The sequence below is a fragment of the Stomoxys calcitrans genome, chromosome 1, assembly GCF_963082655.1.
Source record: "Stomoxys calcitrans chromosome 1, idStoCalc2.1, whole genome shotgun sequence".
Lineage (NCBI taxonomy): Eukaryota > Metazoa > Arthropoda > Insecta > Diptera > Muscidae > Stomoxys > Stomoxys calcitrans.
In genome coordinates this window covers 30942353-31071341 of record NC_081552.1, presented here as the reverse complement: position 1 = coordinate 31071341, position 128989 = coordinate 30942353, and the positions used below count along the sequence as shown (strand labels likewise).

General features: G+C 40.2%; 5 protein-coding genes across 6 annotated transcripts; 2 read left to right on the top strand and 3 right to left on the bottom strand.

Moving 5' to 3' along the window:
* Positions 1 to 23981: 23981 nt before the first annotated feature.
* Positions 23982 to 51336, bottom strand: LOC106086273 (uncharacterized). 2 transcript variants are annotated; one of them, XM_013250875.2, is made up of 3 exons: positions 50701 to 51336; positions 50392 to 50416; positions 23982 to 27002 (listed from the first exon to the last, which is right to left on the bottom strand). In XM_013250875.2, the coding sequence occupies exons 1-3, from the start codon at positions 50977 to 50979 to the stop codon at positions 26683 to 26685; spliced, it is 624 nt and encodes a 207-aa protein (XP_013106329.1). In that variant the 5' UTR covers positions 50980 to 51336; the 3' UTR covers positions 23982 to 26682. The 2 variants fall into 2 exon arrangements, with proteins under 2 accessions (XP_013106329.1, XP_013106328.1); XM_013250874.2 differs by having other exon boundaries at positions 23982 to 26987.
* LOC106086274 (general odorant-binding protein lush) lies at positions 36639 to 50382 on the top strand. Its single transcript, NM_001311239.1, is given in 5 exon segments — positions 36639 to 36822; positions 36883 to 37020; positions 37095 to 37130; positions 49981 to 50095; positions 50193 to 50382. Coding segments are annotated over 5 exon segments (453 nt in total). The 5' UTR covers positions 36639 to 36747; the 3' UTR covers positions 50282 to 50382.
* A 5907-nt stretch (positions 51337 to 57243) lies between the features above and the next one.
* On the bottom strand, positions 57244 to 83800 carry LOC106086279 (transcription initiation factor TFIID subunit 6). The gene is made up of 6 exons (XM_013250884.2): positions 83611 to 83800; positions 82742 to 83548; positions 82227 to 82672; positions 81923 to 82108; positions 57766 to 58108; positions 57244 to 57584 (listed from the first exon to the last, which is right to left on the bottom strand). The coding sequence occupies exons 1-6, from the start codon at positions 83677 to 83679 to the stop codon at positions 57498 to 57500; spliced, it is 1938 nt and encodes a 645-aa protein (XP_013106338.2). The 5' UTR covers positions 83680 to 83800; the 3' UTR covers positions 57244 to 57497.
* Positions 83801 to 88394: 4594 nt separating this feature from the next.
* LOC106086271 (histone-lysine N-methyltransferase ash1) lies at positions 88395 to 128293 on the top strand. Its single transcript, XM_013250870.2, has 6 exons — positions 88395 to 88787; positions 114490 to 114600; positions 114675 to 120728; positions 122599 to 124278; positions 124379 to 124603; positions 127792 to 128293. Exons 2-6 carry the CDS (start codon positions 114511 to 114513, stop codon positions 127963 to 127965), a joined length of 8223 nt encoding a protein of 2740 aa, XP_013106324.2. The 5' UTR covers positions 88395 to 88787; positions 114490 to 114510; the 3' UTR covers positions 127966 to 128293.
* On the bottom strand, positions 102983 to 104463 carry LOC131994749 (uncharacterized). Its single transcript, XM_059361621.1, has 2 exons — positions 103403 to 104463; positions 102983 to 103317 (listed from the first exon to the last, which is right to left on the bottom strand). Exons 1-2 carry the CDS (start codon positions 104097 to 104099, stop codon positions 103310 to 103312), a joined length of 705 nt encoding a protein of 234 aa, XP_059217604.1. The 5' UTR covers positions 104100 to 104463; the 3' UTR covers positions 102983 to 103309.
* Positions 128294 to 128989: the final 696 nt, after the last annotated feature.

Genomic DNA, 128989 nt, shown 5'->3' with positions numbered 1-128989 from the left:
ATACATCATCAGGACCTGGCGACTTATAGGAGTCGAAACTTCTTATCGCCCAAAGGATTTTAGGCTCAGACACAATTTCCTTTATAACCCCCGACGCAAACCATTTCTGCTCGTAGTTAGTGGGCGACGCCTATGCCCGCGAAGGTTTTTGGATTACGGATGTAAACAACAGCGGTGAGTAACTTTCTCATTACATGTTATCCACATGTTATCCCTAACCTATGTCACCGTGTCAAATTTAAGCGAAATCGGATTATAAATGTGCCTTTTATGGGGTCAAGACTTTAAATCGAGAGATCGGTCTATTTGGCAGCTATGTCCAAATCTTAACCAATTTGGGCCAAATTGAAGAGGGCTGTCGAAGGGCCTTACACAACTCACTGTCCCAAATTCCGGCGAAATCGGACAATAAATGCTCTTTTTATGGGTCCAAAACCTTATATCGAGAGATCGGTCTATATAACAGCTACAATATATCTATCTGAACCGATCTGGGCCAAATTAAAGAAGGATGTCGAAGGGCTTAACGCAACTAACTGTGCTACATTTCAGCAAAATCGAATAATAAATGAGCCTTTTATGGTCCCAAAAGCTTAAATCGAGAGATCGGTCTATATGGCAGCTATATCCAAATCTTAACCAATTTGAGCCAAATTGAAGAGGGCGGTCGAAGGGCCTAGCACAACGAACTGACCCAAATTTCAGCAAAATCGGATAATAAGGGCGCCTTTTATGGACCCAAGACCTTAAATCGAGAAATCGGTCTATATGGCAGCTATATCCAAATCTGAACCGATCTGGGCCCAATTGAAGAAAAATATCGACTGGCTTTGCACAACTCACTGTCACAAATTTCAGCAAAATCGGGTAATAAATGTGGTTTTTATGGGTCTAAGGCCCTAAATCGGCGGATCGGCCTATATGGGGGCTATATCAAGATATAGCCCCCTATATAGATGGGCTATATAGACAAGTCCTATATAGCCCATCTTTGAACTTACCCTGCTTATGGACAAAAAAAGAATCTGTGCAAAGTTTCAACTCAATATCTTTATTTCTAAAGACTGTAGCGTGATTTCAACAGACAGACGGACGGACATGGCTAGATCGTCTTAGATTTTTACGCTGATCAAGAATATATATACATTAAAGGGTCGGAAATGGATATTTCGATGTGTTGCAAACGGAATGACAAAATGAATATACCCCCATCCTTCGGTGGTGGGTATAAAAACATTTTTCATATTGAAAACGATGCCATTTTTAAACCGCTAAAGATATTGATATGATTTATACTGGCACAAATTGTGCGAAATTTGAAGTTTATAGCTTTTAGATTGACGGACTTATTAATCTATAAAACAACATTCTGATATCTTAAAATTAAACAACTCATAACTCTTAACGGTAAACGATGGCATGGTACATTATGCGTATTTTTAACCCTCCACGATAGAATGGGAGGTATAATTATTTCCTCATTCCGTTTGTAGCACCTCGAAATATGTGTCTAAGCCCCCATAAAATATATACATTCTAAAACGTCATGACATTTTAAGTTGATCTAGCCATGTCCGTCCCTCCGTCCGTCTGCCGAAAGCACTCTAACTTTCCAAAGAGTAAGGCAAGGCACTTGAAATTTTGCGCAAATATATTTTATTATTATTAGTCGGTTGGGATTGTAAATAGACCGATTTTGGATCTTGACTTCTTGAGCCACTAGAGGGCGCAATTCTTATCAGATTTGGCTGAAATTTTTTACAACGGCTTCTCCCATGACCTTCAACATACGTGTCTAATTTGGTCTTAGTCGATCTATAGCCTCATACATCTCCCACATAAACCGATATCCCGATTATGCTTCTTGAGCCCCTACAAGGTGCAATTCTTTACCAAATGGACTGAAATATAACCCAATGACTTCCACTATGGTCTTCAACATTAAATTTACTAATGGTACGAATCGGACTATAACTTGATAAATCTCGAATAGCATGACAATTCTTATCCATTATTCTGTGTTTGCCTTAAAAGAGATACCGCGCAAAGAACTCGACAAATGCGATCCATGGTGGAGTATATAAGATTCGGTCTGGCCGAACTTTGCACTCTCTTACTCTATGGACCCACGGCAGTATTTTCCTGAAAGCTTATGTCCTCCAAATGTCTAGAACATTTTGAAACGCTAAGATCACCAGATAAAAAGTGGTAGACTTATTTCCAATGTTTTTGCCGTTTGGCCCACTATGCCCGTCTTGTTGAAACCACATGTCATGCATGTCAAGCTCTTGCACTTTGGGCAAAATAATGTCTAGAATATTTTGAAACGCTAAGATCAACTGATAAAAAGTTGTAGATTTATTTCCAATTTTTTTGCCGTTTGGCCCACTGTGCACCGTCTTGTTGAAACCACATGTCATGCAAGTCAAGCTCTTGCACTTTGGGCAAAATAATGTCCAGAACATTTTGAAACGCTAAGATCAACAGATAAAAAGTTGTAGATTTATTTCCAATTTTGTTGCCGTTTGGCCCACTGTTCACCGTCTTGTTGAAACCACACGTCATGCAAGTCAAGCTCTTGAATGTTTGGCAAAAAATAGCGCTCACCATTCACAGTTGCCTTGCGATTCTTATCATCTTTGAAGAAGTACGGTCCAATGATGTCACCAGCCCATAAACCGCACCAAACTGTGATTTTTTTTGAATGCATTGGTAGCTCTTGCATGCTTCTGGCTGATCTTCACTCCAAAATCGACAATTCTGCTTATTTACGTACCCATTGAGCCAAGAATGAGCTTTGTCGTACAATATTTAAACCAGTGTTGCCAAAAAGATAGTAGCTAAAAATTATTCTTTATAATATAATACGGACCAAATTTTTTGATATCTAAAGGGGGGGGACGGACCCTCCCCCTTACCCTAATTTTCAGAAACGCCAGGTCTCGGAGGTGGGTGGTGCGATTTCAACGAAATTTTGTGTGCTCTGATATAGTACCCTAAAAATAAAAATTTGGTATCCAAATTTCGGATGGGGTACCTAGGGGGGCTGCCCCACCCAAAAACCTACCAAACATATATTTACACCAATCACGACAATATGAGACTCAAATGAAAGGTATTTAGGATAAGAAAACGTATCTGATATCCAATTGTCGGACCAAGTGCTAGGGGAACCACCCCAAACCCCAAAATACCCCTAAATCGGACGTATTTACCGACCATACCAATATGGGACTCAAATAAATGGTATTTGCAAGTACAATACGAATCTGATATCCAAATGTGGGACCACGTTTCTGGGGGGGGGGGGGGGTGGACCCCTTCCCCAAAACACCCCCCAAACTGGACTTATTTACTGATCATGGGTATATGGGGCTTAAATAAAAGGTATTTTTGTGTAGAATTCGAATCTGATATCCAAATATGGGACCAAGTGTTTGGGGGGCCACCTCTCCCAATGGGGACAAATTTACGACCATAGCAATATGGGGCTCAAATGAAAGGTCTTTGGAAGTAAAGCACGAATCTGATATCTATTGGGTTGCCCAAAGAGTAATTGCGGATTTTTCATATAGTCGGCGTTGACAAATTTTTTCACAGCTTGTGACTCTGTAATTGCATTCTTTCTTCTGTCAGTTATCAGCTGTTACTTTTAGCTTGCTTTAGAAAAAAAGTGTAAAAAAAGTATATTTGATTAAAGTTCATTCTAAGTTTGATTAAAAATGCATTTACTTTCTTTTAAAAAATCCGCAATTACTTTTTGGGCAACCCAATATATTCGGGAAAAGTGTTTATGGCGCCACACCCCCCCACCCCCCCCCCCCCCCAACACCACCCAACTAGGAAGTATTTGCTGACTATTGCAATATGAGGCTCAAATAAGAGGGTTTTTAGAGTAGAACACGAATCCGATATATTTTTTCTAGGCCAACTCACTGAGTGGCCGCCCATCCCTCAAAACACCCCCCAAGCCGGTCATGTTTGCCGACTATGGAAATATAGGGCTCAAATTATAGGTATGTGGGAGTAGGACACATATCTGATATCAACATTAGGGGCCAACTGTCTAGCGGACGTCCCACCCCCATAAACACCCCCAAATAGGACGTATTTGCTCACCAAGACAATTTGGGTCTTAAAGAGAGTGGAACTAAATATTCATAGTTTTTAGGGCCAATACTCCAAACCGGACATATTTGCTGACTTTTGCAATAAGGAGTTTAAATGAGATTAGAAATCATATTTGATATCCAATTTTGAGAGCAATGGCAATATGAGGTTCAAATAAATGATATATAGATATATGAGAATAGAGCACGTTGCTGATATAAAGGGTGATTTTTTTGAGGTTAGGATTTTCATGCATTAGTATTTGACAGATCACGTGGGATTTCAGACATGGTGTCAAAGAGAAAGATGCTCAGTATGCTTTGACATTTCATCATGAATAGACTTACTAACGAGCAACGCTTGCAAATCATTGAATTTTATTACCAAAATCAGTGTTCGGTTCGAAATGTGTTCATTCACCGTTCAGCGATGAGGCTCATTTCTGGTTGAATGGCTATGTAAATAAGCAAAATTGCCGCATTTGGAGTGAAGAGCAACCAGAAGCCGTTCAAGAACTGCCCATGCATCCCGAAAAATGCACTGTTTGGTGTGGTTTGTACGCTGGTGGAATCATTGGACCGTATTTTTTCAAAGATGCTGTTGGACGCAACGTTACGGTGAATGAACACATTTCGAACCGAACACTGATTTTGGTAATAAAATTCAATGATTTGCAAGCGTTGCTCGTTAGTAAGTCTATTCATGATGAAATGTCAAAGCATACTGAGCATCTTTCTCTTTGACACCATGTCTGAAATCCCACGTGATCTGTCAAATACTAATGCATGAAAATCCTAACCTCAAAAAAATCACCCTTATTTTCCGGGCTTAGTGTTTGGGGGACAACCCCAATCCCCCAAACCACCCCTAAATCGGGCATATTTACCGACCATGTCCATATGGAGCTTAAATGAAAGGTATTGGGGGGTAGAGCAAGAATTGATACCCATTTTTGGGACCAATTTTCTGGGGGTCTACCCCTTTCCCCAAATACCCCACAATCAGCAATTTTTTACGGACCATCGCAATATGGGGCTCAAATAATGGTATTTGGAAAAGGAATACGAATTTGATATCCAAATGTAGGACCATGTATTTAGGGCATCACCCCTTCCCCAAAACACCCCCCAAAGGGTAAAAATTTTTCGACCATGCCAATATGTGTCTCTAAAGAAAGGTATTTGAGAATAGCAAACGAATTTGATAACCTATTTTGGGCCCATGTGTTTGGGGGACGACTCATCGTGTAAAATTCCCTAAACCAATGGCTATACGGGGTTAAAATAAATGGTATTTGAAAGAGAGCACGATGGTGATATTTTTTCAGGGCCAAGTGTCTGGGGGACCACCACACCCCCGAAAACACCCCTAAATCAGATATCAGAAGAATATCGGGCTGAAATAAAGTATTTTATGAATGGAGTACACCTTACATCCAAACTTAAATACGTAGACCAATAAAGATCGTATGGGATTCAGATAAAGGCACTTATATTGTTAAACTGTTAGTCAAGCAGCGGAGTGGGCCCGGGTCAGCTAGTGTGTTATAAAATTGAATACTATGTTGATGTTTTCAATAGACGGGTTCCTAAGATTCTCCCGGCCTTTGTTGTGAAAAATTGTACGTTGATATTGAGTAAGAGAAACGCATATTTCAATGAAGTATTTTACAAATGGAGGATTACCACATTTCGGACAAGAGTGATTAAAGTTTTTATCTAACAGGTGTCGATGCGTTGCATTGGTATGGCCCATCCTAAGACGGCTAAAAATCCGAATTTTTCTCTTGTCAATATTTGTGGTAGGAGGTGGAGGCCACCGTAGCGCAGAGGTTAGTATGTCCACCTATGACGCTGAACGCCTGGGTTTGAATCCTGGCGAGACCATCAGAAGAAGAAATATTCAGCGGTGGTTTTCCCCTCCTTATGCTGGCAACATTTGTGATGTACTATGCCAGGTAAAACTTCTCACCAAAGAGGAGTCGCACTGCGGCACGCCGTTCGGACTCGGCTATAAAAAGGAGGCCCCTTATCATTGAGCTTTAACTTGAATCGGACTGCACTCATTGATATGTGAGAAGTTTGCCCCTGTTCCTTAGTGGAATGTTCATGGGCAAAATTAGGAATTTGCAATATCTGTGGGGTAACTGGCGTTTCGTTGCTAGAATTTATTACACTGCAGTAATAATAGTTTCTGATTGTTGGAGTGTTGGAAATCTATTCTTTCAATTTAAGAAACAGCGTTATCAGCGGTGCAGAGCACCCATATTTAGGAGTCTGCATATACGTTAACGGTCAGACCAACATGCCCGGCTACCCAACAGTGGTCCATGACTGACGGTAATCTTGGCTTCATTTTTCTTATTAGAATTTTGGAAACATCACTATCGGTAATGCTATCGTTAAAGAACAAAATCTTTTGTAGAATTCTATTTCTAGAAACTAAAAAAACTTTTCCTCCAAAGACTGCAGTCCAAACTCTATATGTAAAATTTTTAAAGGGTGTGGTACGAAAGGCGTAGACACTGCTTCGAATACAGTTATTATATAGGGAGTTTATTTAACGCAGGGAAGATTTTGGACTGTTTCCAAATAAAAATAGACCGTATTCAATCCTGATCGATTCTCGCATTTTTACAAGGTAAGTCAAGGTGTATGTATGAGTATGGGTTTTTGTAGCCAGATGCCTATGATATTGCATCGAGGTATAAGACTGTTTTCGATAATTTTTTTTGAATATAATGTCTAGTGTTTTAAGTTTGTTTACGATAAGAAAGTAAATGTTGTGGACTGGCAGATCACCAGGCCTGCAGGCCTGTTTCCTGCTAATGTGCAGTATTGAGATCTTATTGGATGATATTATGGCGCCTGCATGTGAATAGATATGGCACACTAATCACAAGAGAACACATGCTACTCGCCTATGCCGACGACATCGATATCATAAGTCGGTCACCGGAAGTAGTTACTGCAGCCTTTGAAAGAATCTAAAGAGAGTCAGTGAAAACGGGTCTGGCAGTAAATGGGAATAAGACGAAATGGATGGTTTCAACTCTCAAAAAGCCTTGCACAACCGAGCAGATAAAGAAAATGGAGAAAGTTGGGAACCACAACTTTGAGACAGTCAGTAACTTTATCTACCTCGGCACCGCCGTAACCGACACGAATGACACCAGTTTTGAGATAAAGTGAAGAATAATACTGGCAAACAGATGCTACTTTGGAGTATACAAGACACTGATACTACCCGTGCTGTTATATGGTTCTGAAGCATGGGTACTTGTGAAAACAGATGAGACAGTGCTTGGAGTATGTGAGAGAAAGATTCTTCGTAAAACATATGGACCAGTCTACGCTAAAGGAGAATATAGGCGACGTATGAACCACGAGCTGTATGAGCTGTATGACGACGATAGCATAGTTACATGCATCAAAATACAACGGCGGCGTTGGCTAGGTCATGTTGTCACAATGGATGAAAAAGTTCCAGCAAAGAAGTCTTTTGAAGGCAAAAACGGTGGTACACGCATACCGGGAAGACCAAAAGCCCGATGGAAATATCAAGTTGTGGGAGACACCTCTCAACTTGGTGTCAGAGATTTTAGAATGAGCGCAGAAGATCGAGGCGCTTGGAACGCTATTCGGCTAGTGGAACAAATATTCTGTCATAGCCAATTAAAGTAAGTAAAGTATGGCTCCTGCAACTTTGGCCCAGTTAAAAATATCGAATACTATGCCCGAAAACAAATTGTTGGTGACATTGTTGTCTTTGGTAGTGTTTAAAATGTATAAATCATCCGCATAGAGACAGTGATATAGATTCTTAACCTTAGAGATAATCGTACTTATTTGATTGAAAGCAATTAGAACAAGTAAAAAGTCGTTAAGTTTGGCGGGGACGAACTTGGATACCCACCACCTCGGGTATACATGTAAACCATCTTTCGTCAAAATCCGGTGAAAAATGCATACCCTATGCCCCATAGCAGCTATATCGAAATATGTTCCAATTTGGACCAAATACTAATAAGTACAAGTCATTGTTCAATTGTGTATAACAAAATATTGATCTTTTTAGTAGCTACATCTAAAAATAAACCGATCTGAACCATATGCGACACGGACGTCGAAAAGCCTAACATAAGTCACTGTGTAAAATTTCGGTGAAATCGGATTATAAATGCGCCTTTTATGGGGCCAAGACTTTAAATCGAGATATCGGTCTCTATGGCAGCTATATCAAAATCTGGACCGATCTGGGCCAATTGGAAGAAGGATGTCGAAAAGACTAACACAACTAACTGTCCCAAATTTCGGCGAAATCGGACAATGAATGCGCCTTTTATGGGCCCAAAACCTTAAACCGAGAGATCAGTCTATATGGCAGCTATATCCAAATCTGGACCGCTGTGGGCCGAATTAAAGAAGGACGTCGAAGAGCCTAACAAAACTCATTGTCCCAAATTTTGGCAAAATCGGATAATAAATGCGCCTTTTATGGGCGCAAGACCTTAAATTGAGAGATCGGTCTATATGGCAACTATATCCAAATCTGGACCGATCTGGGCCAAATTGAAGAAGGATGTCGAGTGGCCTAAAACTACTCACTGTCCCAAATTTCAGCAAAGTCGGATAATGAATGTGGCTTTTATGGGACTAAGACCCTAAATCGGCGGATCGGTCTATATGGGGGCTATATTAAGATATAGTCCCAAATTTCAGCAAAGTCGGATAATGAATGTGGCTTTTATGGGACTAAGACCCTAAATCGGCGGATCGGTCTATATGGGGGCTATATTAAGATATAGTCCGGCTATAGCCCATCTTCGAACTTAACCTGCTCATGGACAAAAAAAGAATCTGTGTAAAGTTTAAGCTCAGCTTTAAAGACTGTAGTGTGATTTCAACAGATTTCAACAGCGCTGATCATGAATATATATACTTTATAGGGTCGGAAATAGATATTTCGATATGTTGCAAAGGGAATGACAAAATGAATATACCCCCATCCTCCACCATAGGATGGTCGTATACTAATTTCGGCATTCTGGTCCTAACTCTTCGAAATATTCGTCTAAAGTACATATATTCTTGATCGTCATATATTATTGATCGTTAAGTCGATGTAGCCTTGTCCGTCCGTCCGTCTGTCGAAAGCACTCTAACTTTCGAAGGAGTAAAACTAGCCTCTCGAAATTTTGCACAAATACTTCTTGTTAGTGTAGGTCGGTTGGGATAAATGGGCTATATCGGTCAATGTTTTGATATAGCTGTCATATAACCGATCATGGATCTTGACTTCTTGAGCCACTAAAGGGCATAATTCTTATCCGATTTGGCTGAAACTTTGCATGAGGTGGTTTATTATGACTTCCAACAACTGTGCTAAGTATGGTTGAAATCGGTCCATAACCTGATAAAGCTGCCATATAAACCGATATTGAATTTTGACTTCTTGAACCACTAGAGGGCGCAATTCTTATCTGATTTGGCTGAAATTTCGCACGACGTGTTTTGTTATGACTTCTAATAACTGTGTTAAATATGATTCAAAAACGGTCCATAACCTTGTATAGCTGCCATTTAAATCGATCGGGAATCTTGACTTCATGAGCATCCAGAGGGCGTATTTATTGTCCGATTTGGCTGAATTTTGTTCAACGGCTTCTTCCATGACCTTCAACATACGTGTCAAATATGGCCCGAATCGGTCTATAGCCTGATATAGCTCCCATATAAACCGATCTCTCTATATTACTTCTTAAGACCCTAAAGGGCGCAATTCTTACTCAATTTGGCTGAAATTTTACACAATGACTTTTACTAAGTTCTCCAACATTCAGTTCAATTATGGTTCGAATCGGACAATAACTTGATATAGCTCCAATATTAAAGCAATTCTTTTCTTTTATCCATTGTTTGTCTAAAAAGAGATATCGGTAAAAGAACTCGACAAATGCGATCTATGGTGGAGGGTATATAGGGTATATATTCTTTCAAGGGCTGCAATTACTACTTCCGGTGACCGACCTATAACGTCGATGTCGTCGGCATAGGCGATTAGCATGTGTAGCTCTTCTGATTAGTGTGTCATATCTATTCACATCTGCATCTCGTATAATCCTCTCCAGCAGAATATTTAAGACATTACACGATAGGCTGTATCGTTGTCTGAAACCTCGTTTGGTATTAATTGGTTCCGAGAGATTCTTTCCTATTCTTATTGAGAAACGGGTAACAGCAAGTGTCATCCTGCAGAGTCTTATTAATTTTGCATGGATACCAAACTCAGATATGGCTTGAAATACCTTTGAACGTAAAGGGGTATCGAAAGTGGTTTTGTAGTCAACAAAGATTTGTCCTTCTCGGGTCTTTTCCAGGATTTGGCGCAGTGTGAATATCTGGTCTAGGTTGGATTTACCGGGTCTAGGTAGGGCCCAATTATCTCATTGACTTATAGTTTTAATCTTTCACACAGTATGCTCGAGAGTATCTTGGATGCCATGGGAAGGAGACTTATTCCTCTGTAGTTGGCGCATTCCATCTTGGCTCCTCTCTTGTGTACAGGACATAGTATGCTGAGGTTCCAATCATCGGGTATGCGTTCTTCTAGCCAGATTGCGCAGATAAGCTGATGTGTGATGATATCAGTGGGTCGCCTCCAGTGTTAAATAGTTCAGCGGGTAACCAGTCGACTCCTGCTGCCTTGTTGTTCTTCAGTCGGGTCACTGCTACTTGGACCTCATTCTGACTAGGAGGTAAACATTCTATACCATCATCGCCGCCAACGTCGGACACTAGCAGTTGGATAAAATGTTCTTTCTGTGTCAGTTACCAGATTTCCTTCTTTGTCTCTGCAGGAGGATGTGCCTGCACCAAAGCCATCGATTTGATGTTTAATTCTTTGGTAGAATTTCCGGACTTCATTCTGACTCATGTACATCTCAATTCGCTCACATTCACGTCTTTCCATTTCCCTTTTCTTTCTGCGGAATAGACGTTTCTCCTCTCTCTTTTTCTCCCGATACCTCTCCTTCATATGGCGCGTTTCTCCTGATTGCAGGGTTGCTCTATATGCCGCATTCTTGGGTTCAGTAGCATTTCGACACTCTTGATCGTACCATGGATCTCTTGGGGGAGGCTTCCGGTACCCAAGTACGGATTTCGCGGCATTTTCCATGGAGTAGACAACGGTTTGGGACAGCGCCATTATATAATCGGAACAAGAAAAGCTTTCATCAAGCAATTGGTTCAGTCGAGTGGAGAATGCCGTTGCCATCTATTGTGTTTGCAGCTTTTCAATGTCCAGCTTCCGTGCAGTGTCAGATCGCACTTTCCTCGCCATGTTCAAACGGTTGCGAACCTTTGCTGTAATAAGGTACAAGGATCGTACATTTAACACACTGAATGAATGCCTTCCATCTTCCATAACGTGATCAATTTGGTTCCTCATGTTTTGATTGGGTGACAGTCATGTGGCTTTGTGAAATCTGGTGCTTCTAACTATCTATCAGCCTTAACCGATAACCGGACGTTATCTTGTGGAGGCTAAACATTCGAACTGTTGGACCAAAAATGTCTTCCTTCTCTATATTCGCATTAAAATATCCCAGCGGTCATATCCTGTCTCTTTAGACGCTCGTAAAATATGCTTGGACTGCTCGTCCTTGCCTCCGTAGGGCCATGGACACAAATAAGGTTAATGTTGAAGAATTTGGCTTTTATACGGATTGTAACTAGCCTCTCATCCACCGGAGTAAGGCTTGAGACAAGGTGTTTCAGTCTTTGGCTAACCACAAATCCACAGTCGAATTCATGCCTCGTGTTGTGACAGCTATAGCAAAGTTCGTCACCGTTTGATGTTGTAATGACGCATCGCACTTCCTGTAAGGCGGTAATATCTGCCTTGTACTTCTCTAATACATCCACCAGCGCGTATACCGCACCTTCTCTATAGAGTGCGCGGACATTCCAGATGCAGATCCCCTAATCATGGTCCTTTTTTCTTTTGCGTGGGACGTCAACGTTTGGAGGCCCCTTTTTATACCCACCACCATAGGATTGGGGTGTTCCGTTTGTAACACCACGAAATATTCGTCTAAGACCCCATAAAGTATATATATTCTTGATCGTCTCGACGTTCTAAGTCGGTCTAGCCATGTCCCTCCGTCTGCCGAAATCACGATGGCGGTCGAACGCATAAAGCTAGCCGCTTGAAATTTCACACAGATACTTAATATTGATGTTGGGGATTGCGTAAGGGTCATATCGGTTTAGATTTAGATATAGCTCCCATATAAACCGATCTCCCGATTTGACTTCTTGAGTCCTTACAAGCAGCAATTTTTGTCCGATTTGACTGAAATTTTGTATTAATTGTTATGTTAAGACTGCCAACAATTATGCTTAGTACGGTTCAAATCGGTGTATAAACTGATATAGCTCCCATATAAATCAATTTCCCGATGTGACTTCTTGAGCCCTTACAAACCGCATTATTTGTTCGATCTGGCTGAAATTTTTCATGTTGTGTTCTGTTATGACTTCCAACGACTGCGTCAAGTACGGTCCAAATCGGTCTATAACCTGATATAGCTCCCTATTTGATTGTTGAGCCCCTGGAAGTCGCAATTTTTGTCCGATTTGGCTGAAATTTTGCATATTGTGTTCCAGGTTAGGCAACAGACGCTGGGTTCCCATTGCTTATTTGAAGGCGCCAATAACTCGCCTTGTCATCTCCAGTATTATTTGCATTCAGTATTTAATTAAGAGCCAATGCCACCTGACTCCTCACTGAGACGATCATCTCAAAGATCGCTGACTGCCCGCGGGCAGCTACTACGCATAAAAACGGAGCTTTCCACCATCCACAACATGTGGACGCGCCCGGTAGCCTCAATATTATTGGTGAATTTCATAGAAATCGGCTCAGATTTAGATATAGCTCACATATATGTGTTCGTCCGATTTGGACTAAAATTGCAATTATATAGTCATTTGTAAACCGATTCTCACGAAAATTGGCACAGTCTTCCCTTATGACCTCCGGTATTGCTGTTGAATTTAATAGAAATCGGTTCAGATTTAGATATAGTTCCCATATATATTTTCGTCCGATTTTGAATAATGCTCAATAATTTAGTGATTTGTTAACCGCTCCTCACAAAATTTGGCAGGATGAATTTCATAGAAATTTTTTTCAGTTTTCGATATAGCTCCCATATATATGTGTCTGCCGATTTGATTTGCGTTTAAGGCCTTTGCTAACCCATTTATCAATCGATCTTCTCAAAAATACATATCAAATTTAAGTAAATTTTAAATTCGTCGACTTAGCCTGCATATCCAGTGTGGTGTAGGGTATCAAAAGGTCGTCATTGCCCTTCCATACTTGTTAATATCAACAATAAGATCGAATTTATTTAAAAAACCAACACCGATTACTGGGTTTGAAATGTCTGCAATGATAAATTTCCATGGAAAATTTCTACGGAGACCGAACGATGGCGTTAAAATTTCTTCTCCACATGTATGAATAGGGGAGTTATTAGCCGCAAAAAATTTTTTTTAATTTTCTTGGTTTTCTGAACAGGCATGACAGAAATTTCGGCGTCTGTGTCCACAAGAAAATGCTTACCTATTGACTTGTCGTATATGAAGAGGCGATTTGTTTTGCATTCCCGATCGCATGACGCCAAATTTCAGCAAAATCTTTCCCAAATTTCAGCAAAATCGGATAGTAAATGTGGCTTTTATGGGCCTAAGACTCTAATTCGTCGGATCGGTCTATATGGGGGCTATATCAAGATATAGTCTGATATAGCCCATTTACGAACTTAACCTGCTTATGGACAAATTGAAGAATCTGAGCAAAGATTCAGCTCAATATCTCTATTTTTGAAGACTGTAGCGTGATTTCAACAGACAGACGGTCGGAAATCGTCTTAGATTTTTACGCTGATCAAGAATATATATACTTTATAGGGTCGGAAATGAATATTTCGATGTGTTGCAAACGGAATGACAAAATGAATACAACCCCATCCTTCGGTGGTGGATATAAAAAACAATTTGTATTTTGTAAAATTTACAAGTAGTCTGAAATGCCACAGGTCCATAACCTGATATAGCTCCCATGCAAACCGATCACCCCATTTCACTTCTTAAATCGCTCTTATCCGATTTGGTTGAAATGGGATCTACTACTGTCTTTAACATCCAAGCCAAATATCGGTTTATAACCTGACATCGCTCTAATAGCGTTGCAATTCTTATCCATTATCCTTTCTTATGTGCCTATTAAGAGATGCCGGCCAAAGAACTTTACAAATGCGATCCATGGTGGAGGTTATATAAGATTCGGGCCGGCCGAACTTGGCACGATTTTACTTGTTCCTTCTTGTACATGCATGCCAAATTTCAGACCTCTAGCTCCATCTATTAAGAAAGTACCAAATGATATCAATTTGGTACTTTTACACTTTTAGAGCCCTGGCTATTGCCATCCAAAATCCGTACGGATGGTTTTATTATCTATCAAAAACATTTCAGAATTAGATTGGTGGTGGTATTGTCCAATTTCCACCCATAGACTAGGGTTAGGCTATTCTATAGTCGGCACCGTCCGACTTTTGCCTCTCTTTATTTTTATACCCTACACCACTACTGTGGTACAGGGTATTATAACTTAGTGCATTTGATAAGTATACCGATGGACTCAGAATCACTTTCTGATTCGATTTAGCTATGTCCGTCTGCCTGTCCATGTTAATTTGTGTACAAAGTAAAAGACGCAACTTTCATCTGATCGTCTACAAATTTAGTACGGCCATCTTTTTTTGCCTAGAGACGAAGCCTATGGAAATTGGAACAAATCGGTTCAGATTCAGATATAGCTCCCTTATATATGTTCGTTCGATTTACAGTAATAATGCAATAAAATGGTCATTTGTTAACCGATTCTCTTGAAATTTTACAGAAACTGGTGAATTTCAAAGAAATCAGTTCAGATTTAGATATAGCTGCCATTGATGATTTTCACTTCTAGAGCGACTGCAAGCGCATTTATTGACCAATCTTCCCAAAAATTCTGCACAACGCCTTGCTCGACGACTTCCACAATATCAGTTCAGATTTAGATATTGCTTCCATATATATATGATCGTCCGATTTTGAGAAATATTGCCATGCAGTGCTCATTTGTTATACAATTCTCTCAATCCCATGGCAGCCGGTTGTATGTACCGGATTGACCCGATGGATTTCTTCATTGGCAAGGGCTGCCGCCTCAGTGTACAACACATTGCTACAACAACAACGATTCTCTTGAAATTTGGCATGAAGGATTTTGTTTTGACTCACAGCATTACTGATGAATTTCATAGAAATCGATGCGATGCAGATTTAGATATAGCTGCCATAGATGTATGTCGCCCGATTTTCACTTCTAGCGCCACTGCAAGCGCATTTATTTACGAATCTTGCCAAAATTGTGCACAACGCTTTCCTCGATACCTACCACAATATGTAAATGGTTTGGTCAAGATCGGTTCAGATTTAGATTACCTCCCATTTATATGTTAGTCAAATTTTGGGTAATTTGCAATAATGTTGTCATTTCTCAACCTATTTTTTACAGTTCGAACTATGCCTTGCTCGAAGTTTGATACGGGTTGTTTAATAGCCCATCGGAAAACATCCGCGGAGGTTCATTAAAATTGGTTCAGAATTAGATACAGCTCCCACGTTGTTCCTATAAGGCAGGTGCAGGGTAATATAAAGTCGGCACCGCCCGACCTTTCCTTTGCCTTTCCTTACTTGTTTACAATGAATTTGGTTGTTTTTTTTTTTTAAATTTCATATTTTATTTTTTATTGTTTTTATAATACTGTTACAACATATTGCTTACGGATTTGTTGTCATTTGTTACAATTTTTCGAGTGCCACTACAGCACTCTTGAAGTTTTCAACAAGAATTATACTAGAAACTGTTTTTTTTTTATTAAGAATTCTCATTCCTTCTAACATAGAAAACTTTTTTTCAAAACATCTAACTATCTCTTGCTGGCTTAATTATTTATCATTTTTTAAAATTACAAAAAAATACTGTTGGGTTTGGTTTTTGTTGGAAATTACAGCGCCGTGTGCAATAGGCTGTACAGTGTCTTTCTTAAGGTAACAGTTGGGCAGGGCTGGGTTGGGAGGGGCGAGGGCATACTAAATAAGAGTAAAAGGATGGGGGCAGAGGTGGAGGTGGATGGGTTCTTGGGGTCTGAATATTACAAAACTTAATGTAGGTACAAAATTTTGATTTCAATATAAAATACATAGATAAAATACATATACCTACATACATACATATATATGTATTGATAGGTATGTATATTAAAATATACAATTCACGAAGGAGTACATCGTATTTTGTAGGCTAAAGTAGGCTAGAGATATAATGATTATAAGACATAGTACATATACATAAATACATAAAAAATTTTGTATATAGTAGATGTATTATTAGTATTAGAGAGGATAGTTTTAGTATATATATATATATATATATCTATAAAAAAAAATTCCAGCATGTATTGTTGACTAGACCAATAATTTCATTTAGGTATAGTTCTCAATTGGTATAAACTAAAATTGATAAAATTTTAAGCGTTTCGTGTTTCTCTTGGAGGTTAAAGAAAATTTTAATACAAAAATAGGGATTTTGGTTGTAATATTAACTTTTTGTAGACTTAAAATATTTAAAAAAAAAATAAAGTGTTTGTATGTTTTGATATTTTGATTGATGGTGGTTTAGATTCCTCAGTTTGTTTGTTTGTTTTTTTGTTTTCTTATTATTGCAACATTTATTGATTGTGTGCGCTTTTATTATTTGTGTTATAGCTTTTTATTCTGCTTTTGTATTGTTTTCTTTGTTCATTTTATTGATTATATATTTTATATATCATAAAAGATAATTTGTATATATCTATGTTGAATTTGTTTAAATACTCAAAAAGTCGCTGTGTTTTGCAGTTTTTTTTTTTTTTTGTAGTTCTACAGACAAACTCATTAAGGCTGTGTGGCCACCAATGAACAGCTAACATTTGCAAGGCATAACGAAATCGACTGATATTATAATGGGGAAATCAGCTGGAGAATCAAGCGTTCATTCTATTGTAGTAGCACAGGCCAAGACAAATTTACCCAGGTAGTAAACCGCAAACAGCTGAGTACATTTTTTTTTTGCGGAATACGCGCAATACACTATCTGTCAATGTGATTTCATAACTTTCGGTTGTGTGTGTGTGTGCTTTAAGAACCATAGCACATCAAGCAAAGAAAATGGCGCGAACTAGTAACATATTCAAATCAGAGTTGCACCAATCACTGGCTATAACAAATAGTGCACTCGATTGTTTAGGAGCTCTTGTTGGCCAACTGCTCCTACCTGTTAAATTTGTCTTGGCACAGACTTAGTAGTTTGAGATGTTGTTTTCCTATAATCACTTTAAGCTACAGTGTCTTACAATCAATCTGTTCAAATTGTATTGCTGTATATTTAGACCTTCGAACCGGACAGAAAAGAAGAAGCAATTCCATATATGGATCAAATAATGACAGCGTTACAAACATAAACACTGTTCACATCGTATCTGCAAACATTTCGCTTATCGAATCGGATAAAGAAGATAATTATTGGAAGAAGCCTTTCTATAGGCCGAATAGCAGCGATGATAATTTTGATACTTTGGTACTATTTTTGAGACTTTTTAAACATCGAAAGTACCATTGTACCCCCAAAGGTGATTTGGTACTTTTTTCGAGAAAAAACCACTAGCTGAACCCGGCCCGTTTTGCTGCGCCCGATAATGCTACGTTGGAGAGGCGTACTCTAAATTAGGAAATTTCTGACTTAATTTCAGTTGAAAATATAGCTGTCATATAAACCGATCTGGGGTCTTGATTCCTTCATGAATTTCTACCGGTGAAGGTATTTAAGCAATAGATACATAAAATTGGTTCATGGGTTGGTAAAAAGCTCCATTTACCAACAAAATCACCAATCGAGATAACAGAGATTACTCATGTGACGACCAGGATAACATAAGATGTTGTTTAATATACGGTTCCCTCTGATCAATATCGACCAATTTATCGCTTTTGCAGTTCAATCTTATCCTATCATTCATGACGGACTGTCTGGGCAGAGGAAATTGCCTTTACAGCCCTTGAAGAAAAATTGGAGGCAAACAATCAGAGTTGGAACAACAAAGTTCCTGATTTCCGTTCCTGAATCGATTACGCAGGTCCTCTGTTCATGAAGATTTCTAATGAGAGAGGGCAAAGGTGATTTAAAGGATATATAGCTGTATTTTTTTGTATGACGACAAAAACGATTCATGGGCCCTCACTACGGATGTACTCATGGCAGCACTTCAACGATTTTTTGTGAGAAGAGAAAAAAGTGCACATACACTCATAGAAATTTGTTTTAAAAACAGCAAAAGTATTGGCTGAAGCAGCAGAAAGCCTGCCGAAAATAGGACAGCAGTAATTTTTTGCTAAAATAGAAAAAAATTTCTGCTTTTTTAAAATTTTGAAAAGTTAAAAAAAGCTCAAAAAGATTTAAAAAAAAAATGTTATATTCCTTCTTATTTTTAAATTTTAAAAGCATGTAACTTAAAATTTTCTACAATTTGCCAAGTTTTGATTGAAATTAAATAGCAGCAGACAATATAACTACTGTTTTTTAATATATGATTTTAAACAAAAAAGTAACGTCCAAAATTGCCAATTTTTTTTATTAACATTTAACAAATGTCGCAATTGTTGTTTTGAAAAATTTTGAATGGCTTTATTTAAAAGCTTACAATTTTTCATTTAATGTCAGCAGACAGTGTTTGCTGATGAGGCGTCCCCCAAACACTTGACCCCGAAATTGGTTATAAAATTTGTTTTCTAATCTCAAATATCTTTCATTTAAACCACACATTGGCATGGTCGGTAAATTTTTACCCTTGTGGGGGTGTTTTGGGAATGGGGCGGTGCCCCAAAAACATGATCCCACATTGTCCCAAATACCTTTATCTGAGCCCCATATTGCGATGGTCAGTAAATAATTGTTGTTTGTAGGTTATTTTGGGAAAGGGGTAGACCCCCCAACAAATTGGTCCCGAAATTGGGTATCAATTTCGTGCTCTACTCCCCAAATACCTTTCATTTGAGCCCCACATCGACATGGTCGGTACATATGCCCGATTTAGGGGTGTCCTGGGAAGTGGGGTTGTCCCCCAAACGTTTAGCCCTGAAAATATATCAGCATCTCTATTTTCATATATCGATACATCGTTTATTTGAACCCCATATTGCTATTGGCCTCGAAATTGGATATCAAATTCGTTTTCTAATCTCAAATACCTTTCATTTAAACATCTTATTGCAAAAGTCAGCAAATATGTTCGTTTCGGGGCATGGACACTAAAAGCTATCTGTATCGAGCTCTACTGTCTTGAAGACCCAAATTATCTTGGTGAGCTAATACGTGCTATTTGGGGGTTTTTATGGTGTTTGGACGTCCCCTAGACAGTTGGTCCCGAATGTTGATATAAGATTCGTGGTCTACTCCCAAATGCCTTTCATTTGAGGCCCATATTTCCATGGTCGGCAAACATGACCGGTTTAGGGAATGGGGCGGCCACTCAGCGACTCGGCCGTGAAAATTTATATCAAATTCGTGTCCTTCTCTAAAATACCTCTTATTTAAGGGGGTGAGGTGGCCCCATAGAAACTTTTTCCCGAATATTGATATCAGATTCGTGCTTAACTCCCAAAGACCTTTCATTTGAGCCCCATTTTGATATGGTCGTAAATTTGTCCTCTTTGGGGCATGTTTTTGTGGAGCAGCGGCCCCCCAAACACTTGATCCCACATTTGGATATCGGATTCGTATTCGACACTCAAATAGCTTTTATTTAAGCCCCATGTTGCCATGATCAGTAAATAAGTCTTGGTTGTGGGGTGTTTTGGGGAAGGGGTGGACCCCCAGAAACTTCGTCTCACATTTGGATATCAGATTCGTATTCTACTCGCAAATACCTTTCATTTGAGTCCCACATGCCCGATTTAGTAATTTTTTTGGGGGGTTGGGGTGATCCCCCAAACAGTCGGTCCGATAATTGGATATCAGCTACATTTGATAATCTTAAATACCTTTCATTTGAGTCCCATATGTTCGTGATTGGTCTACATATATATTTGGTAAGTTTTGGGGGTGGGGGTGGGGGTGGGCGAAAAATACAAATTTGCTTTTTTGTTCTAACGGTACTTTTGTCTCATAAGAAGAAATTATGACAACCAAAAAGTCTGCGTTCACTTTGTTTACTTCGAAAGTACCGTTACTTTTTATGATGCCTGTTCCTATTTTTGATCAGTTTCAGTTCATTATCATAATAAGTGATAGTTACACGTGTTTTTTTTTAAATTTAATAAATTTGGAAACATGGAAAGGAAAGGAAATATGCATATCTGAAAGAAAAATAATTTTTAAATTGTGGAAAGAAGGACAAAGCTTTAGAAATATTGGTGGAACAGTTGGAAGAACGTATTCTTCTTCCTGGGCGTCCAAAAAAAGTATCCGTTAGAAAAGAGCGCAAAGTGATTAATATGGCAAGCAACAACCCTCGTATAACGTCAACCAAAATTGTTGAAAATATTAAGACAAAGTTTAAAAAAAGCATGTGTGCCGAAACTGCCAGAAAAATATTACATAGAGCTGGATTTCATGGAAGAGTTGCTCGAAGAAAGCCGTATATTTCAGTCATAAACAGACAAAAGTGGATTGCATTCGCTAATACTTTCATCAATATACTAATACTGAGTTCTGGAAACAAATTATTTTCTCCGACACAATTTCTGTATTTTTGGCATTAAAGGTCGGCAAATAGTGTGGCGCAAGTCCGGGACTGAGCTTGAAAAACAAAATTTAGTTGAAACGGCGAATCACGGTGGTGGTGGAGTTATGGTGTGGGGGTGTATGGCTGCTAGTGGAGTGGGTTAATAGAATTTATTATATTTTGAAAAAAAAAATTTTGAAACCAAGTGCTACTAAACTAGGGTTAGCAACGACATTTTGGTTCCAACAAGATAACGATCCAAAGCATATATCGGAGGTTGTTAGGTTTTGTCTTCTATATAACACTCCAAAGCAGCTAAAAAACACCCCAATCACCAGAGCTCAACCCCATTGAGCATCTTTGGGGTCTATTGGAGAAAAAAATTCGTCAGCACGTTATAACCAGCAAGTAGATGTTACGAAGTGTCATGCAGGCAGTATGGGCGAAAATAACATCTGAGGAAACAGAGAAGTTAGTAAACTCCATGCCAAATGGACTAAGTGCAGTCTTAAAACAACGTGGCTATCCTACCAAATATTAGGAATGTGTTAATATGTTTTTTATTTTGTGTTTAAATAACTCTTTTGTTTATTTTTAATTACTGAACGCAGACTTTGTGGTGCTTGTATTTAATTGTGATCATATTAAAATCGCTCTAGAGTGAAAGTGCTTAACCAAACTTAGAATTTTGTTTTTGTTTTTTAATATTAGGAATATGAAGAAAAAATATGTGGAAAAGAGTTGATTTGATTTATAATTTTATTTTGTGTTCTTTAACCAATCATAAAAGTTTGTCAGGTGAACGCAGACTTTATGGGCTATGTGTATATATAGGCACTATTTTTAATAAAGAAATTAGTGTCTTACAAGCACTCAACACCAGATGTTCATTACAATTACTTTACACAACTATTTTTAAATTATTAAAAGGTGAAAGTTTACTTTTTATATGTAAAGGACGACAAAATCAATTAAATAAATTAATTCACTGAAAAAGTTAATCTTTATCTTCAGTTCATCTTTTTGGTTCATTAAATTTAAATGCCTATTGTTTACGCAAAATGCTTATGTGCATTGCCACATGAAATATTTTAAATATACGTTAGGAAAATTTATCTATAAAACTACAGTCCACTAACGTAGAATTTTGCGACCGATAGATTATTCAATCAAAAATCCTTGTGAACATAGAAAATTAGTATTCATGGAAAATGTTATTTAATTTATTAAATGTGACGTAAAGAATAGCTCCTGTAACCATTTTAGCCAAACTATTCATTTTTCGACTATGAGTGATGGATATGCCTTGGAACGCCCAGTTAAGCCAAGAGATGATACAGGAATTGGATACCATCATGAGGACATTGCCTGACATAACAGAAATTTGAATATATCATTGGTTGTCAACCTCATAAACCAAAAGCGAGAGAAATATTTATGTTCCCCTATCATGGATCGCAAAAGCTGAAAAAGTTAAGGACAAGTTTGTTCGAGTTAGGTTCGGTTGAAAAGAGGGTGCGGATATTAATCCACCCCATGACACTATGGACGTACACCTAAGGCAACATTCGGCTTGTTGTGCGCTCTAAATACTAAAAAGTAACCTCGGAAAAGAAAATCTAAGTTAGGAATTCCGAGCTACGGTTCATGTCTAGTATTATTTCCCATCTAATAGTTGTTGTTGTTGTAGCCACATTTTCATGTGGAGGAGGCGATCCTCGTCAAGATTCTGTAGGTCCGAAGGACCGATCGCCGCGGGAACATAGTGGCCATTGGTTATTTAAAGGCGCCAATAACTCGCCTTGTCATATCGAGCCCGAACTCTCGCTGAGACTCTCCGCTCGATACCGCTGTTTGTCCGCGACTGCCGTTACAGCTACTCCGCATGGAGCATTCCACTTTCCGCAACCTGTGGACGTGCCCGGTAGCTCAAAGCTAAACTTCTCGTGACAGCAATGAACACCACACAGATCGGACCTCAATGTTTTAGCATGGGTGGTGCTCACAGCTATCTCGTGCCGGGCCATCTAACAGTATTTAGAGTCACTTTGCCGCGAAAGCCGAGCAAATGCTCCTACGTCTCACCATCTTCCCCACATAATATCACTTGCCTCACCGATTTTGCATAAGTGAGCTCGAAGTCCCAAGAGTACCGTTATGATACCGAAAGCTATTCTGACCACCTTCTTACTAATTTTCAGCAATAGCCTCGTCTGCTCACAATCCAGATCTCCCCCTCCTACCGATCGGTACATGAGCTTTCGTAGCCCACGCTCCTAACTCGGACTGCGTCGACCCGAAAGGCTTCGGGTTAACCAAGTTTATTGACGGCAGTCTTCTGCCTTCACTGCCAAATCGTCTCCTCTTTTTTTCCCCCTTACTCCGCTATGACCCGGCACCCAAACAATGCAGATTTTGCCATCCTCAGAGAAGGCGTTAATCTCCTTACATTCCAAAACTGTTCGTGACCTTAGCGTCCGGGTTGTTATTGCCCTTATGGCCAGTTTACTGTCCATTAAGATGTTCACACTCGGCGTCCTCGCATAAACACCACACCGCCTCACGCATTCCGTGATCGCCCAGATTTCTGCCTGTAGGATCGTATTATAGCCAGGTAGTCGAAAACAGATCTTAGTCTCTGGGTTCTCAATGTTAGAGTAGAGGAAATTAAGAAGCGGTTCCTAGTGTCATATGTGAGCTAAGGAGAATTCAACTGATGCCGCACCAAGAGGGAGAGCTGCTAAAGGAAGATAATTTTTTGTTGGAATGATCCACATTGGTTGTAGGAGAAGAGAAATTGGCCTATGACGACGGTGCAGCCCTTTGTTGAAGTTATAAAGAATATTATTATGCAGTTAATTACGAGGATTTCTAGCCACAAAAAACTCATAAGTAAAGGGTGATTATTTTGAGGTTAGGATTTTCATGCATTAGTATTTGACAGATCACGTGGGATTTCAGACATGGTGTCAAAGAGAAAGATGCTCAGTATGCTTTGACATTTCATCATGAATAGACTTACTAACGAGCAACGCTTGCAAATCATTGAATTTTATTACCAAAATCAGTGTTCGGTTCGCCTGGGTTCAAACCCCAGCGTGAACATCAGAAACATTTTCAGCGGTGGTTATCTAATGCTGGTAACATTTGTGAGTTATCCTGCCATGTTGAAACTTCTCAACTAAGTGGTGTCGCTATGCGGCACGCCGTTCGGATTTGGCATTTAAAAAGAGGCCCCTTGTCATTGAGCTTAAACTTAATAATGTTTAAAAAAGTAGTAGTTTACTTAAAAGTATCCCCTGCTCCTTAATGGAATGTTGATGGGATATATATAAGGTTGTTATTTTTAATAAAAACAACTAGTGACTTACATACAACCACTCAATTGGTAAAGATATGGGTTGCCTTTTATATTTCGGCATTAGAGAACACAAAAGCAAATTTCAGATGTTCCCCATTAACATCTATACACTTTTGCATGCATTTGAACCAATTGTCGAAGCACTTTTGCGACTCTGATTGAGGTATCTCCAAAACAGGCATTTTTAACCCATCGACCGCTTCTTCAGGTGTCGAAAAACGTTGATCTCTCATTTTATTTTTTATGTACGAGAATAAAAAGATGTCATTCGGTGGCAAGTCAAACCTATACGGCGGATGACTCATCAAATTGGTGTTTTGAGAAGCAGTTGTTTCGTATTTTTGGAGCATTTTTTCGACCAATCGACACGAGCTTTTTTTTGAGCTACTCACAAATTGTGTGGGATCCAACACTTACAAATTTTCTTCAAGGTCAAATGTTCATGCAATATTGTATGTATGCTGGTCCCACTTATGCCTAAGGTTGTCTCAATATCACGATAGCTCACATGACGATCTTACAATATCAGTTGGCGCACAGCATCGATGGTTTTTGGAACAACGACTGATTTTGGACGACCTTCACGAAATTCGCCTTGGAGTGAACTACGACCTCGGTTGAATTCACCATACTATCGATAAACAATGGTCCTTGAAGGAGATTTTTGAACTCTGTTGGAGTATGTATTATGTGTCTCTCAAAAAATCATAAAAATTAGCTGGTTACTTAAATTCTGTAGGTAACTATGCGTTAAGTAAATGTTAGGTAATAAATTAATCATTAAAGACTATAAGATTGGATACATATAAGGCTTCCAGATGATAAGAGTGATGTAAATTGCAAATTTGCCTATGAACATTCCATTACGGAACGGGGGCAAACTTCTCACATATCAATGACTGCAGTCCGATTCAAATTTATGCTCAATGATAAGGGGTCTCCTTTTTACAGCCGAGTCCTAACGGCGCAGTGCGACACCTCTTTTGAGGGTGAAGTTTTTACGTGGCATAGTGCCTCACAAATGTCGCCAGTATTAGGAGGGCATAACCACCGCTGAAAATTGTATGCTGGTCTCGTCAGGATTTGAACCCAGGCGTTCAGCGTCATAGGCGGACATGTTAAGCTCTGCGCTACGGTGGCCTCCAGTGATGCTAGAGCAAAGAAAACTACCGAATAAAAAAAATCACTCCGTAAATCTAGAGCGAAAAGATTCCAGAAAGTAGAAAGTAGATGGATAGTGAAAAGAAGAACGAAATGGAGAATTGGATGGAAAAATATTGAAATGGGACAAGATGTGGTTCTCAGGAACGAGAAAACACAACCAGCTTCTTGACCATTAGCTAAAGTAGTAAAGTTTCATTCGGGGAAGGAAGGAATTGTAAGAGTGGTGACGAATAACTCTAAGAATGGTATGTTAATAAGGCGCATTAATAAAATATGCCTTCTGGAACAACCAATCCACAAGGATTGGAAAGTATTTTTGCAGATCGATTTTAGAACAGATTGAATCCTAATGCTAAAACTTTCTGTCTAGATGTTTTGGTAAAAAAAAACTTTTAGAGAGTGATTTTATAACAGATTGAAAGAAAGTGTTGGATTCTATGACCTTCAAGCTTGATGAAGTTAATAGAATCTTGAAAAGAAGAATCGTTCGTCAGCTTCTTACGACAAATTCTTTAACTGCGACAGCTGTAAGTGATTGTTATTGCCTAGAGTGATTGATTTTTTTATTCCTATTTTTAATATTAAATGTTTTATCTATATAAGGATTGTTACGTTTGTTATTTGTTTGTGTTTTTTTTTTTCATAATATTTGCAAGAAACTTTTTCTTTAATGCGGTGAGACAGAGAGAAAGCTATAGCTTTAAAAATTCTCACTTCTAATTAATGTAGTTCTTTTTCTCAATTTTTCATACCATGATATAAAGAGATTTTCAAATCCGAACTAATGAATTTGTCTACTCTTTTTTCCTAGCTATGAGGCAATTCCAAGTCAATATTTATGTTTTTCTTCGTTTATATCAAATTGAGTATAGGTAAGAAACCTTTGGATGATGATGAGCACAGTGTTATTGAGTTGTACATATTAAGGTTAATATACAAGTACGTACGTATGTAACTGCTTGAATGTTGCACTATAACACTTCACTACTAACACTAATGGTTTTTAGTATTGCTATACATTGTTTTTTTTTTCTCAATATAAAGTCTTCTAGAGATTTTGAATGTGTTTTTGTTGCTATCAAAAATTGTTGTTATACTTGTTGTGATTAAGATTATTCTCGTCCTCACTCTCTCCTTAACTTTTCAAATGATGTATATTTACGCTTTATTGCAATTCAATTGCCTCCTGTGGCTGTTGTTCCGCATTCATTTTCTCATCTTCAAATTTGATTTTTTCACTTTTTTTCTCTTTAACGGACACCGATTTTTTTGTTTTCTCCTCCTTTTTGTTGATATCCGCTTTGCCATTTGTCTCTGTGACATCGGTAGAGGTGGAGGCCCGTTTTCCGCTACGAAACTTGAATCTAGAGACTGGAGCCGCAGCAGCATTATTGGCACAATTACAGATGGACTCGAAGAGACGCACCACAAATCCTCTCGCCTTGTTGACAACTTTGCCATTTTTGAAATCTGGTATAGCAAAATCTTTTTATTATTTAATTTTTTTTTTTTAATATTGTTAAAGAAAAATTAATTAAAAAAATAAAAAAAAGAGAGAAAGAAAGGAATAAAATTTAGAGTTAGTAAACATGCCAAGCAATTATTGTATTTTTTGGAGTTGGTAATGGCAAAACACAATGTTTGTGGAAGAGCTCTTGAAATTGAATGATTAGGACAAAACAAAAATCCGCTGTAGTGATGATTTCAAACTGTTTTCTTTAAGAGCATAAAAATCAACAGCGTTCGCTTCAAAATTAACTGATTTTAAGCGATTTTAAATCATTAAGTTGTACCTTTAAAAAATTGTGTTTTGCCGGTTCCTGCATTATAAAAAATATTTGTAAATATTGTTTATTAAACATTGCGTATATTTAAAAAATAAAACAATAAGTTGCATATTGTAGATAATAAAGCGGCTGCTGGAGCGATTGTCATTGTTGTACACAGGCTTTTAAAACTCGAAACCTTTCTTAAGAAGCCTTATTTTATATAATTTTCTCAAATTCTTCTTCTAATTCCTTTGCTCTTATTCCAATTCCTTTTCAATTTTTGTTGTTGTTTGAGCTTCAATTGAAGTTTAGCACAATTATTTTTATATTGTGGGGCCAATGACAAAAAATGCTACAAATATACATGGTTAGGTTGAAAAGAGGATGCAGATATTAATCCGCCCCATGCCACTATGGACATACACCTGAGCCAGTAATCGGCTTGTTGTACGCTCTAAAAACTATAAAGTAACCTCTAAAATATACATAGTTTCAAAAAATTATTGTTGAGACAATGTATTTTCAATAGAAACCTTTATCCTCACCCACAGCCGCAATATTTATTTTCTATACTAAAAGTAGAAAGGCATAAAATCTCTTACACAAATTCATGCGCAGGATCCAAGCAAATATAAAGCAAGTGAGAACGTGCTTAGTTCGGCCGGGCCGAATCTTATATACCCTCCACCATGGAACGCATTTGTCGAGTTCAAACAAAGAATACTGAATAAGAACTTTTATGCTATTGGAGTCCGATATAGTCCGAATCGGACCATAAATGAATGCTGAACATTGTAGAAGTCATTGTGTATAATTTCAGTTCATTCGGATAAGAATTGCGCCTTCTAGGGGCTCAAGAAGAAAAACCGGGAGATCAAGCTATTGACTCAGTCCATATTAGACTCGTATGTTGAAGGTTATGAGAGAAGCCGTTGTGCAAAAATTTCTGCCAAATCGGATGAGAATTGCGCCCTCTAGAGGCTCAAGAAGTCAAGATCCAAGATCTGTTTATATGGCAGCTATATCAGATTATGTAATGATTTGCGCCATACTTAGCACAGTTATTGGAAGTCATAACAAAACACCTCATGCAAAATTTCAGACAAATCGGATGAGAATTGCGTGCTATATTGGCTCAAGAAGTCAAGATCCAAGATCGGTTTATATGACAGCTATACCAGATTATGAACCGATTTGAATCATACTTACAACACTGTTGTTGGAAGTGATACCAAAACACAACGTGCAAAATTTCAGTCAAATCGGACGAGAATTGACCCCTCTAGGGGCTCAAGAAGTCAAGACCCAAGATCGGTTTATATGGCAGCTGTATCAAAACATGGAGCGATTTGGCCCATTTACAATCCCAACCGACCTACACTATTAAAAAGTATTTGTGCAGAATTTCAAGCGGCTAGCCTTACTCCTTCGAATGTTAGCGTGCTTTCGACAGACAGACGGACGGACATGGCTAGATCGACTTAAAATGACATGACGATCAAGAATATATATACTTTATGGGGCCTCAGACACATATTTCGAGGTGTTACAAACAGAATGACAAAATTAGTGTACCCCCATTCTATGGTGGAGGGTATAAAAATACCATGGCACTACTGAACAGAAACACTGCATGCTCTTTCAGGCTTTGAATTAGTGCAGGACAATATAGGGAAACTGACACAAAATTTCAACAGTAGATGCAGTTACTCGCAATATAGACATATCAATGAGCGGATGTCATCGTAATTTTACCCCAATTTACTTATATGTAGTTATACTTCTGGAGTTATGCGTTTATATGGGGTTTCGTCCAATTTTTTTCCTGGGTTTTTAGGCTTTTTTAATACTCACTGATTTTCTTTACACATCTATCAATGTCATTACTGTATCATATTGTTAACTCTTACTCTAGCCTTTAAATTACATCTTAATCATATTACTTATATTTTAGAGATAAGTCTCCACACTTTTATTTAATTATATTATATATAATTAATATTTAATTATTATATAAACCTACGGAGCCCACCGTAGCGCAGAGGTTAGCATGTCCGCCTATGACGCTGAACGCCTGGGTTCGAATCCTGGCGAGAACATCAGAAAAAAATTTTCAGCGGTGGTTTTCCCCTCCTGATGCTGGCAACATTTGTGAGGAACTATGCCATGTAAAACTTCTCTCCAAAAAGATGTCGCACTGCGGCACACCGTTTGGACTCGGCTTTAAATAGAAGGTCCCTTGTCATTAAACTTGAATCGGACTGCACTCATTGATATGTGAGAAGTTTGCCTCTGTTCCTTAGTGGAATGTTCATGGGCAAAATTTTGCATTTGCATATAAACCTTCATTTTAACATTTTTCCATCAGATTTTACATTTTACTATTATTAAAATTTTTTTAATTTTCGCATATTATTAATTATATCGTGAAGAACGATACAAATATGAATCAAGTTTTTTTATCCCAAGTGGAACTCAGTGTTAGGTTAGCGCAATCATAGTGGGTTATCCAATAATATTCTAATGGATAACATTGGAAGGGTGGGTTAAGAACGCAAGAGGCACCCAACATCTTAGTCCCCTAAGCCAATATATCTTTCCTATCAATTCTTATTCTTTCCATATCAAATTCAGTCACCGCTATACAGGGTTTAGCCACCTAAGTTTTGATTTTGTAGCGTGCAGGATGTATTTTTTAGATAAAGAACACCACCCCCAAAGGTAACAAAAGGTCTGGGAAATACACTACATGAGTTCGGCCGTTAAACCGTCAAATTTGAAGCTCAGTGTTAAGGGACCTGCTTTTTATGGACGAGTCCGAATTTTTCACTTTTAATATGGTCTAAAATGGGCAATACTTAATTTAGCGGACTTGAATTATAATTCAAACTTATATGAAGTAAAGATGGAAAATCGGAAATTTGTTCTACGTGGGAACTTTATCTAAACTTATGTTTACACTGCTCATAAAATCCGGATTTATGGCTCACGTCAGCTGATTTTATAAAGGGAAAACCGTTGATTGAGCCATTAAAACAGGTTTTTGTGATCAATGTAAACGTGCTTTAATACAGTACATATTTAAGGCGAATCAAAAGTAGTAGCCAGTAGTTACAATCAATTTTAAATTTTCATTTCAAATTTTTACTTTTTAAGAATGTCTGACATTTTTGTGTAGACTCCTTTATGATTGACTCATAGTTAAGAAGTTATAGTTTTATATCTAATTTTTCCATTTCCATTGAGACTAAGAGACTTAGTTAAGTAGATACAAGCATTATTAAGTTATCAAAGTTGTACAATTCACAAGTTTCTAAGTGTGCTTTCAAGTGGATTACAATTGTAATTTTCCATTTTTTGGTGGAGTCACACTTCAAGGCCCTTCCTTTGAATACACACATAGTTCAGGAGTTACAAGCATTGTTAAGTTATCATATGCAATCTTGTTTTTTTGAAAAATGTTGAATTTTTTGGTAGAGACATAGTTAAGAAGCTATAGGTTATATATATATATATTATATAATATAGTCTTGAAGAATTTTCACTGAAGTTTTCAGTCTTTTTTTTGGAGCCATGCCTTAACACACTTTCCTTGATTATACCTACAGTTAGAGAGTTATAAGCATTTTAAGTTATCATATGCACTTTTGACTCCCGAAACCATTTCCAAAGAAGTTTTCTATTTTCTTAGTGAAGACACGCCTCGGCGTCCTATCTTCGTTTAGAAACGTATGGGTCGATTATGAATTCAGTTGCGTTGCCTACCGGCAAAATTCTTACAGAAATTTCAATCATTGTGTTCAATTGCGAATTGAAATGTACTTTCTATTCATTTCAATTTGTATTTCAAAATATTCATACTGAATGAAACTGAATAAATCCAAATTTATAACAATTTGCATACCAAGATTTTATCTCCATATAACGCAACTATATATTAGTTGCAATTCTTAATCGATCTATTAGTTAAGGAGACCCAAGCATTTTTAAGTTATATTATGCAAGTTTGAGTTTTTAAAAAATTTTCGATGAAATTTTTGGATTTTTTGGTAGAAGCATAGTTAAGAAGCTACATGCATTTCAAGTTATTATATTTAATTGTGTGTCAATTGTAAAGGGTAATTTTTTAGCCATTATCTTTTTGGCAACACTGGTTTCAACGGCTCATCCACGTTTCGTGTTTTCTTTCACTGTTTCACAAACATCTACAATTTGGTCTAGAATTTAACCATGAATCGTCTTACAAACAAACAACGCTTACAAATTATTGAATTTTATTATCAATTTGCGTTAAAAAAGTTCTTCGCGCGCTTCTTCCATTTTACGATGAAGCTCATTTTTGGCTCAACAGCTACGTAAATAAGCAGAATTGTCGATTGGAAGTGAATATCAGCCAGAAACATAGCAAGAGCTACCAATGCATGCAGAAAAAGTCACAGTTTGGTGCAGTTTATGAGCTGGTGGCATCATTGGACCGTACTTCTGCAAAGATGAGGCGTAACGTAAGGTAATTGTGAATGGTGAGCGGTATTTTTTTTGCCCAAGAGCTTGACTTGCATGACGTGTGGTTTCAACAAGACGGTGCCACATGCCACACAGCACGCGTAACAATGGACCTACTGAGAGGCGAGTTCGGTGAACACTTTACTTCACGTTCGAGACCGATCAATTGGCCGCCTAGATTGTGCGATTTAACGCCATTAGACTATTTTTACAGGGGCTATGTTCACGGTCAACATTTGCATGAAATAATCTTCAAACATTAAACTATATGTGGACCGTACTATCGATTTAAATAAAGATTTCATGCATTTTTCTGAATTTTATATGTTTTTTTTTTCTTTTTTGAAAAACATTACTACATTAAAACATCACACTTTAGACAAATGAGAATTATCTATCCATGTCCGTCCGTCTGTCTGTCGAAAGCACGCTAACATTCAAAGGAGTAAAGCTAGGCACTTGAAATTTTGCGATTTGTGGACCAAATCGGTATATGTTTTGATATAGCTGCCATATAAACCGATCTCGTGGGTCTTGACTTCTTGAGCCTCTAGAGGGCGCAATTATTATCCGATTTGTCTGAATATTGTTGAGGAATGAATTCTAACAACCGTGCCAGTTAGTGTCTAAATCAGTCCATAAACTGATATATAGCTGCAAATAAACCTATCTTGGGTCCTGACTTCTTGAGCCTCTAAAGACCGCAATTAGTATACGATTTGGCTGAAATTTTGCACATAGTGTATCACTTCCAACAACTGCGCTAGGTATTAGAGCTGGCAAAATATCGATGGCACTATCGATATTTAATTTTTTGACTAAATATCGATTGATATTTTTCCGATGGATACTATCGCAAAAGTTAAATTTTTTGCAAAACTAAACAAAACAAGTAAGAGCGTGCTAAGTTCGGCCGGGCCGAATCTTATATACCCTCCACCATTGATCGCATTTGTCGAGTTCTATGCGCGGTATCTCTTTTTAGACAAACATAGAATATTGAATAAGAACTGTTATCCTATTGGAGCTATATCAAGTTATAGTCCGATTCGGACCATAAACGAATGCTGATTGACATTGTAGCAGTCAATGTGTAATATTTCAGTTCATTCGGATAAGAATTGCGCCTTATAGGGGCTCAAGAAGCAAAATCGGGAGATAGGTTTATATAAAAGCTGTATCAAGCTATTGATCGATTCAGACCATACTAGACACGTATGTTGAAGGTCATGAGAGAAGCCCTTGTACAAAATTTCAGCCAAATCGGATGAGAATTGCGCCCTCTAGAGGTTCAAGAAGTCAAGATCCCAGATCGGTTTTTACGGCAGCTATATCAGGTTCTATATCGATTTACGCCATACTTAGCACAGTTATTGGAAGTCATAACAAAACACCTCATGCAAAATTTCAGCCAAATCGGATGAGAATTGCTCTCTCAGTTGGCTCAAGAAGTCAAGATCCAAGATCGGTTTATATGACAGCTATACCAGATTATGCACCGATTTGAACCATACTTGGCACATTTGTTGGATATCAGAACAAAATACGTCGTGCAAAATTTCATTCCAATCGGATAAGATTTGCGCCTTCTAGAGGTTCAAGAGTCAAGACCCAAGATCGGTTTATATGGCAGCTATATCAGGTTATGAACCGATTTGAACCATACTTGGCACAGTTGTTGGATATCATAACAAAATACGTCATGCAAAATTTCATTCAAATCGGATAAGAATTGCGCACGCTAGAGGCTTAAGAAATCAAGACCCAAGATCGGTTTATATGGCAGCTATATCAGGTTATGAACCGATTTGAACCATACTTGGCACAGTTGTTGGATATCAGAACAAAATACGTCGTGCAAAATTTCATTCCAATCGGATAAGATTTGCGCCTTCTAGATGCTCAAGAAGTCAAGACCCAAGATCGGTTTATATGGCAGCTATATCAAAACATGGACCGATATGGTCCATTTACAATACCAACCGACCTACACTAATAAGAAGTATTTGTGCAAAATTTCAAGCGGCTAGCTCTACTCCTTCGGAAGTTAGCGTGCTTTCGACAGACAGACGGACGGACGGACATGGCTAGATCGACATAAAATTTCGCGACGATCTAGAATATATATACTTTATGGGGTCTCAGACGAATATTTCGAGTAGTTACAAACAGAATGACGAAATTAGTATACCCCCATCCTATGGTGGAGGGTATAAAAAAGCAATCGGACACAGAATGTATCCTTTAAGATACAATGCGCCTATAGAGGGCGCAATTTTCATCCGAATAGACTAAGAATTTGTACAATGATTTCTCTCATGACTTCTAATTGTCTTTATTAACCTTGGTTTTATTTGGTCTGTGCATTGATATTGCTCCTATATAAATTGATCTCCCGATTTTTAATTCTCATTTTCGTTTGATATATAGGTGATGGGTTATTAACGATAGTATCGATATTTTTTATTAAAACTATCGAATGTTGCGATTATCGATAGTTTGCCAGCTCTACTAAGTATGGTTTGAAACTGTTCATCTAGCTGCCATATAAACCAAATCCCGACGGTTTGAAACGGTTCATCTAGCTGCCATATAAACCAAATCCCGACAAGACTTCTTGAGTTTCTAGAGGGCGCAATTCTTTTCCGATTTAGCTGAAATTTTGCGCATGTCATGGCGAAATTACTTCCAACAACTGTGGCAAGTATGGTCTAAAGCAGTCCATAACCTGATATGGCCGCCTTATATACCGATCTACTTATTAGATTTCTTGAGCTTCTAGAGGGCGCAACTCTTATCCAATTTGCATAGATCGTTTTGGAATGTCTTCCAACAACTGTGCCAAGTACGGTCTAAATCGGTTTATAACCTGATATAGCTGTCATATAAATCGATCTCTCAATTTAACACTCTGAGCCACTGTAGGGCGCAACTTTTACCCGTTTTACCTGAAATTTTGGAGGTGCCATGACAAGTACGGTCCATATCGGGCAATAACAAATGCAATCCATCCCCGTATATAAGATTCGGCCAGGCCGAACTTAGCACTCTTTTACTTGTTTTTTAATTTTTTCAGCAGAGCAGCTTACTTTGAAGAAAAATTCAATAATTACCGACACCTAACTTTTGCTGTAAAATTTTGAGAGCACAATAATTTCTTTGTTATTTCAAACTTCCTCGAGGGAACATGCCATGCCGAACATCGGAAAATGGTGCCGAAAAAAAACGTTTTTTTCATAAAATTGAAATTAAAAATTTACCAAAAGAAATTTAAATCTTTTATAATATCAACTAAAACAAAACAAAATTTTAAGAACCACATTTCAATTGAATTGAACATTTGTAACCGGAAGGTGGATGGATTGAAAAGGGCAAAATCCTTAAACTGCCGACTACTGGTGCGCTTAGCCTAATTATTTGTCTGTTGTATAAGCAAATCGCCCTAAACATAGATTCGCTCACATCCCCCTTTGAGGTGCTAAAAACAAGTAAAAGAGAGATCGGTCTATATGGCAGCTATATCCAAATCTGGTCCGATCTGTGCCATATTCCAGAAAGATGTCGAGGGGCCTAACTCAACTAACTGTCCCAAATTTCGGCGAAATCGGACAATAAATGCGCTTTTTATGGGCACAAGAACTTAAATCGAGAGATCGGTCCATATGGCAGCTATATCAAAATCTGGACCGATCTGTGCCATATTTCTGGAAGATGTCGAGGGGCCTAACTCAACTTACTGTCCCAAATTTCGGCGAAATCGGACAATAAATGGGCCTTTTATGGGCACAAGAACTTAAATCGAGAGATCGATCTACATGGCAGCTATATCCAAATTTGGACCGATCTGGGCCATATTCCAGAAAGATGTCGAGAAGCCTAACTCAACTCACTGTCCCAAATTTCGGCGAAATCGGACAATAAATGCGCCTTTTATGGGCACAAGACCTTAAATCGAGAGATCGGTCCATATGGCAGCTATATCAAAATCTGGACCGATCTGTGCCATATTTCTGGAAGATGTCGAGGGGCCTAACTCAACTCACTGTCCCAAATTTCGGCGACATCGGACAATAAATGCGCTTTTTATGGGCCCAAAACCTTAATCGAGAGATCGATCTATATGGCAGCTACATATATCCAAATTTGGACCGAACTGGGCCAATTGGAAGAGGATGCCGAAAAGAAAAAACATCAATATCTCTATTTTCAAAGACTGTAGCGTGATTTCAACAGACAGGCGGACAGACGGACGGACATTGCTAGATCGTCTTAGATTTTTACGCTGATCAAGAATATATATACTTTATAGGGTCGAAGATGGATATTTCGATGTGTTGCAAAACGGAATGACAAAATTAATATCCCCCCCCCATCCTTCGGTGGTTGGTATAATAAATCGTTTGTTTCCCTCATTCCACAAAAAAAAACATTTTTTTAACAAAGATGTAGTTCGCATGCCATGTAATGCAGTCATTATAAACAATGACTGTAAATATATGAATGAAACTTGTGTTTTTAAAAAAACCTATTCCATACAAACTTAAAGAATGTTTAATGGAATTTTATCATCATTTTTTCACTAGCCATTTAAGGTACTCATATGAGAGGTACTCTAATTAAATGGCTGTGGATGTAATTAAAACATTTTGTTTTTATTTTGTTATAGGAAATTTTTTAATTACAACTCCCAAAAACATTGATTAGTGCTATTGTAACGGCATCATTACGCACCACTGAGGCATCATTTGATTGAAATAGCGAATCACTTATAACTTGCCTGCCAACTATAGTCTATAAATACAAGGAACCGACAATAATGGCAATTTCATTCGAAACGACTTTACGTTGAAATTACTTGCCGCCGCATTGCAACGAAAGTATTCGCATTCTCGCAAAATTGAACTACCTAGATTGGATATCCCAAAAACGCAAAAAAAAACAACAACACAAAATTACAAATGTTGCATCTTATTTGGATTATATTGAGGTGGTTCCTATTTTGTTTAGTAACCAATGTTTCCCTAACAAAGGCGGTAAGGAGATAGATTTGCGACACCCAAAAGCCAAAATTATGAGATTGTTTTCCCTCTTAGGTTACTATGGAACAATTTGAACAGAGCTTGGATATGATGCGTAATGGTTGTACTCCGAAATTTAAAATCCCTGTTGAAAAATTAGATTTGTTGCGTGTGGGAAACTATGAAGAAGTGGAAAATGTAGCGGATATCAAAGTAAGTGTAATCGTAAAAAAATCCACTTAAGAAATGTCCTTAGTAATTTGCTTTCCAAAATTTCTATTCTATAGTGTTACACAAAATGCGTCGCCCAGTTGGCGGGTACGGTAAGTTGTGATGGGGGCAAAGAACGCATGAAGTTTGCCCGGGTCGAATCTTATTTACTCTCCACACTTATATCAAAAAAAAATTATTGAATGCAAATATGCAATTTTGGCCAGGGACAAACTTCTCGCATATCAAGCAGTGCGGTCCGATTAAGCTCAATGACGAAGGCCCTCCTTTTTTAAGCCAAATCGTATGGAGTGCCGCAGTGAGACACCTTTTTGGGGAGAAGCTTTTACATGGCTTAGTGCCTCACAAATGTCGCCAGCATTAGGTACCGCTGAAATGTTTGTATGATGTTCTCGCCAGGATTCGAACCCAGGCGTTGTGCCATACATGTCATGGCATAACAAACACTATGAGCAACATTTGTGCCCTTTAGAGGCTTACGAAGCAAAATCGAATTGGACCCTACTTGGCAGAATTGTCAAAAGTTCAATCCAAACACCAGATGCGACATTTCAGCCTAATTAGGTAATAATTACCCTTCTTAAGGCCAATCAAGTCAAATCGGGAGATCAATTTATATGGGAGCTATATCCAGTTATCGATCGCTTTGGTTCATACTAAGCAAAATTTCAGCCCAATTTAATATAATTGGGCTCTCTAGAGGCTCAAGAAATAAATCCCAACCAACATACACTAAAAAAAAACTATTAATGCAAGCGCTTAGGTTTATTTCTGTGGCTTAATTATCCGAGCCACGCTTAACTGAAAATTATGGATAATTGCCACAAAAGAGATGAATTTTTAGCGTTTCACTTATCTGGTTTCGTATGTATTTTCGTAAATTTTTTCTAAAGTTGATCGAAATTTTCAAGACCCTGGAGCCCCTGAATTGGCTACTACCATAACATGTTCTGCGTAAAATTTCCTTTAATTTGAGTACCATATTGCCTATCTTCTGTTTAATTTCACTCGGTGGGGGTAGGCCCGTTTGGGGGGTATGCAAAAAATTTGATTTTCTTGCCATTTTCCTCGTAGCAGCACCTTTGCCCTGGTTTGGGAACCGATTCAAACTAATATCTTTTGGAAATCAACATTCAGCTAATATGTACCGTTACACCCTAAAAAGGAGTGGTGAGATTTAGCCAGAAGTAAGACTGGGTTTTGTAAAGAAGGAAGATACCTCATCTCGACCAATGCCATGCGCATGAATATAAAGGAATTCTGCAGATTCCGAAGCCATAGATAAGTTATTAAGGAACTGCAAACCCAATCTTACAAAATCTGGGGAACAGAGACACAATAGTATTCGTATTTAACTATCAATGCCTCGAAGATTTCAACAAATCTAAAGCTATAGTTTCCTACAGATTCAATATGTTATACTAAAGTGTATAGAAGCAGTGAAATTGAGGTCTCGGGAGACAACTCTGCAGTTACTGCGGAAAAATGCCTAAGGTATCATCATCCATAGCGCCAAAATCAGACGGATTGTTGGACATGAAAAACTTATCTATCTCCGACTCTATCAAAAGAGGAGAGAAAGACTCCGAGACCGGACCCGACAAGTCTTCGGTTGCATAGAGCTCAAGACGTAAACCAGCGGCACAGAAGGAATCTAAGAAGGTACTTCGACAGCAGCAGCCTGGTAAACATCTAAGTAAGAATCTTTCAACCGCAAAAGTCCTATGGCCTGACGCTTCCAGTGTAAAGATGATTGTGCCTCCTCCAAACCTTGAAAGAGTCGAGAGAGTGCACAGTATATACTGGCTTAGGGGCGGAAGGTCAACTGGCATGAATGGTATGACTGGACAGATTTGTAAAAGCAGCTGGAAGGCTATTCCTGATCATGTGGAGTCAATCCTGAACCGGTGCGTCGAAGTAGGTTATTTCCCTCGTACATGAAAATGTCCCCGAGTCGTAGTTCTTCGGAAATCAGCTGATTGATTGAGAATGGTATCAGAGCATCAATCTCCGCCACAACTGAGGAAGCATGTAAAAGCATCTGGAAGGCTATTTCTGATCATCTGGTGTCGATCTTCACGCGGTGTGTAGAAGAAGGCTACTTCCTTTGTACATGTACCCCAGTCGTAGTCCTTCTGAAATTTTCTGATCGATTGAGGATCGTATCGGAGCATCAGTGTCCTGTTTGCAGCAGCTGGTAAAACCATCTGGAAGGCTATTCGTGATCATGTAGAGTCGATCCTCAGCCGGTGCGTCGAAGTAGAATATTTCCCTCGTGCGGGGAAATGTGCCTGAGTCGTAGGTCGTATCGGAGCATCAGTGTCCTCCCCATGCTTTCAGCAACTGGGAAAGCATGTATGTAAAAATCCTTCACACCCCAAGAGTCTTGTGGCCTGAGACTTCCAGTGAGATTCGAGATAGTGGACAGTGTCTGCCGGCTTAGGAGCGGAAGGCTATTCCTGATCGTGTGGAGTCGACCCTCAGTAGGCTCTTCCCCTCGTACATGGAAATGTTCCCGAGTCGTAGTTCTTCCAAAATCAGCGGATCGATTTTGGATCATATCGGGGCATCGTATCTGAAATCAGCTGATCGATTGAGCATCGTATGGGGGAATTAATCTCCTCCCCATGATCGGAGCAGTTGGCGAAGCATCTTAGTAAGAATCATTCACAGCGCAAGAGACCTGTGGCCAGATGTTTCAAGTGTAAAGAGCGTGCCTCCTCTAAGTCTGGAAAGAATGGAGATAGTGGACAGTGTTTGCCGGCTTAAGGGCGAAAGGTCAACTGGCTTGAATGATATGACGGGACAGATTTGTAAAAGCAGCTGAAGGGTGCGTCGAAGTAGGCTATTTCCCTCGTACGTGGAAATTTGAAAAAAATGCCCGAGTCGTAGTCCTTCAGAAATCGCCTGATCGATTGAGGATTGTATCGTGGCATCAGAATCCTCCCCATGCTTGGAATAATGGTGACTAGATTTCAGGAGGGCTAGGATCCATGTGCAGAAGTATGTCCTTGCTTTATTTGTCGATTTGGAAGTTGTGTTCTATTACCTTTCATGGCGTATTGTACCGAAATAGGTTGTCGGTAATTTTCTCTCTGGCGTTGTTACTTCTGTGAAAGAAGAGCTTGCTTAGTTGGTACTAGCGATACGCTATGGAAGGATATTGAGCGTGGCAGCCCTTAGGGGTCCATCTATGATCCATATAATTGTCGGAAATTTTCTCTCTGGCGTAGTTACTTTTGTGAAAGTGGAGCTTTGCTTTGGTTGGTGCTAGCGATACCGTTTGGAAGGTTATAGAGCGTGGCAGCCCTTAGGGGTCCATCTAAGCTCCATATTTATGGAGCCTCTGTTGGAATGTTTGGCTAAATCCTTTAAGGCCAGTGCATATGTGAATAACCTGTTCATCCTACTTGTAGGAGATTCTAGACTTGCACTGGAAACTCGGGGTTTGCTGGCGATGGGCATTGTACGTTAATGGAGTGATCGTGTTGGTGTTGACAAAGTTGCTCAAAGGCATATTGTCACGGAATCGTCCACCAACGATTCGGTCTGGCGGAGTATGCATCAGAAACTTAGCGCTCGTAAAATATCTGGGTGTTAGAGAGGATCGAATGAAAGAAAATATGACTAGAGCAGCCGGAATGGTTAAGGGTGATTGGGATTTAAGTTGTCGTTCTGTTTGATCCATATATGATGGTCTGTTTGTTGCTCTCGAAACTTATGGAGCACCTGTGTGGCATGAAATAGTCACGAAGTCCTGGGAGAAGATCCTCTCGCGTGTGTGACTGTTTCAACCTGTATCTGGCTGGAACTCTGAGCTCCGTTTTTGTGGTTGTCATCTTCTTTACAAGAAGTTCAGCTAAGAGCTACCGCGTGTGTGTCCACAGCTTGCGGATAGTAGAGTGATTCGTATACGGAGTAGCTGCAATCACAATCCGGAACAATCAGCGATATCGAGTGGAGAGTCCCAATGAGAGGCCGGGCGGCACCGGCTTTTATTCAAAAACTATGATACTCGATATTACAAGGCAAGTTATAGACGCCTGTCCATAGGACCGCGTCGATCGGTCCTATGAACCGGATCAAGCTTGCTCACCTATGGAGCTTCATGAGGATCGCTACCTCCACAAACAAATGTGGCTACAACAACAACTTTTCGACAAATGCTCTACAGGTTTTGCTTGGCGTGCACCCGCTTGATTTGCTCGTTAGTTACATGGATGTTCTCTATAAGGTGAGAAAGAGAATTCAATTAGTGCGCAAGGATTGGCTTAGTTTCTAAGCTGGCAGATGGGCCGCTTCTTTTGGAGCATTAGTGACACGGTGAACAATAACAATGGTCGGGTGACTTACGAATTTATACGTGACCGCCTAGACGTTCGTTTCGTCCTTAGTCTGGATTACACACTGACGGCATATGCTTTTCTATATCAAAGAAATTTTCCGGCGACTGATTTATGCGGCCGGTGGAGAGCTGTAGACTGAAGCCATGTCCTGACAAAATGCCCGTACTATGCAGACAGATTAAGACGCGATGGGGATTAGCGAAGCAGTGTGGAACTTCAGTGAAGCCCTTGAAGACGATTCGACTGTTCCAAGGTTGGCCACCTTTTCCCAGTAAGTATTTAGTAAAAAGAGAACGCGACTTAGTGGCGGCTTGAATACACGCTAAGTATCCATGACGAGGTGTAGCTGTACTGGCGCAACCGAGCGATTTTTGGCTGCAGACGAGATGATCCGGTACCTGCCTTGTCCATGTTGATACTGAAGTCAGTCTGAAAGTCTGCACCTACAGCTAATGCGAACACTCTCTATATCTATGAAGATGCACAATATCGCCCTGGCGTGTCCTATCTATCTCTAAAAGGGTAGGCAATCTGGAAGAGAGCAGCCAAGTAATCGGAAGATGAATACACCTATCCCACAAGGCACAGCGCACTGGATCTTGACATGACAAGTGAAGGTCTCTTTTTAAAAAAATATTTTCCTGAATTTTTCTCTAAAGTTAAAAATGTCTACAATAACCGACCACCCCACTTCATAACATCTGAGCGAATTTGCAATCGCACAACAACATTCCAGTAAGGAATATGGGCAAACTTCTCACATATTAATCAATGCTTTTTGGGATAAGTTTTTATTTGGCATAGTACCTCACAAATGTTACCAGCATAAGCAGGGAATTTTTTTTCTCATGTTCTCGCCAAGATTCAAAACCAGCTGTTCAGCGTCATTGGCGGACATGGTAACCGGACGGCAAACCGGACGTTTATCATTTAGAAGAAGGCCGATTGCTTCGGCTTCAGAGAGTACACCAATCGCCGTTTCAGTGAACTAACACCCCCTGAAATGTGCTAGTTGCCGAAAGGAAACACCGAGACGTCATTAACGTACCAGCCGCTCGCTTTATACCAGTCGGTCGAATACGCCAAGTGCGGCCCAGTTTCCCGGCGCGGTAATCGCAGACGAGCGTGATGGGATTCGTTGCACCCCACCCCACTAACCCCAGAATCAGCAAACTGAATGTGGAAATAAGTAGGGTAGTCAACGAACATTAGCGCAATTTGTGGCTGGGACACTTGGAGTAATGTAACTTAGGTACCGGTTTGGGTAAGCTGTGATCTACCGTTATGTGACTCTCGATCCCCGGTAGAAGGGATGCAAGGACCTCAGTCACTTTTGGCGACGTAGCTGTGACTGATTCGAAGAGGTGCGCCAGGTTGTTCAAACGTCAATTAATTGAGCATCCCGTGAGTGGCAGGGGAGAGCAATTTGTTGTACCCGTGGTCACCGAGCCGATGGACGAAGTTATGAATGTCATCAGTGGGGTAAGACATCCAAGGGTTGAGCCACAACAGAATCTCTACCCTGATGCTAAAGAATCTTGATATACCTGTAGTCGAGTTCTTAATAAGTACATCTCTAAACTTAACCTCCCGAACCTTGTTGGAGAATTTCATTTTTCATTCGCCGAGCATCTGCATGAAATTCGAAGACTGCATGCATGCTAGCACAGATCAGACCAGGCCATATGATAGGACGGTCCTCGCGGCACTGGACCAATCGAAGGCATTCGACCCCAAACTATTTGAGTACATCGCGAACACGTCCTCCAGCCAGACTTGAAACGATGGTTAGCAAATTATCTGTGTGGTCGCCAGTCATTTGTGGAGTTCAGAGATAGGAAATTTAAAGACCGTAGAGTGAAACAGGGAGTTCCCCAAGACAGAGTAATATCCCCGGCACTGCTTAACCTCTAGCTATCCTCCAGACGTCATAGATATCGTATCATATGCGGGCGATTGTACGATCGTGGATACCATGGTCCCCACCCATTGATGACATCTGCATCAACGCTGCAAGAGGTCTGAAGATATCTACCACCAAAGCTTCAGCCACATTTTTCATTACAAATACGAGTGAGGTGAATAATGGGCTGAATGTGATAGTCGATGGAAAAACGATTCCGACTATCAGGTGTCCCATTTTACAGCTCTTACACATTCTCCTCACATGCCACGGCAATTTGCCGGCAGCTCTTGGGTGCTGACAAAGAAACCTTATTGGCCACGTACAAAGCAATTGGCCTGTCTGTGGTAAGTTGTGCAGCGCCACTAAGGTCTAGTCAGCTATGTGACACGCAGTGGAATATCATTCAGATGTGTCAGAATGCCGCTCTTCGAAGTGCGATGGGCTGTCTCCTCAGTTCTCACATGGACCAACTCCATCAGGAGACAAAGATCCTACCCGTTTGGAGACATAACTAAATGCTCTCTAACTATATTTTTATCACAGCGACCATCCAAATCATCATCTTGTGGATGGATATCCATCGCCCAGATGGATCTTCATGATCTAGAGTGTGAGGTGCAGCGCTACAAGAGAGAACCTCTAGATCAAGCGGCATACCAAGCGGGCCTGGACAACATTTATGCAGGCAAGGTAGCAAATGCGCTGAATAGCTATCGGGCGAATGTTGTTCTTGGAGAACAACAGCCACACATCGCACCTGAAGAAATTGAATTCCCCTGACAAACCAGAGTAATTCTGATTCAATTCCCTGCAGGATGTTGGGGGTAAATTCACCCCTACTAACACAAATTACCGGTCATATCCCCAGTCATTTTAGTCCATTGCGTGGCTGCTTTGGCGTATTTTTCTTTTTACGGAATAAACCGGTGAAAACACCAATTTAAAAGTCTCCATGCAGTGGACAGACCACCGTGACGCAGAGGTTGGCATGTCCGCCTATGACGCTGAAGGCCTAGGTTCGAATCCTGGCGAGAACATAAGAAAAAAATCTTCTGTCGACATCTGTGAGGTTATATACCATTTGGTATGGCACTGAGGCGCTCATTCCGGACTCGGCTTTAAAAAGGAGGCCCTTAAGCTTAAACTTGAATCGGATAGCACTCATTGATAAGGCAGAAGTTTGTCCCTGTTCCTTAATGGAATTGCAGTTGCATGTTGGGGACAGTTTGTTTTTTTTTCATAAGTACGCATTGGTTGTTTTGGTGCTGTTCTTGTTGTATACGCATCGTACTAAAGGGTGATTTTTTTGAGGTTAGGATTTTCATGCATTAGTATTTGACAGATCACGTGGGATTTCAGACATGGTGTCAAAGAGAAAGATGCTCAGTATGCTTTGACATTTCATCATGAATAGACTTACTAACGAGCAACGCTTGCAAATCATTGAATTTTATTACCAAAATCAGTGTTCGGTTCGAAATGTGTTCATTCACCGTAACGTTGCGTCCAACAGCATCTTTAAAAAAAATACGGTCCAATGATTCAACCAGCGTACAAACCACACCAAACAGTGCATTTTTCGGGATGCATGGGCAGTTCTTGAACGGCTTCTGGTTGCTCTTCACTCTAAATGCGGCAATTTTGCTTATTTACGTAGCCATTCAACCAGAAATGAGCCTCATCGCTGAACAAAATTTGTCAAAATTTGAACACATTTCGAACCGAACACTGATTTTGGTAATAAAATTCAATGATTTGCAAGCGTTGCTCGTTAGTAAGTCTATTCATGATGAAATGTCAAAGCATACTGAGCATCTTTCTCTTTGACACCATGTCTGAAATCCCACGTGATCTGTCAAATACTAATGCATGAAAATCCTAACCTCAAAAAAATCACCCTTTACAAATACGAAACAACAAACAACCACGTTGCTCTGAGCGAGTTTTGTTCTGCTTCGAACTTAACCAGAAATGCCCAGCCCCTTACGGTAGAGTTGGTGGCAAGTCACAGGTATTCTTATTGTCTTTGTTTCGATCGTTGTTGAGACAGCAACGAGTGAACATGCACATGGGTATACGCATCGTTTTTCTGTTTTAATTTTAAAAACAATGCTTTTAATTGCTTAAAAGCTTGGAAAGTGATGTGACCGAGTTTTTGAACCAGAAAAATGACCGATGAAATGACCAGTTCAAAATTATTGATCCCATATCCATATATAAATCACCGGTCATATGATAAGTCAGGGGGTCACTGGTCACAAAAAACCGGTGAAATCGGCACTCCTAAGTCCTTAAGGTTTACGATTTGGCAGATGCAGCCGCCTCAATTTCTACAGAGCACTGTGGGGCCAAAGCCAGGGTTGTGAGGCAACAAATCACAGGAACAAGTTAGACCTTCAAAATTCCTTACACATATTTATAATGCGCCTAGAACTCTTAAAGCTGTAGTAGCCACAATTAAGGCCCGATCTTTACAATATTATTTTATTTGACTTCCCAATATGTGTGCAACGTTTTATCAAAATCGGTCCAGATGTCATGCAGATTGTACAGGGTCTTGACTGGCCATCAAGAACCCCAATATGTAAGTTGGGTGTGATTTAGACCGGATTATACCTTTAGCCCCCATAGGGACCATTCTTCAAATTTTAGGTCCTTGCCGATTTCGCTGAAATTTAACACATGAGTTGCGCAGACTCCCAAAATTTGTTATTATGTTATTTTGTTTCATTTCCAGTGTGAGGCTGCGACTGCGGTGGTATATCGGATTTCCGAAACGACACTTAATGTCGGGTTGATTGACGGAACCCTAGTATTGCCATCTGGAAGTTCATGCTGCATAGATGGACCAAAGCTAGAGGACAGAGTGGACTGAGATCTGATTTCGACTGCCTGGCCATAATACGGTCTTGCAGGCGGAGATCCGGGCGATCAGGGAATGTGTGAGGTGGTGTGAACATCTTTACGGAGAGTAAACTGGCTATAAGGGCAATAACTATCAGGACGGTAAGTCACATACAGTCGTGAAGTGTAAGAAGGAGATTAAAGCCTTCTCTGAGGATGGCAGGATCCCCATTGTTTGGGTGCCGGGCCAAAGGGGAATAAGGGGAACGAAAGATCAGACAATTTGGCTGTGAAGGACTGCCGTCAATAAACTTGGTTAATTCGAAGCCATTCGAAGCACCGTAGAAAAGCGAGACGGCCGAGAAGATGATGAAAATCCTATGGGGAGATCCGGATCGTGAGAAGACGTGGCTATTACTGATAGAAAGGACACATTGGACTACCAGCTCACTTATGCAAAATCGGTGCGGGAAGTAGCAGCATGTGTAGGGCATGTGGGGAAGATGACGAGACGTTGGAGCATATGCGATTGCCCAGCTTTCGCGGCTAACAGACACCTTCACGTATGTGGGGACCCAATACAAGACATGAAACAACTTAAGGGCGTGATACGGAAAACAAGTAGGAATTTTGTAAGTCGCTTAAAGCATGCGTAATCCAAGAATGGCTAAGACTATCATGTTCCGCACTTCAAACGTTAAATTTGCCGCTAGTTAGTTGTCTTCATTAGGACTATTTGCCTTATTATCACACAATACATTTTGTATTCGACAATTATTAACTAATTTTGAATTTACCTAGAAATGTCAATTGTTTTACATTTCTGTGTGTGTCTATATTTGCTTTGACAAGTTATTGGAACAGAGTTGTATACGAATTTTTTGTTGTTGGCATCTGACCATAACTTGTAAAGGGTGATTTTTTTGAGGTTAGAATTTTCATGCATTAGTATTTGACAGATCACGTGGGATTTCAGACATGGTGTCAAAGAGAAAGATGCTCAGTATGCTTTGACATTTCATCATGAATAGACTTACTAACGAGCAACGCTTGCAAATCATTGAATTTTATTACCAAAATCAGTGTTCGGTTCGAAATGTGTTCATTCACCGTAACGTTGCGTCCAACAGCATCTTTGAAAAAATACGGTCCAATGATTCCACCAGCGTACAAACCACACCAAACAGTGCATTTTTCGGGATGCATGGGCAGTTCTTGAACGGCTTCTGGTTGCTCTTCACTCCAAATGCGGCAATTTTGCTTATTTACGTAGCCATTCAACCAGAAATGAGCCTCATCGCTGAACGGTGAATGAACACATTTCGAACCGAACACTGATTTTGGTAATAAAATTCAATGATTTGCAAGCGTTGCTCGTTAGTAAGTCTGTTCATGATGAAATGTCAAAGCATACTGAGCATCTTTCTCTTTGACACCATGTCTGAAATCCCACGTGATCTGTCAAATACTAATGCATGAAAATCCTAACCTCAAAAAAATCACCCTTTATATGGTTCTAACATGGTTTGTGCTCTCAAAATTTTGCAGCAAATGTCAAGCTTTTAGATGTCGGTTATTATTTTATTTTTCTTCAAAGCCAAAAGAAAAGAAAGAAAGATACACATATTGGAAGCTACGACTGCCGAAAGTTTCCTTTACGGGAAAGGAAATAATGGATATTTATAAAATGCAAACGACAAAAACTGACATTGATAACTTTGATAAATCTCATTTAATTATATTCACAAGCGCCACCAACCAGTCTATGCGCGAAGTTCAAATTCTTCATCTATACATAATTTATCTATGAGTATACCGTTGTGAAGTGTTACCAGATTGATTTGTTTTTTATTTTTTAGTGCTTCACAGTGTTGACAATAGAATTTTGTTTAAATTCTTCACTTGAAAAATTTACTTTTTCCCTCGAAATCCTGTCATGGGCCCCATGGTGCAGAGCAAGGATTAATGCCAAAGAGGAGGATGTGTGTCCCGACTGTGATCTGGGACCACAGGACACCCAGATCCTTCTGCACCAGTGATGGGCACACTAACACTATTGAAAAAACCATACTGTGTTTGTGTGAGTGTCATCAAACATCAACTAAATGAAATCGCTTTAAAATAGTGGCAGCTGGACGAAGCTACACGAAGTTGTTTACACTGTCCATGTGCTTGTAGCAGACGAAAGATAGAAGTTAGGACACAACATACTGCTACACAAACCACAACGGTTGGATGGATCTAAAGGGTAATTTTTTAAGAGCTATAGGAAAGTTTTGCAAAAAAAACACATAAAATTCAGAAAAATGCATGAAGTCTTTTTTTGAATCAATATTACGGTCCATATAATTTAATGTTTGAAGATTATTTCATGCAAATGTTGACCGTGACAGCGCCTCAAATAGTCCATCCGCATAGTCCAATTTTGGCATACTCTTTCCAGCATTTCGGCCAGTATCTCACGAATGAATGTTGAAGTATTGTCTTCCAATGCGTCAATTGAAGCCTGCTTATCTGTATAGACATGAGCTTTAACATAGCCCCACAAAAAAAGTATAAAGGCGTTGAGTCGCACGATTTAGGCGGCCAATTGAACGGTCCCGAACGTGAAATAAAAGGCACCGTCTTGTTGAAACCACATGTCATACCAGTCAAGCTCTTGCATTTTGGGCAAAAAAAGTTGAATATTATCTCACGGTAGCATTCAACATTCACCTGCATTGGCTGATATTCTTTCCAAAAAATCTTCTGGCTGATATTCATTCCAAAATCACAATTCTGCTTATTTACGTAGCCATTGAGATTTGTCTCAAAATGTAAGAAGCGCGCCATGAACTTTCTTAACAGAGCACGCATTTTGATAATAAAATTCAATAATTTGCAAGAGTTTTTCGTTTGCAAAACGATTCATTGTTAAATCATAGACCAAACTTAAGATGTTTGACAGTGAAACAAATCAGTGCTGACAAAAGATAGTTGCTAAAAAATCATCCTTAACAAATGTTTTTTTGTTTTGTTTTGAGATCCGAGAAGCCTCAGTTTTTGCAATCTTCAGCCTTATAAGCTGATCTTATATATGTGTCTTTTTATACCCACCACCATAGGTTGGGGTATACTTATCTAGTCATTACGTTTGTAATACCTCGAAGTATTGATCTAGGACCCCATAAAGTATATATTCTTGATCGTCTCGCAGTTCTGAGTCGAATTAGCCAGGTCCGTCTGTCCGTCTGTCGAAATCCCGATAGCGGTCAAGCGCGTAAAGCTAGCAGCTTGAAATTAATATTGATGTAAGTTGTCGGAATTGCAAATGAGCCATATCGGTTCAGATTTGGATACAGCTCCCATATAAATCGATCTGCCGATTTGACCTCTTGAGCCCCTGGAAGCCGCAATTTTTGTTCGATTTGGCTGAAATTATGCACTTAGTGTTCTGTTTTGACTTCCAATAACTGTGCCAATTACGGTCCAAATCTGCCAAGAACCTAATACAGCTCCCATATAAACGATCTCCCAATTTGACTTCTTGAGCCCCTGGAAGCCTCACTTTTCATCTGATTTGGCTGAAATTTTGCATATAGTGTTCTGTCATGACTCTCAACATTTGTGCCAAGTACGGTGCCAAATTGGTCAATAACCAGATATATCTCCCATATTTTAATAGAATCCATGGTGGTGGGTTCCCAAGATTCGGCCCGGGCAAACCTAGTACGCTTTTACTTGTTAATAGAATACTTGGTGTTGTATACCCAATCCAATAAACCTGTTTCGAACCGGGAGAACTCAGCACAGTTGTTACTTGTTCTCCTTTCTTTTTGACTTCCTTGTGCTTATTTTGAATCACAGGTAACCAGGAAAGGTGATTTTAGTATACAGAAGGCTTTAGCACAAGTACCAATTATTTTACCCAAAGAACTACAGGATGATGCTACAGCTGCTCTCTCCAATTGCAAGGATGCACGTAAGTTGAAAAACTCTTTTGAAAGCTACAAAACTATCTTTGAAACTATAAAATGAAGGAGAAAATATCAAAAAAAGAACTACTTTCACTTTTACAGAAAAGGATTACAAGGATTCATGCGATCGTGTTTTCTATACAACCAAATGTGTAAGGGATTTTAAGCCAGAAGTATTTAAATTTCCATAATAGAAATTTAATAATAAAAATAAAATTGTAAAAGTAAAACAAATTACCAATTAAATAACTAACTATGCAAATGTGTATGAGGGTGGAAGTGATGACAATAAGACACTTACTCTGTTTTTGTGATTTATTTTTATTCTGAAAGGACATTCCCAAGAATGATGGCAAACAAGAAAAAGAAAGAAAAGAGAAAAAATATATGTAAGTGGTGTTTGTTGCTTTTGTCTGAAGGCTGATGATAATGACGATGATGACGATACTCGTAACCAGAAGGCCAGACGCCCTTATGGCGCTTGGCTTTATGTTTGGGAAATTATGGAGTTAAGCTTAGGCCCAGCACAATATTATTTACATGGACATTCTCATACATATTATGTATGTGGTTTTGATGGTTTTCTTTTGGTTTGTTTGTATGTACATACCTGTTGCAAAGTCTTATTCCCATCTGTATTCTGCTGTTTATTGGCCTCCTCTTCGGCCTTTTCCAAAACTTCATCAATGAATTCACCCACCACAGCCATTTTACTTGAATCACTTTTGAATTCCACAATGCGTGATTTCAATTTCTCCTGCGTATCACTATGCCTTTTACCCTCGTCCGCATCATGGGATGGTGCCGTTTGGGCTTGGGAGGAATCCACCAAATCATTTCCATCGGCATCCGGAGAGGCAGGAACATCAGTGGCAAAATGAGCTCTCATATTGTAGTTTTTTTATCACTTTTTTCAATATGTTTTATAAAAATGTATATGCTTCACTTCACTTTGCTTTCAAATTTTCACTGCTTTCAAATCTTTTGTTGATGATTTTTTAGATTATTTTTAGAGCGTAATATATACTACTTTATTCCAAATAAAGAAATTTCTTTGTTCTTGCTTTAATATTTTTTTTTTATTTTCATTAACAAGAGCACCAACGAACTCCAGGATGTAGTATGTTGTATCTATAAACTACTTCTGTACAATGGAAATTTGTATTCTTCTCGTACTCTTATCTCGGCAGCCTGCGAACTTAACTGAGCCGTGAGTTCGTGAGCCGTTCAGTATGTATGTATTGGCATTCTGCTACTCAAATGTCTACTGACAACAAGACTCAGTCATTTATAAACCCATCAAACCAACCATACCACTATCCTTGCACCACCAACACCAGCACCCTTACTACACTACATTGTTATCATTGTCTATGCCAAGTAAAGTGCCTTGCTGCCTATCATCCTTATCACCACCCACCACCATAAAACAGGTACTTACTTTCAACACTTAACATGCTTGTGCTGTTGCCCTAACCGTAAAAGGGAAGGATGACCATGTGCATGTTTCACATTTCTAACAGCTCTCTTAAGGACTGTACGATTTTGCTCGAGCATAAAAATTCCTTTGGAAAATTCCAAGCTAATCTCTTATTGATCTTTAACAACCAAGTGTTATGTGCATACGTTGATAATGTGGTGTGATTATTAGGATACCCTGGGTAGAGCAACACAACCTGGTAATGTTTGGGATTTCCAATTAAGTAAATAAGGAGAATGTGTCTCTGAAATAATTTTCTCTAAATTTCAGTGAAATTTTCTCTAAACACTAACATTCCAGTGAAATTTTCTCTTAAGACAAAATCTCAGTGACATTTACTCTTTTTTTTTTTTTTTTTTTTTTTTTTTTTATTTTATTCGTTATAAATCTTATATATACAATAATTCAAAATTATGTTGGTGCCTCAGCGCCAAAAAGGCATTAAAGAGGCTAGTTGGCAAAAAACATTACTTCATATTGTATTTATAGTAATTTTAATATTGTAAACTTTTTTTTCTTAAATTATTTACGTATATACAATTAGTAACAATCATAGCTTGTGTACTGTCTTAAACAAATTCATCAACATGAGATAATAAATATTCCTTCAATTTGCGTTTAAAGATTTGGATACTATTGTATTCATTAAAAATTTGTGGTAAGGCATTGAATGCGTGGCAACCAGCATACTCAATACGTTGTTTAGTCGTCTCAGTACGGCATAATACAACTCTTAGCTGCTGATTATTCCGAGTATTGAAACTTGATTGATTTCGTGTAAAAAGAAGTGTGTGGTGTCCAATGTTTTTAAGGCATTTATAGACATATAATAGAACTTGGAATCTATATCTACAATATATTGGCATAACCGATGGGAAAATATCATGATAGAGACTAGACGTGGAATGCCTTATATCCAGATTAGCCACTGCTTTCAGAGATCTATTTTGAAGACGCTGGAGTGATTTCAAAGCCGTATTGTTCTTGTGGGCGTATATGATGGCCAAATAATTAAGATGACTTCCAATTAAACTTTGATAGATTAAAAATTTAGTTCGAGTATCAAATTTGTTCTTGAATTTATATAATAAGCCAAGAGCCGGCGATATCTTTAACTTTAGATGCCGGATATGTTCATCCCAGGCTAAATTCGACTGCAAGTGTAATCCTAAGTACTTGATTGTGCTTACTTCCTTGATTTCTTTTCCACCAATATTTAGGCTGAATTGCGAATTAAAATGTCTGAGTGGTCTGAAGCGCATTATCTTAGTTTTAGACTCGTTAAGAAATAGTTTATTTACTCGCATATATTCACATATTAACGAAGCGTCCCGTTCCATGTAAGACTTTACAACAGCTTCAGATTTGTATGGGTAAAAAACACATATGTCATCTGCATACATAAATAATTTTCCGGTTAGTTCCAAATTGACAAGATCATTCATATATATAATGAACAATAAGGGGCCCAACGTACTTCCTTGAGGTACGCCATGTTTCGCCGAAATCATTGAACTTTTACATTCATTGATCTGAACAAATTGCTTGCGATTCTCCAAATATGATTTAAAAAGTGAAAGCTCATTACCGCGAACTCCATAATTTCTTAGTTTTTGTACCATTATATCATGATCGATCATGTCAAATGCTTTTGTCAAGTCAAAGAAAATCCCAGCCACGCCGTTATAACCTTCATCTAAAAGTTTGCATATATAGTTGATTACATTTATTGTTGCTTCCTCGGTACCACAGCCTCTCCGAAAACCGTATTGGCTAGGATTAAGCAAACTATTTTGTTCGAAGTATGCAGACAATTGTCGATAAAGGATTTTCTCAAATACGTTGTTTACAGACGACAGAACTGAAATCGGGCGAAAACTAGACATTGCTGTTGGCGATCTTTCCTTTGGTATAGGTACGATTTTATGAATTTTCAAAATTTCTGGATATTCACCGGTATTCAACATGGTGTTAAAAATATTAACTAACTGTGGCACAATACTGCTACTACATTCCTTTAGGATTTTAGGGGATACGTTGTCATGCCCACAACTTTTACTCAGTGATAGACCCGATACTATAACGTACATCTCATGTGCAGTTGTTTGATTGATTTCAAATACAGTTCCACATCTACGAACAGTTCTCAAGGAGTTAAAATGATCCATAGGCAAAATTTCTATACCCCGCTTAAGATTTTCAACAGATTTTGCAAAGTATTTGTTCAACATTTCTGCCTTATCCAAATTGTTCACTACGGCAACTCCATCTTCATCAAAAATATTTACACAACTCTTAGAGCTCCTCCCAAGCGTATCATTTAGAAATCTCCAAGTCCTTTTAGGATCGTTTTGAAAGTTTGTTAGATTGCTTTCGTAATAATTGTTCATGGAGAATTTCTGTGACTTATTTATTACTTTACTTATTCTTCTCAGCATACTTTTCAAAGTTTCACAGCTAGGATTTTTCCTTCTTTGTTTTAAAAGTCGGTTTTTATATGCTATCAAATTATGTAGGTTCCCATTAATCCAGGGAGTTAGTTTATTTTTCAAAATATTATTCTTGTTCTTGGTAAAAGTTGACGCTTCAGTTGCCACTTTTATACAGTTCAACAAATTTTCTGTATCAACGGAACAGTTTCCGGTATTTTGAAGAATATCTAAGTCGGTTTCCAACTGTTCTTTCAAAAGGTCAAAATCACACACTGCAACACTCTTACGCTCAACTTCTTTCAGTTTAACCCGAACATCTACAGCAATGTGTATCAGGTTATGATCAGAGAGGTTGCATTCTATCGAATCAATTGCCATCGGCCTTAAAATGTTACTGTAGACATGATCAAGACATGAACTACTTAGTGGCCTAGTAATCAAATTGTGACAATTTTGAAAATCGTAAGCCGACAACGTATAAAGAATATCAGAAAACTCATTTACTTCCAGACCATCAATATTAGCATCTCCAACGAATATACTTGGGGTCCTTCCATAACGTTCAAGATAATCATCCAAAAACTCTAAAAAGAATTGACCATTACATTTAGGAGATTTATAAAAACTCATAAGCGTGATTGGTTTACGGTCCACCTTAATGTCATCAAGACGAACAACAATGTAGTCTATGAAGTCACCAGTTTTATTTTCAACTTCTTTGAAACATATTTCCTCACGGATAAATAACGATGTACCGCCGTAACCGTCTGATCGACAACAATGTATTGATTTGTACCCTGGTAAATTATAAATTTGGACCACATTCTCTTTGAACCACGTTTCTTGCACTGCAATTACTGCAGGTAGTACAGGTAATGTTGATAATAATTTTTTAAATTTATTAAATTTTGTAATTGATGAAATGCTTCTAATATTTATAGAGACCATTTTAAACAAATTTGTATTCAAAAGTTCTTTGCTATTAAATGTGTTTATATTAAAATAGTAATTATTATTCATAATTCTATAAAAATTGATACTAATTACAAGCTCATAGGCAAAGTTAAATAAAAGGAAAAAAAAAAGAAATTAATTGAAATTAGGATGGTGATTGATAATCATATACTCTTCAGACAAAATTTCAGTCAAATTTACTCTAAAGACAAAGTTTCAGCGACACTCTAAAGACAAAATTTCTGTGAATTTTTTTTCAAAAGACAACATTTCAGTGAAATTTTCTCTAAGGAAAAAATTTCAGTGAAATTTTCTCTAAAGACAAAGATTCAGCGACACTCTAAAGACAAAATTTCCGTGAATTTTTTTTCAAAAGACAACATTTCAGTGAAATTTTCTCTAAGGAAAAAATTTCAGTGAAATTTTCTCTAAAGACAAAGATTCAGCGACACTCTAAAGACAAAATTTCCGTGAATTTTTTTTTCAAAAGACAAAATTTCAGTGAAATTTTCTCTAAGGAAAAAATTTCAGTGAAATTTTCTCTAAAGCCAAATTTCAGTGAAACTTTCCCTAAAGAAAAAATTGTAGTAAAATTTTCTATAAAGACAAAATTTTAATGAAATTTTCTATAAATACCAAATTTCAGTGAAATTTTCTCTAAATACAAAATTTCAGTGAAATTTTCTCTAAATACAAAATTTCAGTGAAATTTTCATTAAAGACAAAATTTCAGTGAAATTTTTTCTAAAGACAAAATTTCTGTCTAAGCAATAGCTTCTGGGCTGTTACCGCAGAGAACATCCAAATCATTATCCGCCCAGAAGCCTCAAGGTAGATCTACATGATCTAGAGCATGAGGTCCAGCGCTGCAAGAGAGAACCTCTAGATCAAGCGGCATATCACGGTAGCAGATGCGGTGAATAGCATCTTGAAAAATTTACTTCCCCTAGCAAACCAGAGTAGTTCTGGCTTAATTACCTTCCGGCAGTTGCAGCCGCCTAAACTCCTACGGAGCAAAGATTGGTGCCGACGTACAAGATGTATGTCCCGATTGTAACCAGGGACCACACTATACACGCCACCTGTTTAACTACCCAGCCAGACCCACTCGTCTCAGACCCAGGTCGCTCTGGACACACCCCATCTAAGTCGCAGAGTTCCTGGATCTGGATACTCAACAGAATCAAGCAGACGAAAGATAGAACACAGCACACTCCTACAACTACAACAACGTTAAACACCACACAAATCGGAGCTTAGAGTTCCAATTCTTGTGGTGCTCAGTCATCCCGCGCCGGGCCGGTCTGGTGGATGTTGTTGTTGTTATAGCAGTGAGGCGGCAGCCATAGCCGATGAAGGAATCCATCGGGTCAATCCGGTACGTACAACCGGCTGCCATGGGATTGGGTCCGGTGGATGTTATGTTTTTGTTGTAGCCCCATATTCTCAACCACAGGATTATACTTCGAATATTGGTCTAAGACCCTCTTAGGACTACATATTCTGGATCGCTATGTCGTTTTAAATCGATCACACCCTTTCCGTTCATCTGTCTGTCATGTGGCGCGCAAACTTTCGAACGTTTTAAACTTGCTGCTCGAAATTCTGATTCAATACTTCTTGCTATTATTGAAGAAATTTATCATCCACATTATTTTCCTATCCTTAATTACAAATTTTGCACGATAAATTGTATAAAGACTTTCAACAACCCTACCAAATATGGTTTGAATCGGTCCACTACCTAAGATATGGATGTGGCACCTATATAAGCCGATATTCCAATTTGAATTTCTTGGGCTACCAGAGGCCATAATTCTTATCCGATTTGGTTGAAATATTGTACGATGGCCTTTGTTATGACTTGCAACGTTGTTGGTTTCATATCCAACATAGTGTCCATATAAACCGATCTCTCGAATTGACATCTTGAGAAAGACGCAAATCAAATGCGATTTGGGTGAAATTGTGAATTGTCACTTCTTTTATGACTTCCAACATCCAACATTTAAAGCAATAAATAAAGTTTTCAAGGTCCCAATTGGACTTGAAAAATGCTCTAAAATATGCGAATAATCCAAACTTTGTAAATTTCTACATATAAACGATGCTTTAAAAATTTCCAAAACTTTTATATGGGATTCCTTCCCTTTATACACACACACACACTCGCTCTCTCTCTCTTTCTCTCTTTCTTTTACTATTGCTCTCGGTCCAACAGAAGTGTTTGCTAAATGGAGTTTGCATTAGGTTAAGGTAATGGCGACGAACTGAGGGAAAATCGATATTTACTCACTTACAGCACATGCGTTGTTTTTGCGTGCCAAGTTAACTACTCAACATTTTATTTCATACACACAAAGGATTCTTCATTGCCTACTTCAAAATATGCATTTTATGAAGACTACAAAAAGTTCTTTATTTCAGCTTTCATTTGTTTATTGTGATTCCAAATTGCCCTGCAGCATGGTAAAGTTTAGAGTGAACGGTCCAAGTAACAATGATGACAAGATGACACATGGTATCGCTCGTTCGCTTGTCTCATTCCAAATGTGACAGATCATCCAGTTCCGGTGGTGGTCGGATTTCTTCCGTTTCGATTATAATGGAATTTGAATCAACAGATGTCTGAAATGAACGAAAAGAAGGAGACACAAAAAAATAAACAAACAAAGATTGAAGCAAATTCATTTTTCTGGTCCAATATATTTGGCAACGGAAATCATAAATTGGAAGCAGTCTGTGCGCAAAGGCGAGTAGCGAGACAAAGCAACAAAAAAAACACACACACACACACCCAAACTCTTACCCTTTCACTGCGATTCAGGACATTAGTACCAACATTACTGCTGCCTATGACAACGGTGCTGCCTACACTGCTATAAAGATTACTAGAGCTGGGAGTATTAGAACCATTGCCCCCAACTGCACCCGTGCCTGTCGTAGCCATAGTTGAACCGCCAATAATGCTGCTGCCGCCACTACCATTAAGAGCTGAATTGCTCGTTAGGAGCACAGATTGGGGCGACGATTGTTGTGGGGTAGTTGTTTGCATTATAACAAACTTTTGTGGCTGTGGTGTCTGTGGCTGCTGTTGTATTTGGGTCTGTTGTATGCCTCGCAACTGTGGGATGGTGGTGATGACAGGACTTCTGTAAAATAAAACAAAGCCAAAACAAGACCATTAATTAAATTATCCCAACTACCTACTCTATCTACATATCTATCTAATGTGGCTGAGGTCAGTGGCTATAAGCAGAAAATCACAACGAGGTCAAGTTCAATGATTTAAGGATAATTACTCATTAATCTTTCCCCATTCACTCTGGGTTGTTGCCCAATCAATATTTCTATGGTTAAATCAAGAAGCCCATGATTAGTTTGTTGTTTGTGTATGAAAGGAATTGGGAAAGGGTAACTTATTTCTTCTAATTATTGCAGATTACAAGCCTATTATTTGATGGTGCTGAGGCAATAAAAAACCAGTAAGGAAAGGCAAAAGTCTATATAATACCCAATACCACCAAGTCACCATACATACTACTTTCAATATATGAAACCTATGTTGAAATCTAGTCAGACTTTAATTTTGCATATCTATTGAAAAACTAAATAGAATCTTGTAAGATTTTTTTTCGATAATACTTAAATGGTCGCTACTACATACTTAAAGGGCCATATCGGATGAAAGATATATCCTATATAAATCTAAATCTAGACCAACAACATATTAGCTGAAAGATCAGCTAATATGACATTTTATCCAATATCTTTATCTGACCCCATTTTAATGAAATTTTGCAATCGTATTGGAACGTTGAATATAACATCTCTTGCAAAATTTCGTAAAGATCAGACTACAGCCTTTAAAGCCGTGTCATGTAAAAGATATATATGGAAGCTATATCTAAATCTCATCCACAGGTATTGAAACGTAAAATAAAACATCTCATGTTAAGGATCGGACCAAAATTGTGGCTACTGCAGCCATAAAAGACCATATCGGATGAAAGATATATATGGGAGCTATATCTAAATCTGATCCGAATCTGATGAAATATTGCACATATATTGGGACTTCAAAAAAGCACTTCGTGTCGAATTTGGTAAAGATTGGACCAAAATTGTGGCTTCTACACCCTTAATAGGTCAAATCGGATGAAAGATATATTGGGTTGCCCAAAAAGTAATTGCGGATTTTTTAAAAGAAAGTAAATGCATTTTTAATAAAACTTAGAATGAACTTTAATCAAATATTCTTTTTTTACACTTTTTTTCTAAAGCAAGCTAAAAGTAACAGCTGATAACTGACAGAAGAAAGAATGCAATTACAGAGTCACAAGCTGTGAAAAAATTTGTCAACGCCGACTATATGAAAAATCCGCAATTACTTTTTGGGCAACCCAATATATGGGAGCTATATTTAAAGCTGATCCAATTTTGATGAAATTTTGCACACATATTAAGACGTCACACGAAACATCTCGTGCTAAATTTTGTAAGGATCGGACGAAAAGTTGTGGGTACTAAAGACTTAAAAGGCCACATCGGATAAAAGATATATATGGGAGCTATATTTAAATCTGATCCGATTTAACGCCTGATCATATTGGAACGTCAAATAAAATACTTTGCGCCGAATTTTGCACGGTTTGGACCAAAATTGTGGCTTCTACAGCTTAAAAGGTCACATCGGAGGAAAGCTATATCTAAATCCGTACCGATTTTGTTCAAAATCAATAGCGTTCGTCCTTGGGCCAAAAAAGATACTTGTGCCGAATTTCATGACAATCGGACAATAAATGCGGCCCGTAACTTCATCACAAGAATACATGAACAGACGGACGGACAAACGGACATAGCCAAATCGAATCAGGAAGTGATTCTAAACCGATGGGTCTAGCTCTTCCTCTTCTTAGTGTTGCCAACAAATGCACAAAGTTATAATACCCTGTACCACAGTGGTGGGGTCAATGTGGTAACACGAAAGCAAATACTAACAAGTGAAAACGCAATAAGTTCCACCATACCGTCAACCCAACGATTTTTTTGGATCTAGACCAAATCGCGTATTCGAACCTGGACACACGGAGCAACAGCGAGAGCCGTACGTACGGCCCTTGAAGCCATCACACCTAATAAGGCTGATGAGTAATTCTAAACCAAATTACGAAACGCATCCCAAAGTGGTTAGTGCGTGTGTTGCGATCTCTGGCTTTCCTTTTCCATTTGCAAAGAAAAATCTTCGATCATTGAGCTCGTCTCGAAAGAGAAACAAACTCAAATCGGGTAAGGTTGATCAAGAGATCGGTCTATATGGCAGCTACATATACAGGGAAGCTACTAATACCACTCACTGTTCCAAATTTCAGCGAAATCGGCTATTAATTTGAGCCCGGCGGGTATTGGAACAGGGGCAAAGGCAGCAACAGCGAGAGCCGTTGCCGTTGTCTAGCGTTCGAAGCCATCAATAAAACTTCCAAAAGATGCACAAAAATTACATGTGTACGCAATGGAATAACTGGCCTACTTAGTATAGAAAGTCTATCAGTACTAAGAAAATACATGCGGTGGAAAAGTACAGCTAGTGTGAAAGGTGTCGAACTTGTGTTAGTGTCGTGCTTTCATTCGATATAAGTACGAATTACCAATATATACAGCCCTTGAAGCCTCCATACCTAATATGGCCGATGAGTCATTATAAAGCCAAATGACGAAACGCGTATCACAGTGGTTGGTGTGCAGACACCGTAGCAGATGCGGAGATAGAACCCAGAATATCGGCCCGGCCGAACTTAGAACGCTTTTACTTGCTTTGATTTATTCATTGAAAATTGTACAAATTTCAATAATTTCTAAATTTTTATAACCTCACTAATATTTTTAGTGATGGCTGAACAGTAGAGTACAGTACAGTACAGAGTGTGTATTTTGGCAGGATACTGTTAAATATCTACGAGACACCCTGTATTTATTATTACTCCCTATTCTTCAATTATCGAATTGTTGTTATTGTAAGAATATCGTTTACTTCACTTGAACATTCAATAAACCAAACTTAGTTATTTAGTCTGGTTTTATATTTTGTGCGTTTCACTTACGCCCAAAAGGAGTGGACTAATGCTGTGGAGTTCAGGGTATCAAGGGATTTATATACCAGCATTTCGTGGAGGGAACCTCGTTCTGGGCCAAATAAAGGACTGCAATAGTGGGGTCTTAGGAAGATAGTTGTCCTCTTCTCGAAAGAAAATCACTCCAATAAAATCCCTGGATGACCACGCCAATGTGTACGTCTTATTTCGATGCTAAGACGTACACATTGGCGGTTAGCATTGACATCGAGGGGGCGTTTAACAATGTGCAGACCGACACATTGATCCAATCCTTAGACCAATACCAGGTGGACCGGATCCCTAGACATGTCTACACATAGTCGGACGAAACATACGACAATTCTTACCAAATCCGGAAAGAAATCGGTTCGACAAGTCTAAGGGATTTTATTTGTTTCTGTTCCAACATTTAGAAACGAAATCGTAATGATTTCTGTACGGCGTGTCGGAGGAATGTTTTGTTCGCTTTATTTTTATTTTTGCAAACAACATTTTGTTACCACGTGTGTCGAATGTATTGGGTTGCCCAAAAAGTAATTGTCGGCAATATAGTAGTAATATAGTCGGCGTTGACAAATTTTTTCAACGGCTTGTGACTCTGTAATTGCATTCTTTCTTCTGTCAGTTATCAGCTGTTACTTTTAGCTTGCTTTAGAATAACTGTTACCTTGGAATTTTTATTTTGTTTGATCAGTTGTAAGACATTCGTCAAGAAATCGGTACGAAATCGGACCGATTCGTCGGCAAAAACGTCCGCATTTTGTGAGAAATTTTTCAAAAAATCGGACCGATATGGCGGTAAATTTATCAGATTTCCCTCAGCTGTGTCGTTCCGACAACATAATAACCACTTCTCTCGGTTTTGGTTACGATGTCGGTAAGACATCGGATCCGATATCGGATGATTCATCCGATTGTCGGACCGAAATCGGAAAATTTTTTTTAGCTGGGTGCATATTCTAACGTTATCCACTTACTTGAAACCACACGTGTTATAAAAAATGGAGGCGGCGGAGGCATTGAAAAATTCGCCAACAACAAAAGCAACAAATGGAGCAACAACAAAATTGGAAAAGTAATTGGTGGCTCTTTCTATAGGCTCCTATGTTGTACCACCACCATCAGATTCCTCAGACGGCCCAACAACAAGCTCAGACGCAGTAATGGATATGATCTCTAAAAACGTCAAAAAGTTTACATATAACCCAGAATCAAACCAAACTTTTGAAGCTTGGTTTTCCCGATATGAGGTTTTATTCGGCGAAGATGCCGACAAACTCAATGATGCCGAAAAAGTCAAAGAGTTTACATATAACCCAGAATCAAACCAAACTTTTGAAGCTTGGTTTTCCCGATATGAGCTTTTATTCGGCGAAGATGCCGACAAACTCAATGATGCCAAAAAAGTGAGGTTAATTTTGAGGAAATTGGAACCTGAAATTTTCGACAACTATGCCCACTACACTTTGCTAAAAATTCCGCGAGATCTAGATTTTAAAAGCACAATCGCAAAAAAAATCTATTTTCGGGGGAAAGGAATCGCTTTTCAGTACCTGAATAAACTGTTTACAATATGCAACAAGTAAAAAGGCGTTAAGTTCGGTCGGGCCGAACTTTGGATACCCACCACCTCGGGTATATATTTAAACCACCTTTCGTAATAATCCGGTGAAAAATGCATAATTTATGCCCCCATAGCAGATATATCGATATGGTCCGATGTGGACCAAATTCGGCACGGACATTGAGTGGTCTAATAAGTACCATATTCAGGCTTGATGTTGGGAGATATAAAGCCACTCACAGTTTCAAATTACAGCGAAATCGAACAAAAAATTGAGCTTTTATGGGCTTCAGACCCTTTATCGGGAGATCGTGCTATATGGCAACTATATCTAAATGTAGTTCGATCTAAACCATATTTAGGTCCGATGTCGGGAGGCTTAAAACAACTCACCTATTCAAATTTGAGCAAAATCGGATGAAAAATAAAGCATTTATGGGCATTAGAACTTTTATCGGCAGATCGGTCTATATAGCAACTATATCCAAATATGTTCCGATTTGGCCCGTTCAAGAATTTAACCAGCGTACATCAAAAAGACGAATTTGCGGCAAATTTTAGCTCAATATCTCAATTTTTGAAGGCTGTAGAGTGATGACAACAGACGGACAGACAGATGTATTGATAGACAGACAGACGGACATTGTTAAATGGTCTTAGAAATTTACGACGATCCGAAATATATATACTTTGTAGGGTCGGAAATTGATATTTCGATGTGTTGCAAATGGAAAGACTATGGTGATGGGTATAAAAAATTATATTGTCAAGTCTAAATATATCTGGGATAAGATAAAGTTGGATCTAATTAGATCCAATTAGATCTGCTATCTGGACGCCGTTCGGACTTGGCTATGAAAAAAGGTCCCTTATCATTAAGTTTAAACTTGAATCGGAAAGCACTCATTGATGTGTGAGAAGTTTGCCCCTCCTCGGTTACTGGTATTTTTAAAAATTAGGTAATGAGAAGTGCTTTTTAGGGTAGAGATGACACCTCAGACATTTCGACTCAAATGAATATCAAATTCGTGCTGCACTTCCAAATCCCCTTAATTTGAGCCCCATATTGATATAGACCGTACCCCAAAAACACTCGGCTCCATAATTGGATATCAAATTCGTTTTCTACTATCAAATACCATTCATTTGAGCCCCATATTGTCACAATAGGTCAAATAACCCATTTGACGTATCTTTAGGAGGAAAAGCGCCACCTAGACTTGAACGCAAATTTAAATGTCATATTCGTTATCTACCCCTAAATACCTTTCATATGAGTCCCATATAACCATGGTCGGCTAATATGCCCATTTGATGGTATTTGGGGGTGGGCGACCTCCTATTACTTGGACCTAATGTTTTATGCCATATTTGTAATCTACTGCCTAATACTTTTCATTTGAGTCACATATTGACATGAACTTCGAATATATCTGTTTAGAGGAGTTTTGGGGTTGGGGGAGCCCGCCGGGTACTTGGACCCATATTTAAATACCATATTCGTATTCTACTCTCCAATACCTTTCATTTGATACCTACATTGTCCCGATCGGTACACTTTTGATATTGGGTTGTGTTTTTGGCATAAGGGGGAGGATCCGTCCGTAAATGTCATATTCGTGATCTACCCCTAAATACCTTTCATTTGAGTCCCATATAGCCATCGTCGGCTAATATGCCCATTGGGTGGTATTTGGGGGTGGGCGACCTCCCATTACTTGGACCTAATGTTTTATGCCATATTTGTAATCTACTACCTAATACTACTCTCCAATAACTTTCATTTGATACCTATATTGTCCCGATCGGTACACTTTTGATATTGGGTTGTGTTTTTTGCATAAGGGGGAGGGTCCGTCTGCCGTCCGATATCGAAAAATTATATAGCCTATGTTTCCTTCCAGACCAACCTACACAATATGCGAAAATTTCAAGAAAATCGGTTCTGCCGTTTTTCAGTCTATACGGAACAAACAAATCGAGTCCCATATATCCGTTGTTGTTGTAGTAGCTGTGTGTGGTACACTGAGGCGGCAGCCCATGCCGATGAAGGAATTCATCAGGAAAATCCGGTACATACAACCGGCTGCCATGGGATTGCCCATATATCCGTGATTGACTAATGTGCCCATTTTGGCGATTTTGTGGGGGTGGAGTGACCCCCTATACTTCGACATGAATTTGTATGTCATATACGTTATCTAATCTATGATATTTTTCATTTGATACCCATATTGTCCTTTTCGGTCCACTTTTGATTTTGGGTGGTGTTTTTGGGGTAACAACAAATCAACAAATTTTAAAGCCTATTCCTACTTTCTGACCATATTCGTAATCTACTTCCGAATACAGTTCAGTTGAGTCCCATATTGTCATGATCGTCAAATAAACCTATTTTAAGGGGTTTTGGGGCTGGGGCCCAACTTTTATTATGAAATTCGTACTCTACTCTTGAATACCTTTCTTTTATTTTTGGGTTGTACTTATGGGGTAAGGATGGTCCGCCCCCCTCCCGATATCAAAAAATTATATAGCCGGTTTCCTTCCAGATCAACCTACACAATCTTTGAAAATTTAAAGATAACCGGTTCAGTTATTTTTGAGTCTATACGGAACATACAAACAAACGCCCAAGGCGACCATGTTGGCAATGAGTGGAGATGCATTTCGCAAATAATTGTAATTACACGAATCATCTATGTAAACAATGCGGTGTCACAGGCCATATAGAAGGATATTGTTCAAGGTTATCAACACAACGCCCTCACCCCCTCAATAGTATTACCATAAACCGAAGCTTCTCGTGCAAGCAATGAACGCCACACAGATCGGACATCAAGTCGAAGCACCGTAGAGTGAACCAGGGCGTTCCCCAAGGCGGGATGATATCTCCGGCACTGTTTAACCTCTACCTATTCTCCATTCCACCTCCTCCAGATGGCATAGAGAACGTATCATATGCGGACGTTTGTACGATCATGGCATCAGGCCCCCAACCCATTGTTGCCAACTGCGAAAGGTTGAACGTATACCTCAACGAACTTGCCACATATTTCAATGCAAGAAATTCTTCAGACACATTTTTCACTACAAATACGCGTGAGGTGATTGTCGAGCTGACTGTAATGGTCGATGGAGAAATGATTCCGACCATCAACTGTCCCAAAATACTTGGCGGCACATTTGACAACTCTTACACATTCTTCCCACATGCCACAGCAATTTGCGATAAAGTCAAAAGTAGAAACAAGGTCCTCAAGTCACTTGCCGGCATCACTTGGGGTACATACAAAGAAATGTTGTTGACCACGTACAAAGCAATTGGCCGGTCTGTGGTAAGTTATGCAGCGCCAGTGTGGTCTCGTCAGCTCTGTGACACGCAGTGGAATAATATTCAGATCTGACAGAAAGCCCCCCTTCGAGCTGCGAGGGGCTGTCTCCTGAGTTCTCATTTTGACCACCTCCATCAGGAGACAAAGATCCTACCAGTGCGAAGACATATCGCAGAGACCATCCAAATCGTCATCTTGTGGAAAGGTATCCACCGCCCAGAAATCTTAAGGTAGATCTACATGATTAAGAGAGTGAAGTTTAGCGCTACAAAAGAGAACCTCTAGATCAAGCGGCATATCATGCGTGTCTAGACAACATTCATGCAGATGCGGTAAATAGCTACCGGGTGAATGTCGTCTTTGGAGCACGATCGCCAAGCCAGAGTAGTTCTGGCTCAACTACGATCCGACAGATGCGGCCACCACAATTCCTACAGAGCATGGATTGATGCAGACGTGCAAGATGTATGCCCTGATTGTGACCAGGGACCACACGACACACGTTACCTGTTTAACTGGCAAGCCAGGCCCACTCGACTCAGACCCAGATCACTCTGGACGCACCCCATCTTTGTCTCAAAGTTCCTGGATCTAGACACTCAACAGAATCAAGCAGACGAAAGATAGAATACAACAAACTGCTACAACAACAACAACCTTAACGTAATGGGAACAGATGTGATGGACTTGCTCGGCATTTGGAGTTATCCCATTGACTATATATGCAACAACATCAGAATTTTCATACCATTTTCAAAAGCGAACCAGGTCACTGTGTTTCTTTTCAAATCAACTTGAAGCTCAAAGACAACGTAAAACCTGTGTTTAAACCAAAAAGACCAGTAGCTGCAACAGTTAGAAAAGGGAAACATCATCCCACCGATAAGCTATTCAAAATGGGCCGCACCAATTGTGGTCGTTAAACGAGCAAATGGAAAAGTTCTGGACTCAACGACTGCATGGAAGCACATACATATCCCATGCCTTTGCCGGATGTGTTTTATTTGAATACTGGATAGATAAGCCCCGAGGGACAAAAATAAAACGCTAAAAATGTGTCCAGTGCAAGTCTGTTTGTTTGTCATGAAGTGGTAAAACCATTTGCTAGCCTGTCAAAACAATAGGAAGAAAAAAGGGCAAGTATTGGATTGCCCAAAAAGTAATTGCGGATTTTTTAAAAGAAAGTAAATGCATTTTTAATAAAACTTAGAATGAACTTTAATCAAATATACTTTTTTTACACTTTTTTTCTAAAGCAAGCTAAAAGTAACAGCTGATAAGTGACAGAAGAAAGAATGCAATTACAGAGTCACAAGCTGTGAAAAAAATTTGTCAACGCCGACTATATGAAAAATCCGCAATTACTTCTTGGGCAACCAATATTTGTAGAATTTATAACTAAAATTTGTGAAACATGTGTGGGCATAGCAATTTATTAAGATTTGTGCACACAATTGTATAAATAATTGGTTTTTAATTTATTTTACCATTCACAATAAAGTTATTTCTGCAAGTGGCCAAACTTATTTGTGAAAAATATATCATGGCAATCCTGACAACAGATGTTCACATAAGCTTGCACTGGTCATTTATATATGAGAACAGTTTGATCTTTTGAAAGGAGAACACGTGCGATTTTGTTTCGGAAGAACGAACTCTTTTTCTTTTTTTATTGAGACCGAATAAGTGAAGATGGTTTGGCTTGAAGTCGATGAAATTGCCTTAGAGGACGGATAAGGAGATATAATAGCTACAGGCGAGAATAAGTCGCACTTTTACAGGCATTCCAAAAAGGCAGAGGTATCCCTATTATGAGAATTGCTAATGATCTACACTATAAGTATGCGAATTTGGAGACTCACTTTGTCACGAATCGTAAGATGAAAATCACTTGTAATGTTCGTGACACCATCAATAGTATTGCTGCTAATGAGGACCTTCGCGTTTTTAGAAGCGTTTTTTTTTTTAGAACAGCGTTTTTAGAACCACTGCTCTAATTTCTGCTAATTTCTAATTTCTGGTACAGATACCAGCTGATGAGGAATTTACAGAGAAATTCCTATTCGAGAATATAATTATCAGGCATAAGGCCGAGTATGGGCCGATTGCTGAGAACATCGATATAACTGAGGTCAAACGCTTCACCAGACCCGACCCTTCCTGTGAAGGTAGGAGGATCAATTCAGAGGCAGTAATGTTGTTGTTGTTGTAGCAGTTTATTGTGTACTATCTTTCGTCTGCTTGATTCTGTTGAGTGTCAAAACCCAGGAACTCCGCGACTAAGATGGGATGCGTCCACAGGGATCTGGGTCTGAGTCGAGTGGGTCTGGCCGGGCAGTTAAACAGGTGACGTGTATCGTGCGGTCCCTGGTTACAATCGGGACATACATCTTGCACGTCGGCATCAATCCTAGCTCTGTGGGAATTGAGGCGGCTGCATCTGCCGGAACGTAATTGAGCCAGAACCACTCTGGTTTGCCGGGGGAGGTCGATTTCTTCGGGTGCAATGGGTGGCGGTCGTTCTCCAAGGACTACATTCACCCGGTAGCCAATTAACGCGTCTGCTACCGTGTCTGCATGAATGTTGTTCAGACCCGCTTGATATGCCGCAGTAATGTTGTCTTTCTGTGGTGACAGATTACCATCCCACGTAATTTTGAACACGGTTTATTTTCCGGTGAAACCGTTCATTGAGCGGATTCTTCAATACAAGAAGTGTTGAGGGTACGGAGTCTGTAGCCGATCGCACGAACTATGCCCACGTTGCGGCAACGATCATACCGGCATTTTTTTTCATTAATTCCCAAATGTATTAATTGTGAAATTCGAGAAGGAATTAGGCAAAAGGCCAAGAAGGATGGTGAGGAAAAAGCCTCAAAGATCATGGAAATGTCCGAAGTTACGAAGCAACCCATTTCTCCAGACGTTTTCAACTTTTCGCAGTAAGAATTCCCAAAGGTAAATACGAAACGTCCGAAGTTTAAAGCAAATTCCAAAGCCAGTACGAAAAGAAAGCTTACGAGAATACCAAATATAGCTCCTAGTGCTGAGGGCACGTCAGCAGATACTAACATACCCGAAACTCAAACGAGCTCAGATACATCTACCAATGTTACGGAGTCAATTGCAAATCAAGTCGAGTTCGATGTAAACTCACTTTGCAACTCCACACCTACTGAAGGCGCCCAGATTAATCCAGTATCTAACTACTCCATTAACAACGATAATTCTCAACCAATTACAACTACAACTGACCTCACCGAAACTCAGAATTCTAATCAGTTATCTATTACCTCCGATAGTGGCATCAATACACCCTTACATCTTTTTGAAGCCATGAAGATTCTACAAATCAATTTAAGAAGCATAAGAAATAAAAAACCGCAATTGTCTCAATTTCTGAAAGATTGAGGGATAGACATTGCTTGCATATCGGAGACGTTCCTGAATAACTCAAATGATTTCTCAATTGCTAGCTATGACATTTTAAGGAAATACCGGATTACCTATGGTGGCAGTAATCCGGAATATAGAAGTAATCGCCTGTTGTATAAACAGCGAAATCGGCCCAATTGTAATCATATCTGTTTATATTCCATCTAACGTGACCTTTTACATAGCGGATCTTATTATTATGTGTGGCGACTTCAACTGTCATCATCAGATATAGGGTTGCATCGATACTGATACCCGAGGAAAAGATACGCTTCAGTTTATAGAAGACAGAGACCTTGTACTTCTGAATGACGGTTCACTGACATATTTCGGTAGCACGATACCCTCCGCATTGGACCTATCAATTTGTAGCCTCGCACTTGCTCTGATTACTACTTGATATACTTTGAATGAATGCTTTGCTTCTGATCACTGTGCAATAGTCATGGATTTTAGCATACGCGCAACATGTCGCAAAACCACCTATGGAGTACCAAAATACAAAAAATAAGACCGTCTTAATGATGGTTTAGCTGAAATATTTGATGATGACCAATATTCACACACCAACAAAATTCGAACATGTATCTCAATATTTTTACAGCAAATAATAACAAATGGTGGAACTTAAGATGTAAAAAAGTAAAAGCTAAATTAATTAGGACACTTGCGCGTTTTAAAAAATTGCCTAATAGAGACAACAATGAAAAACTACAATCTGTCAAAAGGAATGTGTGAAGATATAAGCGCTGACATTACCCCAACAGAGCTTTGGAATGCTGTTAGAAAGTTCAGAGGCAGATACACGCTTAATAATCACAAAGCTATGCCAGAAACTTGCGTAGAGAAATTTTACGACATACTTTCTGGACCAATCGGCCCCAGTACCATACCTCCTCCCGCGATTCCTGCTCCAAGTGATAATGACTTCTTTTTTTAAAGCAGCTATAGAGACCTCCAAGGATACAGGTGCAGGTTTTGACGGCATTCGTCATGGCCACATGAAGGACTTCAACGACGAGGTAGGAAATGAACTTTTATCTTTGTACAATCACATATGGCGCTCGGGAGATATTCCAAACTCTTGCATTCCATATAAAGCATGTCCCATACACAAAAAAGGCAAACCCGTTGATGATCCGCACTCCTATCGTTCTATTGCTGTAACTTTATGCTGGCGTAAGATATTTGAGCGTATGATATTTCGCAAAATTGACCACCAACTTGAATCTAACAACAGATTAGATAATGTCCAGTCTTGATTCCGCAAAAACAGATTAGGGACCATGTCATCTGCTTATGGTCAGCAGCTCAGCTGGCAAAAAGGGAACATAAGTGGCAACCTTTCTCGACTTCAAAACGCCTTCGTCAACTTAAACATTGACATCTTGATAGAAAAATATAAGCAGCTCGGCATAAGTGATCAAATCTGCTCAATATTACATCGCCTATTTCATTTTAAAGAGCTCATCATTGACTCCGAACAACTCGAAATGCGAAGATTTTTTACTGGAACTCCGCCGGGCTCCATCTTGAGCCCGTTAAGCTTTAATGTGTACATCAGTGATATATTCAAGGCCTTGGATGTGGAGCATGTAGACTACGCAGATTACCTTGCCATTTTTTGCGCAGAAACAGATATGAATGTTGTTAAAAGGAGAATCCAGAATGCACCGAATTGTCTGATTGGCAGACTTGAAGAATTACAATTGGATCTCTCCCCACAAAAATCAAAATGCATGATCTTCAACCCCTTCCAGCCGATGCTCCATACAATCTCCGATTGATTTACATATTAATGGCATGCGTATTGAATCTATCAATAGCTTCAACTTCTTAGGGTTCCTTGTGGACTCTAAACTTAGCCTTGCACCACACATTGATCATATACATAAATCTACTTTGCATTTCATGAACATCAACCGATCGCTATGTGGGGTGTCCTGGGGAGGCAATCCGCAGCAACTCATTCGCCTATATATGGGCATGATAAGGCCAAAAATTGAATATATGGCGCATCTTCTATTTGATTGTCCTCTGAGCAAATTCCTCAACATACAAAGGATCCAATTTCGAGCACTTGGAATCGCTCTGGGAGCAATAATACACAGTCCCTGGAAGTAGAGGCCAATGTTATGCCTTTACCAGAGAGATTTAAGTTTCTAGCCAGTAGTTATATTAACATTATTACCGATTGCAGGAATCCAGCTAATAAATTTATTCAAAAATATAATGAACACATTTTTCCAACTGTATGACGGAAAAATAACAGAAAATAATCTCATTAAACTACACCGACCTAATCAATACGAATATCCACTTCAAACTAGCCTGTTACTCCTCAACCTTACATTTCTAGACATCTGCAAAAAATCGCTTGTCGACATTAGACATTGTTGATATGTACAATGTCACTATGCAGACTAAATTTCCCGATTATACCAGGTTCAAAAAAATCCAGACAATACCAGCTGTGCCTTGTGGATGACGTCGAAGCATCCTTCACCTTAGATAACTACTCTTCTTTTTTCTCTTCGGAGGCGTATGCAATACCAGAAGCCTTAATGCTTATCAGAACCTGTGATCCCGGGAAATATTGGGTTGCCCAAAAAGTAATTGCGGATTTTTTTAAAAAAAATTAAATGCATTTTTAATAAAACTTTAATCAAATATATAATTGCCAATTGCCATGGCAAATTTAGTATTCCACGCTCATAGAACTTCTGGCCTTTATCTGCAAAAAACTGAACCAAGTGCGATTTTATAGCCTCATCATTGCCAAAAGTTTTACCATTTAAGGAGTTCTGCAAAGATCGAAATAAATGGTAGTCTGATGGTGCAAGGTCAGGGCTATATGGTGGATGCATTAAAAGTTCCCAGCCAAGCTCACTCAGTTTTTGGCGAGTGACCAAAGATGTGTGCGGTCTAGCGTTGTCCTGGTGGAATATGACACCTTTGCGATTGACCAATTCTGGTCGCTTCTCCTTGATGGCAGTATTCAATTTGTCCAATTGTTGACAGTAAACATCCGAATTAATCGTTTGGTTCCTTGGAAGCAGCTCAAAATTTACCACACCCTACAGACACACCCACCAAACAGACAGCATAACCTTCTTTTGGTGGATATCAGCCTTTGAAGTGGTTTGAGCTGGTTCACCATGCTTGGACCATGTTCGTTTTCGACTAACGTTGTTGTAAACAATCCATTTTTCATCTCCGGTTATGATTCAATTTAAAAACGGTTCGAATTCATTGCGGTTTGTTAAATGAATTTCTTTCAATACATGTGGTACCCATATTAAAATTGACGCCAAACAAACAAATGTAAACAAAATTTCGCGCACTTTTTTTCTAAAGCAAGCTAAAAGTAACAGCTGATAACTGACAGCAGAAAGAATGCAATTACAGAGTCACAAGCCGTTGAAAAAATTTGTCAACGCCGACTATATTACTAATATATTACCGACAATTACTTTTTCGGCAACCCAATATATCCTCATCACTGACAGTAAATCAGTCCTTAAGGCCATTGAATCCCAGAACACCAAAAATACCCATCCCTCTATTTATAAGATAAAGAATGAGGTGTACCAAATGTCTAGGGAGGCATTTACCGTACACTTTCTATGGGTGCCTAGCCACTGCGGCATCGATGGTAATGAGTATGTGGACCTTATTGCCACTAATCACAACCCAACTGACTGCTACCCAAATGTATGCCCATCTGATTTGAGACAACACGATAAATCCTCCGCTGTTACATCTTGGCAAGGAAAATGGAATACAAGCATATATGGTAGAGGATTCTACTCGTTTTCTCCTAAAGTTAACTGCCTTCCTTGGTTTCGAAATGTTAGAATGCCCTGAAGTGTCGTGACAACAACGATAAGACTTAGGTTCGGTCACAACCAGATCAGACATCATATCCACAGAATTAACATAACCAGCTCTGACAGATGCGATTGTGGAGACGTCCAAACTATGGACCACATCACTTTCAATTGCCCGAATATAAACATCAACACAAGACTTTTCCTATTAAAAAAAAACTTCAAAATCTTGGCATACACCAACCGTTAATAGACACGATACTGGAAATTAACAACTCTAAGGCTTATTTTGCTTTATGGAAATATTACAGAGATGCAGGCATCAACATTTGAAAATCTAGATCCCGTGAGAGTGGCAACATAGACTTAGTGTCTCATGTCCCTTTAAATTCCATCCCAAATACGGTAGAATTGACATATGGAAACCATATCTCAGAAGGAAGACTGGTCATTTATCCAGAACTTCGTTGTCCTGGATAGATGTCATTGTCATACAAATTTCATTGCACTGCACTATGTAGTACTAAAATAAAATACAGCTATGTTTGTCAATTTCAGTTTTTACACGTTTTGACTCAACCGACGCATACATGCAATTGGAAGTTGACTCACCGACACAAGAGATCCTCGCCATAAATACACATAAGAATCTCTATACGTTCAACAGACTGGCTCTTAGGGTGAAATCAGCTCCTGGCGCATTCCAGAATGGCATTAATACATATGCATATCCATACTTAGATGATGTCATAGTGGCTACAAATTCATTGGAGGATTTGCAAGCTATAATCTTACAGTGAACGTTGATTAATGTAGTTTTTTCTCCCGCAGGTACGTACACCTTGGATATAAAGCGAAAGCAAATGAGACTAGATCCAGGAATAATTCAACCATTTTAAATATGCCTGCACCGGCACAGTGAATTATTATGGTAGATTTATAAAAAAGATGCGACCCTTAAGAGCCCCTTTGGATGAACTTTTGAAGCACGACAATGCATGGCGGTGATCTGAAGATGGTCAAGAGTCTATTTCAAATTTAGTTGTTGCAGATGCCTCAGCAATGGGTATTGGAGCATATATATATATGTCATCAATACCCGGATGGATCAGAGAAGGCAGTGCACCACATTTCACGTTCATTATTACCCGCAGAGGGCAAATACTCTCAAATTGAAAAAAAGGTCTCGCCCTTGTATTTGCAGTCCAAAGGTTTCAAAAAATGCTTTATGGTCGTCAGTTTAAATTGGAAACAGACCACAAGCCTTTGCTGGCAATATTTCCAAGTAAAAAGTGAATACCCACGGAAAGTCGAGTGCAAAGGTGATGTCGTATGTCGTCATACGTGCCAACAGTCAACTTTGTATGGGCTGATATTTTGTCAAGACTAATAAGTAAGGACCGCAAGCCAGACGAAGATGTTGCTATTGCTTGTGCCCAATTAGAAGCGGAGGTAAAATATATAGTTCAAAAAGACATCGAAGCTTTGCACGTTTCGGCCAATGAGGTCGATCGTACCACGAGATCATTTGTTGACAAAAATTGCCAAATATCTTAGGACATCATGGCCAAAATCCAAAACAGAAGATGACAAATACATATTTTATCCGCAAATATGGCCTTTGCGTCATTGATAATTGTTTACTATATTTGGATCGAATTATTGTAACAAAGAAACTTGGTCAACGGGTTCTTAAACAACTACAAAATGTCTTGCCAGAAGCTATGTTTATTGGCCAAACATAGATAGAGATGTGGAAGAATTAGTCCAGAAATGTAACAGATGCGCTTTAACAGCAAAGGCTCCACCGAAGACAATGTAGTTATGGACGTTAGCCCAACGCCCTATGCAACGGTTACACATTGCTTGGCCGGATCTGTAGATCAGAGTACATTTCCTTTGATTGTGGATGCCTATTCGAAATAGCCGCAAGTGTTTCCTCTTGATTCAAAAACATCAAATGCATTAATTGTTTGCCTAAGCGATTTCTTCTCGCATTTTGGATGGCCGTTTGGTGAGTCATAATGCCAAGCAATTTACTTCACAAATATTTGATGCACTTTGCAGTGAACGTGGAATTCAACACATATGCACAGAGCCATTTCCCCTCACCTTTACTTCAAAAAAATTAAACTTCTGCAAACAAAGTAAATGAAATTTGCAATTTGGGGAATAATAACGCATCGTTCAACAAGTCTCCATCTGAACTTTTTTTGAGGAGGAAAATAAGAATAGACATGGACTTACTCTTGAAACCGCATTCCATTGGGAATATATCATCCAGTCAAATTAATCTTCATCACAACCTAGGTTAGGTTAGGTATAAGCGGCAGTCTGCCATCAGACTCACTTAGACGTTGTTGTTGTAGTAGTAGCAGCGTGTGGTACACTGAGGCGGCAGCCCTTGCCGATGAAGGAATTCATCGGGTCAATCCGGTACATACAACCGGCTGCCATGGGATTGCTCACTTAGATAGGAACGATAGGAACTAGAAGGCATCTTCCTTCTTCTGTTACTATGACGTGTGGTCACGTCAGCTTTGTGACACGCAGTGGAATAATATTCAGATCTGTCAGAATGCCGCCCTCCGAACTGCGACGGGCTGCCTCCTTAGTTCTCATGTGGACCACCTCCACCAGGAGACAAAGATCCTACCAGTGCGAAGACATAACTACATGCTGTCTAAGCAATACCTTTTGGGCTGTTATCGCAGAAATCATCCAAATCATCATCTTGTGGATAGATACCCACCGCCCAGAAGCCTTAAGGTAGATCTACATGATCTAGAGCGTGAGGTCCAGCGCTACAAGAGAGAACCTCTAGATCAAGCGGCATATCAAGCGGGTCTGAACAACATTCATGCAGACACGGTAGCACACGCGTTAACTGGCTACCGAGTGAATGTAGTCCTTGGAGAACGACCGCCACCCATTGCACCCGAAGAAATCGACCTCCCCCGGCAAACCAGAGTGATTCTGGCTCAATTACGTTCCGGCAGATGCAGCCGCCTCAATTCCCACAGAGCTAGGATTGATGCCGACGTGCAAGATGTATGTCCCGACTGTAACCAGGGACCGCACGATACACGTCATCTGTTTAACTGCCCGGCCAGACCCACTCGACTCAGACCCAGATCCCTGTGGACGCACCCCATCTTAGTCGCGGAGTTCCTGGGTCTTGACACTCAACAGAATCAAGCAGACGAAAGATAGTACACAATAAACTGCTACAACAACAACAACAACAACATGGTATCACAATGGACGAAAACTCACTTAGACGTTTTCGTCCATTGTGATACCATAGTAACAGAAGAAGGAAGATGCCTTCTAGTTCCTATCGTTGAACCATCCAGATTGCTTTAAAAAGCCCAAAAACTTGCGAATGCTCATATCTGCTAAATCAGAGAGGTTCTCAAAGAAATGGAACTTAAAGTGGGAATCCTTTTGACTTCCAGTGCGGGACACACACACACATAAGGTGTGCCATAGTCTCTTCTTCTTCGATGTCCTCACAGCAAGTCAATGCTGGCAATCTTCAGCCTGTCAGCATGTTTTCCGATTAGACAGTGACCTGTCATGACGGACACAATGACTGAGACGTCTGTTCTAGCCAATGAAAGCAAAGCGGTAGACCTCTTCAAATCTAAATTGGGCCACTTAGTTTTGGAATGCTCACAGCCCCCTCTTTGCGACCATCTATCATACGTTGTCCTTCGGGCCTGGTCCTGAAAACTTAGCTTACATGTCGCTAGAGGCATTCCCACAGATTCCAGTATCTCTGAAATGTGTAGGGTAGTTCCAGGTCACGTTTTACAATTTCCTGGGATATCTCTGTGGCCCGGCACCCAGAACAGGGGAATTTTGAATTGTTCAGCCATCTCGTTGAGAGATCTGCGGCAGTCGAGGGCGGTTTTTGTGTTCAGAAATACGTTCTCCAGGTATTTAATGGCTGCCTGGCTGTCTGAGAAGATATTAATGCCAATCGTCGTAATGACATTATATCTTAGACATTCCACCACTTCCATTAAGGATCTCCGCTTGATGCACACAGCAGTTGTTGGGTAACCATTTCGTTATAACCAGTTCTAGATCTTTAGAGTACACCCCAAAGCCCACCTGTTCGTTTAGTTTGGAACCATCCGTATAGAAGTTTATGTAACTTCTGTTACCAGGGATATAATAGTAGTTCCAATCGGTTCTATCAGGAATAGTGGTACAGCACTCTTTTTTTCATCAAAAAGCGGCTCAGGTAGGGTGTAATCCACATTTCCTGGAACATCGGATATTGTATCAAGGATACAGAGTGGTCGTTGCAATTTGTCTAGCCACAATGTCCAGAGGCATAAGTTGTAGCATTACATTCAGTGCGTCAGATGGTGTCGTCCTCAGTGCGGCTCTGATGTACAAGCAAACCATCCTTTAGATACGGTTAAGTATTGAGCAGTAGGTGGGCTTTTGAAGCGCCGTCCACGTGACCACAACACCATATAGCGTTATAGGTCTGATCTATACTGCAGTTTATACCCAATGCATGTCATGAGATCACCGTAGCGCAGAGGTTAGCATGTCCGCCTATGACGCTGAACGCCTGGGTTCGAATCCTTGCGAGACCATCAGAAAAAAATTTTCAGCGGTGGTTTCCCCTCCTAATGCTGGCAACATTTGTGAGGTACTATGCCATGTAAAACTTCTCTCCAAAGAGGTGTCGCAATGCGGCACGCCGTTCGGACTCGGCTTTAAAAAGGAGGCCCCTTATCATTGAGCTTAAACTTGAATCGGACTGCACTCGTTGATATGTGAGAAGTTTGCCCCTGTTGCTTAGTGGAATGTTCATGGGCAAAATTTGCATTTGCATGACATGAGCACAACCTAAGATTCCGAGAATTCTAAGTGGGAGATACGGTATACGCGAAAGTGTTTAAGCTCAATAAATATTTATGGGCGCCTGGAGTCATAAAAAACCGAATCGGCAATATAAACTATGAAGGGGAGATTGTCTCGTTTCCCTATTTTGAATCAATGAAGTCCAATGCAACCCAATTACGCTTTCGCCACGATGCACCAAATAAAATAAGCACATGGTTAGATGACTGCAATCTCAACATATAAGATTCGACGCATGACATAGTAACGGAAGTATAAATGTAGGCGTTGATGCAGTATCTCAACAACCAGCATCTTCCTTGGATTTCGGCACAAACACTTCCCAACCAATAGCCGAGGAATCGTCTTCAACTACATTGTCGACTCCAGACGTTGGCAATGTAACCGAAGGAATGCCATGAAGAAGATCCAATCGCCAAAGAAGAAAAAAAATCGACTTCGTAATTTTACCACCTAAAAGGGGAGATATTATGGATGGCAACCCACTCCCATTCTCTCTCTCTTACATATCCAAATACACACTTTTGCTTGTGCTTTTTTAGCTACATATTCTAACGTTTTGGCAACACTTGTTTAAACAGCTCACGCACGTTTCGTGTTTTGTTCCACTGTCAAACATCTTCAATTTGGTCTATGATTCAACAATGAATCGTCTTACAAACGAACAACGCTTGCAAACTATTCGCTTATTATTCACGCTCCTTTCATTTTATGACGAATCTCATTTTTGACTCAATGGCTACGTAAATAAGCAGAATTGTCAATTTTGGAATGAAGATCAGCCAGAAGAATTGTAAGAGCTAGCAACGCATCCAGAACACGGATTTCGGAGACTGCACAGCACAACAACAGCTTTGCATGCCATCACCACACACATTTGCCGTGGCTTCAATCAACCCAGGCCATGTGACAGGACGGTCCTCGTGGCACTGGACCTATCGAAGGCATTCGACACGGTCAGCCATGCCAAATTATTTGAGGACATCGCCAACACGTCCCTCCAGCCAGGCCTGAAACGTTGGGTCGCGAATTATCTGTGTGGCCGCCAGTCATTTGTGGAATTTAGGGATAAGAAGTCAAAACACCGTAGAGTGAAACAGGGAGTTCCCCAAGGCGGGGTGATATCTCCGGCTCTGTTTAACCTCTACCTATCCTCCATCCCACCTCCTCCAGACGGCATAGAGATCGTATCATATGCGGACGACTGTACGATCATGGCATCAGGCCCCCCACCCATTGATAACATCTGCGATAGGTTGAAGGTCTACCTCAACGAGCTTGCCTCATATTTCGCTGCAAGAAATCTGAAGATATCCGCCACCAAATCTTCAGCCTCACTGTTCACTACAAATACGCGTGAGGTGAATTCTGAGCTGACTGTGATGGTCGATGGAGAAATGATTCCGACCATCAAGTGTCCCAAAATACTTGGCGTCCCATTTGACAGCTCTTACACTTTCTCCCCACATGCCACAGCAATCTGCAATAAAGTCAAAAGTAGAAACAAGGTCCTCAAGTCACTCGCTGGCAGACAAAGAAACCTTGTTGACCACGTACAAAGCAATTGGCCGGTCTGTGGTAAGTTATGCAGCGCCAGTGTGGTCACGTCAACTTTGTGACACGCAGTGGAATAATATTCAGATCTGTCAGAATGCCGCCCTCCGAACTGCGACGGGCTGTCTCCTTAGTTCTCATGTGGACCACCTCCATCAGGAGACAAAGATCCTACCAGTGCGAAGACATAACTACATGCTGTCTAAGCAATACCTTTTGGGCTGTTATCGCAGAAATCATCCAAATCATCATCTTGTGGATAGATACTCACCGCCCAGAAGCCTTAAGGTAGATCTACACGATCTAGAGCGTGAGGTCCAGCGCTACAAGAGAGAACCTCTAGATCAAGCAGCATATCAAGCGGGTCTGAACAACATTCATGCAGACACGGTAGCAGACGCGTTAATTGGCTACCGGGTGAATGTAGTCCTTGGAGAACGACCACCACCCATTGCACCCGAAGAAATCGACCTCCCCCGGCAAACCAGAGTGGTTCTGGCTCAATTACGTTCCGGCAGATGCAGCCGCCTCAATTCCCACTGAGCTAGGATTGATGCCGACGTGCAAGATGTATGTCCCGATTGTTACCAGGGACCGCACGATACACGTCACCTGTTTAACTGCCCGGCCAGACCCACTCGACTCAGACCCAGATCCCTGTGGACGCACCCCATCTTAGTCGCGGAGTTCCTGGGTCTTGACACTCAACAGAATCAAGCAGACGAAAGATAGTACACAATAAACTGCTACAACAACAACAATAACGCATCCAGAAAAGTCACAGTTTGCGGTGCGGTTTATGGGCTGATGCCATCATTGGACCGTACTTCTTCAAAGATGATGCGAATCGTAACGTAACTGTCATTGATGAGCGTGACCGTGAGATGATTTTTTTCCCAAAATGCTTTGCTTGCATGACATTTGGTTTCAACAAGACGGTGCCACTGCAACACAGCACGCGTAAAAATGGAATGGAATGGAGAGGCGAGTTCGGTGAACATTTATTTCACGCGACTTAACGCCTTTACACTATTTTTTGTGGGGCTATGTTAAAGCTCATGTCTATACAGACAAGCAAGCTTCAATTGACGCATTGGAAGACAATATTTCAGCATTTATTCGTGAGATACTGGCCGAATGTTGGAAAGAGTATGACAAAATTGGACTAAGCGGACATCAACAAAAAGAATTTGAGGCGCAGTCACTGTCAACATTTGCATGAAATAATCATCAAACATTAAATTTTATGGACCAAATTAAGATTTCATGCATTTTTCTGAACTTTATGTGTTTTTTTTTTTTGAAAACTTTCCTATAAATACTTTACCAAATATATTTTAATATACTTTTACGTCGTTTGTCTCTTATTCACTGTGAGATAAGGACACAACAATAGGAAACTTAATTGGAAGTGTCATATTCAGGAGCGTTCGGAGAAGGCTCACAGATATTGCGCACAATGTAGACGGGCCGTAAGCTCGAAATGGGGCCTGAATTCGACTGTAGTCCACTGGGTCTACAGAAAGGAAGTAAGTAAGCTTTTGGTATCATAACGGGACACATAGGACTACGAGCTCACTTATGCAAAATGGGTGCGGCAAGCGATAGCATGTGTAGGGCATGTGAGGAAGATGATGAGACGCTGAAGCATTTCCTATGTCATTACCCGGCTTTCGTGGCTAAAAGACACCGGTACTTAGGTGGGGACACAATAACAGACATAAGCCAACTTAAGAGATTGATTTGGGAAACAATTGAGCATTTTCTAAGCAGCACGGAATTCCTAACTCAAAATGTTCTTTTTCGATCTTACTTTTTATTTTTTTACTGCGCACAACAAGCCGATTACTGGCTTAGGATTATGGCCATAGTGACATGGCCAGATTAATGTTCGCACCCTCTTTGCAACCTCAACTATCCTTACCTTACTAAAAAAAATAAATAGATAAAAAATAATCAAAAAAAAAAAAAACAAATGAATAAAAAAAATAAATTTTACGAAGTTTTGTGAAATGTCCAGAAATTTTTTTCTATTAAAAAAATGTATCTAAATTTTACCAAAAAATTTTTCTATGAAATAAAATTTCAACAATTTGTGGGTCAGTGCTGCTGAACATCCCGTTAGGACTCAGGTAAAAAAAGAGGTCCCTAGTCATTTATGCAAAACTTAAATCGGACGGCATTTTTTGATATGAGGGAAGACTTCCCGCCCTTTCTTAATGGAATGTTGGAAAATTTGTTAACAACTTACGGCTGCCTTTGTGGTGTTATTTGGGTTACTTGTGGACGTCCAATAGTTGTTGCAGTTTGTGCAGCCGATGTTATGGTACCACTGGATATGGCATTCGAGCCCGTTATAGTGACAGAAGATGAGGGAGTGTTGCGAGCTTTAACCACAGCCTGACATAAAGATGGGCCAAGAAAGCCAAAATCATTTCTGAAAAAAACCAAACATATTAAAAAAGTTAAAAAATTTCAACAATAAATTTGAAATTAAATATGTACTGTTTGTCATTAATTCTTTGTTTTCTAACGCACATTTTGTCTACACTTACTTATATTCCTCTGCAAAATCTGGAGGCCCTCGTATTTGCTTCAATATTGGTGGACATACCTTTTGCAACATGGCTCTGATATGACCCGCAGCTGTCTTATCAGTGTTACTTTGAGCCGACCCTAATAAATGCGTCTCTAATCTCTCGGAGACAAACTTAAGACGAGGAATTATGAAAACTTTTATAACTTCTCCGCCCAACTCTGAAAGGCCTGCTATGGAGCCATACAAGGAGGAGAGATGGGTTTTATCATTTTGCAAAGCCTTGCTAAAGATTCTAGTAACTCGAGTCTGCAAATTATTGGTGGAAGTGTTAAATGTTTTGCAAATCTGAGCCATTAAACGTGAAGCAAAGTCACGCAAAGCCCAATGATTATCCATCTCAGGGCGCATACATAATTGTTTGGAGACAATACAAGTCGTAACCGAAGGAATCAGTTCATGGAGCTGTAAAGCAAAGAAAACTCCACACATTAACATTAACTACATATTTTCCAAACAAAACTTATCACTTACATATTTCTCCAGATACAATGAGGGATTGTCTAGTAGTGCTTTAACCATACGCATCAAATAAATCAGTAAAGCCAAATTATTCTGCACCACATTCACCTTAACACCCTCTGCTATGAAAGTACACATGCGAGGCAACATCTCGTGCAAACCAGGATCAGAAGAAAGTGATTGTAAAGCTTCTGCCCGTCTGGGCTCATCAGAACCTACACAAGCCTCGGTGATTTCCTTATAATACAATTGCTGTTCCACCGACAACTCGTGAGTGGCCAATTGTTTGACATGCACTGTTTCCACATTTTTAAGTTTATGAATTTTACCCGTTGCCGGTTTGCCGGCGGTATCCTTAGTTACGCCCTGTTCAAGTTTTATCACAGGATTTACCGAATCTAAGGCTTGATGATCCTTAGACAAGGGCGGAGGATTCTCAGGAATTGTGGGCTGTATGCCATCAACCGCCAACCAATGAGTTCTTAGTGTAATATCCAAAGGCACCTTTGCCACATTACCCTGCACTATTTCTGTCAAATCCATTTCTTTCTCTTCAATGAAATGTAACTCTCTGCCACCGCCCGAGGCAAACCGGAAGGGTATAAAATCATTAGCTGTAAATCCATATTGTGGCTCTATATTTCGCACTTTCAAGGCGTGATCAATGTCACTCAGTATAAGTTTTTCCCTTTTGGAGTGGTGCATAAATTTTGCAGCGTCTTGGACAATGCGTTTTATCTTGAAGGAGACATCTTCAGCCAGTTCTTTAGCAGCATCATCTGGCAATGACCCCACACCAATTGATTCGGCAATGACTTTCTGTATGCAAAATTATGATACAATAATTTAGAAAGCTAGAAATTATTGGCGAGGAAGTTTACCATTGATTCGGCGGAAAGAGTTGTACCATATAACATGTCGCCAGCAGTTGCTCCCGTTGACGTAGCCATTTCCCAAGAACTGTTGGCCAAATTCCGTATTGTTTACAGCCTGAACCAGACCAGAAAATCAACAAACTAAAATTGAAAGAGGCCCGATGGCCAAAGGCCACTAAAAATCGATAATTGTAGATATCTGTCGATTTCTGACAACTGCTCTATAACCCAGCAAACAAAAAGTGTCTGATGATTGCTATTTTGCAACTTATCGATAACTTAGCAGTACAACTTTGCACTATCCAGAATATCTATGGTGGATTTAAAAAGGTGGTCTCACGCGAACATCTGAATACAATCGGCCAGTTTGACGGTATTAAGACGTTAATTCTGTGTTCACATCACAGACAATAGATTTCCTATGGACGAATTTTCCCTCCCTCTCCAAAAAATTGCAACCACGAACAACGATTAAAAATCTGACGTTGTCTTGGGGTTGGTATTATATTCTGTTTTCGGAATAGACGCGGAAATGTTTAATTGTTTCGCGAGCGGAATTTGACAGCAATCAAATGTTCACTACAAATACGCGTAAGGTGAATACTGAGCTGACTGTGATGGTCGATGGAGAAATGATTCCTACCATCAAGTGTCCCAAAATACTTGGCGTCACATTTGACAGCTCTTACACTTTCTCCCCACATGCCACAGCAATCTGCAGTAAAGTCAAAAGTAGAAACAAGGTCCTCAAGTCACTCGCTGGCAGCACTTGGGGTGCAGACAAAGAAACCTTGTTGACCACGTACAAAGCAATTGACCGGTCTGTGGTAAGTTATGCAGCGCCAGTGTGGTCTCGTCAACTTTGTGACACGCAGTGAAATAATATTCAGATCTGTCAGAATGCCGCTCGCCGAACTGCGACGGGCTGTCTCCTCAGTTCTCATGTGGACCACCTCCATCAGGAGAAAAAGATCCTACCAGTGCGAAGACATAACTACATGCTGTCTAAGCAATACCTTTTGGGCTGTTATCGCAGAAACCATCCAAATCATCATCTTGTGGATAGATACCCACCGCCCAGAAGCGTTAAGGTAGATCTACACGATCTAGAGCGTGAGGTTCAGCGCTACAAGAGAGAACCTCTAGATCAAGCGGCATATCAAGCGGGTCTGAACAACATTCATGCAGAAACGGTGAATGTAGTCCTTGGAGAACGACCGCCACCCATTGCACCCGAAGAAATCGACCTCCCCCGGCAAACCAGAGTGGTTCTGACTCAATTACGTTCCGGCAGATGCTGCCGCCTCAATTCCCACAGATGCCGACGAATTCCCATTGATGCCGACGTGCAAGATGTATGTCCCGATTGTAACCAGGGACCGCACGATACACGTCACCTGTTTAACTGCCCGGCCAGACCCACTCGACTCAGACCCAGATCCCTGTGGACGCACCCCATCTTAGTCGCAGAGTTCCTGGGTCTTGACACTCAACAGAATCAAGCAGACGAAAGATAGAACACAATAAACTGCTACAACAACAACAACGAATAAATTTGAGTTGAGAGCACTTTCCCTAAATAATTGTGTACATTTTTTTAAATTCGTGGTGTTTTTAAATAAATCCTTGTACTGACTTCGATTGTGCGGAAAATGTTGCTAAACATCAATTAAATTTTGTAAAATCTTACAATGTCTCAAACAGTGTTGCTAATTTGTTTAATTGTATTAAACTTTGCGTGTAAAGCGTTGTTTTGGTAGAAAACAGTTGTATGTTGACATCATTGTTATCATGTCACTGTCAACCAAGCTAAAAACTTAACTTTCGCCGTCCTATCGACCATTTCGCTGTTCCACAGGGTTGCATGCACATTCGTCGCCCAAGACCTTATCTCGGACAGCGTAGACCCGGAAGGCTTCCGGTTAACCAAGTCTATTGAAGGCAGTTCTCTGGCCTTCACCGCCAAATCGTCTGCTCTTTCATTCCCCCTTACTTCGTTGTGGCCCGGCACCCAAACGATTAGGATTAGAGACTAACTCAAAACGGGGGTAGTAGCTTGTTTTTTTAATTATTATCAGGTTCATGTACTGAATGGTTTGTCGGGAGAAGATCGAAGTGACGTGATTTGACAAATAATTTTCACACTATCAAGTGAATTGGCCATGAGTATCTCAATAAACATATGTTGATAGGTTTACTGTAAACAGAAAAGGACATTAGCCTACCTATATTACCAATGAATTGACTTACCTTAATGTGCGAATTTGCCCCAGAATTCTTTTCAGCCTTGTTGCCCGTCCGTATGATTTATGCGTTTGACCGAACAAGCGATTATCCGCTCCAAACAGCTGTTATTCGGCAGGCTATATGCCACCCGTGTATATATGTTGTTGTGTGTATGCTGTCTTACCTGGCCCCTTTACATATATCGATGGTGGGAAATCGGTGCTAGGATTTTTGTATGGATTTACCAGTCGCGGAAATAATGGTCTTTTTCTGATGTTTTTTGGCGTGTATAAAATGAAAACAATTCTTAAAAACTCTTGATATGCCGTTGTGCTGGGGGTTTGGTGCAAGATATATAAATTTACAGGTAGTGACAGTTGCCCAACAAAAAATAATGAGTGCACTATCTGTCAAAACCAGTGATTGTTATAATCTACTGCTTCATCACAACGAGGGTGAATTTCAATGTGTGTTCCATCTAAAATTATTGGTTTATTGATACGAATATGATTTGCCTATCTCATCCATATATTACATACATAATACTTACTTGTAGCTCCTAGACATTGCGGCAATCCATTCAACTCAAAACTTTTAAATTTTCTTCCACAATTTCTGGAGTTAATGGAAAGTAATTTAGGTGCAAATGGTTTTGAAGATCTCCTGACAAAATTCAATTACAATTCAAATTCAATTACTGATTTTGATGCACCTAAATAAATTTGCAATTGTGCAAAATTCCACTGAGGAATCCAGGGTATACAGGGCAATTGCCACTCTTTTGTCAAATGAAATAGCTTTTCTGAAACAAGTATCTTGCTTCCTCGTATTGAGTTGCCCAAAAAGTAATTGCGGATTTTTCATATAGTCGGCGTTGACAAATTTTTTCACAGCTTGGGACTCTGTTATTGCATTCTTTCTTCTGTCAGTTATCAGCTTTTACTTTTAGCTTGCTTTAGAAAAAAAGTCAGGATTCACTGAATAAGGTTAAGCCAAGCGATCAGCCGATATACTTTTTTTTTAATATTTGGCAGTACTTGGCATTGAGGATGTCAACTTGTTCTCTTTTTACATTCATTCTTTGTTTACGTTTTCTCCTATATGATGACATTTTCAATCGTCAGATTTGACATCCTTAATGATGTTTATGGGGCCTATCCACTTTGTGTTTTGCATGTGACCTAACCTTCTATTAGTGAATCCTGAAAAAAAGTGTAAAAAAAGTATATTTGATTAAAGTTCATTCTAAGTTTTATTAAAAATTAATTTACTTTCTTTTAAAAAAGATGCAAAAGGTATTGTTTAATTCGCATCCTTCTTAGTTTACGACGACGCGAATTTTTTTGTAGTTGAAGTATTGCCAAAATAGACGAGTCAAGGCTACATAGCCTCGCAACTGTTTTCACACTTTCAACAAAACGAATTTCCGTCATAATTTTTTTACCAATTATTCGTCCATTAATGTTGTCGAAATCAGCTGGTACCTACAGTTCGAAAACTCGAATTGCAAACCTCCATAAATGTAGTGGAAACGGACTTTGGAGATTTGTGCAAAGCTAAAGATTTGCGCTTTAGTGGAACCACGGCATAAAACTACCAAGATATATTTATTTACAGGTAGTGGCAGTTGACCAACAACAAAATATTGAGTACACTATCTGTCAAAATTTGTGATTAGTGCAACTCTGATTTTGTGTATGTTACTAAATAGTTCGCACCATTTTTTGTTGTTTGTGTGTGCTATGGTTCTTAACTATAATACACACACAACCAAAACTCATCGATAGATAGTGCACTTCGCGAGAGAAAAATTGTACTCAGCTGTTTACGGTACACGGTATCTGGTAGTTATGTCATGAAAACTACTATAATAATGTGGGCTTTTTTTAAACGTCGCTGAACAGAATAGTCAGCTTAAATCCGGAATTAATGGATCGATAATCTGTGTTTACATTTATAAAATCAGCTGACGAGAGCCCTTAATCCGGATTTTATGAGCAGTGTTATCGGTTTATCTACATCCATTTACTGTCTGCGCTCAAAAGTCTGATCGATAATACTTGGTGGCTCTTAAAAGAGTGGTTGGTTTTCCAATTACTGTCTGTGATCAAGTCTGATTTATACTGGTTCGATAGTTTGTTTTTGTTGTAATGGGGATTTTACATGCCACATCATGATGCGTGGTCATTGTAATAGTATTGGTGAAAATAAGGTTGTAAGCGTCACATGTACACATAACCATCAGTCATGGCTGAGAAATCAAAGTCATTTGATTTTTTCAATGAATGGCGTCTAATGATTACCGTTTGCAAAGAAATGTGTAATCGTCAATTGACAGATATTGAAAAACGCCTGCTGTGCCAAATAAATCAATCAACACGTACACAATATGAGTACGATAATGTTATGCCGTCTAAAAGGACCATATAACTCCGTTGGCTAGTGAGTACTCGATGACGAATAACCAAGTCGTTTAAAGTATAAATCGTTTATCGCCTCAAATCGAAAATACTCAGTTATCGATTGTACATATTTTCACAAGGTTTTCCAACACTGCATTTCATTTTTATTTTCGTGGGGAAGTTTAGTTTTTAGTTTTTAAAACAATCAATTTATGGTAGAAATGCTTAAAATTAATGAGTAATTTTGCGAAATAATTAAAATTTTAAAGCTGCGCTTCAAAATGATATAAAATTTATAAAGAATTTCCAAGTAATAGTGTGAAAAAAAAGAAAACTAAGTGCAAAATCAAGAAGTGAAATTCTGTCGACGCTCTGGCCTTTCCCTATACCCAAAGAGAAAAAATAAACGGCGCCATTTTAAGCAAATGCAATGGTATTGCTGTTCCAATACTAAAATATTAATAAAAAGAAAAAGGTTTATTATTATACCTAAGAAAACGTGAAATAAATAAATAAATGTTTAGCGAACTGCAGCATACATGAAACAATAATTGTGTAAGTAAAAAATGCCTTCGCTTGTTTGTTGTGTGGACTGCGGTGCTTTTATGCAACTCAACTTCTTGTGGGTTTTCGCTTAGATTCTCTTCAAAAGTGGGGTGAAATCAAAACTAACAGACGTCGACGACAACGTATATTATGTACACACATATTTATGTGCCTATGTCGGCTTACATATTTACATTCCACGACAAAAGACCCTGAGAATTGATGTTAACAAATAACTAAAAAAAGTGCCTATTACAGCAGTGACCTAATTTGACCATCACGGTGCTCTAGGTGACCGACCATCTAAGTAATTGGAAATGAGAGCAGTTGTGGCGGGGGATAGTGGAGGTGAATAGCGTTTGCAACGAGTAGTGTTAAAAACATCTGCCACTTTTATTCACAAACAATGTCCTATTGCTGCCTCTGTCATTGTCCTTAGTGTGTGTGTGTTGTGATCGTCGTTTTTTGTTGTATTTTACCCCAAGAATTTTGTTTTAGTTCAAAGAGTAATGAGCTTTTGCATAATTCTTGAATATTCAGTTGGGGTGAAGTTTGGTGTGTGTGTGTGTTTTTTTTTTTTTAATTTTCAACTTGGCCACGTCCATCATATTATTTACCCGCCCTTTCGGTTTCTTTTCTAATTCACTTGAAGATTTCCATGAATTATGACTTTGTTTAAACGGTGTTTTATAGTATTTACTTTTAAATAAGTATTTTTTTTGTTTGCTTAACTCTTTGTAGGGATCTACAATGCCTTATTCTTTACTTGGTTTTAATTGATGTGGTCGCGCTTTCTGTTTTTTTTTTGTGTTTTTCACCTTTGTTTTTTTCCTTTCATTTGTAATTTGCATTTATTGTGTCAATCACACTTTCGAAAATTCGTATCTCTTTCGGGCGCGGGACGCACACCTCACATGCATTCACTAACATACACACACGTAGACATGCAATTTAAATGAGCTACACACGTATTCACCTTTTACTGGTTTTATTTTATACTTGGAAATTTATTGTATTTTTTGCGGTAGGTAACAATTTCTTGTTTCTTTTTGGTGCATTTTGACTAAAATTTATAGTAGCTTAGGGGCGGAATTGGTCCTTAGTTGTGCAACATGGACAATGAAACTCGAGGAAAAAAGATAAAAAAGCTTAAAATGTGGCTAAGCTACACAATTGGCTAAGCAGAGAACAGTGGTTATTGTCGATGTGACAGTGTTTCGTGTCTTCACCCATAAACTGTTTTCTATGGTTTTGTTTGTACCCCGATCTGCAACGAGCGAGGGTGCACCCAGAGTTAAGCGGTGGTAAGTTGAGTAGGATTGACTGGACACATGTACAGGTGAACAAGGGTCGCCGTGTGTGGACCTTTGTAACAGGCGGAACAGGCAACCAGCCGTCAGTTGCAGACCAAAAAGAATTAAGGTAGCTGCATATGCCCGATAACAAAGGGTGTTTTTTTTAAAGCTTTAGGAAAGTTAAAAAAAACACAGAATTCAGAACAATGCATGAAATCTTTATTTGAATCGATAGTACTGTCCATATAATTTTAATGTCTGAAGATTATTTCATGCAAATGTTGACCGTGACTGGGCCTCAAACTGTCCATCCATTTAGTCCAATTTTGGCAAAGACTTGCGCTTTAAAAAGCCCCACAAAAAATGCAGTCCCATGGCAGCCGGTTGTACGCACCGGATTGACCCGATGGAAATCTTCATTGGCAAGGGCTGCCTTTTTCGTCATGGGAGAGGCACATCTCGGAGTGCCTTCTCCGCACGCTTATGGTCCATGCCGGGATTGAAAAGAACCCTGGACCGTGGTTCTGTTCGGTTTGCCAGAATCGCCTCCATCATTGGTCGGTGTCAGTGAGGTGTAACCGGTGCATGGAGTGCGTACATTTCCGATCTTGCTCTGGCCTCACATCACAACGGATGTATAGTCATACTGAATATGTTGCAAGCTGCTGTGCGAACATAGACAGCAGTGGGTCACAAGCGCAGTTGTTGTTTTCGTCGTCGTAGCCACATTTTAATGTGGAGTTGGCGATCCTCGTCAAGCTCTTGTAGGCGAGCGAGCTCGTTCCGGTCCAAAGGACTGCTCGGCGCGGGAACAATGTGGTCATTGGTTATTTAAAGTCGTCAATAATTCGCCTTGTCATATCGGGCATCATAGGCACTCAGTATTTGTGCAAGAGCCGGTGCCGCCCGGTCTCTCACTAAGACTCTCCACTCGATACCGCTAATTGTCCGCGATTCCCATTGCAGCTACTCCGAATGGACCGTTTCACTATCCAAAACCTGTGGACGCGCCCCGTAGCTCGCAGCTAAGCTTCTCGTGACAGCAATGAACACCACACAGATTGGACCTCAATGTTCCAGCCTGTGTAGTGCTCACAACTATCCTGTGTCTTGCGTCGTCGCCTTCTGCGTCCTCGTCGTCGGATTATGTGACTCCCCCCGACTTCACCCGTGCGGCAATATACGCAACAGCAGCATCCCAGGCCCAATATTGCCAGGCCAGTGCCGGGAGATGTATCGTTTTTGCAATTGAATTGCAACGGTCTGCGTTGCAATATCGACGAAATTGTGGATTTATGAGTCGGAAGAACACATTGGTTGCAGCGATCCAGGAGACAAAGCTGGCCAACACCTGCAGCTTTCACAGTTATCACGGATACAATGTGCTACGTAAGGATCAAAGGTTCAAAAAATATAGGTAGGGGATTGGCCTTCGTGATACACCATTCGGTGTAGTATAGAACCGTCTCGCCTGCGCCTGGCGCTAGTGACCCCTACATGGAGTGCATGGGGTTGGCAGTCAGGTTCGGTACTGCCGAGATAGAGCTGTACAACGTGTACATACCGCCGGTTGGTAGCTGTGTCCCAATTAATGGCCGAGCTTACAAACCCGACATAAATGGGTAACTATCTGACCCCCGGCAAACCAGCTTAGTTCTGGCTTAATTACGTTCCGGCAAATGCAGCCGCCTCAACTCCTACAGAACAACGATTGATATCGACGTGCAAGATGTATGTCCCGATTGTGACTAGGGACCACCTGTTTAACTTCCCAGCCATAAAATGTTCACTGGACTCGCCTCTCAATAAGTCCATCGTTACGTGTGCTGTGTGGCATGTGGCGCCGTCTTGTTGAAACCACATATGCAATTTATGCTCTCGCATTTTGAGCAAAAAAATGGATATCATCTCACGGTAGCGCTCACCATTCACAGCTACGTTGCGATTCGCATCATCTTTAAAGAAGTACGGTCCATTGCATGCCGCCAGCTCAAAAACCGCACCAAAATGTCACTTTTTCTGGATGCATTGGTAGCTCTTGCAATGCTTCTAGCTGATCTTCACTCCAAAATCGACAATTCTGTTTATTTACGTACCCATTGAGCCAAAAATGAGCTTCGTCGTAAAATGGGAGAAGCGCGCGGTGAACTTTCTTAGCATAGCACGCATTTTGATAATAAAATTCAATAATTTGCAAGCGTTGTTTGTTTGTAAGATTCATGGTTAAATTACAGTCCAAACTGAGGATGTTTGACAGTGAAGCAAAGCACGAAACGTGCATGAGCTGTTTAAACCAGTATTGCCAAGTAGATAATAGCCTTAAGTTAAACCAATACTATTCTGGTTATTCGTGAGTGCAGTTTTAGCTAGGGATGTCCCCTTAACGTGCAAGATGGAAATCTGGAAACTCAAGTCAACATCATACACAGGATATGTATGGTCATGCAGTGCGACACCTCTTTAGAGTGAAGCTTTTACATGGCATAGTACCTCACAAATGTCACCAATATTATGAGGGGAAACCACCGCTGAACATATTTTTTAATGTCCATGAGTTCAGTGTCACATTTTCATGTAGAGGTGGCGATTCTCGTCAAGCTCCTGTAGGTGAGCAAGCTCGTTCCGGTCAAAAGGACCGATCGCCGAGGGGACAGTGTGGCCATAGGTTATTTGAAGGCGCCCATATACCACCTTGCCATATTGAGCATCATAGGCACTCAGCAGGAGCCGGTGCCGCCCGGCCTCTCACTGAGAATCTCCGCTTGATACCGCTGATTGTCCGCGACTGCTGTTGCAGCTACTCCGTATGGAGCATTCCACCTGTTCTTGTTGTTGTTGGTGCTGTATCAGTGTTTTGTACACTGAGGCGGCAGCCCTTGCCAATGAAAGAATCTATAGGGTAACAATCGGCTGCCTGGGATTGATCCCCAACTTGTGGACGCGCCCTGTAGCTCGCAGCTAAGCTTTTCATGACAGCAATGAATACCACACAGATCGGACTTTAATATTCCAGCCTGTGTGGTGCTCACAGCTATCCTGTGCCGGCATCTCCTCATCGCGTGATGTTCAGCTGGGAGCTACCGGGGACATCCACAGGTTGAGGATAATGGAAGGCTCGGTATCCAATGCAGAGCCTCTGTGAGAGACCGGTTGACACCGGCTCTTGCTTAAATATTAAGTGCCTATGTATCTCAATAAAATAAGACGAGTTATTGGTGCCTTTAAATAACCAATGGCCATAACGTTCCTGGGGCTATCGATCTTATGGATCGGATCAAACTTGCTCACCTGTGGAGTTTGACGAGGATCGCTTCCCCTACATACAAAAACGACAACCGAAATTGTGCGTCCAATTTTAACCTATAGCTCCTTAGTCTCATGGTAGGCCATGGACAATAGCAGTCAGGTAAGAATTTTTCGAGAAGTTCTACTTGACGGACGTGAGGAGAAGCGTAAACCAAACAGATTTTTGCACGATGTTAAACCTGCACATTAGATCCACCAGTTCACTCCATCGCCAATTCGTGTGATTTGAGGAAATATAATTCATGTCTAAGTTGAGGACTGGTTCACCAGCATCCTTCGGGATGATAGACTGCCAAATAAAAAGAAATGCAGACCGACGGCTTGTGTGTTTCCAATTCTGTCCACCTCTCTGTAACTGAAAAACTAATCATTCGCACGAGAAAGGATTGGGCTGTTAAGATCATAAGGCACATAAATCTAACGCCGGAGAGATAATTTACGACCAATAAGACTATTTATGCAGGCGGCCCTTAAGGCGCTAAGATTGAATGTGAAAAGGTCTATGTATGTAGACGAAGCAATATCGGACAGAGGTGATTATCTTACCAGGGAGGCCACCGTAGCGCAGAGGTTAGCTACTGCTACAACAACAACAAACACATAACCACAGCATAATTTTTTTTTGATGTTCTCGCCAAATTTGAATCCGGGCATTCGGCGTTAAAGGTGGTCTTGCTAACTAGAGGTGTGCACGTGAGTTGTCGCGACACGCGTGAATCACGTGATTCGTGAGTGAAATTCACATTCAATCTCGTGATCGTGTGTGACCTTTATTAAATTAAAATTCTTCGCGCGTGTGTGAAATGTTTGTCCCGTGAGCGTGCGTGAAGATGAGTCTACATAAATACGTCGTGCGTGAATACTTTTTTTTCTCGTGAGCGTGAGTTAGGAATCATTCACGCGCACTCCGTCATTGCCAAACGACGAATAGACTGTAAGGACGAATAAATAGGCAATTATTAGGATCAGTGAGGGCGAAAAAAATTTACAAAGATTTAAGTAGTCCGGATATATCTGAAGTGGCCAGAGATCAGAGGGAAAAAGGGATGACTGATGGGCAAGTGATTTGATGACTAACAGTACAAGAGAGCATTACGTGTCCCAAATCTAAGGAAATAGGAGCTGCATTCACTCGATAGCGATGAATTAAAAATTTGGAGCAAGAAATCTTAACATTTCTTACTGCGAAGTTGGCACCAGATAGTCGTTTAACCTATCGCAGATGTCATCAACGTGGTAGCCGGAAGATGTAAACGTACAATCGCCCGCATATGATACTACCTTGATGCCGTTCGGAGTAAGCGCAATAGAAGAGCGTAAACCGTGACGGAGATATCACCACATCTGGGGAATTTCCTGTTTTTCAATATACGGGGCTCTTCACATTTCTCACTTGGATACTCTCCATCAGTAGACAAAGACCATACCCGTGCGAAGACATAACTACATGCTGTCCAAGCCATATCTTCTGGGCTGTTATCGCAGGACCATCCAAATCATCATCTTGTGGATAGGTATCGACCGCCCAGAGCGAAAGATTCAGCGCTACAAGAGAGAACCTCTAGATTAAGCGGCATAACAAGCAGGTCTGGACAATATGCATGCAAACACCGTAGCAGATGGAGTGAATAGCTATCGGGTAAATGTGTTCCTTGGAGAAAAACCTTCTCCCATTGCTCCTGAATAAATTGACCTCCCCGGCAAACCAGAGTAGCTCTGTGAATTAGTGTAGGGTTGTACATGCCGATAACTTAGTATTCTTAAATCGAGTCATACCGTACTTATCGCATAGAAATATTATATGTGCTGCCGTCTATGGAATATCACACGATTGCCTGAATTAAACAGTTCCAATCAATGTTGCCTTGCAGAAGCCGTGACCACTCAAGATACGATTGAGAATTTTTACTCTGACAAGTTCCAGGACCAAACCATTGAACCAAGGTTTTCGATTAACTCCGGGAAATACCTCAAAATATTATGAATTACATTTGCCGCTACAGGTATGTACCATTGGGAAGCCTATTCACGCCATAACTACTCCTCAATCCGGGAAACCGCATCCGCAATTGGCAAGGATATACTACGAAGAATACCAGAATAACATCCCTCTCAAGCCACCCCATCCACAACTTCATGCGGATGGATACCACAATGGCCAGGTATATAATGTATTTCAACCGTAGAAGTAAATGCCATAGCCAGTCTCCTAACTCGACCAACAAGGAAATTATTACAACCTTCGTTTCTCAGCGCCTGGAAAGCACCCAAGCTGTCAGTCAGAGAATTCCAGTGCCTCTACAATTGCCAACAACTCAGCAGACAGAGATGAAAGCCTCTTATCGACAAAAAATCCATTCTTAATGTCGGAAGCCTGATGTAGAAAAGCAAGAGCAGTTCTTGCGGCCGTAACTGATCCATCAGTGAAAAATACTTGGAAATTGTTTCTCTCTAAGTGCTCCATCTTTGCATTAAATAAAGTTTTAATAATCAGAACACTAGACTCTTTCGTGCTTCCAGCAGCGCCCTTAAAAAGTTCTTTTCCATGATGAAATTAATCGACTTCTCATAGATTACCGTAACTGGTCTTACGTGATTGAGTATCTCGAACAAATTCTAAAGCTGGCAAACCCCACGCAAAAGACTTTACCAGTTCCTTAGCCGTGGTAAACTCGAAACTGAGTGTCGAGGGAAGCTCTGCCACCATATGATAAAGAATGATTGTGTTCGTGGATCTTATTAACCCCAACGACTTGCGTATTCTTAACCTATTGTCTGACGTTTTCGTTAGATTTGAACAAAAGCAGTATAAAAATGCAGTACTCTAATACGGTTCACTTCAAACTTACAGCCACTTAAAATTTTCAGAAAATTGCAGGTTCGATTAACGCTCACTATAGTCCTGTTAACGTGATTAGTCATCATGCCACCGGAAGACAGGGCTATACCAAGAAATTTGAAACTGGTCACGACATCAACATCAATCGATAAGCTAGGAGGCCTGACGCAAATCTAAATCTTAAATTCAGAGTGCAGCATTTATCACGAAATTCGATGATCTTGGCATTCAGCATACTTTCCGCTGCAGAAAAATTTCTATGGTGCACCAAAATCACGAAATCATCCGCGAACGGGAAAAGAACTGTGTTCTCGTTAATAATATTGTGCAGGCCTCTTACGTAAAGATTGAATAGAGTTAGACTTAGAACGCTTCCTCGAACCAAACCATTGCTTATCACAGTTGTATGATCATCTAGCGTTAGTTGTTGTTGTTATAGTAGTAGCAGTGTGTGGTACACTGAGGCGTTAGTAATCTTCTTTTGTGAAAATCCGGAATCCAACTAATCGCATGACTGTTAAATCCATGGGTAAACATATTCACTGCCAGCAGACTGACATCAACGCAATCGTAGGCTTTTTCAACATCGAAACATATACTAAGAACATAGTTGCCCTTTGCCTTGGTGGAATTAATCATACCCAACAAATCATTGATGCAATTTGAGGTGGACCTGCCTCTCCTAAATGCACACGATCTCGCAGGCAACAAGTTGTTTCTATCAATATGTTTCTGAAAATTATCCTCTACCTATGCCTCTAAAATCTTATACGGCATACAAAGTAAAGCTTTTGGTCGATATTTTCAATTTTGGACGGATTACCCGCTTTCGGAATTGGCTACTCGAATGGAGCGCTAAATCTCCGGTATTGTTTTTTTTTTCCTTTCTTCTTCACGCAAACTCAGAATCATACCATAAGTCATCTTATCAGTACCCGCCGAAGATCTAGGATTACGGTTGCGCTGATATCTCCCAAAACGGCCATAACGAAATCACGTTCTCATATCAGACGTAGCTCCCACAATAGCCGCAGATCGAAGTGAAGTCATGTTCACACCAGTTAAGATCATGTCGAAATACTTCTTCTTATCGGAATCATTCCATGAGTTGTTTCGTATCAAAATCTGAGGTGGGGTGCCTAGGAGAAACGCCCACCTCTAAAACCCGCCAAACGGATTTATAGACCAATCACTATAATATGGGAATCAAATTAAAAGTATTTGAGAGTAGAAAACTAATCTGATATCCAATTGTGGGACTTAGTGTTTCGTGTGTCACCCCACCCCTAAAAAACCTTTAAAATCGGATCTTTAATGAAAAGTATGGATCTTAAATGAAAGGTCTTTTGGGAGTAGAGCACGAAATTGACTTTCAATTTTGGGACCAAATCTTTAGGGGTTCAACACACCCCAAGAAGGACTTTGACAGACCATAGCAATGTGGGGTTTAAACAAGAGGTATTTGAGTGTAGAACAATTCACAGGAAAATTGCAATACATTTTCAACTGAAATTAGGCAGACATATCCAAATTAAGACTACTCCCCTCCAACATAGCAGTATCGGGGTCAGCAGAGTCGGTCGGGCTCAGTTAGTCTTATACATAAAAATTAATTTGTGTGTTCCTTATAGACTCAAAAACGACTGAACCGATTTTTGTTTTTAAATTTTCACGGATGTGCATAATGATCCCGTGGTGAAAATAGGGTACTACATTTTTTGATATCTGAAGGGGGGCGGACCCTCCCCCTTACTCCAATTTTCGGAAACGCCAGATTTGGGAGATGAGTTGTGCGATTTAAACGAACTATTTTGTGGATTCTTATATTAAACTCAAAACTAAAATTTGATATCCAAATTTCGGATGGGGTACCAAGGGGGGGCCGCCAAAACCTACCAAATATAAATATAGACCAAACACGACAATATGGGACTCAAATAAAAGGTATTCAAGATTAGAAAACATATCTGATATCCAATTGTCGGACCACGTGTGGGGGACCACCCCAACCCCCAAAACACTCCTAAATCGGACATATTTTCCGACCACGACAATATAGAATTCAAGTGAAAGGTATTTGCAAGTAGAATACGAAACTGATATCCAAATAAAGTAAAAGAAGGCGCAGGGGTGCGGTTCCGGTTCAGCTAGTATGCAATAAAAGCACCAACATGATCAGCATCATACTCAAACTTCTTGGTACGAGTGGTGGGTGTAGGAGGAGTATCACTCACTGCTATGCCATTATCATGATATGTTATTTGATTCCGCTTGTTAACCTTACTGCGACTTGAGCTTCTTGAACGCACACCATTGCCTCTTGCACCATTAATTTCTGAAGACACATTTCTCTCCCCGGTCACTTTCTTGATCTTTTGGTCATGCCTACCTCCTCCCCTTATTCACAACAAATCCAAAGGAAAATTGACGATCGCAAAAACAAAGTAAAGCCTTACCTGACTACAAAAATTCTTTGCAAAGCCTTAAAACAAAGCAAATCCCAGCAGCAAAACAGGAATGCAAAAATCCGTTAGACTCAGTGATAACTGTCTCTTTGTAGTAGGGTAGTTGTTGCCTAAAAGAGATCAGAACTTCAAATGTTATTGATTAATTAAATTAATTGATCCGCCCTGGAAGCTTCGGCGCCAGTGTTAGAGGCGACGTAAGCCACATTTTTTATTACTCTCTCTCACATAAAACAACAATTTATTGTGTACAGACAGTAACATATCATAAAAAAGCAATAGCATATTTTTTTCAACGTCTTTGTTTTTTTTACCATTAATAACTTTTTTTTGTTGTTTACCTGTGAGATGGCAAAATATGATCGTCGGATCGATTTTTTCTTCCCCAAAATCGATAACTTTTTGACAAACTACGATCGTATGCCATGATCCTAGGCAAATTTATACAAGTCACTGATGGAATTTTTCAATTTTTCCAAAGATTCTTTGTTTGGAATTTTAATTTTTTTTTCACATTTTGTTCCTTTTTTCACAGAAATTTGACAGCCTAGTGGGAATTTGCGCCACCATCTTGCCAGGGTTGTATAGTTGATTTCAGTGTTTTTCGGCTAATGACTTTACCTTGTATAAATATGCTTAGCCATGATCCAATTTGTTCTTACAAAACGAAATTAATCTTCGAACAAATACTCGCTTGATTGTGGATGCGGGAATTAAGCCTCTGACTTGATCCAATTGTGCTTTGACCGTTGTTCTCCTTGTGCCTGCCCGAAAAAACAAACATCAAACAATCACCGTTGGCTTTGCTAGAGGCGACGTAATCCACATATTTTTTTGTCCTCTTCCACATAAAAAAATGTATAGTGTTAAAACAGTAACACATCGTTAAAAAAAAAGCATATTGTTTAAAATGTGTTTTATATATTTTTTAGTAGCAATAATTTTTTTTTTTTAATAATATGCTCGGCGTATCGATTTTTTCTTCCATGGAACCGTTAACTTTTTGCCAAATTTATTTATTTATTTATTTATTTATTAACAAAAGTAATACCAAAGCCTTCGCGGCCAAAAACGTATTACCAAGATTACATTCCCAAATAGAAAAACTTATATATACATACTTAATTAACAAACTCGATAATCTACAACGATTATTTGCAATAATTCAATTGTTCAATTGGCTCCCCAGCCATTACTATGTACTTAATTAAAAATTAATAAGTTAAAAGTTAAAAATTAAAACATGTCCTTGTTATGTTAGCAGCGAAAGAAAAAAAAACAAGAATAATATACCCAAAGCAAACAATTATGTGGAATCAGAAGCGAAAAAGGCAATAAGTTTAAGGCGAAAAACATTATTAGAATGTGAAAAAATCCGTAACTCAGCCGGTAATAAATTCCAACATCTAGCCACACGGACTGTAAATGATCTCTCAAATATAGACCGGAATATACGGGGCAAAATGATATGCGTGCTTCTACTCGAGCGTGAAAAATTGAAATATCCGCATAAGGGCACGGGCACTCCACTTTTAACAACCTTGTAAAAAAAAATGGTATTACGTAGATCAACATAACGGCGAAAAGATGTTCCCAAAAAGTCTCTGACAAACCTCGAAATATGATCACGAACACGAACATTGTACACGAATCTCACCACAGTATTCATAATCCTATTCAGTTTCTGGAGATTGTAGTCAAATGTTCCTGACACAACTTCTAACCCGTATAAAATCTGTGGCATTAAAAGGGCATGAGCAAGCCTGGCTTTAACTCTTAATGGAAGATAAATACCTGCAGAATACAACCTCCGTAAAATACCATAAACGCGAGAATGAACAATGTCTATATGGATACCAAAATTCAAGTCCCTGTCAATAGTAACTCCCAAGCATCTAAGCCTATCAACAAAGGCCAGCCGCGAATTCTGAACAAAAATTTCAAACCCAGATTGCACCTGTGAACCGAACAGAATAGCTTTAGTTTTCGAGGGATTTATGGAAAGCGAGTTGAGACTAGACCACAATAAGATCCGATTAATGCAAGTATTAATGTTAGACTCTAAAAGACTGCCAGAATCGCGATCTGCACTAAAAAGAAGATATATATCATCAGCAAAAAGAAAAGTGTTACACAGGCTAGGTCCAAGGAACTCAGAAAAGTCATTAATGTATAGTATAAAAAGTAGAGGCCCCAAAACCGAGCCCTGAGGCACACCGGAAGATAGAGAAATAACTTCAGATCTAATCCCGTTTAAATCAACAAATTGAGTCCTCCCAAACATGTACGACATCACAAGTTTGCAAGCAGACCTTGAAAACCCGAAATTACGTCTCAACTTGTCTATCATAGTCCCAAAACAAATAGAATTAAAAGCCTTCGTCAAGTCGAGAGACAGAAGAGCACTCACTTTACCATTATTAATATCATTCCTTATCGATTCAGTTAGGTGAAGCAGCAAGGAAGTGGTATTATGACCTGAACGGAACGCATACTGAGAGTCAAATATCTTGCGCCTGGTACTCATCATTAACTGCTCCTTAAGAACATGTTCGAAAACCTTAGAAAGAACCGGAAGAATCGAGATAGGCCTTAAGTCCTCTGGACTATGAATAACAGAAGTTTTAGGTATAGGAACCACACGCGCAGTCTTCCATGAAGAAGGAAACTCAGAAGTCATTAAAATAGAATTAAATAAATGTTGAATTATATCGGATGTATAGGGAAACAGAAGCTTTAAAAATTTGATAGGAATACCATCAACACCAACCGACCTTGCCGTAATCCTTGCTAAAGCCGCCGAAATATCGTCCACATGAACACATCTAAATGAAAATGAATTTTCAAAATCTTGAAATGATTGAAAATCAACATTAAAACCCTGGCCAGATTGAACACTGGTAGCAAAAAAATTGTTAAGTGTGTTCACATCACCATCATAATTAAAGGTATCATCATTAAAGCATCCCGAGCCCTTAATAAAACGCCAAAAACCCTTAGCATCTAAATTTCCAAAATGCTTTGAATAATGCTTTCGCCTTTCCCTACGTATGATGGATTTAGCCTTATTCCTATATCTACAAAATATTCTCCAGTTCTCAGGTGTATTTTCTTGGCGGAATGCTGTGAAAGACAAGTCCCTCAGGAACTGAGCATCTAAAACATCTCTAGATTTCATCCATTCCTCACCATACCTACGAATCCTCCTCCTGACGACAGGTACAAAAGTGAAAAGACTTCCAAAGAGCAAAGCAACACGCTCACTCAAATCATTGGCATCAGAACTATAGAAAAAGGATGCACTGTCAAATACAGATAGGCATTGTAACAAACCATCCCAGTCAATATTCTCATAATCACGAAACTCTATCATCTCTTCACACGAAGCAAAATCAAAATCAAATGAACAAAAAATTAGCGCATGATGAGAGATAGATGGACATTGTACCTGATTGGAGTGATAAGTCATAGAATTCTCACCCACCAGCATGAAATCAATCAGAGATGTCGTCCTATGACCAACACTGTAATGGGTGGGCCTGGAATTGTGCACAATAGACAGGTTAAGTCTGGTACATAAGGAACGCAATAAGGCAGATCTTGATAAATTGAACAAATCACAATTGAAATCACCAACAATAATAACTTTTGTATAATTCAAAAGCAAGTTGTAGTGCAGTTCCTCAAAGGACTCAGGATCTCCAACTGGAGGAAAATAAACTACTCCAAATAGAAGCTTTGTACTCCCTGAACACAACTCAAGGAAAAGAGATTCGCATTTACCCAAAGCAAAAGCACGAAAAATAACCTTATGTCTGATCGTATTAGATACATAAACTCCTACTCCACCGCCCCTCATATTCTCGCGGTCATTTCGATAAAATTTGTAGCCAGGGATACTGACAGCCTTACTGGAAACAACTGGTTTAAGCCACGTTTCAGATATAGCAAAAATATCAAATCGGGAACCGGATAATATCGATTTCAGTTCATCAAACTTTACGGAATTGGGGGAAGGTCTAATACTCTGACAGTTAAGGTGGCCGACATAAAATTTACCAACAGACGCGCCCAAAAAAGAGTTAATATTTGCGTGACTGCTAACTACAGGACCCATGTTTATATCAAAAGACATCAAAAATTATAAAAGTTAATGCAAACAAGGTGGGGAACCAAACAGGAAAAATTAAAAATCTAAAAAAATTTAATATGAAGCTAAAAATCATACTAAAAACCACTCATACAATCAGCTAATCAATATTATTATTATGAGATCATATATAATACTTTAGTTATAAGAAAATTAATTATGAAATTGCAGGAAGAAAATCAAATGAAAACAATGAAGAGAACCAAGATTTAACGAAATGCATAAATAAATAAAAAAATGGGTAACGTAGATATTTTAGTTAAAAAAAAAAAAATCTGTTAAATCGAGGTTTACAAAAATAAATCTTTAGAAGTAAAAAAAAATAAAATACTATTAATATACTGAGGTCCCATTTTGAAGGAGCGAAGAACATTCGTTTAGGTCACGGATAACTTCAGTACCATCCAAAAGCCACAACTTAGCTTTGAGTTTGTCACCATTTTGCACTCTGTATTTCGTGATCAACTTCTTACGCATTAGGTTCCTACATACGGCATTAAGTTGAGAAGCAGCAGGAGAATAATGGTCATTTAGATACACTCTGCTGTTTATATTACCACTTTCCTCACCATTTACGTCACTAACTTTGAGACTTCGAGTCGCAAAATATTCCCTCATAATTGAATCTCGAAGTTGCACAGAGTTAAATTTAACAAGTATCAGCTTACGATTGTGCATGTAGCAAACATTGTTAATATCATTACTCGTTATAGGTATCTTAAAGAATGTTCCCAATGCAATCACAACAGCATACAAATCTTTTAAGTTTGTAGGTAGACCATCAATAACTATGTCCGTGCGATTAATACGCCGATGCAAAATATTCATTCCAACCTCCAAAGCCGCAATTTTAGTTGAACAAGACGAAGCAACATCATCGATACGTTTATTGCATGTGTCAATGTCAGATTTTATCTCTTTCAAGCAGGAAGACATCTCTGTCTTTATTTCACCCAGAACAGTCTTTATGGAATTCAGTTCATCCCGATTGCCAGCTAAAAAATCATCGAATTTTTCATTGAGCGCACGAATATCACCAGCAATGCTACCACCATCATTGCTACAGCCACTAGAACCAATTTTACCTTCGCAGGTGGTGCAAATAAAAGCAGACACCTTAATTGCCTTAAGTGCAATGAGATCTTTCTCGGAAAGCTTTGCACAAGATGCATGAAGCCAGCCAGAACAAATACGGCATCTTATGCTTCCATTTTTAGCAATAGTTTCATTGCAAGCAACACAAATCACCTTAGCAGCACCCGGCATCTTTATTGTCAACAAAACAACCGCAGCAACAACAACAAGAAGATGGTGAAAAATTAACTCAGCTTAGATCGAGTAGAAAGACAGCGCAAAAGAGATGGCAAAAACGACACAGTTAAAGATGAATTCAGCAACAGTTTTGTTTTTATAATTTCGCCAACAATTTAATTATGCAATGCAAAACAACACGAAAAAGATATGTGTTTTTTTAACACTTTACGGCAGTTATTTCAATTAATTTCATTCACTCCAAGTAAATTTATCTTCAGATTTTCAGAGCAATCATAATTTAAGTTCGTAAACAAAGTTAAGCCGGAGAAAAATAATAAAAATGATCAGCTGCTGTTAAACACACGACTATTCGGGCATAGCGTTGCCACGGTAAAGCCACGATCGTAAGCCGTGATCCAATTTGTACTTACGGAACGGAATTAATCTGTCAATAGACAAGACAGACCATCATTGTTAACTAGTTTCAAGCATCTTTGTTTTTATTATGTAGTTACTAGCCAAACCGGACGTGCTTCGCTGCGCCTTCTTTAACTTTCTAATATCTTTTTAGGGTTGGGGCACTTCGCAGTGAATGTGTATATCGAATTCGTGCCACTGTAGCCTATGTCCGCCTATAACGCTGAACGCCTGCGTTAAAATTCTGGCGATAACATCGGACAAAATTTAATGCGGTGGTGATCCCCTCGTAATGCTGGCGACATTTGCCATGCATGGTCATGTTAAAAATTCTCCCCAAAGAGATGTCGCTCTGCGTCACGCCATTCGGACTCCGATATAAAAATGAGTCCCTTATCATTGAGTTTAAATTTGAATCGAAAAGCTTTCATTGATGTGGGAGAAGTGTGTCCCTTCTCGGTTCCTGGGTAAATTTTGGGAGTGGAGTAATCCCAAATACCTTTCTTTTGAGTCCTATATTATCGTATTGGTAAATATTTCCGGTTTAGAGAGACACTTGGCCCTTAAATACATTTTATATGAGCCCCATAATGGCATGACCGGTAAATAAATTCTGCTTCAGGGTGGGAGTGACCCCAGGGACTGTGTTCCGAAAATCAAAAAGCTTTTATATAATAGGGAGGTGTTTTCGTGTGGAGCTGTTGCCCAAACACATGGCTATTGGATATCAAATTCGTTTTTTCTCTCAAGCACCTTTCGTTTGAGCTCTATATTGTCGTGATTGGTCTATATACCCATTTGGAGGATTTTGGACGGCCACCAAGGTACCCGACCCCAACAATAGAAACCATGTTTTGTTTTGACTGTGGGAGTGCAAAAAAAAAAATTCGAACGAATCGCATTACCAATCTCCGAGATCTGGTGGTTTTGGAAATTAGGGTAATGAGAAGTGCTTTTTAGGGGAGGGATGGCACTCAGACATTTCGATTCGACTCAAATATGGATATCAAATTCGTGCTGCACTCCCAAATCCATGTAATGTGAGCCCCATATTGCCATTGTTTTGGGGCTGGGGCGGCCACCGGCACTTTGCCCCGAAAATAGATATCAAATTCATTCTTTACTCCCAAATACCGTTGATTTGAGCTCCATATTGCCATAATCGGAAATGAAGTTCAGGTAAGGGGGTGCGTAATACTTGGCTCCAAAATTAGATATCAAATTCGTTTTCTACTCTCAAATACCTTTCAATTGAGTCCCATATTGTGATAATGGGTCAATCAACCTATTTGACTTACTTTTGGAAAGAAAAGCGCCACCTAGACTACTTGAACACGAATTTTAATGTCATATTCGTAATCAATTCCCAAATACCTTTCATTTGAGTCCCATATAGACATGGTCGGCTAATATGCTCATTTGGGGGTATGCTTATATATATATGCTTGTACCTAATTTTGCATGCTATATTTGTAATCTACTGTCGAATACCTTTCATTTGAGGCCCATATTGACATAAACGTCCAATATGTCCAATATTGACATAAACGTTTAATATTCGTATTCTATTGGGTTGCCCAAAAAGTAATTGCGGATTTTTCATATAGCCGGCGTTGACAAATTTTTTCACAGCTTGTGACTCTGTAATTGCATTCTTTCTTCTGTCAGTTATCAGCTGTTACTTTTAGCTTGCTTTAGAAAAAAAGTGTAAAAAAAGTATATTTGATTAAAGTTCATTCTAAGTTTTATTAAAAATGCATTTACTTTCTTTTAAGAAAACCGCAATTACTTTTTGGGCAACCCAATATTTTCCAATACTTTTCATTTGATACCCTTTTTTTCCTATCGGTCCACTTTTGGGTTTGGATGACGTTGTTGGGGTAAGGGAGAGGGACCGCCCCCATCCGATATCTAAAAATTATATAGTCTATGCCTATAAAGCCTATTTCTCCTTCTTGACCATATTCGCAATCTACTCCCGAATACCTTTCATTTGAGTCCCATATTGTCATAATCATCCAAATAACCTATTTAAGGGGGTTTTGGGGTCAGATTTTGGACCAGATTTTCCTTCCAGACCAAACCACACAATCTGTAAAAACTTCAAGGTTCAGCCGTTTTTGAGTCTATACGGAACAAACAAACAAACGAACAAACACAAATTCAATTTTATATATAAGATTGACAGCTCTCTCTTGCCTGTCTAGTAACAGTAATGGCCGCGAGCAAGGCTTTTCTCTCGCTTTCTGTTTAATATGTAATTTATCATAAACTTTTCAATATTGCAAGTAGCATTTCATAGCAAGTCCAATGTGTAATAGAATAAGACGACAATAGTTCTATGTATTCATGTTAACCATTCGTTTATACCATTGTCAATTCGTTGAAAAAGACGAAGACTCAATAAAAACTTTTACTACTACTAATCTTCGAACAAAAACTCGCTCGATAACGGACGCGAGAATTAGGCCCCCAGATCCCTCAGAACACATCGCTACATTAGGTTTAAAATAGCAAGGGCAGCGCCGAATCCGTTAAGCTTCTGTAATAAGTCTAAAACGAACTGGCCAGAATTCGGTGGGTAATTTAGATTGTCCAAGCGTAGAAGACATTGACGACAATGTCAACAGTATTACGACTGCAATAGTGGGGTCTTTCGAAGATAGTTGTCCTCTTCGAGAAAGGACGTCAGCCCAAGAAAAACCCTGGATGACTGGGAAGATTCGCAACATTGGGAAAGAGGTCCGCAGGCTATACCACAGAGCACGTCGTAAAAAGCGGAAGTTTACCGGGATGTGTACTATACACGGCTCCAGGAATACAATAAGATTACCAGAGCGACAAAACGTGCCTCCTGGAAGCTTTTCTGCGAACAGGTCGATAGCGTTAATGACGCCGCCAAGATGAAGAAGTTTCTCTCAAAAACCCGTGTCTAAACTGAAACGTTAGTAGACGCCCATGTCGTCGTGAGAACAGAGACAAGGGTGGACTTGAAGCTTTTGATTAAAACTCATTTTCCACATGATACGACGGGACTCAGGGAGACACCGGCATCTTGGAATAATGAAATTGATCGTTTCAGAATTTATGGTGGGGGAAGCCTTGAGAAGCTTCAAACCGTTTAAGTCATCCGGACCTAATGGAATATTTCCGGCGCTACTACAGAAGCATCCAATTTGGTCTTAATTTCAACAGCGTGCCTTGGACTTGCATATGCTCCGAAAGCCTGGCAGAAGACAAGGGTGGTATTTATACCCAAGCCCGGCAAGGCAATTTATGGGACACCAAAGGCTACAGACCTATAAGCCTTACGTCCTTTCTACTCAAAACCATGAAACATATTGTGGATACCATAATAAAGAGTAGGACATATTCAGCGAAATGCTCAAATACAAACAACATGCCTATGTCAAGGGAAGGTCGGTGGAGACTACCCTGCACGAGGTTGTGCATAAGATAGAAGAATCCTTCGATGCAAATACGTTGTTGTTGTAGCAGTTTATTGTGTTCTATCTTTCGTCTGCTTGATTCTGTTGAGTGTCAAGACCCAGGAACTCCGCGACTAGGATGGGGTGCGTCCACAGGGATCTGGGTCTGAGTCGGGTGGGTCTGGCCGGGCAGTTAAACAGGTGGCGTGTATCGTGCGGTCCCTGGTTACAATCGGGAAATACATCTTGCACGTCGGCATCAATCCTAGCTCTGTAGGAATTGAGACGGCTGCATCTGCCGGAACGTAATAAAGCCAAACCTATTCTGGTTTGCCGGGGGAGGTCGATTTCTTCAGGTGCAACGGGAGGCGGTCGTTCTCCAAGGACTACATTCACGCGGTAGTCATTTACCGCATCTGCTACTGTGTCTGCATGAATGTTGTTTAAACCTGCTTGATATGCCGCTTGATCTAGAGGTTCTCTCTTGTAGCGATGAACCTCACGCTCTAGATCATGTAAATCTATCTTAAGGCTTCTGGGCGGAGGATATCTATCCACAAGATGATGATTTGGATGGTCTCTGCGATAACAGCCCAAAAGGTATTGCTTAGACAGCATGTAGTTATGTCTTCGCACTGGTAGCATTTTTGTCTCCTGATGGAGGTGGTCCACATGAGAGCTGAGGAGACAGCCCGTCGCAGTTCGGAGGGCGGCATTCTGACAGATCTGAATATTATTCCACTGCGTGTCACAAAGTTGACGACACCACACTGGCGCTGCATAACTTACCACAGATCGGCCAATTGCTTTGTTACGTGGTCAACAAGGTTTCTTTGTCTGCACCCCAAGTGCTGCCAGCGAGTGACTTGAGGACCTTGTTTCTACTTTTGACTTTATTGCAGATTCCTGTGGCATGTGGGGAGAACGTTTAAGAGCTGTCAAATGTGACGCCAAGTATTTTGGGACACTTGATGGTCGGAATCATTTCTCCATCGACCATCACAGTCAGCTCAGTATTGTAGCGTATTTGTAGCGAACAGTGTGACTGAAGATTTGGTGGCGGATATCTTCAGATTTCTTGCAGCGAAATATGAGGCAAGCTCGTTGAGGTTCAACCTATCGCAGATGTCATCAATGGGTGGGGGCCTGGCTGGAGTGACGTGTTGGCGATGTCCTCAAATAATTTGGCATGGCTGACCGTGTCGAATGCCTTCGATAGGTCCAGTGCCACGAGGACCGTCCTATCACATGGCCTGGGTTGATTGAAGCCACGGCAAATGTGTGTGGTGATGGCATGTAAAGCTGTTGTTGTGCTGTGCAGTCTCCGAAATCCATGCTGATGCTCGGCGAATGGAAATTCTCCTACGAGGCTCGGGAGGAGTAATGCCTCAAACGTCTTTGTCATTGGTGAGAGAAGGGAGATCGGTCTGTAGCGGGATCACTCTGCCCATTTTCCAGACATCGGGAACTATAAAAGTGTTCAATGACAGGCTGAGGACAGTGGTAAGGTACTCAACTCCAGGTGAATCCATATTCTTCAGCATCAATGTAGAGATTCCGTCGGGGCCCAACGCCTTGGAAGATTTGGCGCCATGGATGACATTCGTAACTTCGCCCACGGTAAATTGTGATGGCTGTTCATCGGCTCGGAGACCACGAATACGGCGAATGGCTCTCCTCCTTGCCCTGTCTCTCTCGGGATGCACAATAAATTGACGGTTGAAAACCCTGGCGCATCTCTTCGGATCAGTCACGGTTATTTCGCCAAAAGTGACTGAGACCACAGTTTGCCTACACCGGTGCCTAAGTTACATTGCTCCAAGTGTTCCAGCCACAAATTCCGCTTATGTTCGTTGGTTACCCTGTTTATTTCCAGATTCAGCTCGCTGATTCTGGGGTTAGTGGGGTCCATAGCACGAATGCCATCACGCTCATCTGCGAGTACCACTGCTTACGCCGGGAAATTGGGCCGCACTTGGGGTATTCGACCGGCTGGTATAAAGCGAGCGGCTGCTGCGTTGATGATGTCTCGGAATTTCCTCTCGGCCATAAGCACATCAGATGGGAGTGGCAGTTCACTGAAGCTGCGATTGGTATAGTCTCGGAAGCCAGTCCAATCGGCCTTCTTATGATTGATAAACGTCCGGCGCTCAGAGGTTATGAAGTCGGGTGGTCGGTCGATGGTGAGAATTATGGGGAGGTGGTCTGACCCCAAAGAGATGACGGCTTGCCAGGGTACGTCACCCAGGAGATTAGGGGATGCAATGGAGATGTCTGGCGAGCTGCTGCACCTCCTCGTAATCCTAGTGGGGGCATCCTTATTCACCGTGCAAAACGTGGAGCTTTCAATACGCTCTTCCAAAGCTATGCCACGCTGGTCGTTACCTAGGGGATGCGCACTAAAGTCCCCTACAACCAGACGATTATGGACAGATAGTAGCCCACTTATGTCGGGGTTGTAAGCCTAGCCATTAATCGGTACACAGCTACCAACCGGCGGTATGTACACGTTGTGTAGCTCTATCTCGGCAGTACCAGACCTGACTGCTATCCCCATGCATTCCATGCAGGGGTCACTAGCGCCATGCGCAGGCGAGATGGGTCTATATTGCACGGAATGGTGTATCACGAAGGCCAATCCCCCACCTCCATTCCTTGAGCGATCCTTACGTAGCACATTGTAACCGTGACAACTGTGCAGCTTTGTCTCCTGGATCGCTGCGACCAATATGCTCTTCCGACTCATAAAGTCTACGATCTCATCGATCTTGCCACGCAGTCCGTTGCAGTTTAACTGCAAGAACGATACACTTCCCGGCACTGGCCTGGCAATAGTAGGGCTAGGGTGCTGTCGTTGCATAAATTGCCGTACGGGAGAGGTCAGGGGGGTCACATAGTCCGACGACGAGGACGCAGAAGGCGACGACGGCGACGCTTGTGACCCACTGCTGGCTTTGTGAAGTGAGGCCAGAGTAAGATCGGAAATGTACCCACTCCACGCACCGGTTACACCTCACCGACACCGACCGATGATGAAGGCGGTTCTGGCAAACTGAACAGAACCAGGGTACGGGGTTCTTTTCAATCCCGGCACGGACCAGAAGCGTGCAGAGAATGTACTCTGGGATGTGCCTCTCCCATGACGAAAAAAGACGAACACGTACACTGAGGCGGCAGCCCTTGCCGATGAGGATTCCATCGGGTCAATCCGGTGCGTACAACCGGCTGCCATGGGATTGCAAATACGTGCATACTGGCGGTGTCTGAATCCGAGGATAGTCCACTGGTTCTACTGGAGCATGATTAGAACAATACTTACTTACTCCACAGTAGTTTGGCGGACTGCGATGAAGAAAAGTGCAACGCACTGATAATACAACAGAACAATGGAGACTACTTTAGATATCCGACCCCATAGATATACATATTAAGTGTGAGGCCGCAATGGCCTTAAGACAAGAGACTTAAGACAAAGGGAGAATAGATAGAGGATAGCAGCAGGTCATACCATCGCGGTATAATAGAGGCGACGATAGGAACACACCAGATAAAATCAACTAAGGGGAGTGGTATGGAAATAAATTAGGTATTTTGTAAGCAGCATGGAATTTTTGACTTAAGTTTTTTGTTCTTTTTATTATTTAGAGCGCACAACAAACCGATTACTGGGTTAGGTGTACGTCCATAGTGGCATGAGGCTCATTAATATCGCACCCTATTTTCAACTTAACCTAGTTGCTTGGATCTGGATCTACAACAGAACCAAGCAAGCTAAAGATGGAACACAACACACTGCTACAACAGGAACGGTTCAATGTTTTAGTCATGACTGCAGTGTGGTGTAAGCAAAAGCCTTCGACATGTCAAGAGCAGCGTTACCGTTAGTGCGACCAAATGTCAATTTGTACCCTTTCTTGAAGGGTGGGCTGGTACCTGTGCACTTGGTCCCGAATACAAATAACAGATTTGTACTCTGCTCTAGATGACCTTACATTTGAACCCCTTTTTGTCCCAATCGGTCTAAGTGTCTTGTTAGTGTTTTTGGCCGGAAGGTGGTCCCCATAGCAATTGTCCCCAACTGTGGCATATAGGCATTTGTCGAACTACATTTAGAAATTGTACATATATCCTGTCGGGTTATAGATATACCCGTAAGGCACTGAGGTGTCTTTGCAGATACATGTTTTCAAAATGACATATGTACGCTTTCCCAACGGGATAGCTGTGAGCATCACGCCGTCTGGAACTTTGAGCTCCGATCTGTGTGGTGTTCTTTGCTGCCACGAGAAGCTTAGCTGCCAGCTACTGGGCGCGTCAACGGGTTGCGAATGCTCCATACGGAGTAGCTCCAACTGCAGTCGCGGACAATCCGCGGTATGGAGTGGAGTGCCTATGATGCTCGATATGACAAGACGGGTAACTTACACCTTTAAATAACCAAAGGCCACTCAGTTCCCGCGGCGATCTTTCCTTTGAACCAGAACGAGCTTGCTAATCTTCCCCGAAAGCCCTTTCTTATGAGTACACATCGATAAAGATTTCCTTTCGCCAAGCCTTGTTTGGTAACTTGAGTTGAATTTTATATCAGACCCATATTTTACTCTAAATATATACCATTTCAACAATCTCCCAGATTTACGTGTTTACAAATCTTTTTTGCGAACCCCTTTTTATACCCTCCACCATAAGATGGGGGGTATACTAATTTCGTCATTCTGTTTGTAACTACTCGAAATATTCGTCTGAGACCCCATAAAGTATATATATTCTTGATCGTCGCGACATTTTATGTCGATCTAGCCATGTCCGTCCGTCCGTCTGTCTGTCGAAAGCACGCTAACTTCCGAAGGAGTAAAGCTAGCCGCTTGAAATTTTGCACAAATACTTCTTATTAGTGTATGTCGATTGGTATTGTAAATGGGCCATATCGGTCCATGTTTTGATATAGCTGTCATATAAACCAATCTTGGGTCTTGACTTCTTGAGCCTCTAGAGGGCACAATTCTTATCCGATTTGAATGAGTTTTTGCACGAAGTATTTCGTCATGATATCCAACAACTGTGCCAAGTATGGTTGAAATCGGTCCATAACCTGATATAGCTGTCATATAAACAGATCTGGGGATTTGACTTCTTGGGCTTCTAGAGGGCGCAATTCCTATCCGATTTGGCTGAAATTTTGCATGACGTATTTTATTCTTACTTTCAACAACTGTGTCAAATAAGGTTCAAATCGGTTCATAACCTGATATAGCTGCCATATAAACCGATCTGGGATCTTGACTTCTTGACCCCTAGAGGTCGCAATTATTATCCGATATGCCTGAAATTTTGTACGACGGATCCTCTCATGACCATCAACAAACGTGTTTATTATGTTCTGAATCGGTCTATAGCCCGATACAGATCCCATATAAATCGTTCTCTCTATTTTACTTCGTGAGCCCCAATGGGCGCAATTCTTATACGAATTGGCTGAAATTTTACACAGGTCTCCAACATATAATTTAATTGTGGTCCGAACCGGACCATATCTTGATATCGTTTTAATAGCAGAGCAACTCTTTTCTTATATCCTTTTTTGCCTAAGAAGAGATGCCGGGAAAAGAACTCGACAAATGCGATCCATGGTGGAGGGTATATAAGATTCGGCCCGGCCGAACTTAGCACGCTTTTACTTGTTTAACCCTCATTATGTGCGATGATGAAGTGCAAGTTACGAAATCCATTATGCTGCAGTATGGCTCGGGAGGAGTAATGCCTCAAGCATATAAGCTATTGGCAGGGAAGCGGAGTCGATATTTTCCTTACTTCTGCAAATCTTGACAGTAGACCACAACTCACCAATAGCGAAACATATGATAGAAAGTTTTGTTGTTGTAGTGGCGATCATCGTCAAGCTCTTATAGGTGAGCAAACTCGTTCCGGTCTATACGACCGATCGCCGCGGGAACATGATGGCCAAATTTCTCGCCTTGTCGTGTCGAGCATCATAGACAATCAGTATTCAAACAAGAGCCGGTGCCACCCGGCTTCTCGCTGAGAATCTCCACTCGGAACACCTTTTATAATAATCCAGGCGTTCAACCAGGATTCATCGTCAAAACTACTAGTACCAAGTGATTATAGTCAGTTTTGACTAGGGAACTGCTACCAATCGGTGGCTATAAATCGGCAGTTTCGATCTTAACTGCTTACCAATAAGGAAAGCAATCTCCTCAGTAACTTAGTTTTCTCGCGAAAAGCTTTTAATATCGGCTGAGCATGTTCTTGATTATTTTCACCACTCTCGTCCTGTATCATTTCACATGGTTGCCTTCATCTGTCTGATGTATAAACATTTTCCCCAATTTGCTTCTCCGCCTTTTAGACAAGGTCTTTGTTTTAGATCGATGCTATGTCGGATTAGTTATAATGACTTAAACCCAGTTTCAATTTCCCCAAAAATATAATTTTAAATATTTTGATGTACCATGTTGCCTTTTGTAGAATTTCCTTCCAGCCATATCTTCCATATTTAGTAAAAAAAAAACTGTTTTCATTCTTTTTTCTTACAGGAAATTGTTCTCCAATAAATAATGAGCACATTGAATGATTCAAAATCAAGGAATGTTTTGGAATCGCAGCATCAGCATAGAAAAGAATCCTCATCAATACCAGAAAATAAAGTAAATTTTGTCATGTCATAGCTATAAAAAAAAATCCTCATATCCATCTTATATATTCGAATTCCCTTTAACAGAATGAACATGAGAGCCCACAAAAAGATAAACATAAGAAAAGACATGAGAAGAAGAAAAACTGTAGCAACACAGCATCATCAGGTTCAGCGACAACGAATAGCAGCAGCAGCAGTAGCAGTAACAGCAGTCACACCAGCAACAGCAGCAGCAGCGTTAGTAATTTATCAAATATTGCATTAGCCACACAATTCAGCATACAACGCACTGATTCTGATGGTTGTCTGCGCATGAAGATATCCGCCATTAGACCCACAGTTACAGCTGTTCAAAATATTAAGCCCCCATTGGCAAAGACCACAAGGCAGGAAGAACAGAAATCTGTATCGGCCCTTAGCAATAAAAGTTCAGAATCAATCAAATTGAAAATTTCATCCCCACCACCAACACCAACACCAACCCCATCATCAACACAAAATCAACAAAAATACAAACAAGCACAACAGCAGCAAGAAAAACGAATAAAGTCTGAAGAAAAAATGAAAACTTTAGTGAGTACCGCAACCACGCCGGTGACAGCAAAAGCCCTGTCTGTCATTGTTAGTCCACGTTCAGCCGCAATTAAAGAGAAAAATGAATTGTCGCTAACATCGTTAATACCGGTACTGGCAACTAACACCACCATGTCGGGCGGTGGTGTAGGAGATAGTGATGTTACAGATTCTGGATGTTCAGAGGCTACAAATACCACAAATGCAACCACAGGCCCTGAGAAAATATCCAAGCGTAAAGTTAAACGCAAAAAATCTGTCATAAAAGGTGTTATTGAGGCCAAAAGATCGCTGAAATCATTGAAATCGCTGCTGACCACAGCCCAAACAAATGTCTTTTCCACAGATTCAGAAGATGAGCCTTTGTCGCAAAAACTGAAAGCAAATGTAGCTGCGTCTGCGTGTACTCAGAGAGCTCCGCGTTTGCTGCTTACAGCTTTGGGTGTTAAACATGTGACTGCCAATAATCTAGGCCATTCCCATATAAATATGCAGGCCTGTGGTGCTCCAGTTTCTACTGGAACGACTGGAGTTAGCGATCACATTGGCTTATCCAGCAGTGATAATGAGTTGCCCAATGTGCGGGCTGCTGTCGAACGGGTGGTTGAAGATTCCGATGATGATGAAGATAGTCCGTTACTGTCGCATTATCCCAAAACCAAAACGAAGCAACTACCCCAATATCAGTCAACATTATTGCAAGATTTTATGGAAAAGACCCAAATGTTGGGTCAAAACACCAAATCATCGGAGAGCGAAAATACCAAGTCGTCGCAAGCGACGACATCACAAAGTGAGATATTAGCTCAGATCAATACTAATTCGCAATCGGACAGTATATCCTCATCAGCGGCAAGCGTCAATAAAAAACGTCGAGGAAGACCGAAAAAGCCGGATAAGCTTGTAGACTTAACCCTAACCATGATGTCACCTTCGCACCATACCAACGCTCAACAAAAAATTACCTCCTCGAATATAAATGAATCGGGAGATTCTGGCGTAGTGTCGACGACTAGTATATCAACACAAAGTACATCACCCCATCCCTGTACCACACTGGCTTCCGGTAATGATAATTCAGTGTTATTACATTCGCCCAGTAAGTCGGCAAATACAACGGCTGATAAGCAAGGCGTAGAGTCGACGTCGGAGTCGGCGGCTGCAGCGTCTTGCTCTTCTGCTTCAACAAAACCCAAAATTGATATTGCCTTATTGGATAAGCGCATGTATGCGACGGAACGAGTGCTATATCCTCCACCGAGGAATAAACGGAGACAATCGATGAGTGCGGCCGCTTCCACGGGTGGGGGAGACAAAACACAAAAGAATGCCACTCACCCATCCAACCAGCAGCAGAGTGCCACCAAGGACGACATTCAATTGGATCCTGTCTGGCGTAAAATCGATGTCAATCGTAAATTTCGCCGACCCAGCGTTTGCAGCACCACAGGCTATAAAAGCGATGGTGATGAACGCTTTAGAGATCGTTCCTCTAAATCTACGGTGTGCAGCAAAATCTTGGCTGCCAAAAGTGGTTACGTTTCGGACTATGGCTCATCTTCGTTTCGCGTCTCGAAACATACAAAACACTCCCATAATTCTGGCTACAAAAGCGATGCGAGTTGCAAAAGTCGCTACAGCACAAAAAGCTGCGCTTCTCGGAAATCTCGTGCCAAATCTTGTGGTTATCGAAGCGATTGCAAGGAAAGCATATTGGGAGGTACTTCGAAATCATCCAAGTTTCGCAGAAAAAGGAGATCTTCAATTATGCCCAAGTCAATAGGTTCGCTCAAAGACGAACAAGACATATTGCAATTGGCTGGTTTGTCCTTGGGTCAAAGCAGTGAGGAATCCAATGAGTATGTCTGCAAGCCATCGCTGGAGAAGCTGCCCACTACCAGTGCCTCGAAGAAATATGGTGAAATCAATCGCTACATAGCTACGGGAGAGTACTTTGGCCGGGGTTCCTCCGGCAACAGTCATCATAATTCTCACAAGTCTTTCGCCAGTTTGAGCAACAGCAATCAGGCGAAAATCTTTGACTTGTCCAACGATCTTCCACCAACTCCTGCCAAACTGTCATTGCATCAGCGTAAGAACTCCACCACTTCTGAATTTGCTCACGATTTGCTACAACTGCCGGGATCCCATCATGCGGCGAGAAAAATAAAGTCGCGTAGATCATCGGTGGCAAGCTATTGCAGCTCCTTTTATTCGGTGGGCACCACCAAGATGCGCAAACGGCGGCGACGAAAGCTGTTTCGTTCTCATAACTCATCGTCGAGTAAAAATGCCATTGTGGACTCGAAATTATTAACTGAAATAGAAATACTCACAAACACATTTTCAACGAGATGTAGAATTCAAAGTTCTGGGGTCTCCGAAAAAACAACAGGTTCGGTTACTGTTGGTGGTATTTTATCACAAAAGGAAAAATTGATGGCTGAGGCGACAAAACTGAAGCAAAGTTTTGCGGCTGCTGCAGCAGCGCAAGCGGTAGCATCTACATCCAGTGCCTCAGTATCAATGGGCAAAAGAGATGCAAGGGACAAGAAGTCTTTGAAAAAGCGTAAGATGTCCGAAAACCTGGATTTTGCCATGCTCTCGGCCAGAGCAGAAGGAGGTAGTGGTATGGCCCCATCTAGTGGATCGGGCCAGGGAACATCTTCGAAAAGAAGGCACAAAAAGGCCAGTAGTTCTAGTCCGGATGATCACAAGTTGCCATTGAAGAAACGCCACTACCTTTTAACTCCCGGCGAGAAACCCAGCGATGTTGCAGTGGCCGTGGCCGCTAAATTATTCGCTAACAATTCCGAGGCATGGGCCGCAGCAGCAGCCGCTGCCAAATCTACGGCCAACACAAAATCTCAGCAACAATTCAATGCAAAGACGGCTAAGGCCAATCTAACTCCCAAGAAACGGCATCTGCTGCAGCAGCCCCCACATTCTCTTAGTGAAGACTCGAATAGTAATAAGACTGCAAGCACTCTCTCTCCACTGAGGGTAGCGGTTGGCGACTCCAATTCCATAAGTGGCGGTAAGTTGTTGGACATAAGTCCACAATCACTGAACAGTCTCAAGCAAGTCACCGAGGCAGTGCACAAGAAAAGGTCACGTTTGGAAGGTTTGGTTTCGCGCATTGCCATTAACCACCATGGAGAGGATGTGGTGACATGTGCTAGACAAAAAACACCGCTGTCTTCGGTGCTGCAAATAGAATCGGAGTCTTCTTCTTGTCCTCCACCGGGAGTCTTCGAGCCTTCGGTAGAATTAGAAATACAAATACCGCCCATGGCTAAACTAACAGATGCCACTACTGGTATTATCACTAAATCGGAGGTTGATTCACCCCTTTTGTTGGACATGAACACGGACTCGGCGCAAAGAATGCAAGGCCAACGCGTTGTGGAATCGCTGCTAAATAAAACCGGCGGCAATTTGTTGTTAAAAAGAAAACGCAAGAAAATCAATCGCACTGGCTTTCCCACAGTGCGGCGTAAGAGACGCAAGCTGCAAGATAGTTTGATATTAGATGCCACAACCGATTGTGGCGAATGTGTGCAAATGGCAGAGGAACTCTCCTCGCCCATTATTTCCAAAGCAGCGACAGTTTCAGCCACCACAACTATCGAGAGAAAAGAGGATAGTGCTGCAGTGCAACCAAAGCATTGTGATAGAGTACCACAAGAGGGGGAAACATCTCAAACCTTTCTGGAGCGAAACAATAGAACACCTCGTCTCTCGGTGGTGGCACTGGAAAGATTACAAGAATCTCCTATGAACAGTAAGGAAAGAAGTGAGCAAACCTCTGCACCGGCGGCAAACGAGAAACTTTTGGAACAATCACCCTCCACGCCCAGGTCAAGACATACACGTCGTGAATTCAAACGAAAGTTGGATAAAGAGGATAAATCCTCTACGACAAGCAAAGTGACTGAAGCAACAAGTTGGCAAAACGCCATACCAGCAAGTGCCGAAAAACGTATGCCTTCCACAAAGAAATCGGAGCCATCGAAACCGTCGAATGAGGAAAGCAAATCTCAAGCTTCCAAATCATCCAAAAAGTTGTCATCAGCAGAAGCGGAAGAAGAAGACAACAAACCTTTGGCTTCGAGAGCAAGGCGTTCAAAACTCATCAAAGAAACCAAATCGATTAGACCTAAAACACCTCCGCCACCTCCTCCACCTGCAACTGGTCAAGTTCGAAAGCAATCATCTGTCTCAAAGACGGTAAAATCTCTGCTTGATGCGAACATCAAACTCCCAGCTGGCATAGATCCTAGTACGTTGCTAAGTTGCAAAATAAAACTTAAGCGACGAAATTCCATACATCCCATGATTATGTCTCAAAAGTGTACACCGGCTGTAGCAAAGGCTCCTCCTCCTATCCCGGCACCAATTGAAATAATTCGAACACCAGAAGAGATAGAAAGGGACGCCAAAGCCGTCGATTGCAATGTCAACTACGAGGAGCATGATGTTTTGCCTTTGAAAGAACGCCAATACCGGGTAAATGGAGAGACTGATCACAGTGATACCAGTGACGAGAAGTTATCCACATCCTCCAAGAAAATGAAAATAGGCAAAAAGACCTATCTACCAGCCGGTTTATTTTCAGACTACTACAAAGTCGCTCAGGTAGCAACCACAAAAAGAGCCTACAACAAAAAAGATTCTTTTGAGAAAAAATCCGAAAGTGAAAATAAACCTCAGCCGGAGGTTAAGGAAACTAAAGATGGCTCCGAGGTAGCTATCAAGCCGACATTACCTCCCCCTCCGTATTGTGAGAAATACCTGCGGCGCACACAATACGATTTCGAATTGCCCTATGATATTTGGTGGGCCCACACCAACTCTAAACTGCCCTCTCGCATAACAGTGGCATCTTGGAATTTTCGCAAAATACGCACCAACATGTATGCCGAAAATGTGAAACCTCCTCCCGTGGCAGCCTATGACCATCCCATGTGCAATTGCAAACCAGACATGGGTTGTGGTGATAATTGCCTCAATCGCATGGTCTACACCGAATGTTCCCCAACCAACTGTCCCACTCGTGATAAATGTCAAAATCAGAAAATACAAAAACATGAAATTGCTCCCGGCGTAGAAAGATTCATGACCGAGAATAAGGGTTGGGGCGTACGCACCAAATTACCCATACCCAAGGGTACCTACATTTTGGAATATGTTGGAGAAGTTGTCACCGAACGCGAATTTAAAGATCGCATGGCCACCATATATCTAAATGATACCCATCACTATTGTTTACATTTGGATGGTGGTTTGGTAATTGATGGTCACCGCATGGGCAGCGATTGCCGTTTTGTCAATCATTCTTGTGAGCCGAATTGTGAAATACAAAAATGGTCAGTAAATGGCTTGTCTCGCATGGCTTTATTTGCCAAACGGCCCATTACGGAGGGCGAAGAATTGACCTATGACTACAATTTTTCTTTGTTTAATCCCTCGGAGGGTCAACCATGTCGATGTAATACACCTCATTGCCGTGGCGTCATTGGTGGTAAATCGCAGCGCATCAAACCGTTACCAATAGAGCCAAAGGTAAGTGTAAGAATATTGGCATGTTAATGTATTTTATTTTGGTTTGGTTTCCAAGATGTGCCAAAGCTTTCAAATAGATAAGAGAATACCCTTCGATTTCGGTGAAACTTAGGAATTATGAATTACGAAAAGATCTGTGGGCATGGAAATTTATTAAAACTACCGTTGTTGTTGTTGCAGCAACATTTTCATGTGGAGGTGGCGATCCTCGTCAAGCTCCTGTCGGCCAGCAAACTCGTTCCGATTGTCGCGGGAACAGGGTGGCCGTTGGTTATTTGAAGGCGCTAAATACTCGCCTTGTCATATCGAGCATCAAAGGCACCCAGTATTTGTGTAAGAGCCGGTGCCCCCCCTGCCTCACACTGAGACTCTCCCCTGATTGTCCGCGACTGCCACTGCAGCTACTCCGTGTGGGCCATTCCGCTATCCGCAACCTGGGGACGCGCCTGGTAGCTCCCATGCAAATGCAATTTAGCCCATGAACATTCCACTAAGGAACAAGGCCAAGCTTCTCACATATCACTGAGTGCTGTCCGATTCAAATTTTGAGCTAAATGATAAGGGGCCTCCATTTTATAGATTCCAAAAAGCACACAGTGTTGACTCTTAGCGTATGCGTTCGACTAAAATAGTTAGAGTTAACATAGAGCCCTAAAATTTAGCACAGAGGTATATTTGAGTGTAACATAGAAAAAAGTGTAGTATGGTCCTAATCGGTCTATAACCTAATATAGCTCCCATATAAACTGATCCCCGGATTTAAATTCTTCAGCCTCCAGAGGTCGCAATTACTACCCGATTTGTCTAAAATTTTGCATTCAAAATTGGTCCATTTTGAAACTTAGGAATTATGAATTACGAAAAGATCTGTGGGCACGGAAATTTGTCAAAACTACCGTTGTTGTTGTTGTAGCAACATTTCATCCATCATAAAATTTTGCATTCAAAATCGGTTCAAATCGGTGTATAAGCTTATATATGTCCCATATAAACCCATCTCCCAGAGGATGTAATTATTATCCGATTTGGCTGCAATCTTGCACAATAAGTTCTGCTATGAATCTCAAAAACACCGTCAAGTATGGTCCAAATCGGTATATAACAGGATATAGCTCCCATATAAACCAATCTCTTAATTTAAGTTCTTAAGCCTATAAAAGGCGTTTACTTTAACTGTTTCATTGATTTCCGGTGTTTATGTTAAGTTTTGGATCTTGGTGTATTAAGGGAACATTAGTAGAATATTCCGGCGAACAATTTTGTAGAACATTTTGATATGCTAGAATGCCAATATAAAGGAGTTTTTAACCCACTTTCCAGAAAAGGGCCGAACAATCATTGTTTACAAAATAATCCAAAATATTGAATTGGAGCAAGTTTGTGCAGCTGATTTAGGACACTTCACTGAAGAACACAGAAGAACAGAAAAAGAATTAGGGCGGCCAAAGTCGGGCCTTTTTAGATCCACTCTGCTAAAAATTTTAATTTTGGCAGTTTTTTTTTTTTGAAGATTAGTAAAATATTTCATAACAATTTTCATTTTCGATTTTTGCATTTTTGTCCGCCGGGGTAACACTAAGGGGAGAAGAGTTAACATGGCATAGTACCTCCCAAAGTCGCCAGTACTAAGAAGGGAAACCACCGCTGACATTTTTTTCTGATATTATCGACAGGACTCGAACTCAGGCGTTCGGCGTCATAGGCGCACATGCTAACCTCTGCGCTACGGCGGCCTAAAACGCGCCTAAAACGTTGTATTACGAATTATCTGTGTAGTCGCCAGTAGGAAAACAACCTATGAGACTCTAGCTTGATAATTTCTATTTTTGATTTATTTAAATTTCTATTTTAATATATGCTATATTGACAGGCTACCATTGAACCAACACCTAAGAGCGGAGATGCCAAAGGTCGCCAGAGAAAACGCAAAGCAAAAAAGAATACTCAACGACAGGCAACCAAAGTTGTGGCAACACCTACTCGCATGCAACCCTTATCAGAAAAGGAAAAGAAACTTGTTTTGAAATATTCCATATTTTTGGTACGAAATTTTGAGAAAATACGTGCCAAAAAACGCAACCGCAAAGCCTTAGATAGGAGCTGCGATTCAAAATCGCAAACTCCCATAGCGACGACCCCAACTCCAGCATCTAGTCCAAGTCCCGTAATGCCAGGTGCTATAACTCAAAGACGCCCCTCCACCCCAGCATCATTGGCTGCTCAAATAACGGCTCTGTGCACAGCTAGAAGCATAAAGACCCGCGGTCTTACCCTAGCAGTGCAAGATCCTGAATTGGATAAAATGGCCAAAATGGCAAAAGTTTTACGGGATATTTGCACTAATTTAGAAATGGCTAAAAATCCCGACAATACCCAACAGTCTCTGGTGGCTATCACACTTTTGCCATCTGCTGGCATGAATAGCAATAAAAAGAAGAAAGCCTCAATGAAGAATCAACAGAAGGTAGAAGTAACTGACTTCAAAGGAATTCAAAGTAACGTTGAGCAAGGCTTCTACAAACTCCCTGCAGAATTTAATGCTGATATGGTGAAGTTACTGAAAGAAACAAGACTAACGTTAGAGAAAAACCACGAGTCGAGCAAATTGGGTCACGTGGAATTGCTGGAAAAAGAATTTCAGGAGGAAAAACAAAAACAATACACAACATTATTGGAAATACTAGGAGATGAAATGTTGTTGAAAGATTTCAAGCCAATCGTAAATGCTGTAGAGCATGAGCCACAGGAATATGTCAAACGAATAGAGCAACATCCAGGCGCCAACACCAGTCTGGACACTTCATCTGCACATACTGAGGATATAATACGTTGCATTTGTGGCCTTTTCAAAGATGAGGGTTTAATGATCCAATGTGCTCGCTGTATGGTATGGCAGCACACGGAATGTACTAAAGCCGATGTAAAAGCTGAAAACTATCTCTGTGAACGTTGTGAGCCGCGTATTGTCGACAGAGAGATACCTTTGGAGGATTTCACCGAAGAAGGTCATCGCTATTATCTAACACTAATGCGTGGTCAAAACTTGCAGGTGCGGCAAGGTGATGCTGTCTATGTTCTACGCGATATACCTGTTAAGGATGCTGCTGGCAATGTTGTACCTTTGAAGAAGCACACCTACGAGACAATTGGCGAAATTGATTACAACGAATGTGACATCTTTCGCGTCGAGCGTTTGTGGAAAGATGGCAAGGGTAAACGTTTTATATTCGGTCATCATTTTCTGAGACCGCATGAAACATACCACGAACCCTCGCGTAAATTCTACCCCAACGAAGTGGTACGTGTGCCGCTGTATGAAGTTGTCCCCATCAACCTGGTCATAGGTCGCTGTTGGGTCTTGGATCGTACAACATTCTGCAAGGGTCGACCGATTGAATGCAACGATGAGACGCACTGTTTTATTTGTGAACTGCGCGTGGATAAGTCGGCAAGGTTCTTTGCGCGAACCAAAACAAATCATCCGACTTGTACAAAAAGTTATGCATTCCGAAAATTCGAGGAGAAGTTAAAGATAGCTAAGACATATGCGGTAAGTTTGTCACAAACATTGTTTAAAACTTTTTTTTTTCGATTTGGATATCTTCGAATGATTGCCACTGATATGTTATCTTTGACTTCTCCCCCTACAGCCTCATGAAGTAGATCCATCAATGTTGAAATCCAAAAAACAAAAGACTGAAAATGAATCACCAAGCCTAGCGACAAGTTCAACTACAGCTACTGGAAATGCTGGTGGTGGATCTTCAAAGAAGGAAACCAATAAACTATATCAAACTCCCACAAAGAAACGTCAAAATAGCACCAGTCCAGCTACAATAACAATTTCGACGACCACAAATTCAACGCCAGTAATGGTAAGATATGATGATAATTAACACAAAAAAAAATATATTTTTTTTTTCAAGTAATCATAGTCGAGAGTTCAGTAGAACGACAAGAGTGGCAAAACGCAACTCCTGAAAGCTTTTCTGCGAATACGTCGGTAGCCTTATTGACCCCGTCAAGATGAAAACGTTTTTCTCAAAGAACCAAATCCAAACTGAGATGTTGGTAGACGACATGGGAAAAGATTAGCTTAGTTAGGAGAGCACGCGACTTTCACCAGTAAGACATTGTCGAGCCGCTTTCAGAACTCTGGAATGACAAGGCGACTGGATGAAATCCCGGCACGGAAAAAGATGTTCACCCAATGACCCCCACATGGAATTTACGGGGGTAGCAGTCAGCAGTCAGTTAACAGTTGTCGGACTTGTTGTGGGGCTAGAATCGCTTGGTACTGGAGACTTGCATGAGCATCATGCTTTATGCTAGATAACGACTAGGGGGGCAAGACGTTGGTAGTTGACAGCTCGACGTTTTGCACGGTGAATGTGAACGCCCCACAAGAATTGCGGGCAATTGCAGCAACTCGGCGGACATCTCTGCTCGACTAACAGGTCTAGTAATTGACGTCTCCAGCATTTTATTGGCATCGGGCCACCTTTCCATAATTCTCACCATTGACCGACCATCCGATTTCATAGCCTTTCATACCGAACGAATATAAATCAGAAGAAAGCCGATTGGGACGACATCACAGAATGCACTTATCGCCGCTTCAATGAGCTGTCACCTCTCTCTAATGTACATATTGCTGAAAAAAACATAACGAGACATCATTAACGCAGCACCCGTTCGAATACTCAAAGTGCGGCCCAACTTTGCGGGGCAGGCACTGTTACTCGAAAATGGGAATGGCTGCCCCGATCCTACTGAATCTGAAAATCAGTAGGGTGATCAATAAAGATAAGCGATATTTATGAAAAGGCCACTTGAAGCAATGTAAGTAATTAGGCGCCGGCATTGGCGAGCTGTGGTCTACTGCTAAGTTACTTTGGAATAGCAAGAGAGATGACAGGCCTTAGTCATTTCTGGCGACGTAACAGTGACGGATCCGAAGAGATGGTCCAGGTAATTCAACCGTTGTTGTTGTTGCTCCTTTGACGGTGGCGATCCTCATCAAGGTTCTGTAGGTGAGCAAGCTCGTTTCGGTACGCTGGAACAGGACTGCCATTGGTTATTTAAAGGCGCCAATAACTCGCTTTGTCATATCCAGCATCATGAGAACTCACTTGTTGTTATTGTTGTTGCAGCAGTGTGTTGTGCACCGAGGGCCAATCCGGTACGTACAACCGTCTGCCATGGTATTGAAGGAACTCAGTATTTGTGCAAGAGCCGATGCCGCCCAACTTCTCACTGAGAGTCTTCGCTCAATACCGCTGATTGTCAGCGAATTCCGTTGCAGCTACTCCGTATAGAGCATTCCACTATCCGCAACCTGTGAACGCGCCCGGTAGCTCGCAGCTAAGCTTCTCGTGATAGCAGTGAACACCACACAGATCGGACCTCAATGTTCCGTTCTGTATCGGGATCACAGATATCCCGTGCCGGGAATTCCACCGTCAAATTATTATTCAAAAAAAATGAATGTAACAACGGTGGTCGACTATGACACAAACCTTTCATTTTTCTTTATCTGAACACTCTCATAGTTGCCAACATCTGGAAAAGGGCAGAGTGATCGCGCCACTGATGCCTTCTTTATATATATTATATTGCTGAGCACCAGCATGGATTAATCCCATGGCAGCCGGTTGTACGTACCGTATTGTCCCGATGGAGTCCTTGTTGTTATTGTTGTAGCCACATTTTCATGTGGAGGTGGCGATCCTCGTCAAGCTCAAGTAGTTGAGCAAGCTTGTTCCGGTCAAAAGGACCGATCGCCGCGGGAGAAAGGTGGCCAATAACTCGCCTTGTCTTAACGAGCATCATAGGCACTCAGTATTGAAGCAAGAGCTGGTGCCGCCCGGCCTCTCACTGAGACTCCACTCGATCGCGCCGATTGTCCGCGACCGCAGCTATGCTGTATTGAGCATTCCACTATACGCAACCTGTAAACGCGCCCGGTAGCTCCCAGCCAAGCTTCTCGTTATAACAAGAAATACATCACAGATTGGAGCTCAAAGTTTCAGCCTGTATGGTGCTCAAAGTTATCTCATGCCGGGCCTCATCTGTGTACCGGGCCATTGCGGAGTAAGAGAGAATGAGAGGGCAAATGACTTGGCTGTAAGGGCCAGAGTATTACCGTCGTCAAACTTGGTGAATGCGAAGCTTTTTGAGGCGACCTAGTCCAAGCTAATGGGCGAAGATTAGCATGGCTTTTGGCATCAATACGGGACAATAGGACTACAGGTGCAATTAATCAAAAAAGAGGTGTGACAAGTGAAAGCATGAAAAGGGCAAGCGGGGAAGACGACGAGGCGATGTATAGTGGAATAGAATCGAAAGAAAACTAGTAAAAAATATGTCATTTGATAACGGATGGAGATAACTCTTTGAAATTTGAAATGGTTAGAGCTGAGGTGTTTTCGAGATTATGTGTATTTCAAGGCCCTAGTTGGTACGGGCGCCTTTTGGCAGGGCCCTAAATTTGGTCAACTCGGCATTTTTAAAAATGGTTCGGGCTGCCAAAAAATTTTGAAAATGGGGTATGGAAGTTAACCAAGTCAAATTGGAGATTATGGTTTTCAGGAATGGAGCGCGTCTTGCCACAAGCGAAGAATGGTTGTACAATGATGAGACAATACGAATTGTAAACAAATATAAATACCTTGGTTATATGGGCCTGATGTTGACCAACGATGCTCATTGTGTAATTTAGGAGAAGTCGAAACTTTAGGCCACTTTATATGCAGATGCACAGTACTAAACGGACATAGTGATCCCGCTACTGAAGCCTGGGAATCGTACTGAAGATTTGGTGGCAGATATCTTCAGATTTCTTTGCAGCGAAATATGAGGTAGACGTTCAACCTATCGCAGATGTCAACAATGAGTGGGGGGCCTGATGCCAGGATCGTACAATCGTCCGCATATGATACTATCTCTATGCCGTCTAACTTATGTGTATACCCATAGCGGCAAGGGGTGTATTTTTTTTGTCCGTACCCTCTTGTTTACTAACTTAACTATTCGTGATCGTTCTTTTTTCTATCATTTACAGAGCATCAAGGAAAAACGCTCGCATTTGGAAACTGTATTAAAAGTACTAAAAACACGTTCTAAACATTTAAGTACAGGCGGCAATGAACCTCCCTTAGATCTGACGTACCTATTATCGGGACGTGGAGCTCGCCAGAGAAAAACTCCACTCGCTATAAGAAAAGATTTTGTGTAAAAGGAAGTTTAAAAGAAAAAACAAGAACAAAGGAAAACAAACATGAAAACTAAAGAGCATTGTAATGTTCTGAGGATTCTAAACATCACATGCAGAATTTGCAAAAGAAAAAAAATTGTTAAATATTTTGTATTATATATATTGATGGAAAACACTAACAACTAAACCTAATTTATACACACTATAGAACAAACTAATGATACACCAGCTTCAATTATAATATTTCTAACCACATGTTTTACCCTAGCCATTACATATTAATGTATAAATGAGGAAGAAAACAGAGCGTTTAACATAGGACATTGTAAATTATACGAACTTTTTTAAATTTAGAAAACTTGCTATTAATACTATAAACATATACATATTTAATTAAGTATATAATTCTATATATTATATAGAAAAGTTGTGTAACTTGCTCTTCATGGGTTAAATAATGGAAGAAAAAAAATCAAAATAAGAAGAACGGGCAGAAGACAGACAGTACGATATATTTTAAATGTTTATTCATATAAGAATATCATATCTAATTATATATTTTTTTTTTTCAAAATTTTAAGCCTTGTTATATACGTTTACATTTTTTTTATATATCTATAGCAGGATAACATGCTTATTACGATGATTACTTACTAATTGAATGACTTTATGGGGCGATTTTGTTTCAAACAAATCCATTGCTACAAATATTGTGTTTATTGTAATTATTATTTATTCATTCATTCATGCATATGATATGTATAGGATTGATTGATTATATGCTATTGTCGTATCATTTAGTTTTGTATATTTAACCAATTATAGACAATTTTTTTTATACGCATACATCCATATGTATAGTTTATGCCTTGATTTCACTTTTCACCCTCCCTCCACCCATACAGGTCCACATTCATTGCTATATGATTATGTGAATTTATTTAATTTATTCTGTTTTATATTGCACATTTGAAATTACAAACATTTATTGTATTTAATTTTTTTTATTTAGTTTTCATTTATGAACTAATGATGTTGTGTTATT

Bases quoted from the DNA above. Each gene is read 5' to 3' on its own strand.
- LOC106086273 (XM_013250875.2), bottom strand. From the start codon at position 50,979: ATGAGAGCTCATTTTGCCACTGATGTTCCTGCCTCTCCGGATGCCGAT. The intron at 50,417-50,700 runs GTATGTACATAC...ATGTCCTTTCAG, and splicing joins GGAATAAGACTTTGCAACAG to AATAAAAATAAATCACAAAA. The intron at 27,003-50,391 runs GTAAGTGTCTTA...AATAATAAAAAG, and splicing joins AAATAAATCACAAAAACAGA to ATTTTGCTATACCAGATTTC.
- LOC106086279 (XM_013250884.2), bottom strand. From the start codon at position 83,679: ATGGCTACGTCAACGGGAGCAACTGCTGGCGACATGTTATATGGTACA. The intron at 83,549-83,610 runs GTAAACTTCCTC...TTTTGCATACAG, and splicing joins CTCTTTCCGCCGAATCAATG to AAAGTCATTGCCGAATCAAT. The intron at 82,109-82,226 runs GTAAGTGTAGAC...GGTTTTTTTCAG, and splicing joins GATTTTGCAGAGGAATATAA to AAATGATTTTGGCTTTCTTG.
- LOC131994749 (XM_059361621.1), bottom strand. From the start codon at position 104,099: ATGCCGGGTGCTGCTAAGGTGATTTGTGTTGCTTGCAATGAAACTATT.
- LOC106086271 (XM_013250870.2), top strand. From the start codon at position 114,511: ATGAGCACATTGAATGATTCAAAATCAAGGAATGTTTTGGAATCGCAG. The intron at 120,729-122,598 runs GTAAGTGTAAGA...CTATATTGACAG, and splicing joins CGTTACCAATAGAGCCAAAG to GCTACCATTGAACCAACACC. The intron at 124,279-124,378 runs GTAAGTTTGTCA...CTCCCCCTACAG, and splicing joins AGATAGCTAAGACATATGCG to CCTCATGAAGTAGATCCATC.